Source organism: Equus quagga, chromosome 5 (assembly GCF_021613505.1).
Source record: "Equus quagga isolate Etosha38 chromosome 5, UCLA_HA_Equagga_1.0, whole genome shotgun sequence".
Taxonomy (NCBI): domain Eukaryota; kingdom Metazoa; phylum Chordata; class Mammalia; order Perissodactyla; family Equidae; genus Equus; species Equus quagga.
In genome coordinates this window covers 12,208,747-12,337,482 of record NC_060271.1, presented here as the reverse complement: position 1 = coordinate 12,337,482, position 128,736 = coordinate 12,208,747, and the positions used below count along the sequence as shown (strand labels likewise).

Below are 128,736 nucleotides of genomic sequence, written 5' to 3'. Positions count from 1 at the left end.
CACATAGGAAAGGCAGAATAAGTGCTTGATTCTTTCCTTTTCCACCAGTTTTCAAGATAATGGATTGGATTCCTATCATCCTCAAAAGGTGGCCATTTAAAAAAATATCATTATGATCTTATGGATTTATATATTTTTGATGGGTTTCAATCAGTTGGAATTGTTGTCATTATTGAAGTGCCAACTGCCCCCACTTTGGCTAGTGGAGTCTCACCAGATTGGCTCCTGAGTCCTTTTGAGATGACCCTAGTAATCTTTGATAGTTTTCCTTGCTATTTGATATAACAAAATATTCCTGGGTCATCTTGTACACTTGTTGCCTCAGACTGGAGTCAGCCATTTCTCAAAGAATCCTTGGGCTTTTTAAATGAGAACTTATATTTCAAGACGGCAGCTAAGCCTTTTCAGTGGACAGAGCTAGGAGACAATATGTATATATAGTGTATATGCACACACCTACATACATACTTATGCACACATATATACACACATGGGATAAAATACTTCGAGTACATATTGATACTTACAATTCAAATTCAAGATTAAAGAGCTTTTGTTTAATCTCTTCTCTAGCACCTTTCTTCCATACCAAGAAGCCTGGTTTTCAAAGACACAGGAGATGATAGAATTAGAATATCCCATAATTACTCATATCTTTTATTGCATACACAAAGCACTCTCAGGATAACAATATTAATACTACCACCAATATGATTACTGAAAACGTTACAAAAGTACTTTGCAAATGCACTTCCCGTTCCCCACCTCATTAAAAAAGTTTGTAGTAAACCTACAGGGTCAAGGCGTGTAGTATTATATACTGTACTCTCTCCTTCTCAGCCCTTAGTAGTTTTAGTTCTACAAGTAACCTTATTGTTAATGTTCATCTCCAGTCCTTAAATTATTCTACTCACTTTGGTTGTCCAAAGCTGGTTTTCTAATCCGAGAAGGGCCCTTGGGAACAGTATTCTCTGAGATCTTGCATGTCGATAACAGTTTGTGCCCTTTACACTTAGGAAGTCTGTTTTGCTAGGTTCACACTTTCCTTTCTTGAGTCCCTTACAAATGTTACTTCATTTTCTTCTGACACAAAGTATTACTCTTGGAAAAGCCTAATAATCTAATTTTTCCTTTCTTAGTTGTGTGTATGTGTGTGAATTTTAGATGCCCAAAGGATTTTTTTTTCTCAGCCATTTTTTTAGAATATGTCTTGGTGCTGATTGTTTTGGGACCATAGTCTCAGCTTTGCAGTATTCTGTTTGAAAATGTAGTTTCAAGTTTTTCTTTATTTCAGGAAAATTTTCTTTTTTCTTTTGAGGAAGATTAGCCCTGAGCTAACTGCTGCCAATCCTCCTCTTTTTGCTGAGGAAGACTGGCCCTGAGCTAACATCCTTGCCCATCGTCCTCTACTTTGTATATGGGACGCCTACCACAGCATGGCTTTTGCCAAGCGGTGCCATGTCCACGCCTGGGATCTGAACTGGTGAACCCTGGGACGCCGAGAAGCAGAAGGGTGTGAACTTAACCGCTGTGCCACCGGGCTGGCCCCAGGAAAATTTTCTTGAACAGTCTTTAGTATTTGTTTTGTTCCCTTTGGTTTTCTTCTTCAAGGATTCATATTATCTCTCTCTATATATATATCTTTTATGTATACATTTTTTGCCTATTTCAGTGTTTGTCAATGTCTCTCTAATCCTTTTTATCTCTTTCTTTTTGATTTTTAAAAATTTCCTCTTTTTAACCTTCCATTTAAGGCATTATCTATTGTGTCTATTTGCTCTTGGGTACTTTCTAGTTTAGTCTTCATTTCTAGAATGATTTTTTCCTTTTATTTGTAATCCTTTCCTGAGTCCTGTCACCTCCTTTCTGACTTTTTCTAATTCTGGTTTATGTTCTTTCACATACTGTGTCACGTTCTTAGCGTCTTTGGCTTGTTTTGAAATAGGAGGTTGCAGCTTTGACCTGTTTCGTGGCACATCTCCCTGATGTGCTTCATTGGCTGTAGTGATCTTATTCTTATGGTTCTTTTATAATAACTTTACGTGGGATGTGACTTTGAGACTTTTCTGTCACTCAATTTCCGTGTAATTAGTTTTCCTGAACTAAAAGAATGAGGTGGGGCTCAGAAGGGCTTTTAGAACATCACAGAGCCTCCTCTTCGGTTGTTTGCTCTTGCTTGCTTTCTGGGATATCCTGGCTCTGTTCCCCTCCTCTGTATTGGTGTCCATCTTCCCTTTCCTTCCTCTCTGTGGTCCAAATCCTACTACATGTTGATTCTGCTCACAGCAGTTTCTCCTGAATGGGGGACATGGTGCTAGAAGGAAGCCCTGGCGGGTTGACTTTGACAGTTCATAGGAGCCAAACCTGCCACAGCCCCTTGGTCCTCACTGTGGCCGCCTTACACTCACCTGCTATTTTAGACGGCAAATCCCTCCTGGTTTCGTTTACCATTCTCGGCTGGCTTGTCTTGATTCCAGTGAATACCTGTCGGCTCTTTTGAGGTTCTCCTGTTCTTGTTCTGCCAGATGCCATCCCTTTATTTCCTTCTTTCTCCAGCACAGATGCTGAGCCTGTGCAGGTCTGGTGGCTCTTGGTGGTTTGCTCCACCTGCTTGTACTTTGTGAATGTGGAGCTAACTTGTCACCAAATTTTGTTGTAAATGTTGTCCATATTTTTAAAAATTTTACTCTCCAGTCACTGTGTGAGTTTTTATTTGGGGATCTGAAGAGACTGAAAAACTACGCTGCCACCATAGCCACCATCTTTACAGAATCCTCTCCCTTTTATCCTTTGATGTCTGTAGGATCTGTAGTGATATCCTTTCTTTCATTCCTGATATATATACAATTTGTGCTTCTCCATTTATTCTTGATCAGTCTTGCTAGGAGTTTATCCATTTTATTAATCTTTTTAAAGAATCAACTTTTGGCTTTGATAATTTTCTCTATCATTTGTCTGTTCTCTATTTCATTGAATTTTACCCTAATCTTTATTATTTCCTTTCTTATGCTTTGGGTTTAACTTGCTCATCTTTCTTTAGCTTCTTAGGTAGAAACTTAGATCATTGATTTTAAGCCTCTATTATTATTTTCTTTTTTTTTTTTGCTTCTTCTCCCCAAAGCCCCCCGGTACATAGTTGTATATTCTAGTTATGAGTGCCTCTGGTTGTGCTACGTGGGACGCCGCCTCAGCACAGCTTGATGAGTGGTGCCATGTCCACACCCAGGGTCTGAACCCACGAAACCCTGGGCCATCAAAGCGGAGCACCTGAGCTTAACCACTTGGCCACAGGACTGGCCCCTATTCTTTTATAATATAAACTGTAAATTTCTCTCTAAGCACTGCTTTACCTACATTCCGTACATTTTTTACATGTTGTATTTTATTATCATTCAGTTAAAAGTGTTTTATGATTCCCTTTGCTATTTCTTCTTTGGCCCATGAGTTAATTAGAAGTATATTGTTTACTAAATATTTTGGGCTCTTTAGAGAGCTTGTTTTTATTGATTTCTAATTGAATTCCAGAGAATATACTCTGTACAATGTCAATTTTTAAAAATTTATTGAGACTTTTTTTGTTGTTGTTGAGGAAGATTGGCTCTGAGCTAACATCTGTTGCCAATCTTCCTCTTTTTGCTTGAGGAAGATTATCCCTCAGCAAACATCTGTGGCAGTCTTCCTCTGTTTTGTATGTGGGATGCTGCCACAGCATGGCTTGATGAGTGGTGTATAGGTCTGCACCCAGGATCCAAACCGGCAAACCTTGGGCCACGGAAGCAGAACATTTAAACTTAACCACTATGCCACTAGGCTGGCCCCTATTAAGACTTGTTTTATGGCCCCGAATGTGGCCTGTCTGGGTGAATCTTCCATATCCCCCTGAAAAGAATGTGTATTAGACAGTTGTTAGGTATGACGTTCTATAAATGTCAGTTAGGTCAAGGTGGTTGATAGTATTGGTCAAGTCATCTATATCCTTGCTGAATTTTTGTCTGCTGGTTCTATCAACAAATGAGACAAATAGAAAACAAATAGCAATTGGCAGTCTTACATCCAGACTTATCAATAATTACATTTAATGTAAGTGGACTAAACCCTGCAATTCAAACACAGAGATTGTGGGGGCCGGCCCATGGCCAAGTGGTTAAGTTCACGCGCTCTGCTTCAGCAGCCCAGGGTTTCGCTGGTTCAGATCCTGCGCGTGGGCATGGCACCACTCGTCAGGCCACACTGAGGCAGCATCCCACATGCCACAACTAGAAGGCCCCACAACTAAAGAAATATACAACTATGTACTGGGGGGATTTGGGGAGAAAAGGCAGAAAAAAAAAAACCCAAAAAAACAGAGATTGTGAATCTGACTTAAAAAGCAAGATCCAACAATATGCTGTCTACAAGAGATGTACCTTACACACAAAGATACAAATAAGTTGAAAGTAAAAGTTTTGGGAAAAAATATACCATGCAAACACTGATCCAAGGAATGTTGAAAATTAATGTCAGGCGAAGTAAGCCTCAAGACAAGGATTATTACCAGAATAAAAGAAGGATGTTTTATAATGATAAAAGGATCAATATATGAAGACTTACAAATATAAATTGTGTATACACCTAATAAAACAGCTTTCAAATTACATGAAGAAAAACTGGCAGAACTAAAGGGAAAAAAACTAAATCCACAATCACAGTTAGAGATTTTAACACCCCTCCCTTACTGGTGATAAAATAAGTATTGCACTACGTCACATAAAATATAGGAATCTTGCAACAGTATAGTTCCATTTTCCCCCTCTGGCCCAGTCCTTTGAGAGATCGTTGTCAGGTGTACTTTATCTACATGTGCTGGAAACCCCAGCATATAGCTTACAGTGTTTCATATGCATTTTAAAGAGATTTAAGTGAGGGAAAAAAATTTTTTAAGCCACTTTTATATTAACCCACAGTATTAGTTTCCCATGGCTGCTGTAACAAATTAACACAAACTTAATGGTGTAAACCAACACAAACTTATTACCTTACAGTTTTCAAGGTCAGAGGTCTGAAACGGGTCTCATCAGGCTAAAATCAGGGTGCCAGTAGGGTTGCATTCCTTTCTGGAGGCTCTAGGTAAGAATCTGTTTTCTTGCATTTTCCAGCTTCTACAGGCCGTCTGCTCTCCAACACTTTCTCTTCTGCCTCCTCCCATTTATAAGGACCCTTGTGATACACTGGGCCAGATAATCCAAGGTAATCTATCCATCTCAACGTCAGCTGATTAGCAACCTTAATTTCATCTGCAACCTTAATTGTCCTTTGCCACATAACACATCATATTCCCAGATTCTGGCGATTAGGCCATGGACACCTTTGATGGGCTGCTATTCTGCCTACCACAGCCACATATTTACCATTTCTGGTGCTCTTCTTTCCTTCCTGTAGATTACTTGGTGTCATTTTCCTTTAGTCTGAAGAACTTTCCTTAGTATTTCTTGTAGTACAGGTCTGGTGGTGATGATTCTCTGTTTTTGTTGATCTGAGATAGTCTTTATTTTGCTTTCATTTTACTTTAAAAAAATTAAAATAATTTTTATTGAGGTATAATTCACATATAATAAAATGAACCCACTTTAAGTATACAGTTTGATGAGTTTGAAAATGTATGCGCTCATGTAATCATCATCATAATTAACACACAGAACATTTTCAACACCTCAAAAATTTATTGCGTGCCCCTTTGCATTGACTCTCTCTATTGCTCTGGCCCCAGGCAACCACAGATCTGCTTTGTATCAATAAAAATTAGTTTTTCCTTATTTTAGACTTTCCTATAAGTAGAATAATACAATATATACTTTTTTATGCCGGGCTTTTTTTGTTCAGCATCATGTTTTTGACATTCGTACATGTTGTATGTATCAGGAGTTTGTTATTTGTGATTGCTAAGTAATATTCCGTTGAATATTCCATGAATATACCACAATTTATTAATCCACTCACCTATTGATGGACATTTGAGTTGTTTCCAGCTTTTGGCTCTTATAAATTAGGAGTCTGTGAACATTCATCTACAAGACTTTTTGTGAACATTTGTTTCTTGAATAAATACCACTCTTGGATAAATACCTAGGAGTGGAATGGACGGGTCATACGGCAAGTATAATTTGATAAGAAACTGTCAACCCTTTTCTCAAAGTGCTTGTCCCATTTTACACTCTAACCTGCAGTGTATCTAAGTTCCAGTTGCCCTGCGTCCTCAACACCACTTAGTATTGTCAGTCTGTTTAATTTTAGCTATTTTAGTACGTATGTAGTGGTATCTCATTTGTATACATTTTTCTTTATGTCTTTGAAACTGTAATAACAGCTGTGTTAAAATTCTTGTCTGCTAATTTTAACATGTGTGTCACCTTGGGGAGGTTTTTATTGACTGACTTATGAGTCACATTTCCCATTTCTTCACTTGTCTGCTATTTTTTGTTGGATACTGGACATTATAAATGACATATTTCAGGATTCTAGATTCTGTTATGTCCCTTTGAAGAACGTTTTTTTCTAACAGGAAGCTAACTTGGCTAGACTTCAACTCCAAATTCTCTCTTCAGCAGTGGGCCAAAGCTGACATCCTCACCCAGTTCTTTCACGTTCTAGCTGCTGCTTTTTTTTTCTGGGTTGCCGGTGTTGACCCTGTGCGTGTGTAGGTTAGCAGTCAAACAAGCGTTTGGGGGGATTTCTTTTCTACAAATTTTGGGGATCACCCTCTTTGTGATTCTCTTCTTTCCAGGATTTCTCCTCTCTTTGGTTGCTCAGCCAGCCCCAAATTCAGTTTTCTGACACCTCAGAATAGTACAGCTGTTTCTTTTCTCCACCAGAGCTGCTTGCAGGTTGGGGAGTGCTCTCAGCAAAAGGCCGCAGATACACCAACCTCACCAGTTACAGTTGTTTTTCAAGGGTGCTTACCTCCAGTTTCTGCCGACGTTTGGTCACTTGCCAGTGCTTTCAAAGAATTGTCTTTTTAGAATACTTTTTTCCAGATAGTGTAATTGTTATTCATGAGAGGGTTAGTCTGACTGAACTTATCTGCTGTCACTGGAAACCAGAACCACAAATACTTAATTTTGATGTGGTAAAACAAAACCCACATTTTCCAAGTGCCTGAAACATCTTTTACCTGCCTCTGCCCCTTTCTGAACCTTTGACCCCTCATTGCGCCCCCCTGGGCCCCCTGAGCTGCTATGGCATCCCCTTTTTCATTAGTAGTGGAACTCCCTATTTTACAGTGGGCACATGGCCCTCTGGAATAAGTCTGTTCCCCAGCTTCTCTTGCAGTTCTATGTGGCTGAGGGAATGCGATGTGGGTTTTCCAGGTTGGATTCTCTGAAGTCAGAAGCTGAGATGGAATCTGGGGTGCAAGGTATTTATTAGTGATCAACACCTGTAAGAAGAAGGGTGCAGAAGCAGGACTGGGCAGAGGAAGAAGTCAAACTGTGACGTCTTAGCCAACCCAGTGGGGAGCTCTGGATCTCTTATTGCCTGTCAGAGGGGACCCTGTTGGGCCAAAATGGCTGGGCTTTTCTAGTCCCACTCTCTCAGTCACCTGATAGAAGCTACTCTGGGATAGATTTGACCTCAAGAAAAGTGGCTCTGTGCAGCCTGAAGGAGCCAACTGCTAGAGGCTGTTTGATAACCACATTCCCTACAGATGAGCTGTGTCTTCATCGGGGTCTCCAAAAGAAATAGAGCCAATAGGATGTGTGCGTGTATATTTATAAAGAGATTTATTATGTGGAATTGGCTCACACTACTATGGAGGCTGACAAGTCCCAAGATGTGCAGGATGAGCTGGCAAGCTGGAGACCCAGGAGAGCCAACGGTGTAGTTCCAGTCTGAAGACCAGCAGCCTCAAGAACCAGAAGGGCTGATGTTTTAGATCAAATCTGAAGGCAGAAAAAACACATGTCTCAGTTTGAAGCTAGTCAGGCAGAAAGAATTTTCTCTTGTTCAGGGGATGATCAGCCTTTTTGTTCTATGCTGGTCTTCAACTGATTGGATGAGGCCCATCCACATTAGGCAGGACAATCTGTTTTACTCAGTCAACTGATTCAAATGTTAATGACGTCCAAAAACACCATCACAGATACGCCCAGAATAACATTTGACCAAATATTTGGGCACCCTGTGGCCTAGTCAAGTTGACACATAAAATTAACCATCACAGGCAGCAGGTCATTTCTTATGTCATCCCTGTGTCTGCCTTGAGCAAGACCCCAAATTCTCCTTAAAGAGTAGAGGGGCTGGCCCGGTGGTGCAGCAGTTAAGTTCACACGTTCTGCTTCTTGGTGGCCCAGGGTTTGCCAGTTCAGATCCCGGTTGCAGACATGGCACCACTTGGCAAAAGCCATGCTGTGGTAGGCATCCCATGTATAAAGTAGAGGAAGATGGGCATGGATGTTAGCTCAGGGCCAGTCTTCCTCAGCAAAAAGAGGAGGATTGGCAGCAGTTAGCTCAGGGCTAATCTTCCTCAAAAAACAAAACAAAAACAAAAACGTGGAGAGTGCAATTCTTTGTTCCTTCCACTTTCTGGCTGGTTTAAATGTAGACAGAATATCTGAAACTTGAGCGCCAATTTTGACTGGGAGGCGGAAGATCGGGGAGCAACAAGAAGTTGCTGATCCCCTGACAACTTTGTGAAACTCACACTACTGCCTCTCTGGACTTTTCTGGGAGGGAGAAATAAACTTATGTTTTGTAAGCCACTGTTATTTTGGATTTTCTATAAAGTATTGTCAAACCCAACAATAATTAATGTAGCTCTTCTCTCCCTGAAGGACTCAAATTTATTTACATATTCATAAATAAGGTAGGTTATAGTATGCATGAAGGTAGAGAGTATATCTTATTCAACATTCTTTGCCCAGCGCCTGACATCACAGTGCCTGGCACACAATAATAGTGACCCCATCTAGCACTTTCTGTGTATTAGGCATTGTTCTAAGTGCTTTATATACATTAACTCATGTAATTATGACTTATGGGTGTGAGGTAGCTGTTATTGCTCCATTATTATCCTCCTTTAAGTTCAGAGTGTTTAAAGAACATAATAACATGCCAAGGTTATATAGATAAGTGGAGAGCTGAGATTTGAACCGAGGCAGTCTAGGTCTTTGCTATTCCATCTTGCCTCTCTTAGGTGCCTGTTTAGTGAGTAGGCATTAGTAAATATTTGTGAAGTGAATGAAAATCTGCAGGTCTTCCACACCTGTGGCCTGAAGCAAGCTGAAGCCCTAGGTGGGGCCAGAGTGGGCAGAAGCCCAATCATTTCTAGCATCTGGGGCCTGCCTACAAGGGGCTCAGCAGCCAGGCTGGCCCTGCTCTGTGCTGGCACATGTCACTGAGTGAAAGAGGTGCATTGGCCTCTGCTCCAGAACACACGCAGTAGTCACGGTGCCCCTCCCCATGCCCAGTGTCAGGTACGTGATGTATTCACATGAATGCGTAGGAGTAAGCGCTCCAGAGTGGGGATGTGACCAGGATAAGTACAAACAGAGTGAAGCGCTATGGAGTCGGACTACCTCAGGTCCAAGTCCTGGCTTTGTCACCTACCAGCTGCAAGATCACAGCAAGTTAACTAATCTCTCTTTGAACTTCAATTTCTTCAATGGTAAGATCAGGATAAAACATTTACCCACAGGGTTTTGTAAGAATTAAATAATACATAGGAAATACTTGGAAACGTGTCAGGAATATGGTAAATGCTGAATAAAAGTCAGCTGAGATTATCATGATTTTAAATAGTTGTGGTCATCAGTTCATCTTATTGTTTTTAATAACGGCTTTATTGAGCTACAATTCACTTTTTAAAAGGGTACAATTCAATGGTTCTTAGTATATTCATAGACAGCCGTCACCACAATCAATCTCAGAACATTTTCATCAGCTCAACGTGAACCCTGATACCCACGAGCAGTCCTGTTCCTCCCTGCCCGCCTCGCAGCCCCTGGCAACCACTAATCTACTTTCCGTCTGTATAGATTTGCCTATTCTGGTTATTTCATATAAGTGGAAATCATAAAATGTGTGGTCTTTGTGACTGGCTTCTTTCACTTGTTAATGTTTTTAAGGTTCATCCAATTGTAGCATGTATCAGAACTTCATTTTTTTTCCATGGCTGAATAATATTCCACTTTATGAATGTACCACATTTGTTTATCCACTCATCAGGTGATGGACATTTGGCATCAGTTCATCTTTAATCCTCACAATAACCATGTGAGGCTGGCTGCACAGGGATTACCATTACTTCCATTTTATAGATGAGGAAGTTGAGGCCCAGCAAGAGGAAATAATGTGCCCAAGGTCACAGGTTAAGTTAGAGGCAGTTTTCTGACTACCTATCAGTTTCCATTGGCCCACAGAAGCAATGAAGAAGTGTAGGCTTGAGGCTTACGTATATATGTGGGTGTACCGGGTTTTTGAGAGAGGGAGGAGAGAGACAGCAGGGTCCAGCAGTTCTGGCCTGGCTCAGTCCCCAGGCTCAGGTGGTGGTGGGAGGCAGGAGCCTTCCTCAGGTTTCCAGTCTGTGCCCAGGGCAGTTAGGAAGCCCTTCAATAATCCAGATTTCACTGGGCTGGCCCGGTGGCGCAGTGGTTAAGTTCTCACGGTTCTGCTTCAGCGGCCTTGGGTTCGCCGGTTTGGATCCCGGGTGCGGACGTGGCACTGATTGGCACACCATGCTGTGGTAGGCGTCCATGTATAAAGTAGAGGAAAATGGGCACAGATGTGAGCTCAGGGCCAGTCTTCCTCAGCAAAAAGAAGAGGATTGGCAGCAGTTAGCTCAGGGCTAATCTTCCTAAAAAAAAAAAAAAAAATCCAGATTTCGCTTGGCTACCTGGTTGCCATATTTCATCTCCCAGTACCCCTACTGGAGGTCAGGCACACGAGACGGGAGGATGGGGATGGAAGATGGAGGAGGCAAAGTAGGCTCAGACCCTTAGCTCCCCACAGGAAGGCTCTTCCCCAGCGGATTTCGCCTATTATTCCAGTCTCCTGCAGTCACCACCCTCATGCATCCCAGCTTTCAGTCACATCAGGTCTTCTCAAGACACACCCTGCTGTTTCACACACCTGTGCTGAACACACTCTGCTGCTTCTCTCTGACACTCTCCTCTCCGCCAGTTGGGTTAATTATTCCTCCTCCTTTACAGTCCACCTCAAATATCACTTAAAAGTAATCATAGTATGGACTTCTGCTTCTGGGACTATGGTATTTTTCCCTATACCTCTCAATAAGTACAACTAAAAATCCAGAACTTTGTATATAAAACCAACATAAGAAGACTCTGAAAGATGAAGAGAAGCGAGACTGGCTAGGGACCTTGGGACCCGAGGAATGACATGGTGGTGAGTTCCCTGAGCTTTCTTGGAGCTGAAGAAACTGGCAACCAAAGATGTCAGTGAGTACAGACAAAAAAAGCCCCAGAAAAACCCTGCATTCTCTAGCCAAAGGACCAAGAAAAAGAGGGAGGCTAGCAAGGAAGAAACTTGTAGACAATAAGTGCTCCAGGCTAGACAGACAACACAGAAAAAACTGTGGCCCCACCCTGACCCACATCAGCAAAGGCCAAGCCGGAGCCTAGATCTGTTGCTTTGTGAGGCTGTTGTGGGGCACTCCAAAACCCCTCCCTGGGTGTTGTCAGAGAACGTCAAGTAGGGAGCTGGACTCCCACTCATGCCCAGCAGTAACAAGAAGTCCCCCACCTTAGGTATCAACAGAGACTGAGTGAGGAACCTGGACTTCTACCTACACCTGCCAGTAACTAGGCAGTGCCCCCACTTTCCCTCCCAGAACAGTGTCAAAAAACCCAGTTGAAACAGAAGGTTTAAACGAGATCTAGAGTTTCAAAACTTAATAGGAAAATGTCCAGGTTTCAATAAAAAAAAGTCATATTTTCTAATTTTTTGAGATCTCAAAATGAATTAAAACAATCAATAGACGCTAATACCAAGATGACAGAGATATTAAAGTTATTTGGCAAAGATTTTAAAGCAGCCATGATAAAAATCCTTCAGGGAGCAATTGCAAACATGCTTGAAACAAATGAAAAAGAATAGAAAGTCTCAGTGAAGAAATAGAAGATACAAAGAACGAAACTATAAGTTTAGAATCAGAAAAACACAATAACTTTGATTTTAAAGAACTCAGTGGATAGGCCCAACAGCAGAATGGACAGAGGGGACATAGGAAAGAGTCAGTGAACTCAAAGGTAGAACAATAAAAATTATCCAATCTGAACAGAGAGAAAATAGACTGAAAAAAAAAGAGCCTCAAGGACTGGTGGGACTACGACAAGAGACAGAACATTCATGTCATCAGTCCCAGAAGGAGAGGAGAAGGAGGGAGGAGGTGAAAAAGTACTGGAATAAATAATTGCTGAAGATCTCTCAAATTTGGCAAGAGACGTAAATCTATAAATTCAAGAAACTGAGCTCAAGGAACTCCAATAGAATAAAACCAAAAAAAAAATCCAAATCAAGATACATCAGAGATAAACTTCTGACAATGACAAAAAATCTTGAAAGCAGCCAGACAAAAATGACCCCTTATCTATAGGAGAGAAACAATTAGAATAACAGTGGATCTCTCATCAGAAACCAGAAGGTCAGAAGGAAGTAGCACAGTATTTTTCAAGTACTGAAACAAAAGAATCCAGAATCCTACACCCAGCAAAAACATCATTCAGGAATGAAGAGGAAATCAAGACATTATTAGATGACAGAAAACTAAGAAAATTTGTCAACAGCAGACATACCTCAACAAATGGCTAAAGGAAGTTCTCTAAACAGAAAGGAAACAATAAAAGAAGGAACCTTAAAACATGAGGAAAAGAGAAAGAACACAGTAGGAAAAAAAATATGAGTAAATACAATAGGATTTCCTTTTCCTCTTAAGTTTTCTAAATTACAATAGTTGAAGCAAAAATTATAAGACAATCTGATGTTGTCCTAAATGTTTGTTGAGGAAATATTAGGACAATTATAAATGAGGGAGAGTAAAAGGAGCTAAAGAGAGGTAAGAATTCTTTACTTCACTTGAACTGGTAAAATGATGACACCAGGAGACCGTGACAAGTTAAGTATATAATGTAATACCTAGAGCAGCTACTAAAAAATCTATACAAACATATACATTAGAAAACACTATAGATAAATCAAAATGGAATGCTAAAATGTTCAAGTAACCCATAGAGAGGTAGGCGAAAGGAAACAGAGAAATGAAAAACACAGAACAAACAGAAAACAAAACAAAACACAATGGCAGACTTAAGCCCTAACATAGCCACAATTATAGTTGAAGACTTCAACACGCCTCCCTAAGCAATTATTAGAACAACTAGATGGAAAGTCAGCAAAAATATAGAAATACAGGGCCGGGTGAGTGGTTAAGTTCACACGCTCTGCTTTGGTGGCCTGGGATTTTGCTGGTTCAGATCCTGGGCACTGACATGGCACCACTCATCAGGCCATGCTGAGGTTGCGTCCCACATGCCACAACTAGAGGGACCTACAACTAAAAAATATACAGCTATGTACTGGGGGGATTTGGGGAGAAAAAGTAGGAAAAAAAAAGGGGCCAGCCTGGTGGTGCAGCAGTTAAGTTTGCACGTTCTGCTTCCACGGCCTGGGGTTCACCGGTTTGGATCCTGGGTGCGGACATGGCACTGCTTGGCAAGCCATGCTACGGTATGCGTCCCACATATAAAGTAGAGGAAGATGGGCATGGATATTAGCTCAGGGCCAGTCTTCCTCAGCAAAAAGAGGAGGATTGGCAGCAGATGTTAGCTCAGGGCTAATCTTCCTCAAAAAAAAAAAAAAACATAGAAATACTCAATAACCCCAGCAACCAACAGACCTAATGGACATTATACAATACTCCACCAAACAACAGCAGAATACACATTCTTTTTAAGTGTCCACTGAACATATACCAAGATAGACCATATCCTGGGTCATAAATCTCAACAACAACAAAAAAGAATTTAAATCATATAGAGTGTGTTTTCTAGCCACAATGCAATCACTAGAAATCAGTAACAGAAAGACTAACAGGAAAATTTCTTAATACTTGGAACTAAACAGCACATTTCTAAAGAATTCGTTGGTCAGAGAGGAAGTTTCAAGGGAAAAAATAGATTGAACTGAATAAAAATGAAAATACAACATATCAAAATCTGTGGGACACAGCTACAGCAGTGTGGAGAGGGAAATTTCTAAAATTACATTAGAAAAGAGGAAAAATCTCAAATCAATAACCTAAACCCATACCTCAAGAATCTAGAAAAAGAAAAACAAAATAAACCTCAAGTCAGCAGAAGGAAGAAAATGAGACAAGAGCAGAAGTCAATGAAGTTGAAAGCTGATTAACAGTCTTAATTTATAAAGGTGACTGAGTGATGATACAGGGAAGTTAATGACACTGAAAGAAAGGGTTAATGTTACTATTCACAGTTCTGCTAGAAATGAGAGGCATAGCACACCATACAGGGCCATGGGGGAAGCACTAGTGTGAGTCAGGAGGCAGACAGGAGTGAGGGGAAGGCATAGGCCACAGTCTTTATTGGGGTTTCCATGAGAAAGATGGGGTAGGGCAGGGTAAGCAGTTTAGGATTGGCTAATTTGAATAATTCCAGTAGGCTTTAGGGCATAAGGCCTGTCCCTGGTCCTCTGGTATCCGGCCCTGGGTATTATAGGGCAGGGCAAATATTGGCTTGGTGTGTGAAGGTTAAATGAAAGAAGTGGTTGGGGTATAGACTTGGGATTGGTTGAAGGGTCTGTAATATGATTTTCACATGCCTGTGAAAGCTGGATTGCAGGGGAGATGGAAACAGCTTTGGTCATTAGTTTGGCCCTGTGATTAATGGGTGCCAAATAGACACATGCAGAATATAAGAATACACAGAACAAAGACAGAAAAACAACAGAGAAAGTCAATGAAACAAAGATTTGTTTCTTTGAAAATATCAGTAAAATTAACAAATCTCTAGCAAGACTGACAAAGAGAAAAGAAGACACAAATTACTAATATTAGGGATGAAACAGGGAATATCACTACAGACCCTACAGACATCAAAAATTTAGTAAGGGAATACTACAAAAATACTGCTCTATACACATAAATTTAACAACTTAAACAAAATGGACTAATTCCTCGAAAAATACAAACTACCATGACTTATCCAATATGAAACAGATAATTTGAACAGTCCTCTATCAAGGAAATTGAGTTCGTAATTTAAAAACACCTATAAAAGAAATCTCCAGGAGCAGATGGTTTCACTGGAGAATTCCACCAAACATTTATAGAATTAACACCAATTCTATACAATCTCTTCTAGAAAATATAAGAGGAGGGAATACTTCCCAATTCATTTATGAAATTAGTATTACCTTGCTACAAAAACCAGACAAAATAGTACAAAAAAGAAACAACAGCTAATATCCTTCATGAATATAGATGCAAAAATCCTTAACAAAATATTAGCAAATAGAATTAAATAATATATAAAAAGAATTACACACTATGACCAATCAGGGTTTATTTCAGGGATGCAAGGCCAGTTCAATATTCAAAAATTAATCAGTGTAATCCACCATGTTAACAGGCTAAAGAAGAAAAATCACATGATCATATCAATTGATACAGAAAAAGCATGTGACAAAATTCAACAGCCATTCATGATAAAACCTCTCACAAAAATAGGAATAGAGTGGAACTCTTCAACTTGTTAAAGAGCATCTACAAAAAACCTACAGCTAAGGTTATACATAATGGTGAAAGAATGAATGTATTCCCCCTAAGACTGGGAACGAGAAAATAATGTCTTCTTTTACCACTTTATTCAACATAATGCTGGAAGTTCTAGCGATTGCAATAAGGCAAGAAAAGGAAATAAAATAAATACACATTGGAAAGAGAAATGAAACTGCCCCTATGTGCAGATGACATGATTGTCTACGTAGAAAATCCCAAGGACTCTATAAAAAAACCTCCTAGAACTAATAAGTGAGTTCATCAAGGTCACAGAATACAAAATAAACATACAAAAATTAACTTGACTTCAATATATTAGCAATGAACATGTGGACACCAAAACTGAAAATACAATACCATTTATAATCACTCAAAAAAAAAAAAGAAACACTTAGGTGTACAGGGCTGGCCTGGTGGCTGAGTGGTTAAGTTCACGCACTCTGTTTTGGCGGCCCAGGGTTTCACTGGTTTGTATCTTGGGCACGGACATGGCACCGCTGGTCAGGTCATGCTGAGGTGGTGTCCCGCATGACACAACCAGAAGGACCCACACTAAAAAATATACAACTATTGGGGCTGGCCCCGTTGCCGAGTGGTTAAGTTCGCGCGCTGTGCTGCAGGTGGCCCAGTGTTTCGTTGCTTCGAATCCTGGGCGCGGACATGGCACTATTCATCAAGCCACACTGAGGCATCGTCCCACATGCCACAACTAGAAGGACCCACAACGAAGAATATACAACTATGTACTGGGGGGCTTTGGGGAGAAAAAAGGAAAAAATTAAAAAAAATCTTAAAAAAAAATACAACTATGTACTAGGGGGATTTGGGGAGAAAAAGCAGAAAAAAGAGAAATACTTAGGTGTAAATCTGAAAAAATACATGCAAGACTTACATACCAAAAACTACACAATGCTGATGAATGAGATAAATGAAAAAAACATACTGTGTTCAAGGATTGGTAGTTTCAACATAATGAAGATGTCAATTCTCCCTAAAATTGATACACAAGTTAAATGAAATTCCCATCAAAATCGCAGGAAGATTTTTTTGTAAACACTGACAAGATTATTCTCAAATTTATATGAAAAGGCAAAGGAATTAGAAAAGCTAAAACAATTTCAAAAAAGCAAATAAAGTGGGTGGAATCAGTCTACCCTGTTTCAACACTTATATCAATAGTAATCAAGACTGTGCAGTATTGGTAGAAGGACAGACACAGAGATCAATGGAGCAGAATGGAGATCCCAGAAATATACCCACACAAATATACCCAACTGATTTGTCAAAAGTGTAAAAGCAATTCAATGGAGGAAAGATAGCCTTTCAACAAATGGTTGTTGAAATAAATTTCTAGGTCCAAGATGGAGCCACTCCTGCCCAGGATGCCACATCAGCAAACGGAAACTTAGGTGACTTTTGTGTTCCTATAAATGCTCTGTCTGACCAGAAATGCAGCATATCCAGTCAGCTAATCCCCAAACAACAAGCCAACTCAGGGCTCTATGCTTATTTCCTTGTTCCTTCTCACCCCAAACTAGGTTGACTATGTGGCCCCAGCTGGTCAGATATTTTCTATTTTTCTCTTCCTTGTTCTTTATCTTTTATCCTGTAAAAGCTTCCTGCCTTCCACCCCATTTTGCAGTTCTCTAACGGTGACCGTCTGCTTCATGAAGTGTTAAATACAGTTTGTATGACCTAAATTGTCTTCTTTAATCACTTTTTAACATGGTGGTGGAGCAATTGAACATCCATAGGCAAAACAATGAATCTCTACTAAATATCACATGTTATACAAAAATTAACTCAAAATGGATCACATATTTGAATGTAAAACATAAAACTACAAAACTTTTTTGAAAAAACATGGGAGAAAATCTTTGGGATCTAGGGTTAGGCAAAGTGTTCTTAGACTTGGCACTAAAATCATGATCCATAAAAAGGAAAAATTGATAAATTGTACTTCATCAAAATTAAAAATGCTTGGTCTGCAGAAGAGTCTGTCAGGAGGATGAAAAAACAAGCTACAGAACGGGTGAAAATATTTGCAAACCGCATATCTGACAAAGGACTACTATCTAGAATATATAAATTATGCTCAAAACTCAACAGTAAAAACCAAACAATCCCATTAGAAAATGGGCAAGAGTAGTTATGAAGAGGCAGTTCACTGAAGAGGATATACAGACATCAAAAAAGCCCATGCAAAGATGTTCATCATTGGCAACTGGGGAAATGCAAATTAAAAGCCCAGTGAGATATCACTTCACACCTAAAGTAAAAAATAGTGACACCACCACATTTGCGAGAATACTGAGAAAGTGGATCACTCATACGTTGCTGATGGGAATATAAAATTGTATAGCCACTCTGGAAAACGATTTGTTAGTTTTTTAAAAAGCTAAGCATGCAACTACTCTACAACCTAGCAATTGCACTCCTGGGCATTTATCCCAGAGAATGAGACTTAGGTTCATGCAAAACTCTGCACATGAATGCTTATAGCAGTTCATAATAGCCAACACCGGAAACAACTCAGATATCCTTCAACATGTGACTAGTTAAATAAACTGAGGAATATCCATACCATAGAATAGTACTCAGCAACAAAAAGAAACCAATTGATATACATACATGCAACAATCCAGATGAATTATGCTGAGTGAAAAAAGCCAATTTAAAAAGTTACATACTATATGATTTCATTTATAAAACATTCTTTTCTTTTTTCCTTCTCCCCAAAGCCCCCCAGTACACAGTTGTATATTCTAGTTGTAGGTCCTTCTGGTTCTGTTATGTGGGATGCTGCCTCAACGTGGCTTGATGAGCAGTGCCTAAGTACGCACCCAGGATCCGAACTGGCAAACCCTGGGCCACCGAAGCGGAGAATGTGAACTTAACTGCCGCACCACTGGGCCTGCCCCCTATAAAACATTCTTGAAATGACAAAACTGTAGAAATGAAGAACAGATTACTGGTTACCAGGGATTAAGGAATGGGTAGAAGTGGAGAGAATGGGCTGGGCTATAAAAGGGCAACATGAGGGATCCTCAGGTGGTGATGGAAATGTTCTGTTTCCTAACTGTATTATTGTCAATATCCTGGTCACGATGTTGTACTGTAGTTTTGCAAGATGTTACCATTAAGGGAAACCAGGTAAAGGGCATACAGGATCTCTCTGTATTATTTCTTACAACTGCATGTGAATCTGCAATTACTATCTTAAAATAAAAAAACTAATTAAAAAAAATCAGTAAATAGGGGCCAGCCCGATGGCGTAGTGAAGTTCACATGCTTGGCTTACGCAGCTTGGGGTTAGCATGTTTGGATCTTGGGTGCAGACCTACACACCGCTCATCAAGCCATGATGTGGCGGCACCCCACATACAAAACAGAGGAAGACTGGCACAGATGTTAGCTCAGCAACAATCTTCTTCAAGCAAAAAGAGGAAGACTGGCAACCAATGTTAGCTCAGGGCCAATCTTCCTCACCAAAAAAAAAAAAAAAAAAAATCAGTAAGTAAAAAATTATTGTTCTCCACCCCCTGAAATAGTAATAGTTATCAGAGGCAGATTTACCATGAAGCTAAGAGTAAGCTTCAGGGCCCACCTGCACAAACCCTGGAAGTGCTGAAGTTACTGGGGATTTGTAATCAGAGTGTGTAAACTGGGAAGAAGCCAGACTGCAACAGGAAGCAATCTGATAAATTGCCTAAAGGGGTTTTGAAAGAAAGGGACCTAAATTTCCAAGATTCCATACTGGGTGTTTTTTTCTCATTCTAAATAAATATTAATATGTATACCCAATTTTAGCCTTTACCTAATTTTAGAGGGTCTCAATAAGTACTTACAAAAACTTCAGGCCCCACAAAACCCAGCTCTGCTCCTCCTTGCCACACATACTGTTGGGGAGCGGGAATTTCCCTTCTTTTCTTCTTGTGTTTTTATGGCTGGACTAATAATAGAATTGACACAAGCCCAGATTAGCAGAAGAGCCCAGTTTAATATGTATGTATTAGAGATCATAAAGAAATGATGCTCGGAGAGTGAACAAAGCAGGCAGCTTCTCCTCCCTGAATCACCCAGCTCTGGTGATAAGAATGCAGGGAGCACCTTTCACAAGGGAGATTTATTTCCTGCTTTCATGGGGAAGAGAGAGAGGAGAAGCAAAATGCTTTTTTTTTTTTTTTTTTTTTTGCATTGGCTGCTTCTCAAGTAACTTTAATTCAAAATAATCGGTATGCCATTGTGGGATACTTTGGGGTGGCCTGCCCTGGGCCCCAACAATAGCCTGGCCGCTAAGAACAATGGCTCTGAAGCCAGATTGCCTAAATTCAATCCTGGCTATTCTCATCAGGTGTGTGACCTTGGACAAGTTACTAGCCTCTCTGACCCTGTTTCTTCACCTATAAAATGAGAACAATAAGCCTACCTCATAGTTGTGAGCATTAAACGAATTATCACATCACTTGTAAGTGTCTAGTAGTAGGCGCTGCGTGCATACTTTTATTATCATTAGTGAGCACCCAGGTTGTGCCAGGCACTGTGTTGAGTACTTTAGACACATTAATTTACTTAATTCTGAAAATAACCTTGTGGGGAAGGTATTAATCCGATGCACATTTTAGATATGAAGAAACTGAATTTTTGAGAGATTGAGTGTCTGGGATCAAGCCTGACTCCAAAAACCACACTTCCACCAACACAGTTTTGCCAAGCAAAGGAAGGTAGCTTCCTCCAACACACCCCGGACCGAAACATCACGTCCCCTGGGGGCTCTCACCGCCGGAGCCGACCTCATCGTAGGTCGCCCTGGCCGAGGGACTTCCCACCACACTCGGGGTGGGCGACTTCCGATTCCAACCCGGGACCTCCGCTTCAGGTCCGAGTCAGGGGGGATGCAGACATGTGCCGCCTTTCATCATCCTCAGGATTCCGCAGACAGGTGGCAACTCCCCCGCAGCTCAGGCTGGTGCAAATCGTCACCTGAGCTGCTGAAAGACCAGGTCACCAGCCTCCGACAAACGCCGAGGGACCAGAGCCAGAGTCCGGCCCGCGGGCACAAAACGCCCGCCGGGGCCTGCGCGCTCCGCCCACCCGCCGCTGTCGGCCCCGCCCTCCTTCTAAGCCCCGCCTCCTAGAGGGCCGTGGGCCTCTTCCGCCGCAGAGCCAGGCCGCACGTTGGCGCAGCACTAGGCCCGCCCCGTTCCTTGGGTCGCGAGCGCCGAACGCATCGAACGCAGCCAATGGGTGGTGTGGCGGCAGCACCGCGGGAGGTTCGATTGACCGAGCCTGGCGGGACCGGGGAGCCCTGGCGGCTGTTAACGCGCGCTTTGGGAAGAGGAAGGTTGAGCCGGCGGGAGCGCTTGGGTCCGACTTCATCTCTGCCGCTCTTTCCAGCCCCGCCTGGGATTCCGCTCTCAAGCCCGGGTCTGCTTCTTGTCCCGCCTGGACCCCTGCCCTGCCTCCCTCTGTCCGGGCCTGCCATCCGCACTCCAGGCTGGGAAATCCCCCTTCTCCGGACTCGGGCGCTTCGCCCTCCCCGGGCCTCGGATTTTCACTCCAGCCTCTCTCTTCTGGCCTGTGATTACCTTCCCCCCCAGCTACCTCCCCCCCCCCCCCCCCCCGCACCACCCCTCACCGATCCACCTGGGACCTTTATCCCGACTCCACTCTTCCGGTCCTGCACTCCACCTGTCTCCTGCCTCATCCCAGACCTCTACTCTTCTCTCCCTGGACATTTCCTCTTTGGCCCGATCTCCTGCCTCGGCTGACTGGCTACCGACACTCTTACAGTTTGGACCCAAACCCTAGCCCCTGCCTGGGACCCCTCCATCCGTGCTCCCTCTTTAATTAGCCCATCCTCTTAGTAATACAGCAGCCCGCTCTTTACCAGGCCCTGGTTCTGCATTCTTAGCTGCTCGGCGCCTTTGACCTTTGGCTGATGGGTACTTGACGTCTTATGCTCCTGGGCCCAGGATGGTAAGTGTGGGTCCAGAGAAGACTGTGGGTAGCCTTGTGTTTGGGTCTAATAGGCTCAGGCTGCAGGATCCATGCTGGTGCTCAGTTTTCATTCTCCCCTTAACAGAGGAGAAGCTTAGCTCCCAGCCAGCTGGCCAAGAGAAAACCAGAAGGCAGAGCCTTTGATGATGAAGACTGGCAGCCTGGGGCAGTGGTGAGTACTCCGCCCTAAATGGGGTAAGGAAGGTGGGGATGCAGGGCTTCCAGCCAAAAGGAAGCCTGATCTTGGTTTCTGGGGTTAGATGGAATGAACCTGGTCACCTACAGAAGCCTCCTCCGTATGTTTTATAGTAAGCACATATCAAAGAGGCCCCAGAAGCCTCTTTCATATATGCTTACCATGTGTCAGGCATTGGACAAGATCAATAAAATCTTTGTCCTCAAGGTGCTCACTAGAAGCTAATATAGCCTCAATTTCTCTGGTAGGAAGAGGTATTCCAAAGCAAAAGAGCAGCTTGGATTGGGCCCTTTGGCTCCCTTGGAAAAAAAGAGCCCCCCAGCAGCAACTAGCAGCTTGCCCTTTTGCCTTTCGTCCCCTGCCCAGTGCAGTAGAGTATACTGGGCCTACCTGAGGGTCCTGGACTCGTTTGGTTCTAGATTTGAGGGATGGTGCCCCTCCAGTCCCTGCTGACATTCAAGGACAACATGTTTGACTTTGGACTGGGCCTTGTGCTCTGCTTCCTGCCTTGGAGGCTTTCTGGGGCTGGCTATGGGCAGGACCTATGTAAACCAAAATTAATAGGGCAATGGAGCATGTACTTCAGAGAGAGAGAGAGAGAGCAGTTCAAGAAGCAGGGGCTTGGCCGCTCAAACTTTGGAGGAAGGGATTAGCTAAGGAATGTCTAGAAGGCAATTTTGGGCAGGGGTAGTGTATGAGCCAAAGCACGTGTTGAGAGGGGAAGGAGCCTGGTGCTTCTGTTTCATCTGTGTCTTACAGCATCATTGATGCTTCATATAGCTTGGCAAGCTGGTACAAGTGGGTTCTTGCCTGATGGCGTGGTAGAGCTTGCTCTGTAAGTTGCACCAGTAGTGTGCAGGGGGCTCCTCTGCCTGTGAGGGAGGCACACTGGCTGCCCCTTGCCACTTACATAGGTCTCAGACTTGAACTTGGGGTAGCACTTGGTGCAGCTAGGTCATAAATGGTGCTGGCTGCTGCTGGTTGACTCCTGAAAATAAATTCCATTCTAGTGTCCTCACGGCCATGGTGTTGACTGACTGGGGAGTGGCCTCAGTGGCCCGGGAGTTGGGGGCAGCAGTACTCAGGGCAAACGGTTGCTCAGCCATTCCTTGGGGCTTTTGGAGTGTAGATTTGGAGGCAGCATGACTCCATGCTCCTGGCGGATTTGCCCTTCACAGGCGTCATTCACCTCTTCCATTGTCCCTCCTCACCTTAGGCAGGTTCTTTAACCTCATTCAGCTCCGGTTTTCTCACCTGTTAAATAAGGATGATAGTAAACCTATATCATAGCATGACTGTGAAGATGATACACAATAGTACATGTGAAGAGTTTAACATAGTGCCTGGCACTCAATAAGCATTTTAAGTATTAGTTGCCATTGTAGTGAACACCCGGGTCTTCCAGACTTCACCTTCTTCAATACTCTCTCCTAGACTCCTAAGAAACGGAAATCCAGCAGTGAGACACAGAGCCAGGAAAGTTTCCTGTCTCCTTTTCGGAAAGCTTTGACTCAACTAACGAATCGGCCACCCTGTCTGGACAGTAGTCAACATGTAAGTCAGCTACCGCCTGCCGGTGTATGTGTGTGCCCTGTTTTGCATAGGGACCCTCTCGTCCCTGAAGATTCCGTCAGTGCTGTATAGAGTGCTGTACAGATAAACTTCATGGGGAGCTTTGAGCCTGCCCACAGCTCCGCGGCCTGAGAGAGGCCTGGCCTCTTTCCTTAGAGATGTGCGCTGGACTTGGACTCCCTTTTGTTTATAGGTACTTGGGCACCAGCTCTCAGGTGGCTCAGATTCCGCAGGACAGGAGGGTAGAGGAGAGGGAAGGCGTTGGAGCCAGGATCCTCCTGCCAGCTCAGTCTCTGTCTCTGCGTGTGGCTGTAAGGAGTATCGCAGTCCTATAGCTTTCACGTATTTCCTCTACTGAGGTCAAACTTAAGCATCACCGTGGCAGGTTTTGTGCATTATCTCATGTAATTCTCCTTTTTTAGGATGAGGAAGCCGGGTCTCAGAGGGGTTAAGTAATTTGCCTGAAGTCTGCTAGCTCTGAAGCTTCTTTCCACCAAGCTTTCTGAGGGACAGTGATTTTGAGTTCTCTGCCCTTGGAATTTCTTAAGTGATAAGAGCATCAAAGGTGTCTTTTGTTATTCATGACAAGCCACTTTCAGCCACACCTGAATTTACTTTAAAGAGATGTCCTTTGTAAAGAACCTAACCTTGAGGGCTGGTTGCCAGGGAAACCAAACCTAGGATTAGAGGGTTAGAACTTTCAGCCCCACCCTGATTTCTAGGAGGGAAGAAGGGCTGGAGAATTGGGTTCAGTCACCGCTGGCCAATGATTTAATCATGGTAATGAAGTCTCCATAAAAAAAACCCAAAAGGACAGGGTTTGGAGAGCTTCTGGGTTAGCAAACAGGAATGCATCCATGTGCAGGGAGGGTGGTGCACCCTGTCCACTGGGACAGAAGCTCTTGCGCTCTGGACCCTCCCAGGTCTCTTCTGTGTATCTCCTCATCTGGCTGTTCATTCATATTCTTCACTAGCCTTTGTGATAACCCAGTAATCCAGTAAGTAAACTGTATTCCTGACTTCTGTGAGCCACTCGAGCAAATTATTTGAACCCGAGGAGAGGGTTGTGGGAACCTCCAATTTATAGCCTGTTGGCCAGAAGCACAGGTAACAACCTAGACTTGGTATTGGCTTCTGAAGTGGGGGTGGGGGAAGAAGTCTTGTGGGGCTGAACACTTAACCTGTAGGATCTGATGCTTGCTCCAGGTCGATAGTGTCAGAATTGAGCTAGACTGTAGGACTCCCAGGTGGTGTCGAAGAATTGCGACGTGTGGAAAACCCACACACCTGGTGTTGGTTGTGAAGTGTTGTAGTAGAGTATTGAGAGACACACAGGAGTGTGTGTTTCCTTTACAGGGATGTTTTGAAGGAAAGATGGGAATATGTTGATAAGGATGTGTAATGGAGGTTAGCTATTTGTTCATTCAGCAAACGTTTTAAAACATTTTCATGTAGTAGTTGATAAAAAGAAAAGAATGTTATGTATGTTATATGTATATAACGTGTGTAAGATATAAAACACAATCTAAGTGCCTGTGAACCCACTATCCAGGACTGGAACATTATCAAAGCCATAATCCCTTTTCCCATCCCCAGAGGTAACCATTATCCTGGATTATGTTCATCATCCCTTGCTTTTTTGTGATAGTTTTACGATATGTATATAATTCACTAAGTAATACGTCATTTGTTTCTTGAGCTTTAAAAATGGTGTGTAGTCCTCTGGGACAGTTTTCATTCAGGATCCATTGAAGTTGTCCAGTGTAGCTATGTAATGTAAGTGCAGGTGTGGTGGGAGTACACAGTAGTGGGGCTCACAGTCTGGAGGTTGGTTGAAGACCTGAATCTGAGGGACATGCTGGTTAGGTTGAGTCCTGAAGGATGTAAGAGGTCAGCCAGGCGAAGAGTGTGGGAAATGTTCTAGATGGAGGGGAGAGCCTGTGTGAAAACTGGAGGAAGGGACCCAAGAGGCAAGAGTGCCTTGGGCCCACAAAAGTCATAGTGCAGCCCTGGAGATGAGGACTTTAGCCTTAGACGCTGTGAGTTTAAAGTCTTGTAAGATGTCTGGGATTGGAGGTGGTTGCAAATATGATTATGGAACCTAGGAGGAAGGTATGGACTGGAAATAGATTTGGGGTAATTAGCATAGAGATAATATTTCATACCTCTGAAGTGTTTTGGAGTGTCAGGGTGGGGGTACAGTCAGAAAAGCTGAGGGCTGAGCCCTGAGGAACACTGACTTGAGGGGGTTAGGCAGAGGAAGAAGAGCCCCTTAGGGGACTGAACATGAGGTCCCAGAGAAGTGGAATAGTCGGAGAGTGGTGTCATGGAAGTGTGGAATGGTGGGAGAGTGGTGTCAAGGCAGAGAATATTTGAGAAGGAATGGCCAGCTTTGCCTAGTAAGATAAGGATAGAAGCATGTCCATTGGAATTAGGGTCATGTAGGCCATTGGTGATCTTGGCCAGAGTCATTTCAGAGGAGTAGAAGGGGCATAAGATAGATAGGAGGTGTGGGAGATAAGGAGGGAGAGACAGAAAACTCTAGAAGTTTGAAAGGGAGGAGATAAGAGGTCAAAGGAATTTTTGTTTTTGAGATAGTTAAGCATGTTTTAAATGCTGTGAGAAAGAGCCAGCAGAGAGGGAGAGATGATGCAGGAGAGACACGGCAGAACTGCTGGAGTGCATCTCTGCAGGAGAGGGAGGCCTCGACCTTGGTGGGAGGAGGAGTGCTCTCCCTCTTCTGCCAGAAGGAAAGACGGTATGAATTTTCAGTAACTAAATGTACAAAGTGAGAGCATGCGCCTCCCCTGCCTCTGCTGGAGTCTAGCGGGTATTACCAGGCCAGATTCCCGGAGGCTGGCCATCGCAAGTCTTGTGGACTGTGCCCTCAGACGTTTTTGGCCTGGGTCCCTAGAATCCTGCTGTCCTGGTTGCACAAGCCTGCAGTTCTCCCTGCAGAACCCTTGGCTCCCGGATTTTATTGAAAGTCTTGCTTTTTAAATTTGGAGTATAAATTCTTGGCTACTCAGAGCCTCAAATCTAGCCTTCTATATTGATAATCTTGAAAATAATATTTCAGTTTCAGAATTGAAAGCAGAATTGATGCCAAATTAAAAAGGAAGAGTCCATTTCCTTCCTTTTCCTCTTCTTTGACTTAAAGGTAGCTTTTTGTTAGCATTTTTCATATGAGTTTCTCCTTATCATTGCTCTTCATAATTATAATAACATGGTAACTAGAAATAGTCAATAAAAGATTTTATTCAGCTGCAAAGAAATATGCAAATAAACAAAGAATTGGGCCTTTCTCCAACCCTGCCCTTGTCATGTTGTTTAGTGTGGTAATGAAGTTCACTTATCCACATTCCTTTTCTATCTTCCAATAGATCACCAATATTCATTACATTTTTCTTATTTAAAGTACACTGAGGGGCCAGCCTGGTGGCTCAGCGGTTAAGTGCTTCAGCGGCCCAGGGTTTGCTGGTTTGGATCCCGGGTGAAGACATGGCACCGTTTGGCAAGCCATGCTGTGGTAGGCGTCCCACATATAAAGTAGAGGAAGATGGGCATGGATGTTAGCTCAGGGCCAGTCTTCCTCAGCAAAAAGAGGAGGATTGGCAACAGATGTTAGCTCAGGGCTAATCTTCCTAAAAAAAAAAGTAATAAAAAATGAAGTTTCTAGAAATTTATAATGATCGGTATAGAAATGGGTCAGAATACAAAGGTAAAAATTTCAGGGTGAGATAGGCTTGCTTTTTTTTTTTTCCCACATTAAACTACCTTTTTGCTGGAAGGGAGTTTTTCTCTTCACTTCTTTTTCCCTAATGTATTCCCGTTAAAACTACCTTTAGGGTTTCTGCTCTTGTTTTCTTCTTGCTCTCTTGGCTTCCAGCTCTTGTTTTGTTGGGGTTCACAGGCTATTGTAATTCTTCAGAGGGCTCAGGTGTGTGTAGACCAAAACTTTGATGGGAGTTGTCAGGGTTAGCTCAGGAGCTAGTGCCGTGGACGCCCCTTGCTGCTCTCTGCCCCACCCCAGCCCCATAGCCCAGGGCTGATTCCAGGCTGAGGTGATGGCACAGAGGCTTCCTGCAAGCCCTGAGGTGGAGGGACCAAGGCCACCCTTGACTGGGACCTACATGTGTCTGCTTCCTGTCACCTTTGTCCCCCTTGCTTTTTCTTGGTGATGGGCTTGCCCTTTCTCTTATGTCCCCTTTCTCATCTTGTTCTCTCTCTTCTGCCTTCCCATGGCAGGAGGCTGCTGAGTCTGGGCTGATCCACTTGGCTATACTCAAACAGGTTGGGTTAGGAGGCTGTATTGTCACTGGTTACAAGTAAGGGCCCTGGAATCAGGAAAGTCCTGAATCTGTCTTGGCTGTGTGACCTGGGAAAGTGATTCAACCACTCTAAGCCTCAATTTGCTCCTCTGTAAAATGGGGATACCAGTAATATCAAACAGATCTCATAGGGCTGTTAGTGAGGTTTAAATGATAACATGAATGCAAGGGCTTAGTACTGCCTCTCACATTATTGTCATTTTTGCTGTTGGTTTTTTTTTTTTTTCCTTTTTCTCCCCAAAGCCCCCCTCAGTACATAGTTGTGTATTTTTAGTTGTGGGTCCTTCTAGTTGTGGCATGCAGGATGCCGCCCCAGCATGGCCTGATGAGTGGTGCCACGTCCGTGCCCAGGATTCGAACTGGCGAAACCCTGGGCCGCCGAAGCGGAGCACGTGAACTTAACCGCTCGGCCACGGGGCTGGCCCTGCTGTTGTTTTTAATATTATTATTTTACTAATACTGCTACTCCTATTACTCTTGTTACCACTACTCTTTGAAGGGCTCTTTAGTTCCCAAGAAGGCTGATGTAGGAATTGATGTGGGAATTAGAGGCAGAATTGATACGATAAAAAAAGGTTTGTGAGGTGTGCTTGGGAAGACGTAGCCCTATAGGACAGTGGTTGAACCCAGACTTTGGAGTTTCCTGTTAGTACTGGGGTTGGGTAAGTGTCTAGTGCTTTCTTCTTGAGGTGCTGCATCCTAGGGAATAGCTAGGTGTCCTCACTGGCGTGGTCGTTCATGAGCTGATGAGTCTGAACCTTGTGGTTGACTGAGGCTCGGCACTTGCCAAAGGCACTCTGCTGTCCCTGGGTATTTGTAGAACCTTATGTAAAGCCTCGAAGACGGAAGCTGTTGGACAAAACTTAACCTAATATTGAGCGCATCTTATGTTCCACATGCATCTGAATGAGACATAATCAAAATACAATGCTCTGAATGTATTATGATGCTTAAATAGGCATTTTAGACTGCATTGTAAAACTGTTGTCGCACAACATCTCCAATCAATGCTGAATTCCTGTTTCTTCTCATTCTTTTTAGGAAGCGTTTATTCGAAGCATTTTGTCAAAGCCTTTCAAAATCCCCATTCCGAACTATCAAGGTAAAAATGGAGACTTCTCTGTTTTTTTAATCACTCATGTGTGAATGTGCCTGAATAGATTAAAAACCTCTGCTTTAGCTTGGAATTGAAGGCGTCAGTCCAGTGGTGACTGTGTATGGGCTGACCATCCTGAGGCCTGCGTGAAGGCTGTGTTTGGTAGCTTCAGCAGGGGCTGCCAAGACCCTCATCTTGTTGGGGATGTGCCAGAGCTCAGGGAGCTCCTGGTGGGCCAGGGTGGCTAATGGACCCAGGCTTCATTCAGTCCAAGAGAGTTCAATGGCCTCTCCTTTATGAGGTTGACTCTGTCAGAGGCCTAGGTTCTACACAGTTTTCCCCTGTCCTGTGTAGGGCATAGCATTGTGTTAAAACTGGGACTGGGGAGGGAGGAGGCCCACTCTCAAGAGCTCTCAGTCTTGAAAGGCCCCTGTAGGGTTTCAGACCTTTCCGGAATTGATTTGAATTGAGATGAGCAAGACCCTGCCCCCCAGAGGTTTGTAGCTGAATGGGAGAAGTAACGTGGGAAAAACTAGTCTAAGGCAGACTGGGATAATGGTCAGGTGGAGTTGCCTATACAGGGCTTGGAGAGGTTCTAGGGGAGAGAGGGTCATATGGGAGCTTGGGAAAGGTTATGTGAAGGATAGGCATTTGAGCTGGGCCTGCTGGAGCTACTCACTGCAGAGGCTTAGGTGACCGATTGTTGATTTCTAGGTCCTCTGGGCTCTCGAGCATTGGGCCTCAAAAGGGCTGGGGTCCGCAGGGCCCTCCATGACCCCCTGGATGAAGATGCCTTGGTTCTGTACGAGCCTCCTCCACTGAGCGCCCATGACCAGCTGAAGCTTGACAAGTATGTGCATTGGTATTTCTTGAGCAGTTCTGGTCTTCTAACTACACTTACCCGAGAGGGCAGAGGGCATTTTGGTGTGTGATTTCTCCTTGGTTTTGGCATATGTTTTCAGAGTGCTGTCATGGCTACTGCACCATCCAGAGAGTGGATAGGTGGGGAAGGGGAGTGCCTGGGGAAGAGCATGTGGTTATGTCTAGTTGGTGGGGGTTCCTTACCCTTTCCAGCTAGGCTCATTCGGGGGAGCAAGAAGGGTTGAGGTGATGGCATAGGGAATCCATCACCCCTCCTAACTTTCTAACTCCTGGAGCAGGAATTTGCTATGGTTTGATTACCAGGCCAAGGAGGTCCTCTCTCAGTCAACTGGCTCTGTGGCCTCTGGATCAGCAGGACACAACTTTCTGAGGGCATGCCCTTGCTCATGTCTGAGCTTCATGTTTTCTTTGCTGTGCTTTCTTAGGGAAAAACTCCCTGTCCATGTGGTTGTTGATCCTATTCTCAGTAAGGTCTTGCGGCCTCATCAGAGAGAGGTAAATGGGGGTGGGAGGAATGAGGTATGGGCTAAGGGGTTGAGCCTGGGAGGCTGCCATCCCTGCGGCAGCAGCGGTGTGGATGCCAAAGTGGGCTGAGTGCTGTTATTCCCCAGGGAGTGAAGTTCCTGTGGGAGTGTGTCACCAGTCGGCGCATCCCTGGCAGCCATGGCTGCATCATGGCTGACGAGATGGGCCTGGGCAAGACACTGCAGTGCATCACGTTGATGTGGACGCTTTTGCGCCAGAGTCCAGAGTGCAAGCCAGAAATTGACAAGGCAATGGTGGTGTCGCCCTCCAGCCTAGTGAAGAACTGGTACAATGAAGTTGGGAAATGGCTTGGAGGGAGGATCCAACCTTTGGCCATCGACGGAGGCTCTAAGGATGAGATAGACCAAAAGCTGGGTATGGAGGCTTAACGAAGATGGTTGCGCTTTTCCACACCACATGCTCCTTTCTTAGTGTGTGCTCACTGATGGCCAGGGTTGAGGGCAATGAAGGGGTGGAAGAGAAGAGAATTCTCATGGAATATGGTTGAAATATTTACCAGCTGGCTAAATTAAAGAGCTGTCAAACTGGTGTTTTCTTTAAGATATTCTGAAATTTGTTCCCTTGACAAATTTTCTGTTGTAGAAGGATTCATGAACCAGCGTGGAGCCAGAGTGCCTTCTCCCATCCTCATCATTTCCTATGAGACATTCCGCCTTCACGTTGGAGTCCTCCAGAAAGGGAGTGTTGGACTGGTCATATGTGACGAGGTACTTGACTCAGCCGTCGGGGGGGTAGGAGAAAGTTTCTCAAAGTCTCCTCACTGAGCACTGCCAGCCCAGGGCTGTGCCAGTCACTGGGGAATGCTGGGGACAGAGCATGCTGCCTCAGAGGGGCGGGTGAGAGGGCGAGCCCAAGATACCAGTCTGCCGAAAGAGGGAGTGAGTAGGGCTTGGAACTCTGAGGAGGATGAGGTGCTGTAGGCTGATTGGTTTTGTTGCCTCCACACAGTATTCCTAGACCAACGAAGGACTTTGAAGGATGGGTGGAGAGACATCGTACAGAGTTTAGGAGAACAGGGTCTAGGGTTGGAGAGACCTTTATTCAAATCCTGCTCTGCGGCTTACCAGTGATAGGACCTGGGACAAGTTGCTTAATCACCTGAGCTTCTGTTTTTGTGTCAGTAAAATAGGGTGGTAATATCTGCCTTATGGGATTATTGTGGGGATTAAATGAGGCTATTGAGGGAAAGCTCTTATCGTAGTCATAAGACCTTGGTAAATGTCAGCTCTGGTTTTTATTCTAGGCTGGGGGACTCATGAACAGAAGCACAGAGATAGGAAAGCCCAGTGTGGACATCCATATACCTTACATTAATCTGTGTTGGTTCTCTAGGACTAGGGGAAATATGGCCATAGTTACTTCCTGACCTTTTCCAGCACTATGCATGAATGATGGTAGAGATGCTACTACTTAGAAAGGAGTGATGGTGGCTGGGAGCTTCCAAGTATAAAGAATTTTCCAGGATTCTAGGGGGTTTGGCTATCTTGAAGTTGTTGCCGTTGTTTGCATTTCTTGGGAGAGTTAAGGTCACTTTGCACATCCTTGGAGCTCTAGTGGAGAGGCGGCTGAAAGACTTGGCCAGATCTGTCAACTGATTGGCAGGTGTGACTGTGCTCTGGGGACTATAGATTACCCCAGTATCTGAGGGTCTTTTGGGAGGGGACAGAGAAGAAAATCTTACTTTGGGGTGCCATGCTTGCTAGTTGTGAGCTATTTCCCAGTTGGGCTTTTGTCCCTATGAAAAGTCAGTTATTGTCTGGCATGTCTGATACACTGATGGGCTGTTCCTTCTGGTAGGAGTAAGAGATTTAGCAGGTTGAGGTGGCATATGTGTGTGACCACCCTGTGCAGCTCAGGGTCCTGGCATTTGCTTTCTCACCCTGGAAGGGGACTGCCAGGAGCCTGATCCAGAGGCCAGGGCATTGGAGAGGAAGGTAGGCTGTAGCTGTCAAGTCCTTGAGGACTGAGGGGCATCTACGTTTCCTTCTGCTCTGTAGCGTTCCTTTCCTCCTCACTCTTTCTTGTTTCCTGAGCTGACTCTGCAGGGCACAAGAGTGCCTCTTGCCACACTGCAGCCGCCGGCCCTCCCTTCTGCTCATCTACCTTTTATTTTTTGGCAGCTTGTTAATTTTCAGAGACCTGAGGAAGCCAAAGCCCTGACAGATAGTCAGCCTACTCTAGGAGGAGAGAGTGTCCTGTTCAGACCATGGAGAGGGAAGTTGCCACCCCAGGCTTTCATGTTCCCCGCACCCACAGCGCTTCCTCCCAGCCACTGCTTCTCTCTGGACACATAGTTTTGCATATTAACTCTGTGTACAAGATCATTGATCCTCACAATACTCTGAGTTAGGCAGGGCAAGTCAGAAGACTTGGGATCAGCCTTGGCTCTGCCGCTTGTAAGCATGATTGTGCAGATGAGACTGCTCTGAGCCTCAGTTTCCTCATCTATAGGGTAGATGGCACAGCGTCTACCTGAAAAGGACATAATCGGGATCAAGAGTGAGGCTATGTGGAAGCATTTTGTAAAGTGTCCAAATAGGGAGGGACTGATGTCATCATCATCTCAGTTTTGGAGATGAGACTAGCTGAGGGAAGTGCAGTGACTCGTCCAGGTCCCCCCGGTGAGGACATGGGGAGCTGGGACTGGAATCCAGGTCTGAGGTTTCGAGTCCTGGCTCACTTTCCTCTCCCTTACTGCCTTGGATATAACTCAAAGCTTGGTGTAGGAAGAAGCTTGGCTTGGGTATGGAAGGGCTGTCCCTGTGTGCCTCAGCCAGACCCGTATATGTTCCTTTACAAATGCTAGAACCCAAAACAAGGCAGATGAAAGATGCTGGGGAAATGCATGACAAACAAGCATGCTACTCATAGGGCTCACGTTTCCGAGAGAGAAGTGGTGGTGTTCAATCTTGGTATCATTTTTTGCTTTTGAAAAGGATAAATTGAGAACTCTGCCAAAAGAGGAATTCAGCAGAAGCTTATAAATAAGAGCTTTGACAACTCTTCATTGGGCCAAAATGTTTGATTTGCTGTCATGCAGAGTTGGGGTTTTAAATTCACAGGCGATGGTGGCAGGAGCTGGGTCTGGAGCCAGGGAGCTCCCATAGGGAGCTGGGTTTGGCTTTCTTTTCCACGGAGACCCACAGGGATAGTGTATCAGCCCAGTTCATCCATTGGGTTATTTATTAAGGGCCTGTTATGTGTCAGGCCCTGGGAATCCCATGACGCCTGCTCTCAGGGAGCTTCAGTTTGAGGGATCCAAGTGTTGACGTCCATTGCCCTAGGGCCTTTTGAGTAATTTCCTCACAAGTTTCAAGTTCCATTTTCCTCTTCAGCTCAGAAGTCTCAGCCTTCTGTTTCAGGGCTAGTGCTTGGAGCCTCCAGTCATTTTTAATTCAGTTGAATTTTTTTGTTTTGGATATCTTAAAGAATTTTTTTTTAATTGCGGTGTAATTAACATAACATTGTGTTAGTTTTAGGTGTACAACATCCAGTCATTTTTTAAAAATTAAAATTCTACGTCAAATTCTTTAATAGCAGTGTTGGTTGTTCCTTTGTTCTTTCATTCAGCAAGCATTCACTGCACAGTGCTCTGTGTGGGGCTCTGTCCTGTGCACTGAAGCTGTAAAGGCAAATCTGCCATGGTCTCTCCCTAAGCAGTTGCTGGCCAGGTGAGGAGAGAGGGCACGGCAGGGTGTGAGTGGTGCTCTCGTATATAGAGCAGTAGGCAAGAGGCGGAACAGCACAGGGCCCAGACTGCAGAATCGTTCAGACCTGAGTGCAAATGCCAGTGCTGCTGCTTTCTACCAGTGTGATTCTGGATAGTTCACCTCCGAACCTCAGAGTCTCTAAAATGGGTGTTAGAATTTCAACTCATGTGACTGTCATCTGGATTATAGAAGAGAATATAGGTAAAGAGCTTAGTACAGTGTCTGGCACATTAAAAGGATTCAGTAAACAGCTATTATGTACAGTGTCATTGGAGCACAGAGGTGAGAGAGACCAACAGCCTGGGGTCATTGAGGAAGGCTTTGCATAGGAGGTCACATTGGAACAATTTGCCTGTGGAAGAGAATTCTGAGCAGAGGAGAGGCATGGGCAAAGAGACCTAAGGACATGCAGTATTAGGAGTGGTGAGGAGTTACGACTTCCTGGACTATGACAAGCTGTGGAGAGGGTCAGAGAAGTTTGCTGGGGCCTCATTGAGAAGTGCCAAGCTAATGGGCTTGGACTTGGTCTGATAGATGGGAGAGTCAGTGGAGGGTCTGTGTTTAATTGTATTGTGCAAGACTGACTTATTTGTTCATTCTTTCGCTGGTGGTTGTGTTTTGTGTGCCTTGCCCAGTGAGGGGCTGAATGGCAGCTGGAGGCAGATCACAAGCCTGATCTTGCCCATGTGGGGAAAGAGGGAAGATGATATGGTCCTTTATTATTTTCTTGAAAAAGTGTTAAAAGAGGCGCCGGCCCAGTGGCACAGCAGTTAAGCGCGCACATTCCGCTTCAGCGGCCCGGGGTTTGCCGGTTCGGATCCCAGGTGTGGACATGGCAGCGCTTGGCAAGCCATGCTGTGGTAGGCATCCCACATATGAAGTGGAGGAAGATAGGCTCAGGGCCAGTCTTCCTCAGCAAAACAAAACAAAACAAAGACTTAAAAGAGAGAAGTAACAGAGGTGTGTATGGTGGTGGGGTGGGTGACAGGGAGAATAGGGATTGGGGAAGAGATGCAAAGGGAGTCAGAGAGACTCTTTAGATATATGAGCTGTGTGGGTTCTGTGGGAAGAGAGGAGGAGCCTGGGCCAAGTCCCTTTAGCACTGACAGCCCAGACTTGGCCTGAGACTAATGTAGAAGGCATCTGGCTCAGGAGGTTCTGGATTGGTTGGGCTGGTGGGGAGGGAGGATTCTCTGAAAGCACAGGTCTCTAATGTGGCTGCAGGATCTCTGAAGAGGATAGGCAGGCTGCTAAGGCTCTGGAGGTTGGGGCAGGGAAGAAGAGGGGAGGAAACAATCCTTGCTTTCTGGATGTAGTACTGGTCTGGAAACTGAAGGTCTGTCTCTTGAGCCTGATGTTTTTCCCTAAGCAAGCCGGTACACTCTCACTCTTGATGCTGCCTGCTCACTTCCCAAAGCCCCAGGACCTGTAATGTTTATGATTCCTCTTTTCCTGTATACACAAGACTGCCACCATTGGGGATGTCACATTGTGTCCAGGCCTAAGTGAGAACTGATTTCCTTGCAGGGACACAGGCTCAAGAACTCTGAGAATCAGACTTACCAGGCCCTGGACAGCTTGAACACCAGCCGGCGGGTGCTCATCTCCGGGACCCCCATCCAGAATGATCTCCTTGAGTATTTCAGCTTGGTACATTTTGTTAATTCAGGCATCCTGGGTAAGAATGCAGCCTTGTCTGCTACATTGGAGAGGAGCCTTGCCGTGGCCTTGGGAATGTAACTCAAGCTGAGGAGAGCTAGTGGGTCACTAGGCACTCTCGTAGGAAGACTTCTCTTGTCAGGGAGTAGCAAAGTCGTTGGGTGACCTTGGCTCTGCTGAGCAACTCAGCAAGAATGGCCCACTCTGGCCATTTTTCCACTGCAGAGGTGGCAGGGCCTATGCAGGGCGTGGTGTCATTGTGAGCTGGGGATGGAAACACTACCCCCAGGCAACTGTGCTCATCACATCCTGGCTGCCCCACAAAAACTTTGGCCTCAGAGCAGACTCTGTCTTGGGCAGTTTGTGTGTGTGTGTGTGTGTGTGTGTGAGAGGAAGAGCAGCCCTGAGCTAACACCTGTTGCCAATTCTCCCTTTTTTTTTGCTTGAGGAAGATTGGCCCTGAGCTAACATCTGTGCCAGTCTTCCCCTATTTTGTACGTGGGTTGCTGCCACACTGCCACAGTGTGGCTTGATGAGTGGTGTAGGTCCACGCCTGGGATCCAAACCTGTGAATCCACATCACCGAAGTGGAGCAAGCTGAATTTGACCACTATGCCACTAGACCGGCCCTCCCTGCCTTTTTTGGAAGATTAGCCCTTAAGTGCACTTAACCACTGTGCCACCGGGCTGGCCCCTGATTTTTTTTTTAAACCATTCTTTAGTGTACTATTCTGTGTCATTAAGTATGTTCACATTGTTGTACAGCTGTCACCACTTTCCATCTCAAGAATTTTGTTTATTTTGCAAAACTGAAACTCTACCCTTTAAACAATAACTCCCCATTTCCCACTCCCTCTAGCTCCTCGCAGCTACACTTTGGGCAACTCTTGCATGTAGATAGCTGTGGAAGGGTTTGTCAGTGCCACCTCAACTTGCCAGTGCTCAGGAAATTACTTTAGGTAGAGAACAGGCTGAGCAGCAGGATTTTTCACCATGTGAACACACTTGTGTAGCCACCACCAGATCAATTACTACCACCATCTCAGCAGCGTCCCCTTTTAATTACTACTCTCCTTTTTCCCGAGAAGTATACACTCTCCTGACACTCAAGATTGGTTTTTGCCTATTTTTGAACTTTATATGAATGGAATCATACAGTATATATTCCTTTGCATCTGGTTTCTTTTGTTCAACATTATATTTATGAGATTCATCCATGTTGTTGCATGTAGCAGTAGTTTGTTCATTTTCTTTTTTTATGCTATTCCATTTTATGAATATACCAGAATTTATCTATTCCATTGTTGATAGACAATTGAGTTGTTTCTGGTTTTTTATTTTGAATAGTGATGCTGTGAATATTCTTGTAGATGTTTTTACATGAGCTTAGTATGCATTTCTCTTGGTTAAGTATGCATTTCTCTGTCCTAAGAGTGGACTTGCTGAGTCATAAGTTATGCATGTGTTCAGCTCTAGTAGATATTCCAGTTTTCCAAAGTGATTGTACCAGCAGTGCATGAGAGTTCCAGTGTCTCTACATCTGGGGTCAGCAAATTTTTTCCTGGTTATATAGTATTTTAGGCTCATAGGTCATACTGTCTCTGTCACAGTTATTCAGCTCTGCTATTGTGGCATGAGAGCAGCCATAAATAATATGTAAATGAATGGGCATGACTGTGTTCTAATAAAACTTTATTTACAGAAATAGGTAGCTGGTGCATGGCTGTAGTTGGATGATCTCTGTTCTATATCGTCACCAATATTTATTTTCTTTAAAAGAAATTTTTTAATTTTACTCATTCTGGTGTTTGTGATATCTCCTCATTGCATTTACCTAATGTTGAATAAAGTCGAACACCTTTTAATATGCTCACTGGCCATTTGGAGATCCTCTTTTGTGAGGTACCTGACCATTTTTTTTCCTGGCCAAAAGAAAAGCCTATATCCATTATGCAGTCATTCCCTATCCCCCATTACCCCAACCCTTAGTAACCACCAATCTGCTTTCTGTCTCTATGGATTTGCTGGTTCTGGAAGTTTCATATAAATGCAGTCATACCATATGTGACCTTTTGTGTTTGGCTTCTTTTACTTAGTATAATGTTTTCAAGGGTCATCCACGTTGTAGCAGGTATCAGTACTTCATTGTACTGATACATACTACATTTTTTATAAAGAGCACAGCATATAGGTAGGCATTAAAAAAAATCCAGTCTGACAGTTGAGCTGCCTTTTAATTGGATTATTTGGTCCATTTATATTTAATGTAATTGGTTATATTTTTGGGTTTTAATCTACTATCTCACTATTTGGCCTTTCAAGTCTTCACTGCTTTGGTAGCTCTCTGATCAATTCAAACAGAAATTGCTTGTAATTTGTTCACTCTTTTTGTTCTTGGCAGGAAGGTTGGTCTGTAACAAAGTAGTCTGTCATTACTGGCAGTGCGAAAATCATTCCTTTCCCACATTCTTTAATGCTGTAATTTTTCCTTCTCTCTTATGCTTAGGAACTGCCCACGAGTTCAAGAAGCATTTTGAGTTGCCAATTTTGAAGGGTCGAGATGCAGCTGCTAGTGAGGCAGACAGGCACCTAGGAGAGGAGCGACTTCGGGAGCTCACCAGCATTGTGAATAGGTAATAGCAGGGTGGGAGCTGGGCTAGACAGTAGCACCTCTCTTTGGGCCTCCCTGAGTTAGGTCGTCAAAATTGCCTCCTAAGCCATCCAAGGCCAATCTTTTGGGGCCTTGGCCTTTGAGGGCTGGGATTCTAGGGAGAGAGTGAGATTTGTGCTCTGACCATAGCTACTAAATAAATGAAAGGGTCTTACAGGCTAATTCAATGCTTTCTTCCTGGCTTGGGCCTGTGGTCTGATTTTGGGCTGCTTAGCAACCTGCTGAGGAAGCTCTTTTCTGATGCTGCTGGACTTCCTGAGCAAAATATCCCTTGGAGCATTATTAGTACTATAGAAGCTTGCTGTCAGTCAGTCTCAGATCTAAAGCACCAGGCTTTCTTTCCCAGGCCTCGTAGTCTTCTGCCACAGGTAGGAGTAGATCTGAAGGACGAGTGTGGCTCCCAGGCTGAGAGAGCTTTCTCCATGGGGGCCACATAGCCTAGGGGGCAGGCACATTCTGCACTCCTCTGTTGTAGGTATATACACTTGATGGCTTATATCCTAAAGAGTCCTGCCCTTCCCAACTGCCTGGCCACCTCTCCCTCAATTTTAGATGGCAGGAAGGAGAGTCACGGTGTTCCTAGGAGCTACTTCTGAGGTGCCTGATCCCTGTCCTTCCTGGTCTGCCAGGAGGTATGGGTTAATTTCATTGAGCCTCGGGCCATGTGGCAGCAAGCATTTGGGCAAATACAAACAGAAACTTCCCTAAGGACTTAGTGGTTTGCCTCTTGCTGTCCCTGTCAGAAACCTTGGACAATGGGAAACCTTGGCCTTCTCTTGAAGATTAGCTAAGCTTTTGAAGGGGAAGGGGAAGAGTTGTCAGTCTAAGCTAGACTGCTTGAAAGGGTCTCTATTTCCATGACTGAGACCCTGATTTGGATATCTATGCCGTAGGGCTAATGGGTCTCTGACATTTGATACCACAGAAGAGAGTCAGACTTGGTCCTCTGGGTGGTAGCTTGTATTCCAGTAATTAGCATGGCAGTTTTATCAGCCCCTGACCCTTTTATCCTGTTCTCCCCAGGTGCCTGATACGGAGGACATCTGATATCCTTTCTAAATATTTGCCTGTGAAGATTGAGCAGGTGGTTTGTTGTAGGTACTGAACTCAACTGAGGGGTGTGGAGTGAGTGAGTAAAAGCTCAGCCCCTGAGGCCTGGCTGGGCTCTTAAGGTGTCCTCAGGGTAGAAGTGTGGTCCAGCCTTTCCCACTGACCCAGCTGCCTTTTTTTCAGGCTGACACCTCTTCAGAATGAGTTATACAAGAAGTTTCTGAGACAGGCCAAGCCAGCAGAAGAGTTGCGAGAGGGCAAAATGAGTGTGTCTTCCCTTTCTTCCATCACCTCACTGAAGAAGCTATGTAATCGTGAGTTCAGTCTGTCTGGAGTCCTCTGTGAGAGCAAGCAAGAAAAACTTGTCCAGAGTCCTCAAAGAGGCCACATGTGATTCCAACCCTCCCTGAGGCATGAGCCCTGCACTGTATACTCTGTAGAGCAGACCCTTCGCTTTGGAAATTTTGCTTAACCTCTGCCAGCCCATGCTTGATGCTTGGGGTATATAGGACTGTGCCTGTGTGTGTGTGTGTGTGCGCGCGTGTGCCTGTGTGTGTGTGTGTGTGTGTGCGCGCGCGTGTGTGCCTGTGTGTGCCTGTGTGTGTGTGCGCACGTGTGTGTGCGTGTGTGTGTGTGTGTGCGCGCGCGCGCACGTGTGTGTGTGTGTGCGTGTGTGTGTGTGCGTGTGTGTGCGCGCGCACGTGCACACGTGCATATAAAATGTTGAACAGGAGGAAAAGTAGCAAACCTTGCCCTCTCTGGTAGAGCTCCCTTCTTGTTGGGAGAACACATTAGTGAACAAGATTGTCCACTCATGGTCCCAGGTGGTACTGACTGCACACTGGAATTTGGGGCCAAGCAAGCCTGGGGCTGAGGAAGGTCTTCTGGGTAGGCTTCCAGATGGGGTTCTAATGAGCATTAAAGTGGAAACTTCCAAAAGCAATGTAGCTGGCATTTTGGGTTTTTTTTTTCAGATCCAGCTCTGATCTATGATAAGTGTGTGGAAGAGGAAGATGGCTTTGAAGGTGCCTTGGACATATTCCCCCCTGGTTATAGCTCCAAGGCTCTAGAGCCCCAGCTGTCAGGTGAGCCCTTTCCTAAAGTCTTTGGGTTCCTCTGGGAGGAGGGGTGGGAGATTGTCTCTTTGTGCTAGACCTATCCTGTCTCCAGGCAGGAGATCAAGAGTAAGAATCCTGAACTATCGGGATGGCCTATGGGGGGCTAAGGTTTGCTGATCTCCCCAGGTAAGATGCTGGTGCTTGATTACATCCTGGCGGTGACCCGAAGCCGTGGCAATGACAAAGTAGTGCTGGTGTCCAATTATACACAGACATTGGACCTCTTTGAGAAGCTCTGCCGGGCCCGAAGGTAGGGAAGAGCCTAACCAGCCTGCCAAGGGGTGCCTCCTCTACTGTCCCCCTAGAAAGAGTAGGTGTTCTGATTGGTGAATATGGGCCAAGATGTGGGTGCAGAAGGGACTTCTCAGAAGATGTCTGTGCCCTTCTTGCTGCAGTGACCCCAGCTCCATCTCCAAGCAGAATAGCCCCTGGTCCTTCAGGTACTCCCACAGGACAGAGTCCTGGCCCCTAGCTCCCTGCTCCTCCCTTTGGGAGTTTAGGGCCTTGGGCTGTGTGTGGACAGCCTAAAGCATGGTTGGTTCAGTCCCTTAAGTAGCTCTGGCTCCATGGGGTTCTGCTTCCTTCTTGGGTTTTGATCTTTGGATTCCCCTTCAGGTACTTGTATGTCCGCTTGGATGGCACAATGTCCATTAAGAAGCGAGCCAAGGTTGTGGAGCGCTTCAACAATCCGTTGGTAAATGCAGAGCCCCTGTCCTCACATCACCAGTGCAGGCACAATGGAATTAAGGGTTGATAGAGAAGCTATAAGGGGGCTCTGCTTTAGAGACTCCTTTGATTTTTTTCTGGTGGGTGTGGCAGGGTTAGGCTGGTTGGTGATGGCTGGGCTGGGAACTGACTTTGTGGGCTGGGAAATTGGCTGGTAGGCAAACTGGTGGTGCTCACAACTGGTCTGAGCATAAGAGTACAGATGTGTGAGAGAACAGTTGGCTGGGCTGTGTAGGATTCCACTTCAGGCTGCAAGAGGTTCTTTTTCTCTTGCTTCCTCTCTAGAGCCCTGACTTTGTCTTCATGCTGAGCAGCAAAGCTGGGGGCTGTGGCCTCAATCTCATTGGGGCTAACCGACTGGTCATGTTTGACCCTGACTGGAACCCGGCCAATGATGAACAAGCCATGGCCCGGGTCTGGCGTGACGGTCAAAAGAAGACCTGCTATATCTATCGCCTGCTGTCTGTAAGGATGGTGATTGTGGTTAAAGTAGGGGTGGGTCATGGGACAAGACCTTCAGGACCACCTTGGGTTGTTTCTCACTGCCTGTCTTTGGCCCCTCTGCCTCTAGCAGTGGTCAGGCTATGGGCTTAGCCTGGACCTCTTATTCTTCTCTTCTCTCCTCTCTCCATCCCATTCCCTCACATTCTTCTTACTGTGCCCTCTGGACACCTGTTCAATAGTTAAATTCCCCTGTGGCCTCATCCTTTACACAGGACACCTGCTTTCCCTCGTACCTGATTTCTACTTGCTTTGTCGTCTTCTCACACTCCATGTCCCATGGGGCTAAGAAGTGGTATTAGCAGTCTCCAAGTTCTCAGTGATCACTTAGACCATCCATCCTGTAGTTTCTCTTTTGACGCTCATGTTGTTTGACTTGACCACTCCTTTTCTTCCCCGCTACAGTCATCTACTCTCTCTGCTATTTTCCTAATTCATTGATGAACTCAGATATCAGCTCAGTCTTCATTTCTTCCCCAAATCCAGCTATCATCCTGGAGGACTTCAAGGACCATCCAGCACTCTGGCCTTCATGTTTCCTTGACTTCATCTCTAAGGACCTCCTTAACTCCTCATTTAATTACTCCCAAGGCTACACTCTGGAACTTTAACAGTACCAAAACTTTACACAGTACCGAAAACTTGAATAGCTATCATTCTACTCTTACTTCTGTTTTTCCAGCTTTCTTATACCTCCTACATCTGCTTCAACTTCATGTCCCTAGTACGTCCCCCTAGTCTGGCTTGACTTCCCTTTCTATTCAGTCTGATCCTCACTGTGTATCCTTTCAGCCATTCTTTCCCTAATATCTACTCCACATGGATCATTACAGCTGTTCTCAGCTTCTGCACTAGATAAAATTTGCGTTTACGGATTGGCTCTACCACAGATTTTCTCCATTTTGGGCTGGGTCGTATTTCATTTCCTTCAACAGCCACTTCAAGCATTCACCACTTCCCTCAGGTTGCCTACCTAACCCTGTCTCTCACTCTTTCTGCAGAGACTTTGTGTTCTGCTTCACAGAGAAAATGTAGGCTATCAGGCTTGCATTCTCTCGCCTCCCTTCCTTTCTTCTGTAAATCTCTACACCGGCTCTTCCTTTTCCATCTCAGAGGAAGTTCATTTCTTTCCTCTGTCTGAGGCTTATCACTCCAGTTCGGCTCTAGACCCCTTCCCATCCTTTCCTTTCTTAGTTGATCGATTTCTCTTTTTTTCCCTCAAAGTCTAAACATGCTCAAGTAGCTCTCACCTTGAAAACAAAACAATTTCTCAACCCTCTGTCCTATTCTAGCCACTACCTTGGGTTACCTTCCATTCATTCACTCTCATATTTTTCCAAAGCCTACAGATAACTTCACCTACTCATCTTCTACTTACTCATAAGACTACTTATGCCACTGAACCTGCTTTTGAATGTACTGTTAGCTTCCTAATTGCTAAAACAAGAGACTCTTGATTTTTCCTCTTTGTGTATCTGACACTGTTGACTACTACTTTTAAAATTCTTTTCTCTTTGGAAACTCCACTCTGGTTTCCTACCTCTGTGATTACATATACTCATTATATTGACAAATCTCTAACTAAATTTTTAGCCCAGATCTCTTACCTGAGTTCTAGACATATATTTCCATCACTGACTGTACATTTCCACTTGACTGTCTTATGAGCACTTTAGATGCATCATGACTAAACTCATTCCCCTTCTGAATTCTGTCATCCAATGGCTCCCTTATCTACCCAACCCAAATCTGGGCATCATCCTACTAGATCATTCTCTGTCTCCGAACAGCCAGATTCCAATTACCATTGATTTTACCTTACTAAATTTTCTTAATCTAACTTTCGTCTCTATTCCATGCTAAACTAAGGTCACAGTCATCTCTCACTTAGATATTGTAGCAGCTTCCTAATTCTTACCTTAATTAATTAATTCCTAATTCTACCTTAAGTAGCTCTGGCTCCATGGGGTTCCATTCCTCACATACTGCTTCCAGAATGAGCTTTCCAAAAATTCTGATTTTGCTTTTCCTCACTTCCAGAACAAGGCCAATGGCATCCAAGATTCTCCAATATGGCCTCTGCTGACTTGCTCAGTCCCAGCTGTTACTACACTCCCACCATCCTCTAGATAGGCTGCACTCCTCACAGTCCTCCAGTAGGCCAGGCTTATTCCTTTTCTCTTATGCTGGGAATGCCTTCCCTTCTCTCTTTTCTTGTAAACCATCTATTCAATTTTCAAGATTCAGCTCAAGGATAATCTTTTTTTTTTAAAGATTGGCACCTGAGCTACCAACTGTTGCCATTTTTTTCCTGCTTTTTCTCCCCAAATCCCACAGTACATAGTTGTATATTTTAGTTGTGGGTCCTTCTAGTTGTGGCATGTGGGACGCTGCCTCAACGTGGTCTGACAAGTGGTGCCATGTCCGTGCCCAGGATCCAAACCAGCGAAACCCTGGGCCACCGCAGCAGAGCGTGTGAACTTAACCACTTGGCCACGGGGCCAGCCCCAAGGATAATCTTCACATTTAAGCTTTTTAACACTTTTACTCTACCATCCCTCTTGTGGGCCCCTGGGTATCCTATGCATATTTCTATCATTGTACCAAGTAGTTTATATATCTGTCTCTCCCACTAGTCTATGTGTTCAAGAACAGGAGTCATATTTGATTCTTCTCTGTATCCTAGTGTTAGCACAGAGCCTGGCATAGGATACCTAGATGATAGTGAGTGAGACTTTGGCTTGGTAAAGAGGTCTGGTGAAGCTGCTGCAGACAAACCTCAGCTCACACTGAAGGAATTTAGCCAGGCCCTGAAATCCTCCATTGTTACAGAAAATATCCTGGGTGGGCAGACATGCAGAAGTCATGGTCGGTCCCAAGAGATAAACTGGGAAAATTGATTCAGCTGAGCAGAGGTATTGCTACAGGACTCTTTTCATTCATCTTGCCTTCTCTTGGCTGCCTATAGTTTCAACCCATGGGTTTTCCTGCCCTCTGTGTATGGGGATGACTTAGCTCCGCATTCCTGGCTCCGCCCCTCCTCCCCTGCCCCCCGCAGGCAGGAACCATTGAGGAGAAGATCTTTCAGCGTCAGAGCCACAAGAAGGCACTGAGCAGCTGTGTGGTGGATGAGGAGCAGGATGTGGAGCGCCACTTCTCTCTGGGCGAGTTGAAGGAGCTGTTTACCCTGGATGAGGCTAGCCTCAGTGACACACATGACAGGTGGGTAGAGTGCCCTTGGCTGGCCATTACCCCTGGACTCCCTGCACAGCATGGAGATGGGATCTATAGTGACCACAGCTCTGTCCTCTGCCACCAGGTTACGCTGCCGCCGTTGTGTCAACAGCCACCAGGTCAGGCCACCCCCTGATGGTTCTGACTGCACATCAGACCTGGCTCAGTGGAACCACAGCACTGATAAGCGGGGGCTCAAGGATGAGGTACTCCAGGCTGCTTGGGATGCTGCCTCCACTGCCATCACCTTCGTCTTCCACCAGCGTTCCCATGAGGAGCAGCGGGGCCTCTGCTAATAACCAGCTGGTCTGGGTGTAGCTCTTAGAGAAGACAGGGAAAAGGGGCTCCCTGCCCCATAGGGCCCTGCTGAATTTTGTTCTCTGGGAGAAAAACCATCAAGAGGGCTGCATGATGTTTGCCCAAAATTTATTTTATAAGAAAAACTTTTTTGGTTAAAAAAAAGAAAGGAATAAAGGTATGAAAGGGACTGAGGCCTGGGAGCAGCATGGTGAGCCCAGCAGAGAAGAGGCCTGGTAATGGGCACTCCTACACTTCTCTAAAGCCTGGGTGGGTACCTGCCTGAGGAAGGAAAGCAGGAACCTCAGGGCAGGGGGAGGGGGACTGATGACCACTGTAACGTCTTGGCCCAGGGTTCCCAGGATACTGAGTAAGGGGCCCAAAGGCTCTAAACCCAGTTGTGGGAATGCCTTTGCTGGGCCCCATCAAGGCCTCCAGGACCTCAGTGCAAGGGAAGAAGGAAAAAAGGTGGCAGAAAGAGAAAGACAGAATTGGTGGTTGGGAGTTCTGGGCAGCCCATGCCTCAGCCCCTGCAAGCTGGTGGTACTGAGCATGGGCCTGTGAGGCATGGGGCCATCACATGGTGCTGACATAATCTGCGAAGGCCTGGGATGAGTCCCACGAGTCGCTAACCACATGGCAGGTGGCCCGCAGCCGCCGGATGGCTTCTCTGGCTGTGACTGCATCCTGGTCCAGCCAGTTCTGGAAGAGGCGCAGGTGACCAAAGGCTCCACGGCCCCAGCGCTCCAGCCGCTTGGCAAACTCCAGAAGCCCATCTGGCTTGATGCAGTTGGAACTGGTAGGGGTGAGATGGATTAGACACCCAGGAAGCAGCTAATCCCTGGTCTATGTCCCTGTGGCTCCATCCCTTGTCCCCCACCTCCTACATGTACCTGATGTCCAGCTGACACAGAGAGGAGGATGAATCCTCTGAGAAAACATCTGCCAGGGCCAGCAGGCCAGCATTCCCTAGGGAGAAGGGGTGAAATGCCTGTCACCTCCACTCAAGAACAGGGAACAAGGAATCTCAACCCAATTCTGGCTGGGGAAAAGCCCCGGCACACAACTATATTCCAACCCTCACATTCCCAGTGGAGAGGTCTACGCCTTCACCCACTGAGTTTCTAGGTCAAGGGATTGGCTCCTTCTCCCTTTCCCTCCCCAGGGCCCTGCCCTCACCCAGGCGGTTCCCTGGCAGCCGGAGGCCCTTCAGTGTGGAGTTGCCCTTCATAGCAGCAACCATCTCAGGCAGAAATTGGGCTGGGCGCTTCTCAAACAGACGGCAGAAGGAGAAGGTAATCTCTGTCAAGAGAAATTAGAATACATTCTGATGGCTGCATTAGGACTGGTGCTGCCCCTCCTGCCCTAGTTGGCCTTAGCAAGGGGTGTGGACGTTTTAGAGAGGCCCAAAAGAGAGGAATTTGTCTAAGACTCCAAGCAAGGCTGGAACTAAATCAGGATTCAAACCAGAAACTAAGCCTAAATGTTCACTGTAGGGAGGTTCTCTGCACGGACAATTCTCCATTCACTTCTTTCTTTCTATCCACTGACTGCCCTCTGCAGGGGTGGGGATTAGAGACGAGTCTATCAGGGGAGCCTGACAGCACATTTATCCCTCCCCACCACCATCACTTCTGTCAGCTGTTGGAAGGTAAGAAACTTTTAGGTGAGGCACCCCAAAAGTGAGTAATTTCCCGTGTTTATTATAGGAGGAGTTGAGTTTGGGACCCTTTAGAAGGAAGGTTGCGCAGGTTCTATAACCATTTTATAGTTGAGGACATAAGGCCAAGAAAATAACTGGCTTGCTCACTCAGTGGGATGGTGGCAGAGCCACAATGAGGACCCAAGAATGCCTCAGGTTCTGGATGAAGAACTTACCTTGAAGAGTCAGATTCTGTAGCAAAAAGAGCACCTCGCTTTGACAGTCAGCCAGATTCATGTCGTGGAAGCTCAGCCTCTTCAGGGCTAGATTGTACTCTGGATGGGGGCAGAGGCCATGGGCCTTAGCTTTCCCCAAGAACAATGCAGGGTCTCCTCCTCCCTTTACCATTCTAGCTGGGTCCTACCTTTGAGTGTCTGCAACACAAGCCCAAAGTCCTGGGGAGACGCAAAGGTGGTGCTATCCAGGGACAGCTGCTGCAGAGAACCTGAGGCCTTCAGTACGGAGCAGAGAAGTGGGGCTGGCTGGGCTCCCCGTGGAAATCCCATCTCCAACTGTTCCAGGCAGTTTTCTGGATGTGGTAGGGAGAGAAGATTCCAGCTGCCCATCTACTTCAGTCCCATTGGAGTTTCCATCCTCCTTAAGAGACTCACTAAAAACTCATTTATTCATCTACTTGTCTTTGAGTGCCTACTATATGCTAGGCACTATGCTAGGTTGTGGGAATAGAGCACCAAATATGAGATTTAGTCCTTTCCTTTATGGAGCTTTTAGTCCAGAAGACTAGAGTACTCAGACACCAGCAAATATAATAGAGTATGCAGAGTGGTGGGATAGGAGATAGAACAGGAACTAAGGGAACATACTCAGGGAGACCCAGTCTAGTCTAACAGTTTTGTTCTTGGTTCAGACCCCTTCTCTGGAAACTCATCTGCCATGGATACTCCCTACTGGGCTGTGGTGGTCTGGGCCCTGTCCAGTCTGGTTATCTTTAAGAACAGTAGGCCCTAAAGAGGGAACAGATTCCAGATAAACCAGGAATGAGTGGTAGCAGGCCTGGATTAGAGGTCTTCCCAGCTTCCCCACACAAATGCACCTGCACATTTGTGTGGAGACACACACATGCACACACACTGCTTCACCTGGTATCTCCTCATCCCCAATTATGTGGGTAGGGGGCCCTGCATTCCCTGGCACAGCAGGGTTGTCCCTCTGGCTGGGGTGGTCGACACGAATAGAGAGGACCCGCAGCAGGGGTAGGGCTCGCACAATGGCACGTGTCAGCTCCAGGATGGGCAGTGGTGAGAACAGATCACTGAGATGCAGGGCACGGAGTCGGCATCCAGCCTGGGCTGACAGGGCCCGCAGGCTGTCCAGCAGGCGAAAGATGTTAGAGCCCAGGCCTATGGCAGGAAAGAGATTAGGTCAGTCGTGTGGGAGTGCCAGCAGGAGTAACATTCAGAGACAACTCCAAATATTTCTATTGATAACTACGAAGTTTCTTAAGCTTTGGATCAGATTTAAAATCATTTGTCTCAACTATTGATCCATCATCTTGCTTTTTCCTCAGGTAACCAGCAAACTGATGGCTACTGTACTGGGCCATGCCCTCAAGCGTCAGTCAGGGTGAAGTCACAAAACAGAAAACAGGATGTGGTGGGGCAGCACGTGGCTGCCAGCTGAATGATAGGCCCAGATAGCAGCAGAGGTCTCTGGACTTTTCCTCTGGGTCATAGGGAACATCTGAAAACTAGGCAGGAGAGTGACACTGACCCAATAGGGAATCTTTAACAGATTCATTGGGTAGGAATGAGGCAGAAAAGGATAACCACATCCCACAGAAGGAAGTAAGACCCAGAACGGTGAGGGCAGTTGCTTAATGCCACAAAGCAAATAATTCCTTGGAACCCACTCCCTTATCTCTCCTTGGACTTATGCTCCTGTTGATTCACTAAACTAAACTTTACCCAGCACCTAGTAAATGTTTTCTTGCTAGACAGTAGTGAGCAGAAGATAATTGTTTCTGCCTGTATAGCCTGATAATAGCAAAAACTGGGAAGTATTTGATAACATGAACATGGGAACTGGGGAAGTAGAGTACTGTGGAAGTACAGAGGATGGGTACTTAACACCCAGTCCAACTTCCATCAGTAAAGGCTTTCTAGATGAGTCCTAAAGAACATAAAGGAGACAGGCTAAAAGGAAGGAGAAGAGTGACAGGCAGAGACCCCTTATATTTGCAGAGTTCTCTCTGCATATATAAAGGCCTGAAAGAGAAAGGGTGGGAGGTTCCAAGAACGGAAAAATATTCAATGTGGCTGATGTGTGAAGTATGAGGGGGAAAGTGTTCAAGATATGACAATACAGGTAAGCAGGGGTAAGAACATGAATGATCCGCTTAGTAAAATTAAGAAGTACGGTGACGGGAAGCCATTGAGAGGTTTTTTAAATGAATGAATGAATGACATTTGCATTTTTGAAAAAATGCTTGGGCTGCAGTATAGACAATGGGTCCATGGTGAGTAGGAGTTAGGAACTGTTGACATGATGAGTCCAAGTGAGAGAATGGTAGCCTGAATTAAAGATGTGGAGATAGAGAAAGGGATTTGAGAGAGATTGTAAAGACAGGACCTGGTAACTAAATATGTGGAGTGAGAGAATCCAGGTTCCTTTTTGGGCAACTAAGTCACCTGTGATCTCATTGACTGAAAACAGGAGGAGGATCAGTATAGAGGGAAGAAGATGCATTCAGGTTGGGAAGGTTATGGTTTATGAAGTGGTGCTATGTAGTAGTCAGCTGGATAAATGGGTCTGGAATTTAGGAGAAACTTGGGCTAATGTCTTAGAATGGGGAGCCTTCAGCATAGTTGGCCTTTGAAACCAAGGGGATGGACAAAATTGTCCAGGAAGTGTGTGTAATGTGGGAGAGCTCTGAGGAACTCTGAATGTTAAGAGAAGTAATGTCCAGAGATGGAGGGGAAAATCAGAAGATTTTGAGGTAATTTCATTTTGAGAAATGAAAGTTTCTCATGAAGAAGGCACTGCTTAATAGCAAATGCTGCCAAGAATTAAGTAAGATGAGGACTGCAAAGTATATATTAGACTTAGCAACAAGGAGGACCTTGGTGACCTAGGTCCTCAGTGCAGTAGTGGGGGTGTCAGCAAGGCTGGAGTGGACTGTGAGAAGAGACAGTACAGTGACCCTCAGGTTGTCCATGAAGGACAGGAGAGAATAGGACAGTAATTAATACAGGATAGAGGGAAGTGGTGGTAGTGGTTTTTGGTGGATACTTTATTTGATGTTTAAATGTTGGTGGGGGAGAGACATTTGATGTTTAAATGTTGGTGGGGAGAGACAGTGGAGAGAAGGGAGGCAACATTAAGTAGTGGTAGAAAAGCATGGACTCTGGAGTCAGGTTGCCTGGGTTTGAACCCTGGCTCAACAATATACTAGCTAGGTCATCCTGGGCAAGTTCATAAGGTTGACTTCATAAGGTTGTTGTAAGGGTTAAATTAGTTAATATAATGAGAATACTTAAAATATGACATACATATTAAGCAGTATATAAAAATTAATTCTTATTACTAAGGCATTTGAGAAACAAGCTTTCCTAAGAAGGTGAGCGAGTATGGATCCAGAGCACATGTAGAAGAGTTTGTCTTAGATGGGACAGCAGTCTCTTCCATTGTGGTGAAGGAGGAAGGGATAAGTACAGATGGAGGAGAGTTTATAGGTTGGTTAACATTAAGTTGAAGGATTTATGTGTGATGGCTTCTGTTTTCTCTGTGAAGTAGAAGTAGGAGTTGAGGTCGTCTGCTAAGAAAGAAAAAGGAATGGTTTGGAAGTGGTAGAGTATGAATGGGAGCCGGTATGTGATTTTCTCTAGCAGTGCTCAGCAACGTAGGCAGATTGCTGGCTTTAGCCAGAGTTGAAGTTTTGGCTACCTGGGCACAGCCAGGTGAGAAATAACTGAGGACTGCTTTGCAGTTTGCTGGTCTGATTAAAAAAAAAATGTGTCCCACACCTCCTTGTTTGTACAGCTGCTTTGATATGACTGGTGGGATCCAACCTCAGCCCTAGCTGGGCCTGCATATACTGTGTTGCTCCCACCTGCCCTTGGACTGCCTACCATATCTAAAATGTACTTTCTTCAAGTTCTTACTGCCTCTCAGAAACCCCTGCTTCCAACTGTAAATCAAGCCTATAAACCTCATCTTCCTTTTCCCTAGCACCAACAGTGTGCCACTATTTCATGTGTGTGCCTTCTGCCTCCCTGTGGGGCAGGCAGGGCCACGTCTCCAGCTTCCCAATTATACCTTCTATTCCCCTCCACAGGATTGGGCAAACAGCTGGTGCTGTTGGGAGACCCAACCCCTGCCCCTCCAGAGCACTCACCATTATAGGAGAGTGTGAGGCTCTCCAGAGACACCCAGGAGCTCAGCAGGTGGCACAGTGTCAAAGCCGCCTCCGTGGAGAGCGGAACTGTGAATAGCTCCAAGGTGGAAATACTGCGGAATCTTTGGGAGGCCTCCAGTGCTGGAAGCCCCAGGCAGCTGGGATCTGATCCATCCAAAGCTCCACAAGCCACTTCTCCAATCTCCATCTCTTCCCCATCCTCCTTCTCACCAGCCACAATGAAAACAAAGTCATACAGGTCTTCAGACTCTGCACCAGACCCCTGACGGGTGCGAGTACCCTTCTTCCCTGCAGCTCGCTTAAAACGCTTTAGGGGCTTAGGCTGGGGGGCTGAGCTAGCTGGAGCCCGTTTAGATGAGGATGTGGAAGAGGAGGCAGAGGCAGAGGAGGTGGTGGCTGGAGCAGAGGGTGGCCGCTTGGTGCCAGGAGCCTCGTGGGAGGTGGCTGGAGGGTGCAGCTCCCTCTTAGGGTCTGTCCCACCTGCTGTCAGGCTCTCCTGTGTGCTCCGGCGTGTCACCCGAGTGGGAGGTACAGCTCTGGCTGTTTGCTTGGCTTCACTCTTCCGCCGGGAGGCCATCAGGGCTGCAGCACATCGCTCAGCAGCATCCCGGCGAGGCCGGCGTGAGCCTAGCAAGAGGGATCCTTCATCTCGGGATGGGGCCCGGCCTCGGGAGGCTTCTCCACAGAGGCGGCAGGGTGGGCCACCAGGGCCTGGCTGCCAGAAGCCAGCACTCATGGTAAGAATAAGGATGAAAAGCGCTGACTCAGGCACAGGCCAGGAGTACAGCGACACCTGGTTGACAGCCCCATGGTGAATAAGCTGATGCAACAGCTGCCGAAGTGACTGCTGAGCAGCCACATCAGAGAACAGCAGGTGGCGGAACTTGAGGGTGTGCAGGGAACTGGCCAGGGTCTCCAGAACCCTGCGGTTGGGCTCAGCCACCAGCTCAGTTGCACCCTGCAGCATGTTGCAGATGGTGAGCTGACGGACATGGCGGGAGCTATGCAGAAGAGGTGAGAAGCGCTGGTCGCAAAGACGCCTGTCAGAAGATACATCAATGGTCCCACGTAGAACATGGGAAAAAAAGGCCTCCATAAACTTGGCTCGCCAACAGGTCACACTCTGAAAGCAAAAAACATGCCAGATAACTGATACTAAGAGTGCTACCCATGGAACCGTCATCCTCCCAGTTTCCTCCTTTCCAATAGCTAACTATTTACTGAGCCAGGCAACATTCTAAATAATTTATATAAATTCATTTAACCCTCACATCTTTGAGGTATCTACTATTAGCCCTGTTTTACAAGTAAGAAAACCAGGGCACAAAGGGTGTTACTGCCTGTGGTTACACAGGTAAGGGATAGAATCGAAAAGATTTGAACCCTGGAAATTTGGTTCCAGAGACTTGTGCTATAGTGACTCTCAAGTGAAAGAGTCACTCAATCTTGTAAATTCTTCCATGTTTGTTTCTAGAACCTGACTCCAATTTTCCATTCTTGCCACTACCACCTGTGTTCAGATCCTTATCTCACAGCTAACTACTTCATTAGCTTCCTGATTGCTCTCCCTGTCCCATTTCCACTCCCAAACTTCTGCTCAAGTCCATTAGATTCATCTTTGTAAAACACCTCTGGTTACATTATTCTGCTTAAAAACTCGTAATGTCTCTCCAATGCCTAGGATTAATTTGAAGTTCCTCAGCCTGCCAGGGAGCCCTCTGCCTCCCTGAAGCTTTATCTTCCACATCTTGCTCATGTGAATGCTTTGCTCTGGCCAAATTGGTCACCTCATTGACCCAAACCTGCTTTCTATGTCCTTTCCTATATCTGCCAGGAACGCTCTCTATTGGTGGGCCAAATAGACTCCCTAAAAGGACCTGCTAACATTTCATCCTCTGAGGCTGTGAGTCTCAGCGTCTGTCTCTATAGCCACCCTCCCACCCCGCCCCCGCCAACACCTTCTCGTTGGGACTCCTGATACTCTGACTACTCAGTCTTGGACATTCGTAGATATGTCTCATGGTGTTGTCTCTTTGCCTATGTGCATGTCTTATCCCAACAAGATTAGAAATTCCTGGAGAGCAGGGACAAAATCTAAGATTTCTTTGTTTTCTCTAAGGCAACAGTTATTTGCTTTGATGGATATGAGACTTCATCTCAGACTATTCTGATATATTTAGAAGAACTCTGAATGCAAATGGTTTTCAACCTTTGGTGCACAATGGAATTTACCATGGAGCTTTCCCTTTTTTGCAAAATTCATTCCAGGTGCCCAGACTTGGTGATTCTGTTATGTTACATCAGAGATAAGGTCCGTTGCATCTTTATTTTTTAAACCTACCCCAGATGATTCTGATGTATGTCAGAGATTAGGAATTACTCCTACCTACCCCAAAAGCACACATTGAGACAAAGACTTCCCTAAGTCCCTGTTCTTTCGTAATGTGCAATAGAAAGTCTGCTTTGATACAGGTGCCAGCTCTGCCACTATATTCCGGACCTCTCTGAACCTCTTCATCTGTAAAATGTGGATTATATCACCTGCTTCACAGGTTTTTTGTGAAGATCAAATGAGACAGTGCAAATTAAGACACTTTGTAAACTACAAAATTCAAAATGTTGCTTCTGTTGCTGCTAAAGATAATAATCAGTCCAGATGGGCAATGTGGAATAGACTTCATGGAGGCAGAGCCTTTTAAGCAGAGTGCTTATTCAGCTTGAAGTAAAGGTAGCCTGCGGTTCCTTAAGACTAAAAGACACTTCTCTTTGATACCCTGCCTCCATGCATTCCCTCATACCAGAGTGACCCTCAATTTATATCTGAGGTCGTTGGCAGGAGCTGGGCCTCTTGTTCTCAGGCAAAAGTGTCATTCCCTTGGTTCCAGCTCTTCCCCAAGACTGCCTGCTATGGTAATAATTAGGAATGATTTCTTCATGCTTGAGCTAACTGCATGGCAGCAACAAGAGAGAAGGACCTCTCTTCACCAGCAGTAGTGTGGGGGCATTAGGGGTGCAGGAGAAAATACCTGGCAACCAAATCTCTACTGAGCCTCGAATGGAAGCAGAGGGTATTCCTGAATCCTTCAAATCCTACCTCACTCCAGCACTTTTCCTACACATGTGCTGGCCTGTGCTCAGCTTTGAAAAACACTTGCAGGTAACCCTAGCAAGGCTTCAGCTTCACAGGTGAGAATCAGATGGTTATTATAAGATCTGGGTCTAAAATACGGACAAAGATGTGAACCAAGATATTGTGGCTGTTTCTGACCATAAGACATGTGGAACGTAGTTTAGAAAACTAAATACTGGGCTTTTTCAGACATTTTATTGGTTGACGAAGACAATGGGAAAGAATATTTGAAATTGGAACACCCCAGACGTGGTAACTGCAGTGAGAGCAGCATGACAGTGATTAGAAGCACTCCAGAGCCAGACTGCCACCTGAACTTGAACCCTGGGTCTGACATTCATGAACTGTAACCTTAAGCAAGTCACTTCACCTTTCTGCCTCAGTTTCATCATCAGTGTAGTGAGGAATAACTGTACCTCCATCATAGAGTTGTGAGGATTAAATGAGTATGTACAGTTAGTTATGACAACTCAAAGGCTTCTTTCTCACACGTTAATGCATAAGCAGACAGCAGTTCACTGCATTTTATTCCATCACCACCTCTTAAAGAATCTGCGCTAAAACTTCAAGCTGACAAATACCTGAGAGATCTAGTCCAAGTGACTCATTTTGTGGACTTGTACATTGTAGCTCAGACGATGCAAACTGATTTAAATCCTTTTGGGGTGAGAGTAGGGGGAATGAGGCACCACTAAAGAGATGAAATGACATTTTCCTACCAACACAATCCTTGGCCCACCCGCAGTGGGCTGGCAGCTCAGGCACTGGTTGGGGAGGAAGTATGTGTACACACTAGGGAGGGCTAAATATTTTCTTGTACTAAGCTGTTAGAGCCAGTAAATGGTCATAAAGTATATATTGTCCACTGTTATTTTTCTCATAACAAATATTGTTTGTGGAAAGATAAGAAAATCAAAGATCATGTGTAGAGCAACTCTGGAGTGTATATGTCTATGTGAGTAGCTATAGATATTTGTTTTTATAATGCTGAGACAATTCTGAACAGTTTCAAATGCTGGGCTTTTGTAACATCATACCGCCATGTGAGTAAACATTTTTACCACCGTGTATTTAAATATTTTCAGAATAGACTTTATTAATATTTTGAAAATATGGATGTACTATATTTAATATTTCCTGTATTATTGAATATTTAAATTGTTTCTAGCTTTTTTTATATTAAACTTTGCTGTAGTGAGCATCTGGAAATCTTCATGAATATCTCAAATTTTATATACTGTAAATTCTAAAGCAGAATTTCTAGTCAAAAATTGGAATATTTTAAAGACTCTTGACAATTATCACCAGATTGCCCACCAAGAAAGTTATGACGTTTCTGTTCCCACTAATAGCATATTAAAATGCAAGCTTCACCCCACCCAGGAATTACCTTTTAAAACAAAACCAAATCAAAACAAGACTTTACTAATTTAGGAGGTACAATTTTACTTTCCCATTTTTTTATTGAGATTGAACATTTTTCACTTTATTGGAGATTTTGTATGTTTTGTGACTTGTCCAAATCTTTACTCATTTTATTCTACTGGGAAGTTCACCTTTGTTTTATTCTCTGTATCCCTTTGTTTTGCAAATATTGTTGCAAACATTCTTTCCCACTTTATGTACCTTTTAAATTGTGTTTATAGTGTTGGCATTTTATATGGCCAAATATGTCCATATTTTCTTTTTTTCCTGCCCATTTAATAATTAGCACTCTCCATCCTGAGATTACATAACCAGTCACCTTTATTCTTTTTTTAGTTGTTTTGTGCTTTTACTTTTTACAATTTAATATTTAATCCATATAGAAATTGAGTATCTTGTAAAGTGAGGCTCTAACTTTATTTTTTCCATATGGTTAACCAATTACTAGAGAACCATTTATTGAATAATCCTTCACTTCCCCACTGCTTTGTCTCCAGAATATCTATTTTCTATAGATCTCTTAATACACACACTAGTACTACACAGTTTGAAATACTGTTACATAATAAGCAGCCAGGGGCTCTATTCATCTTGCTCATCATTGTAACCCTAGAACTTAGCGTAGAGCCTGGAACTGAACAGGCACTCAGTAAATGTTTTCGAATTATGAAGTGAAGGTTACTGTCATGCAGAAGACATCCTCTGGAATGGATATGCTCCAAGTCAGGACTTCTGTCAGGGTGGCTGTTAGGTCACCAAGCCTGGGGCTTCCTAAATGTTCTGAAATGCTCTGTGACAAGATAACAAGTAGACATTCTTTTCCAGGAAGCTTGAGATAATGTTGGGAAAAAGGATGTCTCCAAGAGAAAGATCATACAATCTCCATCACCTGCTAGTCAGCCATACTGCTTGGGAAACACTGGGACAAAGTGAATCTCATGTTTTTTTAAAGGTCACGGGAAGCTGTTACTGTTTTCTAATATTCTTGCACCCACTGCTCTTTCTCATAAGGCCTAACTCCTGTACATAGTGCCTGAAGATTTTGTTGGGCCTCAGTGTCAACACACTGAACTCCAGGGTTGCGTCCAGATCTAGAAGTGGAAAAGCTGAAGGAATGGAGCTGAACGTTACTGAACCCAGTGCATCCCCAGAAATAAATCCCCAATTCCTGATGTGTTTCCTTGTCATTTGGCCTCATTTCACCATATAAAGCCCACTTCAAACATGATGTATTTGCAGATTTCCCTACTGTACTAGTAGTGCCTCAAGATTAGGGATTGTGTCTGTACTTCCAATATCTAGCATAAGAGCTGGTGTGTAGTAAGTTTTAGTAAATGTTTATTGAAATCAATCTGTTTTGTCACCTAATTATGGAGCAGCAAAAGAAATTCTGCTTAAATGAGAGCTACAGTGAGTTATATCTGAATTAATGAATAACAGAATCTCACGGCTAAAAGGAGTCATCTTGTCCAACCTCTCTTACAATGCTGAATTTCCTCTACAATACCCTTGTGTCAAGTAGTTATCCAGTGTTCCGAGTAGTATCCAAGTGTTCTATTTGATGGGAAGTTTATTACCTCTGGAATTAGCTTGTTTCATCAGCAGTAAGCTCAGAGTTTAAAAGTTCTAATTCAGTTTAGCAAAAATTTACCCTCCTTTAGCTTCTACCCAGAACAAGTCTATTAATCCCTCTTTCATGTGAAACTATTCAAATATATCAAGACAGTTCATGTTCCCCAAGTCTTCTCTTTTTCAGGAAAAACATCTCCAGTCTTCCAAATGTGACTCACATGATGTGGCTTTGACTTCTTTCTCCATATTCCAGGGGTAGCCTGACCACTGCAGAGCCAGGCAGGTCTATCATCCCCCTTGTCCTTCAGCCTATATTATAGTTACATTAGTTCACACAGCTCAGGGTACAGTCATTATATGAGTGGCTTCAGCACATTGTTGACTAAACCCCTTAATCTTTTTTATATAAGCTGCTGCTAAGCCAGACCTCTCCACCCCCTACCCTGAGGTCATGCAATTGGAATTTTTTAGACTCAAGTGAAGAGTTGGTTTATTCTGTTAAATTTCATCTTGTTAGGTTTGACCATTGCTTCAGCCCTGTCAGGACCTCTATGAATCCGGGTTCTGCCATTCATTGTGATCACTACCTTTCTCTGTTTTGTGTCACCTGCAAACATGGTGAGCAAGCATGGCAGTGACAAAGGCCAAATAGGAAAGAACCTTGTGACAAGCCCTCAGAGGCCTCCTCCTAAATTCATTCCATCCTTGTCCCTGTACTTTACCGGTAACCAGCTTGTGTTTGTGTGCTATTCCTGCTTTCACTGTGCTAAGTCAGGCCAGAGTTCTACCTGGTGCCTTAACTTACTTCCAAACTGGAAGGCCTTGTCTTCATCAGCTCATCCCATAGTCGACGCCAGATGGCCTGAGTGGAGAGGCCTGTAGGGAGAAATATCACATTTACTTGGCTGCTCCTTGGCCATGCATGAAGTACATCAGCCTTTTAATGTTATCCTTCTCTGGGTTCACAGGAGCAATATGGCAGAGTGGTAATGAGCACTGGCTCTGAAGACAGACTGCCTGGATTTAAATATCAGCAAACCACACTCCAGCTGTGTGACTTTGGGCAAGTTAATTTTTCTGTACCTCAGTTTCTTTATCTGTAATAATAGCTATTTCATAGAGTTGTTGAAAAGATTAAATTAGTTTCTCCAGATAAAGTGCCTACGACAGTGCTTGGCACATCAGGGGTAGTTACATAAATGTTAGCTGTTAACAGATACGTCCAGTGAGGGGTTTGGGAGGCAACTTGGTAAAAGAGAAAAACTAAGATTCAGAAGATCTAAGTTCTAGTCTAGCTTTGCTATTAACTGTGGTATGCCTGTGGTCTCATTTTTATTAGGATAATAGAAATCATATACTTGCTTTGTGTTTCATAGGACACTGTAAGGAATTAGATAAGAAAGTAGGTGGGAGGGCACTTTTTGAAAAGCATGAAGTTCTATACAGGTATCAGGTGTAATATTTACCTGAAGAACATTATGGTGCCTTGCTTACAATTACTGACTGAGAAAGAGACAGTAAGACACTCACCTTTCTTGAGGGCAGTTTCCTCAATCCTCTCCAAGTAATATATATTGAGCAGAGGTAAGATGCTTTGAAGTATTGGGCCTGGGAGAGCTACAAAAACCAAAACACAAAATTTACTTTTTTCTCCCAGGGTTCCAAGTATTATTTATCCTATTGGAAAGGAAAACAGAAGGGCACAATTCTCATTTTACCAATTGAACCTGTGGAAGCTAACCTAAATCCAATTCAAACTCTGGTCCACTTATCTTCAGCCACATAGTTGGCAGCCGGAATTTCGGGGGCATGCACATCTTCAAGGGTGAGATAATACCACAGAGCAAGCTGATAGGCTCATTTAGGAGCTGGTCAGTTCACTTCTGCCCAAGCATAATGAACCATTCTGCATTTAAAAGGTCCTATTGAATATGTGTGATAAACAAGTCCTTCATAATCTAGGACCTACTAACTTCTCCAGCTCCTGCTTTGCCTCCTACACTCCAGCCATACTAAACTACTTGTTTCATTTATATCTAATATGTTACGCTGCTTTCTGCGTCTGTGCCTTTGTCATGCTGTTCTCTCCACTAGGAATGTCCTTGCCACTTTCAGCATATCAACTACTCATCTTTCAAGTATCATATGCCCTTTATTAAGCCTTTCCTGAATTCCCTTCCCACTCTTCCAGACTGACCACTTCCATTCTTTGGGCCCCTACCATACCCTGAACTAGAATTTTCCTATAAAGAATAGAAATAATTAGGCTCTATACTTTAAATTCAATACATCTTAAAAAGAAAACCTGCTCTTGCTGACTTCCCTAGATCTGAGAGGCATTATAGTACTGTGGCTAAACAGGTTAGTCTCGAGAGTTAGACAAAACTGGGTGAAATCCTGATTGTACCACTTAACTGTGAATGCTTGGGCAAATTAAGGTCTTTAAGCCTCAGTTTCCTCAATTTTAAAATGGAGATAATAATAACTACCTCATAACATTGTTGTGAAGATGATAATCTTTTTTAAAGACCATGCCTGGCCATAATCTCACTAAATGTTGTCTATTATTCTCATACTGTCAATAGCATCTCTGGCCTCCCAAGAACAAGTCTAAGATCTTGGACTATCTAGGAGTAAGGAAAATCTTCCAAAACTTCATTCCAAGATCTCCTTTTATCTTTACTTATGGAGTAACCGAATCTTGATATCCAAGAGTCCAGTACAATTCTTTGTACACAGTAGGTACTCAATGTACCTGATGAATGAAAGTGTTAATTCCCTAAGATGTTGCACTAATGTAGGCTCTCTACTGCATTCAAGGTAAAGTCCAAGCTCCATATCCTGACATTCAAGGTACAACATACCTAGTCTACTTAAGTTTTGTATCCTTTCCTGCTGCCTCTACTCACTTTCCCTCCCTCTCTCCCTACACAAAGCAACGCTAGTCCACCACCTCCAGGACGCCTTTCCTGGCTGTTAGCCCACGCTGAGACCTTCCTTCAAAATAGCACTGCTTAGCAGGCCTCTTACTTGGACCTTCTAAGAGGCCTAACTTGATTCAGCTTTTTCTGTGTGATTGTTTACCTGGGCTAGACCCATAGGAGCTCTTCCTCCTCGGTCCCTCCAAACTTCTCCTCTCTGTTTAGCCATCCCCTCTCACGGCCACAGCAATGCTCATCCCCTATTATGCACAAACTCCTCTCTTCCTTTCTCCATTCTTAAGCCAGGCTCTTCCTTGCTTCTTTCCAGCCTACATTTTAATGCTTCCCCTTCCCAACTTGGGGCCTCCACACCCAGGCCTCTTCCCTCCTAGCCAGGTTTAGCATCCTCAAAGCTCCAGGCTAACACGGCCAGATCCCTCTGCCTTCTTCCACATTCCCCAAGACTTTTCTGAGCCCCCTGTCCAACTCCACGGAGAATTTTCTCCCATTCCCCATGGGTCAGCTGACCCTTCTCAGCTGTTGGGACAGGGCCTCCACAATCCCCTTCCCCCGCCAGGCCTGAGGACTTCTATGCTTGGGCCTCTTCGGAATCAGTGCCCCACCCCCCTCCCCAAAGGCCTTCCCTCGTCCTGAACGCTCTCCACGGCCGTGGGCCTTATTCCTGCAGGCCCGGCTCCCCAGACTCCATGGCCTTTTCTCCACATCTGCCTCCTCACCGTATAACCCCAACCCCCCATCCCAGGACCCCAAGCCTCAAGCCTGACCTTACCGGGGCCTTCCTCCTGGCAGTCACCAGCACCGCTCCTCCGGAGGCCTGACCAAGGCCCGGGCCTCCTCTCCCGCCACCCCCTCCCCCTTCCCGGGCCCTCGATCTCCTCACCCAACTTCAGCCCTGGCCTCCGGGCCCCACCCCCTCACACCACCAGTCTGTCAGGCCCAAGGCCTCCCCGTCCCCGTGCGGCCGGGCCACCCCCCGGCGCCCTCGCTTTCCCCTCTCACCCCTCACAACGCCGCCTCGAGTTTTCCCCATCAGTTGCCAGGCTGCGACCGGCGGCGCCCACCCCACAGCCCTGCCTCCTCGCGCGCGTCTGGCTGCAGGCCTCCTCTCCTCCGTGAGGGGCCCAGCCCGGCCCGCCGTGCTGCCAGGCCCACCGGCCGGCCTAGGCGGTTCGCCCTCCCCGGCCCCTCCTCCCGGTGCCGCGGGCCGCCCGCCTTTGCTGCTCAGTCTGGTGCCCTCAACCAGAGCCCGGCCCTTCGCTCCCGGGCGCCCTCAGGCCTGGGGCCGCCTTTCACTCCCATTCGGACCAAGGCCTCCTAGCGGCGACGCGCCCCCTCCCAGTCCGGGCTCCCCGGGCCGTCGCCCCGCCTGGGGCCTCCTCGGCCCTTCCCGCCTGTCCGTCCTTCGGGCCTCCCTCGATTGCTGACCCGCTCCGGGCCTCTCTTCCCCCGCTCTCGGGACCTTCCTCGCTGCTCAGGCCAATCCGAGTGGCCTCCGGCGCTCCCTGCCCCGCCTGTCAGCCGTCGCTCAATCCCTTTGGCGCCCGAGGCCCGGGTCGTCAGTGCGCTCTCCTCAGCCCCGGGCCATCAAACAGGCCTCGGCGCCCCGAGCCTTTCGGCCTCTCCCCCAGCCCCATTCCCTCGCTCTCCGATGCACGGGGCTACCCGCGCCCATCGGCCTGGCCTCCGCAGTCTCGGCCCCCGTGCTTTGCGAGGCCGACGCTGGAGGCCCCGCGCCGGCCGTCAGGGTAGGTGGCCCCAGGCCTGGCCTCCTTGCCTTAGGCCGGGCCTCCCAACCTCGGCCCCCGCCCCCAAGCAGCAGCTCCATCCCTGCCCGTCGGCTCGACATCCGAGACTCCTCCGCCCGGCCCAGCCCGAGTGTCAGTTCGGTGCCCTCGGCCTGGCCCTTCAGTCCAGCCTCTGGCGCCCGGGCCCTGCCTGCTTCGGCCCCGACCGGGCCTCCTGGCCTCGCCCCCTGCGCCCCTCAGCCAGGCCGCGGTGCGGATCCACCTGCCGGTTTGGTCCCCGACTTTACTCTGCCCAGCCCGGTCAGTCACGGAATTCATGCTCCGACTCGACAGTCGGGCTTCCAGTGCCCCGGGCTGGGCCTTGCCCCGGGCCTCCCGGCCTCGCCCCCCGCGCCCCCCGGCCGCCGGGCCGCCTCCGCTCGTTGCCAAAGGTAGCCCCTCACCCCGCGACTTACCCCACACCCCGCTCTCCAGAACCCCCATATGGGCGCTCACCGCCCGCCCGCACAGCTCGAACAGGGCGGGGGGAGCGCTGGGGCCCGAGGCCGAGCTCTTCGCTGGCGCCGCCTCCCGGGACGTGGCCTCCATGGTCGTTGCCGCCGCTACCTCACAGAACCAGCAACTCCGGGCGCGCCAGGCCTCGGGCGCCGCCATCTTGGGGAGGTGCGCGAGCCCGAGAGCGGCACACGCGGGCCGCCATCTTGAAAAGGTCAGCAGTTAGGACGGTTCCATCAGCGTTGTGGGTAAGAATGGCAACTGCGCTAAAGGAACATCGAAGAAATCTGCAGACTTCTCAAGCCTCTCAGAAGCTCATGTTTGAAATAAACTCTTAGATCAGTATATTTGGGCCTGGAGTGACTAAGGGGATATTTCCTAGCAAATCCTTCTCAGGTGCAAATACCAGCTACCCCTATCCTCTGCCTGTGGACGGTAGTACATGCCAATCGGAGCGTGTGTTCGCGACCACGACGAGTCTGCCGCACTTCCGGCCAGATCGCCGGATATCCGCTGAGTGACCCTTACAAGTCCTTCTTGATCCTGAAGCGGAATAGGTACCGCTGTTGCTGCTGGTGTTGAATCCAGGGCAGTAGCCGGACATGGGGCTGGAGGACGAGCGAAAAATGCTGACCGGGTCCGGAGATCCCAAGGAGGTAAGGCGAGACGGTCGACTGGACCGTCTTCACTGCGCTGCGGCTCAGCAGGTAGCCCGCCAAAACCCGCCCGGGGCCCGCTTGGCCCTGGTGGCCCCCTAGAGTTTGCAGGGTCAGGAGAGCTGGTTCCCTGGACCCTTCCCCAGAATTCTTCGAGTGACCTTGGGCGAGTAGATGACTAGTCTTTCTCTGGGCCTCGGCTCCCCCGTTCTCCGAATGGGGTGAAGCCTTCACGAGAGCGAAAGTGCTGCGTCGTCTGAGCTTATTTATATTTTTAGTCAGTCCGGTGTTCTGAGGCCCTGGTGTGACAGGTTTGGGGAGCAAGCTGACCAGGCTGGGCCCTGACCTCAGCTCAGGTCAGGAATCCCTGCCACATCTTCTCTGGAGCTTCTGGAGATCTGGCCTTAGGCTAGTTTCTGTGAAAAAGTGGTTCCTTTTTCTTTGGGGGAGGGGGGTATCTTTGGGGACAGTGTAGGAATGTGAAGGTAATTCTGTGCTGGAGGAGGCGCTCCTTCCCGGAGTGCGAATGCCAGTATAAGATGGTTATTTATCGACCGCTTCCTCCTCTAAGTGCTGTAGGTGCGCTAATTCATTTGAGCCACACCATAGTCCTGTAAGTATTAGGTACTGTTATTATTGCCGTTTTGCAGGTGAGGGAACAAGCATAGAGAGGTTATATGTCTTGTCTAGGGACACACAGCTGATAAATCTCGGAGCCAGGAATTGTACCCGTGCAGCTGGTTCCACAGCCAAGACTTACCCAAAATGCTCACAGCTTTACTGTAGAAGCCCGCTAGCTTTTTGTTTCCAATCACATTTCCTGTCTATTTCTTTGTTCTTTGGTCACTTTGGGGCAGCTCTTCTGGCCTTAGGGGTTCAGAATAGTTGGAAACTAGTTTATGCCTTAATTTTCCCTAGTCTTACTTTCTGAAAGAGGACAAGAAAGAAGGGGAGCCAGCGTCAAGAAGTTAGCAGAAAGTATACCAGAAAACTCAGTAAGGGCTCACCACAGCAGTAGATGAGAAAAGAAAGTAAATAGGTAGTCAATTTTATTTTATTTATTTATTTATTTTGAGGAAGATTAGCCCTGAGCTAACTACTGCCAGTCCTCCTCTTTTTGCTGAGGAAGACTGGCCCTGAGCTAACATCCATGCCCATCTTCCTCTACTTTACATGTGGGACACCTACCACAGCATGGCGTGCCAAGCGGTGCCATGTCCACACCTGGGATCTGAACCGGCGAACCCCGGGCTGCCGAAGCAGAACGTGCGCACTTAACCGCTGCGCCACCGGGCCGGCCCCACTAGTCAATTTTAAAATTAAGAAAACTGAAGTCTTTTATGAAGAACCTATACCTCTTGGAGATTAAATCTTTTTAGTGTGATCTTGGTTTTTCTCATTGACTGGAAATTTTACACGAAGTAGTGTATATTTAGACTTTATTTTGATTTGTTTTTCCAAAACATGCCGAGATACTTTTGACATAAAATTATAAAAGACACAGAATCATCAGTGTAGTAGTATTGATAATAGGGAAATGATGTAAAGGTCTTGCTTCTAGGATACTAATTTCTGGTTTCTAACTCAGGCAGCATGTGATTTCAGTTTTTTGTAAAGACTTTTTCAGTATGAATTTTTTTTAAAGAGCAAGGTTAAGAAACCTTATTTAATGAAAAACTAGAATTTACATCCTCAATAACATCTTCAGTTTAGAAGAGACCGTTGCCAATTGTGAGAATAAATAGCCTCGGTTACAGTTGAACCTGCCCTACCCCTCACTCCCAGCTTTCATGAGCTGTGGTCCCTTCCCTGAAGGGTATGGTGGAGTATGAGGCAGATTGTGTTGGAATTTTGAAAACATAATGAGGGCTTGCTGAGCTGGTTCTTTTTATTTCCCTTTATATCTTTTCTTTCCCTTCTCCCACATGTGGATATGTGCATGCACAGGCAGGCAAGCACCTTGCTTTTGACAGATTGAGATACTGATCAGATTCTGCGATGCTCCGGATTAGGTCTATGCTGATGCTCCCACAGGGAATTTTTTTATACTGCTTCCCTTGGAAGAAAGGAAACCAAGTCTGAGCTTGTGTACCTGAATCAGAAGTAAATAGGTAGGGCCTGGTGTTACCTACCTTGTGAATGGAGTAGACTTTGTGAATGTAGACCTTTGGTGCACTTATATTGATAGTCTACTTAGAGTCCTGGGAGTTCAGCAAGCCAAAAAGCAGTGGCTGTAACCATCTTTAGTTAAGCTCTGGCCTAAGAAGAGTTTAGGTTTGGCCATTTTCATATTCCCAATTTAAGCTCAGAGTCTAGAAAAAATGTTGGTTTTCCTCCTAACTTGGTTTGGGATGTAAGGACTAAATTTAGTTATTTCTGATAATACTGGGACCTACCAGTATTCAAAACAAAATACATAGGTTCCATTTGAACATCTCACAGCTTGAACATATATCAGAAAATGTCTAATTAGTGTTTGTTACCTCTGAACTGGGAACTCCTTAAGGGGCTGTTGTGATTAATCAAATTATTACAGATGTGAAAGTCCTTTATAAACTTGAGTGTTGTGCACACTTTAGGTTACGAATGAAAATGAGTCAGTGTGTCCTTGTTGAAATGTACCCAGGATTTGTTTTAATCAGCTTGTAGATAGGTTACAGACATAGAGACAACTATGTTTGAAGGAAGAGTTTATTACTTAGAGTTCGCAAGAGAAGGGGGCAGGCCTCACCACCTGGAGCCACATGGGGAAGTGCCTGGACAAGTTAGGAGCAGAAGGAGCAAGGGAAATCAGACCCTTGGTTTCCAAGGGAAGGAATGAGTGAGGCAGGATAGGCAAACTCTAGCAAGTTGAGGATTGGATTGTTTGAATAATATCAGTGGGCTCTAGTCCTCGGTTGTTTGGTACTTGACCCTGGGGTGATTAGGACAGGGGCAGTAATTGGTTTAGTGTAGGAGAATTAGAAAAAGGAGGTAGTTGGTGATAAGAGTTTGGGTTGGTTTGCATGTGAAAGGCGTGCCCCCAGGCAAGTTGTCTGCTAGCTCTAGAAATTAGCCAGCCCTGGGAGGGACTGTCTCTTCAGGATTAGCAAGGCGCCTAAAAAGTCAAAGCATCATAAAATACAGAAAATTTAAAACATGATAGGTAGAATGTCTATCCTCAGTAATTACAACATTGGTATGATTGGGCATATATATGTCATAAAACTGCTGCTGACATTAATTTTGTTTTCCTTTTGTAGGAGGAAGAGGAGGAGGAGGAATTAGTGGTAAGAGCTGTCTCAGGTTTCGAACCATCTCAGTAAAAAGAAGTTTGAGCTTCATGAAACTCTAAGGGAATTTTAAGGAGTCTTTACTTGACACCTTGGAGAGAATGAGAAATGAAGAAGCCTTTAATACTTCTTTCCTGTGCAGTGGAGTGTTTGGGGGTGTGGGCCTGGGAGCTGAGTCTTCTCTGGGTTTGGGGCTTCTCCAGTCGTGGTGTCAGGGAGCAGAGCAGCGTCTTGAGGGCCTGGCACTCAATCATCTGCTATTTGTGGCTTAATAAAGAATTCTGGAAGGAACTTTTCTTAGATGGTCCTTTTCCATGTCAGCATTGCCTTTCTAGCTGGGTGGCTGGGGTGCATAGGCCTGGCTCTTAGATAAGGGAACTGAAATTCACAGACATTACCTATCCCAAAATGCTGTGTTAATAAGTAAGGCCTCCTCTAGATCTACTTCAAGTTTGGCCAGGTTTCCTTTACCACCTTGTTTTTCAGATAGGACTGAGGCTTTCAGTGCATACTGGCAACCTTGGAAGGCAGGAATGTGAAACTTTTCCCTACTACTTAGCATCAGAATTGAATGGGAGACCCCATTCTGCCATTTCTGGCGGCAGTGTGGCTCTGCCAGCTGGCTTTCTGCACGGTAATTCAGAGGCAGCACCTTGGTTTGGTGGTTGTATTAATCAAAGCATATGGTTTGTGGGTCTCCTCCTAAAGTCCCCATTTTGGTTTTTTTCTGTGTTTCTCCTTCAGGATCCCCTAACAACAGTGAGAGAGCAATGCGAGCAGACGGAGAAATGTGTAAAGGCTCGGGAGCGGCTAGAGCTCTGTGATGAGCGTGTATCCTCCAGGTCACAGACAGAGGAGGATTGCACAGAGGAGCTCTTTGACTTCTTGCATGCAAGGGACCACTGCGTAAGTCAGCCTAAAGTCAGAAAGGGGCACGCTTCCAGTGGCCAGGGAAGACTTGGTGCTGACAACCTTTTCATCCTAGAGGCACATCCATCAATAAGCATTTACTGTGGCCCAATATATGTGAGGTACAGTGCTGAGCACTTTACATAAATAATCTTACCTAATTCTACCACTGGCACTGGAGATAGGTATCATTATCCCCCTTTTCCAGATAAGAAAGTGATGTTCTTACAGAGAAGTGATGTCCTAACTTGCACTGCTAAACAGTGGGGAAGTGGATTTTGTATTGTTAAGTAACAGGCTATTCTTTAAAATAATTTATATCTTCCAGTGTGTCTTGTGCATAGTAGTTGGTCCAAAAAGTTTTTTTTTTAAATTTTTTTAAGTAAACTTTTGTTTGACTCTGCAAATATAATAGTAAGGTATTTTAAATGAATTACAGGGTATGCAAAATTTGATATGGTTGCTTATATTAAAACTGATTGGGTGGTTAATAAGCATATGAAAAGATGCTCAACACCATTAGCTATCAGGGAAATGCAAATCAAAACCACAATGAGATACTACTTCACACCCACTAGGATGGCTTTAATCAAAAAGATAGGGAGAAATGGGTCACAAGGTAAAAAGAAAAACAAACAAGCTTTTCTTCTTTCTCAAAAAGAAAGAAAAACTAGTTAATGATTTCCACTCAGCCAATTTTCATTATTTATGCTTCAACAATCCCAATACAGGTATTTTGTTTTAATTCTTTTTTTTTTCTTTCGAGGAAGATTAGTCCTGAGCTAACAGCCACCGCCAATCCTCTTTTTGCTGAGGAAGATTGGCCCTGAGCTAACATCCATGCCCATCTTCCTCTGTTTTAGAAGTGGGACGCCTGCCACAACATGGCTTGATAAGCAGTGTGTAGGTCTGCCCCCAGGATCTAAACCAGCGAATCCCAGGCAGCACAAGCATAGTATGCAAACTTAACTGCTGTGTCACTGGGCCAGGCCCCCACCCCCCTGCTTTTATTTTGAGGATTGGCCGTGAGCTAACATCTGTTGCCAATCGTCCTTCCTTTTTTTTCTTTTCCCCAAAGCCCCCCAGTATGTAGTTGTATATTCTAGTTGCACATCCCTCTAGTTCTTCTACGTGGGATACTGCCTCAGCATGGCTTGATGAGCAGTGTTGGATCGGTGCCCAGGATCTGAACTGGCAAAATCCTGGGCTGCCAAAGTGGAACGCACAAACTTAACCACTTGGCCACAGCGCTGGCCCCTTAATTCTATAATATACAGCGCAAACACACAAATGCACATGCACATGTACACACACTCCTATTAAACAAATTGTGACAATTAAGGAAGATTTTTATAAAGATAGAAAAATCCAACTGAAATCATACTGCCTGGTGATAACTATGTTTTCTTGTATATACTATCAGATTTTTAAATAAAAATGAAATCATAAACATTCACATATAAAACATGAATAGAGGCATTGTATTCATTTCCATTGATATACATTCATTTATTTCATCCATTCTTTGGTATACATACAATTATTCATACATCTTAATTCTTTAACATGATTTTAGTGGAAAGGAAAATTTTATATATAAAATATGCATACACAATTCTCTGTATCATTAAAAAAAGGGGGGTCAGCCTGGTGGCACAGCAGTTAAGCTCACACGTTCCGCTTTGGTGGCCTGGGGTTCATTGGTTCAGATCCCGGGTGTGGACCTACGTACCGCATGTCAAGCCGTGCCATGGCAGGCGTCCCACATATAAAGTAGAGGAAAGTGGGCACGGATGTTAGCTCAAGACCAGTCTTCCTCAGCAAAAAGAGGAGGATTGGCAGGTGTTAGCTCAGGGCTAGTCTTCCTCAAAAAAAAAAAAAATACAGTGAGATATTCAGCCTTTAAAAGGAAGGAAACTGACACATGCTACAACATGGATGAACTCTGAAGACATGCTAAGTGATTGGTTTCAATCACAAAAGGACAAATATATCATTCCACTATATGAGGTACCTAGAGTAGTCAGTTCATAGAGACAGAAAGTGGAATGGTGGTTGCCAGGGGCTGAGGGAGGGGGAAGTGGGGAATTATTATTTAATGGGCACAGAGTTTCAGTGTGGGAAGATGAAGGTCTAGAGATGGATGGTTGCAGGACAATGAATTAATACTATAGTAATGTATAGTTAAAAATGTTTAAAATGGTAAATTTTATGTTATTCAAATACTTTTATGAGCCAAGCACTGGGTTAATATCTGGGAGTGAGACAGGCATGGTCCTTTCCTTCACTGGGTTATGAGCCAGCATAGGAAACAGAAGTAGAACAGTGAATAAATTGGTAAGTCTCTTGGGTGTAACCTTCCCAGGATGGCCTTCACTGACCCTCCTATGTAAAGCTGCTGTGCCCTCCCCTCATTTTATTTTCCTCATAGCATTTATCACTATCAGAAGTTAGCTTATGTCTATATTATATTTCATTATTCTCTAAGTTCCATAAGACACAGACATATTGTCTTGTTTACCACTGTGACTCACTCAGCACCTAGAACAGTACCTGGCATATAGTAGATGGTTCCTAACTATCTGTTGAATTAATAAGCACTGTGATGTGTGAGGTATAAGTTTCTGTGGGGAAGACAGGACAGACAGATTGCGTGGGGATAGGAGCTTGTTTAGAGAAGGCTTGCAGGAAGTGACATGTAAACTTAAGTTCTAAAGGAAAAATAAAAGATGAGAAAAGTGGGTTCCATGTAGAAGCGAGACAGTATTCTGTAACTGAAGGGAGTTCACAAGGGCTCCAGAGTGGGTGTGTGGGAAGGGAGGTGGCGAGAGAAGAGGCAGTACTCTTCCAGGGCATGATGGACCTTGTAAGCTAGGACATTAAAGCTGCCAGTTGATGACTTCTTTTCTTTTCTCCATCTAGGTGGCCCACAAACTCTTTAACAGCTTGAAATAAATGTGCAGACTCATTCACCTCAGCCTTCATCTCCTGGGCATCGGGATATTTCCTTATGGTTTTGAACATGCCATTTGTTTATTTGCGTACTGTAAGTTCATGTGAACCTCATGGATTTTGGCTTAGGCCAGTAGCTTCTATGTAACAGGAGTGGTTCCATCGTAATAAAGTCCAGTGATCTGCAGACCTGCCTCCTGTCTTTTTAGATTATTTTAGTTTGAAGTTTTCAAACATAAGAATAGATGGAATAATAATCAACCTCCATGTACCCATGACCCAGCAAGTATGCATCTCTTAATAAGGACTTTTAAAAAATTTACCTTGATAATATTATCACGCTTAAAATTAACAGTAATTGTTTAATATAACAATTTCTCATCTCAAAAGTGTTGGGCCAGCCCGGTGGTGCAGCAGTTAAGTTCACACATTCCGCTTCAGCGGCCCAGGGTTTGCCAGTTCGGATCCCGGGTGTGGACATGGCGCCACTTGGCACGTCATGCTGTGGTAGGCATCCCACGTATAAAGCAGAGGAAGATGGGCACGGATGTTAGCTCAGGGCCAGTCTTCCTCAGCAAAAAGAGGAGGACCAGCAGCAGTTAGCTCAGGGCTAATCTTCCTCAAAAAAAAAAAAAAAGTGCATTGGAGAAGCCTGGCAGACAGTGGCTTAGATGAGGTTAGATAAGGGCTGACATCACCAATAATAGGACAAATAACTGTACCACCTATAGGCAGGAGTGAGAAGAACACAGCATCACTGTGATTCCTGCAAAAAATAGGTAAGCTGAATCTAACCAGATAAATTGAGGGACTTTCTATAAAATTGGACATTGTACAAAGTAATCCTCACTTATGTCAAAGTTGTGAGAGTCGACTCTAAGACTGAAGAACTGTTTCACATAGAAGGAGACTAAAACAACTGCAGCGTGTGATCCTAAACTGGATCCTTTTGTTATCAAGGACATTATTGGGACAATTGATAAAACTTAAGTGGAGTCTGAATATTAGATGGCAGTGATGTATCAATGTTAAGGTTTGAAATTATTAAAAACAAAAAACCCCACTAAGTCCCAAACGTATAGAATAGAGGCTGGCTTCAGACTTTAACAGCTGGTGCTGTGAGCCATCCACAGGCCCATGTCTAGTGTTAGAACTTGACATATTTTCCCACAAAAACAGTAAATAGTGCTGAGGCTCTGCAGTACTGCTAGTAAATATATATCGCCCAAAGGATAGGGAAATGCTCCCTGTTCCAAGCGGGGAGGCAGGCTAGGTCAGCACTGTCCAATAGTGATGGAGTGATGGCAAAGTTCGATTCTGTATTGTCCAGTACATTAGCCACTAGCCACATGTGGCTATTGAGCATTTGAAATGTGACTAATGTGACGGAGGTACTGAGTTTTAAATTTTATTTAATTATAATTAAATTTGAATGAATTTATATTCAAATAGCCATGCGTGGCGAGTGGTTACCATATTAGCCAGGGGAGTTCTAGGAGTTGCCAACTCAACCACCTGAGTGGTAACTAAGGGAAGCAGGACCTGTAGGCATTGGAAAACTGCTTCTCCACTGCAGTCAGCTGTTGCTACGTGGGGAATGCACATCCAGTGTTGCCAGATTGCTTGTTAAGGGGCCAGAAATCCAAGTTTTATGTGAAATCTCCCAGTTCTTAAATGTGGACAACCAACTTTTTGAAAGTATTAGGCCAAATAAAACACTTCTATGGGCTGGATTTGGCTCACTAGTTTGCAACCTCTAGTTGCACATGAAGAAGACCTATATGCAAATAGTTAGACAGAAAGTGAGCCATGCCAAAAACGAGTGCCTTGTGCTTCAGAAGCGATAAGCAGACTGACATTCAGTATAGGCAGCAAGACCGAGGAAAGTTTCATAGACGAATGTAAGGAAATGGAGCTTCTGAGAATCTGAAGGACTATGTTTGCAAAAATGGGGCAAAGGGTTGGGGCTGGCCCCGTGGCCGAGTGGTTAAGTCCGTGCGCTCCACTGCAGGCGGCCCAGTGTTTCGTTGGTTCGAATCCTGGGCACGGACATGGCACTGCTCATCAAACCACGCTGAGGCAGCATCCCACATGCCACAACTAGAAGGACCCACAACGAAGAATACACAACTATGTACTGGGGGGCTTTGGGGAGAAAAAGGAAAAAATAAAATCTTTAAAAAAAAAAAAAATGGGGCAAAGGGCACTTGAACCTAGAGGCTCGTCTAATCTATTGTTGATGGCCAGTGTTTCCCAGCCATTGCTGACTTAGAACCCATTTCATGGTGATATAAAATCTCACAAATACTTTTACAAATGGTGGCATTGTATTTGTTGTATGTAATCTGATTATTTTCAAACATCTTATTAAATTTTCAAAAATACAGCAAAGCTAAAATTTTACAGTGAACATCCCTAAATTCATTACTCAGATTTAGTGAATGGTTAGTAAAATGTTACTGTACTTATTTTATCATAGAGAAGACAGAATTACCCAGAGAAAGAGCTCCAGAATTCTGCTTAGAGGATGCTTGAATCTGTTGCTGAATACTAAGCTGCAAATGAATAGAGTAAAACTCTATGTAGCCAGGCAAAGAACTACTTGGTAGCTATCAACTGAATAATTCCCAAAGTTAACAGATGTCTGGGAGATGTTTGAATTTTGACCAGCTAATGTGGGGAGTTCCTGTTGAAATTGTTGAACTCCAGAAGGGGACACCTCAGCAGTAGGGTTAAAACTACCCCAAGAGAAAGGCTTCTCAAGATAGACTATAATAGGGGGCTCGCCCCATGACCGAGTGGTTAAGTTCGCATGCTCCATTTCAGCAGCCCAGGGTTCTGCCAGTTCAGATCCTTGGCGTGCAGATGGCATCGCTCATCAAGCCATGCTGAGGCGGCGTCCCACATGCCACAACTAGAAGGACCCACAACTAAAAATATACAACTGTGTACTAGGGGGCTTTAGGGAGAAAAATGAAAAATAAAATCTTAAAAAAAGAAAAAGATAGGCTATAATAAATCCTAAAAAGGAGCCTTGAAAGGATCAAGCTGATTCACAAAAAAACCTGGCTACCTGCCAGAACACAGTCCAAGACAATTTAAAGGAAGACAAGAAAATCCAACACTCGATGTAAATTTCACAACACCTAGTGTTCAATAAAAAATTTCTAGACATGCGAAGAAGCAGGTAAACGTGACCAGGAGGAAAACAGTCAATAAAAACAGACCCAGAATGATAGTAGACAAGGGCTTTGAAAGTGCTATTACAAATATGCTCAATGATTTAACGGAAATCAAGAACATAATAAAGAGAGAAGTGGAAAATATAAAAAGGAATCAAATAGAATTTCTGGAGCTCAAAAATATAATATCTGAAATAAAAAATTCACTGGACAAGGTTAACAAAAGATTAAACACTGAGGAAGAAAAAAATCAGTGTACTGGAATGTTTTTGATGACATAGCAACAGAAACTATAAAAACTGAAGCACAAGAGAAAAAAACACTAAGAATAAATAAACAAGAAAAAAGTAAGCGGTGGGACAATATCAAATGGCCTAGAAGAGAAGGAAAGTTGGGGAGGGCAGGGAGGGAGAGAAAAACTATTTGAAGCAGTAGTAGTTGAAATTTTCCAAATTTGATGAAAATTATAAACTCACAGTTCCCAGAAGCTCAACAGACCTCAATCAGAATAAATACAAAGGAAATCACACCAAGTCACTTATCCTCAAATTACTGAAAACCAGTGATAAAAAGGAAATCTTAAAAGAGAAAAGATGCATTACATAAAGAGGCAAAGATAAGAATTACTATACACTTCTCATAAGAAACAACTCATCTTTTTTTTAAGGAAGATTAGCCCTGAGCTAACTGCTGCCAATCCTCCTCATTTTGCTAAGGAAGACTGGCCCTGAGCTAACATCCGTATCTGTCTTCCTCTACTTTATATGTGGGACGCCTACCACAACATGGTGTGCCAAGCGGTGCCATGTCTGCACCCAGGATCCGAACCAGCAAACCCCAGGCTGCAAAAGCAGAATGTGCGCATTTAACCGCTGTGCTACTGGGCCAGCCCCACAACTCATCTTTAAAGGGTCGAAAGAAATTTTTTTTTTAATTTAAAAGCTTTTATTTTTCCTTTTTCTCCCCAAAGCCCCCCTGGTACATAGTTGTGTATTTTTAGTTGTGGGTCCTTCTAGTTGTCGCATGTGGGATGCCGCCTCAGCATGGCTTGATGAGGGGTGCCATATCCATGCCCAAGATCTGAACCAGTGAAACCCTGGGCTGCTGAAGCAGAGCACAGGAACTTAACCACTCGGCCATGGGGCTGGCCCTAGAAAGAAAATTTTGACCCTAGAATTCTGTATCTAGTGAAAATACCCTTAAGTGAAAGCAAAATAAAGATGTTTTAAACAAATGAAAGGTAAGAAAATTTATCATCAGCAGACTTGGACTATAAGAAATACTAAAGGGGCTGGCGCCGTGGCCGAGTGGTTAAGTTCGTGCGCTGTGCCTCCACGGCCCAGGGTTTCGTCAGTTCGAATCCTGGGCGCGGACGTGGTACCACTCATCAAGCCATGCTGAGGCAGCGTCCCACATGCCACAACTAGAAGGACCCACAACTAAAAATACACAACTATGTACCAGGGGGCTTTGGCAGAAAAAGGAAAAATAAAATCTTAAAAAAAAAAAAAGAAATACTAAAGGAAGTTCTTCAGGGGAAAAAAATGGTACTAAATGGAAACTTTGATCTATACAAAGGAATGAACAGTCCAAGAAATGGTAAATATATGGGTAAATATAATCGATATTTTATCTTATTTTAAAATTTTATTTAAAAGATAGTTAACATATCGCAATACTTATATCAGACAAAACAGATTTCAAGATAAGGTAGGTAAAGAGAGACATAGAGGGCCAATACATAATGATCAAAGGGACACTTCATCAAGAAGAAATAATGCCTATAAATATCTATGCACCCAACACAGGAGCACCAAAGTTCATAAGGCAACTATTAACAAACCTAAAAGAAGATATCAAAAATAACACAATAATGGCAGGGGACCTCAACACCCAACTCACATCAATGGGTGGATCATCCAGACAGAAAATCAACAAAGAAACAGTGGAGCTAAATGAAAAGCTAAAACAGTTGGACTTAATAAATATATATAAAACACTTCACCCCAAAACAGCAGAATACACATTCTTCTCAAGTGCGCATGGGACATTCTCAAGGATAGACCATATGTTGGGAAAGAGGGCAAGCCTCTACAAATTTAAAAAAGTTGAAATAATAACAAGCATATTCTCCGATCATAATGCTATAAAGCTAGAAATTAATTACAAGAAAAAAGCTGAGAAAGGCACAAAGATGTGGAGACTAAACAATATGCTATTGAACAAACAATGGATCATTGAAGAAATTAAAGAAGAAATAAAAAAATACCTGGAGACAAATGAAAATGATAACATGCCATACCAACTCACATGGGATACAGCAAAAGCTGTATTAAGAGGGAAATTCATCACAATACAGGCACATCTTAACAAACAAGAAAAATCCCAAATAAGCAATCTTAAACTACACCTAACTGAATTAGAGAAAGAAGAACAAACAAAGCCCAAAGTCAACAGAAGGAGAGAAATAATAAAAATCAGAGCAGAAATAAATGCTATTGAAACAAAAAAGGCAGTAGAAAGGATCAATGAAACAAAGAGCTGGTTCTTTGAGAAGATAAATAAAATTGATAAACCACTAGCTAGACTTACAAAGAAAAAAAGAGAGAAAGCTCAAATAAACAAAATCAGAAATGAAAGAGGAGAAATAACAACCGACCCTGCAGAAATACAAAGGATTATAAGAGAATACTATGAAAAACTATATGCCAACAAAATGGATAACCTAGAGGAAATGGATAAATTCTTGGACTCCTACAATCTCCCAAAGCTCAGTCAAGAAGAAGCAGACAATTTGAACAGACCAAACAGAAGGAAAAAGATTGAAACAGCATCCCAAAGAATAAAACCCCAGGACCAGACAGCTTTCCTGGGGAATTCTACCAAACTTTCAGAGAGGATTTAATACTTATCCTTTTCAAGCTATTCCAAAAAATTAGGGAGGATGGAACACTTCCTAACACATTCTACAAGGCCAACATCATGCTGATACCAAAGCCTGACAAGGACAGCACAAAAAAGGAGAACTACAGGCCAATATCACTGATGAACATAGACGCAAAAATTCTCAACAAAATTTTGGCAACCCGAATTCAGCAATTCATCAAAAGGATCATACATCATGATCAAGTGGGATTCACATCAGGGACACAGGGATGGTTCAACATCCACAAATCAATCAACATGATACACCACATCAACAAACTCAGGAATAAAAACCACGAAAACAGGAATGAGACAAGGATGCCCTCTATCACCATTCTTATTCAACATAGTACTGGAGGTTTTGGCCAGAGCAATTAGGCAAGGGAAAGGAATAAAAGGAATCCAAATAGGGAGTGAAGAAGTGAAACTCTCGCTGTTTGCAGATGACATGATCCTATATATAGAAAACCCCAAGGAATCCATTGGAAAACTTTTAGAAATAATCAACAACTACAGCAAAGTTGTAGGGTATAAGATCAATTTACATAAATCAGTAGCATTTCTATACTCTAAGAACGAACTAACAGAAAAAGAACTCAAGAACACAATACGATTCACAATCACAACAAAAAGAATAAAATACCTCGGGGTGAATTTAACTAAGGAAGCGAAAGACCTATACGATGAAAACTACAAGGCTTTTCTGAAAGAAATGGATGATGACATAAAGAGATGGAAAGACATTCCATGTACTTGGATTGGAAGAATAAACATAGTTAAAATGTCCATTCTACCTAAAGCAATCTACAGATTCAACACTATCCCAATCAGAATCCCAATGACATTCTTTACAGAAATAGAACAAAGAATCCTAAAATTCATATGGGGCAACAAAAGACCCCAAATTGCTAAAGCGATCCTGAGAAAAAAGAACAAAGCTGGAGGCATCACAGTGTCTGACTTCAAAACATACTACACAGCTACAGTAATCAAAACAGCATGGCACTGGAGCAAAAACAGGCGCATAGATCAGTGGAACAGAATTGAAAGCCCAGAAATAAAACCACAAATCTATGGACAGCTAATCTTCGACAAAGGAGCTGAGGGCCTACAATGGAGAAAAGAAAGTCTTTTCAACAAATGGGTGCTGGGAAAACTGGAAAGCCACATGTAAAAGAATGAAAATTGACCATTCTTTTTCACCATTCACTAAAATAAACTCAAGATGGATCAAAGACCTAAAGGTAAGACCTGAAACCATAAGGCTTCTAGAATATGTAGGCAGGACACTCTTTGACATCAGTATTAAAAGGATCTTTTCGGACATCATGTCTTCTCAGACAAGGGAAACAATAGAAAGAATAAACAAATGGGACTTGATCAGACTAAGAGCTTCTTCAAGGCAAAGGAAGACAGGATTGAAAAAATAAAACAACCCACTAACTGGGAAAAAATATTTGCAAGTCATACAACCGACAAAGGGTTAATCTCCATAATATATAAAGAACTCACACAACTCAACAGCAAAAAATCAAACAACCCCATCAAAAAATGGGCAGGAGACATGAACAGATATTTCTCCAAAGATATACGGATGGCCAACAGGCACATGAAAAGATGTTCATCATCGCTGATCATCAGGGAAATGCAAATCAAAATTACACTGAGATATTACCTTACACCCATTAGAATGACAAAAATAACCAAAACAAATACTAACAAATGTTGCAGAGGTTGTGGAGAAAAAGGAACCCTCATCCACTGCTGGTGGGAATGCAAACTGGTGCAGCCACTATGGAAAACAGTATGGAGATTCCTCAAAAAATTAAAAATAGAACTACCATACGATCCAGCTATCCCACTACTGGGTATCTATCCAAAGAGCTTGAAATCAGCAATTCCCAAAGTCCCATGCACCTCAATGTTCATTGCAGCATTATTTACAATAGCCAAGACGCTATTAGAACTGGGTGGTGCTTCTGGCATCTAGTAGGTACACTTTAGGGAAACTGCTGAAAACACTACAATACACAGGACAGTCCCCCTACACAAAGAATTATCCAACCCAAAGCAACCTAAGTGCCCATCAAGAGATGATTGGATGAAGAAGATGTGGTATATATACACAATGGAATACTACTCAGCTGTAAAAAAGAACAAAATCGTCCCATTTGCAACAACATGGATGGACGTTGAGGGAATTATGTTAAGTAAAATAAGCCAGATAGAGAAGGACAATCTCTGTATGATTCCACTCATATGAGGAATTTAAAAATGCAGACAAAGAGAACAGATTAGTGGCTACTGGGGGAAAAATGGGGTGGGGGGTGGGCACAAAGGGTGAAGTGGTGCACCTACAGCACGACTGACAAACAATAATGCACAAGTGAAATTTCACAAGATTGTAACCTATCATTAACTCAATAAAAATTTTAAAAAAATGGAAAAAAGATATCTAACAATAAAAAGAATGAATTAAGTAGAATGAAAGAAACTATAAAGAGCACAAATCTAGGAAATATAAAAGAAACAAAGGAGAAAACGAACGAAACCAAAAGCTGGTTCTTTGACTAGTTCAATAAAATAGACAAATCTCTAGTTAGGCTGATAAAGTACAAAAGAGAGAAGACACCAATCACCAATATCAGTACTGAGCAAGGAGACATTACTGTAGATCCTAAAATCAGGGGTCAGCACCCTTCTTCTGTGAAGATCACAGAGTAAATGCTTTTGGCTTTGTGAGCCATATGACCTTGAGACAACCATTCCGCTCTGTTGTAGCAGTAACAGAGCCGCAGTAAACGAAAGGTGTGGCTTTGTTAAAATAAAACAGTATTTCAAAAACAGGCTACAGGCTGAATTCGGCTTGTGGTTGAACTTTGATGCCCCCTGATATAGATACTAAAAGGATAATAATGGAATACTGTGAACAACTTTATGTGAAGAAATTTGATAACTTAGATGAAATAAAATTTTAAAAAGACTCAAATTGTCAAAACTGGTATAAGAGTTAGAAAATTCAAATAGCCCTACATCAGGCTTTCTCAGCCTCAGCACTATTGACCTTTTGGGTTGGATAATTCTTCGTGTAGGGGGACTGTCCTGTGTATTGTAGTGTTTTCAGCAGTATCCCTAAAGTGTACCTACTAGATGCCAGAAGCACCACCCAGTTGTAACAACTCAAAATATCTCCAGATGTTACCAAATGTCCCCTGGGGGAGGCGCAAAATCACCTCTGGTTGAAAACCATTGCCCTATATCAATCAAAGAAATTGAATTTGTACTTAAAAAGCTTCCCTTCCTACCCCCCCCACCCCCCCCCCCCCCCCCCAAAGAAACACTCAACTCCAGGCCCAGGTGGATTCACTGTCAAACTCTATCAAAAATTTAATGAAGGGGACTGGCCTCGTGGCCCAGTGGTTAAGTTTGCGAGCTCTGCTTTGGCGGCCCAGAGTTTCACCAGTTCGTATCCTGGGCGTGGACCTAGCACTGCTCATCAAGCCATGCTGAGGCGGTGTCCCACATAGCAGAGCCAGGAGGACCCACAACTAGAATACACAGCTATGTACTGAGGGGCTTTGGAGGGGGGAGAGGAGGAGGAGGGGAAGGGGGAGGAGGAGAAGAAGAAGAAAACATTTTAAAAAGTTTAATGAACAAATAATACCAATCCTACAAAAATTCTTTCAGAAAATAGAGGTTGAAGGCACTTATCAAACTCATTTTATGAGGCCAGCATTACCCTGATGTCAAAATTAAATAGACATTACAGGAAGAGAAAAGTGCAGACCAATATCTCTCATGAACACAGATGCAAAAATACAATATATAAAAAGAACAATACATCATGAACTAGTGTGTTTTTCTTACAGGAATGCAAAGTTGGTTCATCATTTGAAAATCAGTCAATATAATTCATCATATTAACAGAATAAAGAAGAAAAACCATATGATTACCTCAACAGATTCAGGAAAAGCATTTGAAGAAAATCAACAACCATTCATGATTTTTAAAAAATCTCAACAAACTAGGCATGAAAAAGAACTTCCTTAATCTAGTAAAGGACATCTATAAAAGAAACTACAGCTAACATTATATAGAATAATGGAGCACTGAATGCTTTCCCCTTAAGACTGGGAAGAAGGCAAGGCTGTCTAACACTCCCACATGTATTCAACAGTGTATTGTTAAGCAGTAGCCAGTGGAATAAAGCCAAGAAAAGGCATATAGATTGGAAAGAAAGAAGTAAAAGTGCCTTTATAAAAGATATGACCTTGTGCACAGAAAATCTGAAAAGATTTCCAAAACAGTTGTCAAAACATAAATTTAGGAAGGTCTTGAGATAAGAGCAATAGATAAAAATCAATTGTATTTTAATACATTTTTTAAAAAAATGAACAAAGTAAGTTTGTCACTTCAAGAAAAACAATTGACAGTATTTGTGGCCAAAGACAAAATTCAAGCTTTCAAGCAAAAATTAGGGTTTTGAAAAACTTTCACCCATCCTTGTGAGCTTAAAAGCTTCCTAACATTTATAGACTTGTCTCATGAGATAATCAGTGATAATAACAAATTTGATTTTTTTTTTTGAGGAATATTAGCCCTGAGCTAACACTGCCCATCTTCTTCTACTTTATATGTGGGATGCCTGCCACAGCATGGTGTGGGGAGTGGTGCATAAGTCCGCCCAGGGATCTGAACTGGTGAACCCTGGGTGCCAAAGTGGAGCATGTGAATTTAACCGCTATGCCAGCAGGCAGCCCTGTGATTTTTTGATATTGTATAATGACTGTGAAAATATTTGAAGGAGCTGCATAACTCAGTGAACCAATAATTTTCAAATCACCACTGTGTGATGTGACAAAATCACGCAAGGGCAAAAGCTTCATTCAAAGTACAAGACACCAATGGATCTTAATATAACAGAACATGGAAAGTTCTTTGATATGGCTTCAGATTCCACACTGCCACTAACCTTTAAGGAAACTACCACTTTTAAATTTTGGTGTAGTACCAAAGAATATTCATAGTTATCTATAAAGACTATTAAAATACTTCTCTCTTTTCTAACTACATATCTGTGTGAGGATGGATTTTCTTTTTTTTCTTTAATTTTACGTTTTTTTTCCTCCCCAAATCCCCCCAGTACATTGTTGTATATTTTAGTTGTGGGTCCTCCTAGTTGTGGCATGTGGGACGCTGCCTCAGCAGGGCCTGATGAGCGGTGCCATGTCCACGCCCAGGATCTGAACCAGCGAAACCCTGGGCTGCCGAAGCAGAGGGTGTGAACTTAACCACTCGGCTGCCAGGCCGGCCCCTGGATTTTCTACATGTACTTCAACTAGAACAATATACCACAACACGTTGAATAACCAGATATGAGAATCCAGCTATTAGCCAGACATTAATTTGCAAGAGACTTATAAAACAATGCCACTCTTCTGACTAAATTTCTTTTAGGAAAATATAATTATTTTTCATAAAGATGTTTATGCTAACATAACGGGTTTATTATTGTTATTTTTATTAATTTTTTTGTGAGGGCGATTGGCCCTGAGCTAACATCTGCTGCCCGTCTTCCTCTATTTTATGTGGGATGCCAGCACAGCGTGGCTTGACAAGTGGTGCTAGGTCGGCGCCCAGCATCTGAACCTGCAAACCTGGGCCACCAAAGCGGAGTGTGCAAACTTAACCACTACGCCACTAGGCCAGCCCCTATTGTTATTTTTAATGAATAAGTATTTTAAAAATTTCTCAGTTTTAATTTCTAACCTGGCAATATTAATAGACAAATAAAAGGTCAATAATTCTCAATAATTTTTTTTTTTTTAGGAAGATTAGCCCCGAGCTAACTGCTGCCAATCCTCCTCTTTTTGCTGAGGAAGACTGGCCCTGAGCTAACATCCATGCCCATCTTCCTCTACTTTATACGTGGGATGCCTACCGCAGCATGGCTTGCCAAGCGGTGCCATGTCAGCACCCGGGATCCAAACCGGCGAACCCTGGGCCGCCGAGAAGGGGAAGGTGCGAACTGAACCGCTGCGCCACTGGCTGCCCATCTCAATAATTTTTAAGAGTGTAAAGTGGTCCCAAGACTAAAAAGTTTGAGAATCATTGATATGGCCCAACTCTTTCTCCCTTGCTACCCCACTTTACAGACAGATAAACTTAGGCTTTGAGTGGGAGGGGGCCCTTCACAGGAAGATTGTGGCTGTGGTCCTGACACTCCATCTTTGGTGTCAGCCTTTGAGAACAGGTGTGGCTGGGATACCTCCTGTCCAGTGTATTCAGTCTCTCTTCACTGGGTCCTGTGAAAAAACCTCACTTAAAATGGAGTTGGAGGCCAGAAGGGGGAGCTCCTATGCAGTTCCACTTGAGGTCAATTCAGGAAAGATAGTCAATTACAGACCCCAACAGAAAGAAGTCATCAACAGGAAGACAGCCAATCAGAGACCCCCAACAGAAGTCATTAACAGGAAAGAATCATCAATAAAAGGGAGAAATGTACATTGCATCCCAAACAGAAATCAACTATCTCAGCAACTCAGCCAATGAGAAGCCATCACCACCCTGAACTCTTGCTTTTCTCCAACGGATTTTCCTTCAAAACAACTCCTCCCAATTTCCCCCTTTTTCCCTATAAAAAAAAGTTCCTCTCCTTTCGTTGTTGGGTTTGTCTATGGCCTGCCATAGCACAGATGTTCTGAAATGCAATTCTTTGGCTATTCCGGAATAAACTCCTTTTGCTGGTAAAATAACCAGCTGTTTTATTTCTAAGGTTGACACATATGGCGTCCGAAGTAGGATCCAAAGGAGGTGACCCTTGAGAGACAACAGCCGCTGGGATTCAGCGAGGTACCTGCACCAAGCCCCTTGCACTGATCGCCTCCATGAGTCACCACCTACTTTCGGTTTGGAGTCTTCTCTAGGATTTTGAGCTCCACTCCCTTTGCATTCTGACCTCTCTGACTTTATTCCAGATCACTGGGGAGAGGCTTTGCTCTCTCAGGGGAGGAACTTTGTCCTCCGAGTTCAAGCCTCCGTCCTTGGTTTCAAGGCGTTGTCCTTGGTAAGTACTCAGTTGTTTTCTGAAGGTAATACAGATCTTTTTGGGACTTGACCTTGCTGAAAATCCAGGAGTTTTCAGATTCCATTTGGAATTAGGGCTGTGAATCCAGCAACTTTCTTTTGTATTTAGATTCCTCTGGGGATCAGGGCTAGGACTCTAGCAGCTTCTTGGGTTTTCAGAGGAAATTTCAGAAATGAGATCCAAGTCATCTAAATGTTCTGAAGGAAACCCTTCTTCAGAGACCCTGGTCAGGTTTATATCTGAAAACTTTGGGCCCCTACATGTGCATTCTCTCTCTCTTTTTTTTTTTTTTTGGAAGATTAGCCCTGAGCTAACATCTGCTGCTAATCTTCCTTTTTTTGCTGAGGAAGACTGGCCCTGAGCTAACATCCGTGCCCATCTTCCTCTATTTTATGTGGGACGCCTGCCACAGCATGGCTTGACGAGTGATGTGTAGGTCCGCACTCGGGATCCGAACCGGTGAACACTGGGCCACCGAAGCAGAATGTGCCCACTTAAACTGCTCCACCACCAGGCCGGCCCCCCTACATGTGCATTGTTAACTAAATGGGCCAAACTGACCAAGAGTATTCCAGAATTACAATGGCCATTGGGAACTTTAGAAGATTCCCCAAACTCATTTTCTTAAAACCAAACTGGAAAACTGCAGCTCCAATATTAAACAAAACGAATGGTATGCTTATTTTAATCGATACCTGGAGGCTTCCAAAAGTGCACAAAACTCTAAAATCACATCAATACAGGATACTATATCTAAATTAGCTGAAACAACTAAAAAACTGAGGGAAGATAAAATGCCTTCTGAGGCGTCTTTCCCTTTGCCCATTTTCTTTGTCTTTAGCTCAGGCCCCACCTCTGGTGCCATCTTCTTCCTTCCCTTCTACCCCACCTCTACTGCTCAAACTTCAGCCACCTGAGCAAGTAACCTTAACTTAGTCCATCTGCCACAAACACAATTTGGATCTAACTATTCCTTTGAACTTTGTACCTGAGACATGGCTGAAATTCTTAAAACAAAAGCTATAAGGTCTCTGTGTCTGTCTATATGTTATGTCTGTCTATGTATGCATGGGATACTTTTCTACCTCCAGATGGTATGGCTAAGACTGATTTGTAAAAGCTCTATTTAATTGGCTTGAAATTTCAAGTGCTTATAAATAAAGTATTCCTCAACCTCAGAAATATAACAAAACTAATCCAAATGTTTTCAAGTTACATGGTCTAGGATTAATCTCTTAGGCATTCTTCTTATGACTATATACATATATTTGCATGGGGTCAGTAAAGGTCTGTTTTCCTTGTAACAGGACACAACTGGAAATATTGGCTACATTACCAAGGCTCCGACTTGTCATATTCAAGAAAGAATATGTTATATTAAAAAAAGATGTACATAGACTCAGAAACAACCAGAGAGCTTTAAGGAACCACTAGGAAAAATCAGCCTAGTATCTTGGTTATAAGGTTTCGGCAAAGCAATCTTAAAAAAGAGCTTATATGGGGGCTGGCCCCGTGGCTGAGTGGTTAAGTTCGTGTGCTCCACTTTGGTGGCCTAGGGTTTCGCTGGTTCGGATCCTGGGCACAGACATGGCACAGCTCGTCAGACCACACTGAGGCAGCATCCCACATGCCACAACTAGAAGGACCTACAACTAAAATATACAACTACGTACTGGGGGGGTTTGGGGAGAAAAGGCAGAAAAAAAAAAGATTGGCAACAGTGGTTAGCTCAGGTGCCAATCTTAAAAAAAAAAAGAGCTTATATGGTCAATCACTATTTTTGCTGTATTTATATAAATAATCAGGCCAAGTTTAACACAAACAAATTAGTTTTACTATGATTATGTTTAATAAAAATGGGGGTAATTGTGGAGAGAGAAATTATGTTTGCACATTTGTAAGTATTAAATTCTAGTTCTATTAATTGTCTTTAAGGTTTTGTTATATATTTGTAAGCTGGACTGGATCCTAAATTCTTACAGTTTCCTTAAATGTCTGGTTATCATACTCCAAACTAACTTTTCCTATTTTTACTGCCCTTGAAATATCCTTGGAAGGGACTAAACTAGGCTCTCCTCACTATCCAGATGGCAGCCAAACTTCAGGGACTTGAGCCTTGGGTACAAACCTCACAGCTAAAGAAGGCTCTCCCTGACATCTAGTCCTGTACAAATGCTGAAGACCTCCAAATCAAACTGACTAGGAAGAGAAGCACTGACATCTGAGGCAGACAGCTTTCTCAAGGTTCCTGGGCCAGGCCTGTATAGCCCCTTCCCACCATTGTCTCACTTTTATTTTCTCCCTCCCTTTCCTGGGAAGACAACACCCTTGTCCACATTTCTCAATCCCTTATCAAAGGGGGAAACTTCTGATTGCTGGATTTGCCATCAGAAACTTCGATGTGTTCAGGACAATAATAACCCCTTAGTTCACCCTATAAGAAATTTCACTGGAATTCCAGATGCTATTGTATGTTTAAATTGTTCTGCAGGCCCATTAAGTCAGGGTATTAAGCCTGCCTAATTTCACTCCTTGCTTTAATTTAACCCACCCTTGGGAGGGAAAGACAAGATCCTATGGATATTTGTATGATAAATTCTGTAAGATGGCAATTGTAAATCAGATCATTTGTACATTTGTTATATCCATGTATTTAGGCAACCTATTAATATGTAACAGTACAATGTCTGAGCCTTGGTTAAATGGTGGTAATCACTCAATGTCAGTGAACGAGTCCACAGATATTGTTGCTTCTGCAGGAGCCTTATGTACACCTGCTGGTTACATTTTCATATGTGGAGGCTCTGACAATAGCCTTTATGCTTGGGTATCTCATTGCCTTGACAGCTGGAGAGTACGAGGTCAGCACGCCCTTGCCATATTCACCACCCTGTTCTCCCTGCATAACCAATCAGAAGCCTCTCATTGGTCAGTTCCACTAAATTCCTATAATTGCCTCAAACAAGAACTTGCAGGAGGTGTGCATGATTCTGAGTATGCCTCTGTGGAGAGCTTTCTTTCTGTGGATTGGAATAAGCGCTAATGTATAAATGATCAGGATTCTCTCCCTAACACTAGAAGAGTCAGCTGATTCCACAGCCAAAGCAGTTGCAACCCAACAACAGTTGCTTAACTCATTGGCCAGAGGAGTTTTAGATACCTCATTGCTGAGCAGGGAGGTGTCCGTGCAGTAACAAACACCACCTGTTGTACCTGGATAAATAACTCTGGGGAAATAGAGATCCAGTTACAGAGAATTAGGGAGCAAGCACATTGGCTGCAACAAATTTCACCCAATAACCCACTAGACAGTGGGTTTGATTTATTTAGCCTGTTACAAACTGTGCTGTTGTATTGTTCTTAATCCTGCTTTGTGTACTTGTTGTTAAACTCTGTACCTATTACCTGTTGAACCTTTGTAAACATGACAAACCTAATCAGCTGATGTTAACTCAAGAATTTCTAATGATTTCTGATGCTTATGATCTCGGACAACTACAGACTTTAAATAAGAGATGCTTGAGAGTTCTCCCCCATGGCCTTCCTTGTTACTCACATGTGGCCTCAATGGTTTCCAACCACTATGCACTTTCCCTCCACCATGGGACATGACTACTAGGAAACGTCCTTCCTGGCACCAGGGGACAAAACCACTACATGCAGAGAACCTGACTTTTGATCAGCAATGCTCTGGAAGAAGATCTTGATCAAAATGGGAAAAAGTGAGAATTAATAAGGGGAAATCTCATTTAAAAAGGAGCTGGGAGGCCAGAAAGGGGAGTTCTCATGCAGTACCACTTGAGGTCAATCACATAAAAGATAATCAATCATAGACCCCAACAGAAGTCATCAACAGGAAAGAATCATCATTTACAGGAAGAAATGTACATTGCATCTCAAACAGAAACCCAGTACCCCAGCAAGGGAGCCAATGAGAAGCCATCGCCACTCTGAACTCTTGCTTTTCTCCAATGGATTTTCCTTCAAAACAACTCCTCCCAATTTCTTCCTTTTTCCCTATGAAATAACATTCCCCTCCTTTGATTGTTGGATTTGCCCATGGTCTGCCACAGCATGCACATTCCGAATTGCAATTCTTTAGCTATTCTGAATAAATTCATTTCACTGGTAAAACAATTGAGTTTTATTTTTAAGGTTCATAATCCTTGCCTGCATTTAAATGTCTATGAGCTTCTTAAAAAAAGGCCTTCCTCCATACACATACCTCTCCTTCTATCTTACAACTGCTAGGTCCCTGTAACAAACTTCTTGAAAAAATTGTTTACAATTACATCTCTACTTTCTAATCTTTCACTCACTCATTCAATAAATATTTATTGAGAGCCAACTATGTACCATATACTGTTTCAGGTGCTGATCACTGAGCAATGAATTAAACAAAATCCTTGCTCTTTTAAATCTTACATTCTTGTGAGGGGAGACACGTCCAGAAAAATTGTCCAGAACTTGTAAATGGGCAGAAGAGGATTACTGGGTGCTCTTTCATTCTAGTGCTGTGGTTTACATTTGATTGACTTTATATTGACTAGGCCATCTTACAATTTTGTTGGGGTAGAGGTTAACTTGTAGAAAACTGATGGCAAATGCAAATAATTCTTGTCTGAGAGCAATGCAAATGACTCCTGTGCATAGTAATGCAAATGAATTTTGTCCAGTAAAGATAAAATTGATTTTCATCTGGGAGAAGAGATAATCCCAAACATTACAGTTTATTACCTAATAAAATACTGTTTTTGCAAGTATTAGCAAATTTATTTCAGCATTCCTTCGGCTGATAATCTAAATCTCTAAAACTCAAATTCTCATCTGAATAAGTCTTACCAACTTACTGGTTCCCTCATTATTTAGGATAGTAATGGATGAGTGGTTTATGATGATGAATAAAATCTTCGGGATGTGTTCATTATATATTTATATAAGCATTACATTGGTTTTTACCCCTCTCCTTTTTTTGAGGAGGATTAGCCCTGAGCTAACATCTGCTACCAATCCTCCTCTTTTTGCTGAGGCAGACTGGCCCTGAGCTAACATCCATGCCCATCTTTCCCTACTTTATACGTGAGATGCCTACCACGGCACAGCTTGACAAGTGGTGCCATGTCCGCACCCGGCATCTGAACCAGCAACCCCGGCCTCATAAGCGGAAGGTGGGAACTTCACCGCTGCACCACCAGGTCACCCCCTAGCATTATGTTTCTAACCTTCTGAAAATTACAATTTAGCAGACTATAAGAAAATAAATACATGTCAGGTGGTAATAAATTATAAGAATAAAAGCAGAGTAAGAGGACAGCTATTAAAGGTGCTGTACGGCCCAATCAGTCAACCAATCTTGTAATCCTCTCTTAATCGTAAGTGGAATCCATCCTCTTCTGTCCAGCTTCACTGCCACCACACTAATCCAAATCATCATCTTTTCTCACCTGATCTCCCTGCCTTACTCCTACCTACTCCTATCATCGGCTGTCAAGATGATCATTTTTAAAAACGCTCATCTGCACATGTCCCTCCTCTCCACTGGCTCCTTGGTAGACTGAAGTTTTGTGGGGGCTAAAACTTACACAATTCGGGAGGCCTTCTTTAAGAAAAATAATATAAAATTAGGTACAGGGCCTTAAAGGGGGCAGTGCAAACGACACATCCTTAGCTTCACTCTAAATCCGTCCCTACCCACAAGTCTAGCCTCGTTTTTGTTGTTGTTGTTGTTTTTTAAAGATTTCATTTTTCCTTTTTCTCCCAAAGCCCCCCGAGTACATAGTTGTCTATTCCAGTTACAGGTCCTCCTAGTTGTGGCACGTGGGATGCCGCCTCAGGACGGCCTGATGAGCGGTGCCACGTCCGCGCCCAGGATCCGAACCGGGGAAACCCTGGGCCACCCAAGCCGACCGCGCCAACTTAACCACTCGGCCACGGGCAGCCCCCTAGCCCGGCTTTTATCTACCTTAGGATCTTGTCTCCGCGCAACTTCTGCCTAGAAGGCCCTTCCTGCCCCTTTTTAGTTAACTCTTTAAGTATTCAACTGCCAGCTCCCAGTCCTCCCTGATCCCCCAACTGGGTTAGGGACCTTTATGGAGTCTCTCCCAATGCTCCAAGCATCCAGGCGAAACCACCATTAGGTGCGAACGGTTGCTCCTTTCCAGCGCTTTCAAAGATCTCTGGCGGGGCGGCGTTTGCACCGGGGATGTAAAGGTGGGCGGAGCCTCGGGAGACAACAGTAATTCCCTCCTCTTTTCGTCCAGAGTGGCGCGCATCATCTCTACGGAACCCGCGAGTCTCGGGTTGCGGTTCCGGTCGGAATTACCCCGCTGAGCACGCAGACATGGCTGCGCTGATAGTGAGAGGTGTTCGGGACGTGCTGAAGCGTGCAGACTTCGCGACCGTCCCGCGGAGACATCGACATAAGAAGAAATGGGTAAGGTCCAGCCGGGCCCAGGAGGGAACAGTGATAGCGCCTCTTGCCGCCACCTCTCGGGAAACCTCTCCAGGCCTTCCGCTGCCAGCCGGCTCAGTTAGGTTCGCTACTCCTCTGGAACGTCTTCGGCCTCTTGTCCCGCCCCTTGGGAGCGTCACTAGGCTCCTTCCTCTCACATCTGTTACGTCATCGCCTCTGTCCGCCCTTTTGTTTCGTCGCGCGTCTTCGGCTCTCGCTCCTGTTTCGTCCGCAGCCTCCTGGCTCCGCCCCTCTAAGTTACGTCATCACCTTCGCCCTCATTCTTTCAGTTATGTCACCGCCTCTTGCTCCCTGGCTCGCGGTTACCTTCCCCTGGGCCGCCACTGTCCCTTCCCCTTCCCTTCCCCCCCTCCCCCGCCCCCCTTCTTTCCTACCCCGCCCCCATCCCCACCTCACCCACTATGACCTCTTCTCCTCCTTTCCTCCGAGAACTTCGAGCCCGGCCGCCCTCACTCTTCGAAAAATGTCGGAGCGACTTCCCCTTCCTTCCTGGGTCTCCGCCGCCCTCCAGGAAAGGAGTCAACTCCCTCACCCTCGAGCTGCCTTTGGTGCCCAGGAAAGGTTACAGTGACCACCCTGCCCTTACTCCCGGCCTCTCCCCAAACCCTGGCAAAAGGTGCAGCGACTCCTCTCACCCCTTGGGCTGTCCCCCGTGCTCCAGACAGCCTTTCTCTGGCCCCGCCTGTTGCCCAGGAATTTCTTCCGTAACCGGCACGCCCCCCTCCCTACCCCCACCGATTCCCTCCCCCCCCCCCCCCCCCCCCCCCCCCCCCCCCCAGCCGCCCCTGCGTCCGGGGAGATGTTCTTTTGAACCCTCTTCTCCGCTCCTCGGAAGGCCCTGCTGCCCTGAGCCTATCCTCCCGGGCTCGTCCCCTCTGAGCCCTTGTTTTGACCGGTTCAGCCTTCTGCAGTCACCCCCTCTTTGTCCCCGGAGCCCTTGTTGCGGCTGGATCAGTTCCCCGAGAACACCGTGTCCCTGTCCCCGAAGCCCGTACATTGACCAGCAGACGTACATCTGTTACTGTGGTGGATACCCTTTAGCCCTGGTAACCAGCTCGGTGACCTCCCCTCCTCTAACTCATCGGCCCCCAGGAACCAGCCCAGTGACCTCTCCTCCCCTCACTTGTGTGCCTTTGGAAACTGGCCCCATGATTTCACCACCTGTCACTCATCAGCACCCAGCAAACAGCCTGGGGACCTCCCCTCCGCTCGCTCATATAACTTTGGAAACTCGTCCCGTGATTTCACCTCTTTTCGTTCGTGAGCCCCCCAGAGCTGGTACCGTGATTTCCCCTTCCATCACTCTTGGATCCCAGGGAACTTGCCCCATGATTTCACCTCCTCTTACTCATAGGCCATTGGGAACTGGCCTCGTGATTTCACCTCCTCTTGCTCACCGGCCCATGGAAACTAGAGCTATAATTTCCCCACCCCTTTCTCACAGGGTTTTGGAAACTGGGATCATGATTTCCCCTCCACTCTCTCCCTGGTCCTCAGGGAGAAGTTATAATGACCCTCCTCTTTCCCAAGCATCTTCCCCACCAACGGGCACCTTTTACCATGGCCACCTTAAGCCTCCAGACTCTTATGAACCGAAACCACAGCTTGACTCGCCCTGTGGGAAAAATTATTGTGGCGCCCCACTTTCTTCTCAGGCAGGCACATCTGGCTGTCCCAGCTCACCTCCAGAGGGCTCTCATCACTGTTCCCATCTTCCCCCAGAGACCCACATACCTGCCCCTGGGAGCCCTTGTGGTGCCATCCGCCTGCCTCCTGGGAGTACTGGTTCTCCTTGCTCACCCCAGTCCCAGGCTTCCAGGAAGCCTTGCTTTGGGTCCACGTTCTCCTGGGAGACTGCTGGGAGCCCTTACCTCTTCGTAACCCCAGTCGCCATGATTTCTGGTCCTCCCTGTCCCCAGGAACCACCTCTTCCCCTGTCCTCCCCCTGTCCTTGTTCTGCCTTCTCTTTCCCTTCACCCCTGGGCAACCAGTTGATATCTCCACCTCAGTCACCCCCCAGCAGAAGCTATAATGAACCTCCTCTCCCTACCCCAGCTTGCCCCCAAGTGAAGTCCCCGAAATCTTCAGAGTTAAGGCAGCCACGTGCTCCCCACAGAAGTCGCTCCCTGGTCACCCCTCTCCAGCAAACTCCTCCTGATGAGCCCACGCCCCCTAAGGCCAGCACCTCTCCTCCACCTCCCTCCTGCTCGTCTGATCTCTCAGGTGCTTCTTGTATAGTGACATCCGTGACAACTTGCTCAAATTCCTGCCCTAAAGAACTTCCCCAAGGGACTGCCGTACCTACTGTGGTCCCTACAATCCTCAAAACTGTTATCCCCACTTCTCTTCCCCCCCGCCTTCCTTGTGATCCTGTCCCACCCAATAGTTGTGCTCAGAGCAGCCCCCGTGGACCTCTCCTAAGGTCCCCCTGCAGTACCCATGTATATTCTGTGATTCCTCCCACCCCCAATCCCTGCCCACTCTCTGATTCCCTCAGTCAATCCACAGGCCCCCCTCAGTGTCATAGGCAGCCCATGGTGCCCCACTGTGGCCCTCCCAGGGGCCCACCACAACCCCGTCGCCAGAGTGTGGCACCTCCTTGTTCTACCCACATCTATTCTTGTATCCCTTTGAGAACACCCTTTGACCTCCAAAGTTTACCCATTGCCCCCCGAGCCCGGGGCCGCCCTGATGCTATGCCCTGTGGCCTCCATGTCTACTCTGTGGCTTCTCGAGGCTCTTGCAAAGAATCTCCCCAGATTCCCTACAGCTGTCCTTTGCCTTCATCCAAGAGTTCCAGCTGTAGTTCAACTATTATTATTAATGAATGCCAGAGTAGTGACAGCCAGAGAAAGAATACCCACGAAAGCAGAAGTCGGAGCCCAAGTGAGAGTCCCCACCGCTGTAGCAGAAGTGAGAGTCAAAGCAAGAGTTTCCATCCTAGTAGAAGTCACAACCGGAGCAAGAGTCCCTCTGAAAACGAAAATTGGAGCCAGAGTGACTATACCCACCAAAGTAGAAATCAGGATCAGAATGAGAGTGTTCCACCTAGAGGAAATCGGGGCCACAGTAGCAAAAGTCGGAGCCGAAGCAACAGTCCTCACCATGTCAGAAGTCGGGGCCAGAGCAAGAGAGCCCGTCATAAAGGAAGTCGGATTCGAAGTGGGAGTCACAGCAGTCACAGACATCATGGTCGGAGCAAGAGCCCCCGCCATAGCAAGAAATGATGATCAGAGCAAGAGAGTTCTGACCAAACCAAAAATCCAGGCCAGAGCAAAATTCGGACAGTAACAAGGTTGCCAGCCACAGCAGGTGTTCCAGCTGTGGCAACTAGGGCCAGCTTGTGGACTTCTCAGCTGAAGTCTTAATTTTCCTTTTAATCTACTTTTATGCTCTTCAAACCTGACTCATGTCCCTCACTGCTACCCCCCATAGCAGTCGTCCTAGAAGTCCCCATTTTGGTTCACACCTCAAGGTTTCTGTGTGCTCTCCTTATCCCACCTTCCTGGGGTCTGGGAACTCTCCCAAAATGACCCTTAATCCTGTGATTCTGAGCATTATGGTGTCAGTCACTGCATGATTGTAGGTAAGTTACCCTCATCTCTCCATCAAATATGGAAGGTTGAAATTTTTTGTGTCCCACTGAGCTATCTGTTGTGATGCTCACATAAGCTAGGAGATGTGAAAGTGCTTTGAGAAATGGAAGGACTGTTCAGAGAGAAAGTGTCTTTTGTTTTTAAGCCTGAAGCTTCCCCCAGAGCCTCTGTACTTTCTTCCAACCTTCTGTAGACTCCCCTCAAGAATCCTCTCCTGAGCTCCCATTCTTTTAAGTTCCTCTTACTCCAAGGCCTCAAGGAGTGTCCCCTTTCTTGGTGACCCCCACATGCTACTGTGAGAGGTACAGCTTCCTTTCTCTCACAAACCTGAGATAGAAAGGGCAGCTCTCCGCTATTCTTTCCCGCACTTCTCTTCTCAGGCAGGATGCAAAGGCAGGAGTGAGCACTAGCTGGATCCACATTTGCCCCAGGGTTCTGAGGTATTGGTGGGGTCAGGAAGTAGGGGGTAGAGGCAAGACTGGAAGATCAATAATTCTGTTCTTTCCCTTTTAGGCTGCCACAGAGCCCAAATTTCCTGCCACTCGACTGGCTCTGCAGAATTTTGACATGACCTACAGTGTGCAGTTTGAAGATCTTTGGCCATCAATCCGGGTCAGTCTCCTCTCAGAGCAGAAGTATGGTGCATTGGTCAATAACTTTGCTGCCTGGGACCATGTGAGTGCTGAGCTGGAGCAACTGAGTGCCCGGGATTTTGTGAATGAAGCCATCTCCCACAGGGAACGGGAGCCTGAGAGTGGCCAAACTGCAGTTCCATCCCCAGCCTCCTGGGCCTGCAGTCCCAACCTTCGATGCTTCACTTTCCCCAGAGGGGATGTCAGCCGTTTCCCTCCTGCCAGGTAGGGTGTGAAGCCATGGTTGGGGCTGTCCTGAGCATCTGCTGGAAGTAGACGGGAAGTGACCCAGCCCCTGCCCTCTTTAATAAGGATCATAGTATTGCTAATATTTACTGAGTACTTATACATGCTAGGCATTTTTCTAAGTGCTGTATATATGTTATGTCCTTTTGTTCTGTCAACAACCCTCTGAGGTAGGTAATATTGTTCCTCTTTTACATTTGAGGAAACTGAGGTGCAGAGAAATTAAGGTAGTTATGTTGCCGAACCAGAAGTGGGTTCACTCACCGGTCGCACAGCAAGCCAATCTCTGACACCAGGTGTAGTGGAAGAAAGTAGGAATTTTATTGCAAAGCGCTGAGCAAGGAGAACAGGCAGCTAACGCTGTAGTTCAAAACTCCCCAAAAAGCTATAAACAAGGGTTTTTATTTGGCGTTTTAGGTAGGGGAGGGGGAGCATGTGGCCTTGGGAGCTAAAGTTTTAAGAATCCTCTGCACAGGTGCGAATGCCTTTCATGTTTCTTCATGGGTTGCATGTGCAAATTTGGGGGGGGTTCTATGTGTTGCATGTGATGGACTTTTAGTGTGTGACATCTAAAATTTACAGTCGGTCATTTTAGCTTTTCTCAGTGCACCTGTGCGATGTTTAGTTGCAGGGGAGCTGCAGCAAGCTGCTCTCTTATCATTGGTCTTCCTGTTGTTCTGTAAAACAAGCTCAGAAACTTTGGTTATTTTGTCTCCCACATCAACTTTGTGGGTACAGGCATGGTTTCACCCTAAATCAGGGAAAGTTATACTCCTTTGTTCTCAGTTTCACTTACTTTAGGTCCCTTAGATAGTAAGTGGTCCAGTTAATGTTTAGACCCAGGCGGTCTAACTCCAGAACCTGTGCTTTGAACCTGTTGTGCTCCACTGCCTCGCATAGAAAACAACCACCTCTTCCTTGAGCACTTACTGCACCCTCTCCAGTTAAAATGTGTGTGATTTACAACTGCTTTCTCAGTTTGCTCTTGTAGCCACCCATCAAAGTGAGTAGGTTTGGTACCAAAGAAGTGGGACTTGCCTAGGAAATGGGGCTTCCCCGGGGGCACAGAGTTAGTAACAGATGAGGTGTGCGGAGAGGGAAGGAGAACTTCTGGTCTTCTGATCCATTCCTCGAATGTACATGAAGTTGAATGAAAAAAAAGACTCCTTAAGGCCAGCCAGTGGCCTAGTGGTTAAATACAGCGCTTCAGTGGCCCGGGCCCGGTTCCCAGGTGCAGACCTAGACCACTCATCTGTCAGTGGCCATGCTGAGGTGATGGCCCACATACAAAAAGAGGAAGATTAGCAGCGGATATTAGCTCAGATGAATCTTCCTCAAAAAAAAAAAAGGAGACTCTGTAATCAAATGCTAAATTGTGCTTTAGAAATTGAGAAAAGGAGAGCTCATTGTTAATGTGGGAATTGATTTTTGCAGGATTAGTTCATTCATTCAACAAGTATTTATTGTCTACCAAATGCCAGGCATTCTGAAGTGCCTGGGTTATGGGTGTGCAAACCCTCTTTTTTTATTTTTTGAGGAAGATTAGCCCTGAGCTAACTGCTGCCAATCCTCCTCTTTTTGCTGAGGAAGACTGGCCCTGAGCTAACATCCATGCCCATCTTCCTCTACTTTCTATGTGGGACGCCTGCCTCAGCATGGCGTGCCAAGCAGTGCCATGTCTGCACTTGGGATCCAAACTGGCCAACCCCAGGCTGCTGAAGCAGAACGTGCACACTTAACCGCTGTACCACCAGGCTGGCCCCATGTACAAACCCTCTTGGAGCTTCCAGTCTAGTGAGGAAGACAACTATTAAAAAACTATTTGTGATTGTGATTAACTGCTACAAAGGAAAAGTACAAGATGCTGTGAAGTCTTAAACAGAAATGTGCCGCATCATGTTTCAGTCAATGATGGACTGCATATACATTGGTGATCCCAAAGACTGGTGCCGTATAGACTAGGTGTGTCGTAGGCTACACTATCTAAATTTGTGTAAGTACACTCTATGATGTTCACACAACGACGAAATCGCCTAATGACGCATTTCTCAGAATATATCCCGTCGTTAAGCGACACATGACTATTAGGAGACCTAACCCGGTCTTTTCTGAGGAAGTGAAATGTAAGCTAAGACCTGAAAACTGAGTATGAATTAAAGCTGATGGCAGGTGATTGGGATGGGGGTGAGAGGCTAAATATGAGGCTACAGAAGCAGGCAGGAGCCAGATTATGAAGGTCTTATAGGCTATAGGGGATTTTGGACTTTTTCTCTAAAAGAAAGAGGGAGCCATGAAAAGTTCTAACCCGGGGAATGACATGACCAGATTTGGATTTTTTAAATATCATTGTAGGGGCCGGCTAGGTGACATAGTGGTTGAGTTTGCACTCTCCACTTCAGCAGCCTGGGGTTCACGGATTTGGATCCAGGGTGTGGACCTACAGACCACTCATTAAGCCATGCTGGGGCAGTATCCCACATACAAAATAGAGGAAGAGTAGCACAGATGTTGGCTCAGCAACAATCTTCTTCGAGCAAAAAGAGGAAGATTGGCAACAGATGTTAGCTCAGGGCCAATCTTCCTCACCAAAATAATAAAATAAAAGAATAAATAAAACAAATATCATGCTAGCTGCTGTGTGGAAAACAGATTGGAGAGGGGCAAGGCTAGAAATGGGGATGTAAAGTAGGAGGCTTTGCAATAATCCTAGCTACTAGCTTGAGGAAAGGCTGTATGCTTAAGAGAAGTAAGGGACGAGGCTGGAAAAGTGTATGGGGGGCTATGTGTGGGAGTGCCAGGAGCTTGCAGTTTGGGGAAAAGGAATTTTTCTGGTGGCCCAGGGTTGCTTATAAATGGCTGGAATTGCCAGGGCTGGGTGGCTTCAGACCATGTGCCTTTTACTACCTATTGCTCTAAGTTGCCAAGATCTGTTCTAGGGAACCACTGAAAAGAGTTTCTGAGCAGGGGAAAGGCAATAACGCACAGTAGTTATAAGCATGGGCTTTGGAGTCAGGAAAATCTAGATTGGGATCCTGCTTGCTTCACTTATTAGACTTGGCATTGGGTAACTGAGACTTGGTGTCCTTCTCTGGAAAATAATGATAGTAATAGCTGACACTATAGCTCACTATGTGCCAGCTACTGTTCTAAGCATTTGACTTCTGTTAATTCCTTTCTCACGGTAGTTGTATCTAGTGGGTACTCATTACACGTGAAGAAACTGAGGCACAGAGAAGTTGAGTAATTTGTTGAAGGTCACACAACTAAAGAGCAACTGGGCTGGATTTTGAGATCCATGTAGTCTGGCTCTGGAATCTGGGTTCTCCTGCCTCATAGGGTTGTGGTCAGGATTACACGAAATGATGCATATTAAACACCTACTATAGTACCACAATATAGCACTCATAAATAAATCTCTTGCTATTGATGTTATTTTCATCAAAGTTATGCTTCAGGGGAGCTGGCCCGGTGGCGCAGTGGTTAAATGCATAAGTTCTGCTTTGGCTACCTGGGGTTTGCCAGTTTGGATCCCAGGTGCAGATATGGCACCGCCTGTGCTGTGGTAGGCATCCCACATATAAAGTAGAGGAAGATGGACACAGATGTTAGCTCTGGGCCAGTCTTCCTCAGCAAAAAGAGGAGGATTGGCAACAGGTGTTAGCTCAGGGCTAATCTTCCTCAAAAAGAAAAAAAAGTTATGCTTCAGGAAGATCATTTTAGTTGTGGGGGGTGGGTAGAGGAGAGAGATTGGGCAAGATTGGAGGTCAGTTTGGAAGCACTGGCTTTATGCAGAACCTTGGGGTAAGAACCATGTGGTTTCCTACGTTGCCTGAGGGGCTTGGCTCCTACTCAGGGAGGATGCCCTGAGAGTAGCAGGGAAAGCAACCCCTGTATGTTTGGGTTTTTCCTTCTTGTCTTGATGGACTCCTTATAAATCAAGGAATCTTAACCTTTCAGGGTTAAGATTCAGGGTATTCAGGGAGTCCAGGAACCTCTTGGAATTGTCTGAAAACTTGTTGTACTCTTTTTTTTTTTGGAAAGAGGGACTGTAGCTTTCAGCAGATTCTCAAAACTGTCTGTGAACTGAAAAAATATTAAGGAGTGATGCTTCCAAAAGGAAGGAACTTGATGAGAATGGATTTTGTGGGCCAGTGGTGATGTGATAGCAATTCTCAGATTTCTCAGTTTTCTTCTCGTTCTCCTTTGTGAGACATGAAGCACACAATTTGGCAGACAATCCAAGTGTAATTGGACTTTGAAAATATCCTATCACAGCCTGAGCCCATTTGTGAATCCTGGAGGTGTCACAACCTTACTATTGGGGATTGTAGCTCTTGTAGCTGACCCTCAGTGGTTTCTGTCTCCTTGAGTCTGTCCCCAGTGGCTTCCTGCTGAGTTGTGTCTCAGCCTGGGGAATGGCTCTACTACCAGTTGCCCTTTGTCAACTGGCCTGGGAGTGAGGAGTCCATCTGTGACCATTAGGTTGTTGTCTGTTGTTCCTCTCTCTCTACCCACACCATTGCTGCCTCTCTTCATGCCTCATTGGCTCTCACTTGGACTCTTGTAACAGCCTTCTCACTGGTGTCTCTATTTCTAATTTGTTCTTTGTAGCCTACCTAGCTTTCTAAAACTCTATCTAGCTGATCAGGTCATTTTCCTTAAAAAATTTTGGTAACTGCCTATAGGTTATAGTCCAGACTCCTTAGCATAGGGTTTAAGACCTTTTACAACCTGGCCTCTATCTGCTTTCCAACCTCAATCTCATACACCTTGTATTTCTACCACACCAGATTTCTCATTGTTTTCTGAAAGAAGCTGTGAGTTTGCATGCTTCTGTGCCTTTGCTTGTTCTCTTTTCTTCTGCTTGGAATGCTGCTCTTCCTTTTTTTTTTAAACCTAATGAAGGCCTATTCCTTCATCAGGCCTAACTCAGATAACTCTGACAGGCACAGTTGATGGCACTTTTCTCTGAACCCACAAAGCTCTTTGATCTCAATATGTAACCCAATAAAACTGAGTTCTTACTATAGGCCAGGCACTGTTTCAGGTGTCAGGGATATTAGAGTGAACAAAGCAGACAAAATCCCTGCCCTTGTTCTAATAGGGAGAGAGAGAGGGGAAAAAATACACACACACCTGTACATGTAAAGTGATTAAGAAGTGTTCTAAAGGAAAATAATGCAAGATAGAGAGAAGGTGATGGGAGTTGGGTGCTGCTAGTTTTAGGTAGAGTAGTCAGGAAATGCCAGTGCCTCTCTGATGAGGGAACTTTTGAGGAGAGACACTCGAAAGAAGTGAGGAAGCAAATGAGGGATATTTGGGGGAAGAGCTCTGCAGGCAGAAGGTACAGCAAATGCAAAAACCTGAGAAGAAGCATGCATGACTTTATTACGGAATAGCAAGATGGCTAGCATGGCCGAATTAGAGTGAATTGATCTATGTTTTAAAAGGATTGCTCTGGCTGCTGTGTAGATGAATGAGTGAGTGAGTAAATAAGTGAGTGTGGGTTTAAGAAGTGAGTTTTTGCTGAGTAGAACTCAGTAGCCCCTGAGGGCGTGAACTTGGTGCCTTGACTTCCAGTGGGTCTCTTGACTTGGAATTTGACTGTAAGGTGGTCTCCTCTCTTCTAGGCTTGGCAGCCTGGGTGTCATGGACTACTACCTGATGGACGCTGCCTCCTTGCTGCCTGTCCTGGCCCTTGGCCTGCAGCCTGGTGACACGGTGCTTGACCTGTGTGCAGCCCCTGGGGGAAAGACACTAGCATTGCTTCAGACTGGCTGTTGTCGTAAGTCAGAGGGCTGATGTCTTGGGCAGGGAGGGCTCCCCACCTCACCCAGCCGGGGGCACCATGAATATGGTGGGCTCTTTGGTCCAAGATCAGAAGGGATAGTGCTTGCTTGCTAAGCTGGTATATTTTTTCTGTTTGCGATTATTTCCTCCCTTTCTCTGTCAGTTGGCCAGCAAAGATTGCTGAGCAGAGCAGGGTCTCAGAAGGCAGATTAAAGCAGGGCCCTGATCAATCTACCGCAGACACTTTCACTCCTCTGCATCTGTTTACTTAGTCTCTGAGATTAATTTCCATTTCCTTAGCCTGCCAGCTAAAGCGATGAGATCTGGCTGCAGCCACCCTTTATAGCTTGTAGATCTTTCTTCCTCCGGCTTTATGTGCTTCAGCCACATCCTGCTACTCTCTGGTGCCTGAATAAGCTTCCACCTTTGCTCATGTTACGCTTTCTCTCTAGAATACCCCCACCCCATCCCAGTGGGCCTATCTACATCCTTTTAGTTTTCAAGCCTTAGCTCAAGTGTGCCACCTCCTGGAAGTCTTCCCTCATGACCTCTGCTGGCCAGTTGAGAAGTGATGCCTCTGTCCCCTGTGCTCCTACACGATGGGCATCACCCTTGCAACTGTTAGCACATTAGCCTTGCATCCAAACTTTATTGGGTGTGCATCTTCTCCCTCTTCAAGACTATGAATTCCTTGGGGACAGGCCCAAGTCTTCCTCATCTCAGTAGCCTAGCCCAGCCAGGGCCTGTGCACTGTAAGTGTTTACTCCAGCATCTACTGGCCAACATCCTGCCTTATACTAGGCAGTGTTTTTTCCTTGGGGACCTGAGAAATATCCACAAGGGGTCTGTGATTTTCACACTCACCCTGGAGCTCAGCCAGGCTTCTCTTGCCATATGCCCTGGCCTTTTTGTTGGACCTGGACTCTTCTTTTCCAGTTCTCATCAGCCAACTTGCACAGTTTGAGTTAGCTTCCACCCTCATGGTAGGCCCCATGAGTGATTCAGAGAGGTACCACATTTGATCTTAGCCGTCTGGAAATCCACAGATATTTTGATATGGCTTAATGAGTCCAATGCAAGAGAGCCCAGTCTGTGTGCTGGGCTGTGCTAATCCGATTGAGTGGTGTGGGAATCTGTCAGAAGGGGGATGAATGAGGTAGAGTTACTAGGAAGAGGAGGAACTTGAAATAAGAGTCGGGAGAAGGGCCAAGGAGAAGTAATTGAGAGTTGCTCTTCTAAGGTGTGCTGAATTACCAGCACCTCACCCTCACCCCAGCAACTCACCCAAGTGACTCCTTGATCCCAGGGAGATGGGAGCACAGAATTTCAGTGCAAGAAGGGAAATTAGAGATTACCTAGTCCAGCCCTCATGTTTTATGGAGGGGGAAATTGAACTCTGGAGAGATTAAATAACTTAAAGTTTTTACACGAGTTGGAGGTGGAGCCAGAACTGGAACCCAGCTTTTCTGTTCTCAGTTCATATCCTTCTGCAAATTCTTGTTGAGCAGACAACCCAATTTTTAGTTTTTTTTTGTTAAAGATTTTATTTTTTCCGTTTTGTCCCCAAAACCCCCCGGTACATAGTTGTGTATTTTCAGTTGTGGGTCTTTCTAGTTGTGGCACGTGAGACGCTGCCTCAGCGTAGCTTGATGAGCGGTGCCACGTCTGTGCCCAGGATCCGAACTGACGAAACCCTGGGGTGCGGAAGTGGAGTGTGCAAACCTAACCACTCAGCCATGGGGCCGGCCGCTCACTTTTTAGTTCTTTGAGTGCCCTCAAGAGTTGGGACTGGGGCTGGCCCCATGGCTGAGTGGTTAAAGTTCTGCATGCTCTGCTTCAGCAGCCTGGGTTCTCAGGTTTAGATCCCGGGTGTGGACCTACTCCACTCATCAACCATGCTGTGGAGGCATCCCACATACTAAAGTAGAGGAAGATTAGCACAGATGTTAGCTCAGGGCAAGTCTTCCTCACACACAAAAAAAGGGGGAGGGGGGCGCCTGGCTAGTGGTGTAGTGGTTAGGTTTGCATGCTCTGCTTCGGCTGCTTGGGGTTTGCAGGTTTGTTGTCTTCTTTTTTTTTTTTTTGAGGAAGATTAGTCCTGAGCTAACATCTGCCACCAATCCTTCTCTTTTTGCTGAGGAAGACTGGCCCTGAGCTAACGTGTGCCCATCTTCCTCCACTTTATATGTGGGACACCTGCCACAGCGTGGCATAATGAGCAGTGTGTAGGTCCACATCCGGGATCTGAACTGGCAAATCCTGGGCTGCCGAAACAGAAGGTGTGAACTTAACCACTGTGCCACCAAGCTGGCCATGGTTTGGCTCCCAGGCACGGACCTAGCACTGCTCATCAAGCCATGCTGTGGCGGCATCCCACATAAAGTAGAGGAAGATTGGCACAGGCGTTAGCTCAGAGACAATCTTCCTTAAGCAAAAAAGGGAATATTGGCAACAGGTATTAGCTCAGGGCCAATCTTCCTCACACACACAGAAAAAAAGAATTGGGACCATATTTCTTTGTGGGAACACTAAGCTAGTTCATAGTAGTGACCACTCCCATTAGATAAGATATGCACTTTCTAGTTCTTCACCACAGTTTCCACCTCTCCCTTTCACTCCTTGGCTCTGAGGCCAGGTATCAAGTGCTATTTAGCATCAAGATTGCAGTAATATTTTTTCTTATAGTAGAGCCAAGAGCAAAGTGAGATATTTCTTGAACTCGTGTCTATCACAAAAGGGAAAATGAAAGACAGATGGTGAATCAGGATCGTTAGGATTAGGTTTGGTCATATATGATAGAAAACTCAACTAACTGGCTTAAAGAAGAAAAGTTTATTTCTCTCTTACATGAGAGAAGCTGGGATATAGGCAGTCCAGGGCTGGTATGGAGGCTCCACAATCATCAGGGACTTGGGTTCCTTTTTTCTTTTGGCAACCTATTTTATTGCTGGCTTCTGTCCTCAGGATTCATGGTCCAGGGTGACTGCTGGAACTCTAGTTATCACACTCAAATTCAAGGCAGGAAGAGAAGATGGGGCAAAAGAGGCGCATCTAATTGTGTCAGCTTCTTTTAAACATCTTCCCAGAAGCGTCACACAATAATTCTGCCCATAACACTTGGGCCAAAACTTAGTCATATAGTCATACTTAGTTGTAAAAGGAGGCTAAGAAATGTAGACTTTTGGGGCACATTGCTCTCTCCTCCCCAAATAAAATTAGAGCTCCATTACTAAAGAATAAGGGGAGAATAAATTTTGGGTAAATAATGTGTAGTGTCTGCCAAAGATGAAGAGAGATACATATTTCAAGAAAAGTGCAAGAGAGTGTATTTCTTTAGAAAAAATATTCTTACCTGGTCTACTTTATTTATTTACAAAAACTTTTTGACCTGTGTAGGTGTTTGCTGTTGCAGCCCCTGCTCCAGAGTGTCTAGTACAGTGCCATGCACATAATAAAGGTTTCTCCTCCACCTGCCCCTCCCTGCCCCAGGGTCTGCATTGATTGGCTCTGCCTGAGAAGTGGTCTGACAGTCCATCAGCTCCATTGCTAATGGGATGTTTCACTGGGCCATGGCACCTGAAGTTTCTTTATTCCCACAGGCATAAAATATCCATACTACCCAAAGCCATCCATAGATTCCATGCAATCCTTATCAAGATTCCAATGGCATTTTTTACAGAAGTAGAAAAAATAATCCTAAAATTTATATTCCCACAGGCAATCTTGCTGCCAATGATCTCTCCACTTCCCGAACAGGCAGACTACAGAAGGTCCTTCACAGCTATGTACCTCAAGATATCAGGGAGAGGAATCGAGTTCGAGTTACCTCATGGGATGGCAGGAAGTGGGGAGAACTGGAGGGGGACACCTATGACCGGGTAAGTGATTCCTGACCTGGGACATCCAGCCAGCCAAATCTGGCCTCCCCATCCTGGCTCCAGGCCCTGAGCCAGTAGGATTCAACCCTACATAATTGAGTATGTAGGGCTGTTTCTGGACCTGGGCAGCTCTCCATGGGTGATTGGGAGAAAACAGTCATCTGTGGAATTATCAGTTCAGCTTAGATGACTGGCTACTGTCTTCATTAGAGACAGCAGCAAAAAGAGTTTGAACCTGATCGAGTGGAAAAAAGTTAACTTATTTTATTTCTTGACTCACTTGGTTGCTCAGAAACCCTCATTAAAATAAGTATGAATAAGCCCATTTTATTTATTTTTGAATATTAATTCAGCACATGCTGCACAATTCAGAAGGCACAAAAGGGTATCGAGTGAAAAGTACATTTCCCTCTTACTCCTGTCTCACAGCCGTCTACTTCCTCTCCCTCAGATGACCAGTGTTTGTGTTCTTCAGTAACCTTTAAAATACATTCTTTGTGTATATACAAATATAAATATGTGTGTTTTTTATAAAAATGGGAATAGTAGTATATTATATTGACTATTCTGAACTTTGTGTTTTTTCAGTTAATAACATAACATGAGGGTCAATCATTTTTATGTTTTTTTTTTTTTAAAGATTTTATTTTTTTCCTTTTTCTCCCCAAAGCCCCCAGGTACATAGTTGTATATTCTTCGTTGTGGGTCTTCTAGTTGTGGCATGTGGGACACTGCCTCAGCGTGGTTTGATGAGCAGTGCCATGTCCGCGCCCAGGATTCGAACCAACGAAACACTGGGCCACCTGCAGCGGAGCACGCGAACTTAACCACTCGGCCACGGGGCCAGCCCCTTTTTTATGTTTTTGAAGTATAATTGCTGGGAACAGTTTATATGCATTTAAGATTTTGGCTGAGGTCACTAAATCTCTTTCTGTGGAGGTTAAATCAGTTTCACTTCTACTGGCAGCGAATAAGAGTAATGTTTCCTCACATCCTGCCATCATTGGTGTCGTCAAACTGGTTTTTGCCAAACTGGTAGCATCTAATTTGTATTCTCTTATTGTGAATGATGTTGAAAGTCATTTCATATTTTTAGGTTATCTGTATTTTCTTTTAATTGGCATATTCTAAAAATATTTATTTAAAACATATACTTTTTTTTTTTAAATTTTTTTCCTTTTTCTCCCCAAAGCCCCCCAGTACATAGTTGTATATTCTTCGTTGTGGGTCGTTCTAGTTGTGGCATGTGGGACGCTGCCTCAGCGTGGTTTGATGAGCAGTGCCATGTCCGCGCCCAGGATTCAAACCAACGAAACACTGGGCCACATGCAGTGGAGTGTGGGAACTTCACCACTTGGCCACGGGGCAAGCCCCTAAAAAAGATACTTCTAAAAACTATGTAACTCTTGTCTCTGTGTTGTCATCTAGCTCGTTTATCTAATGTGTCCAGTTCTCACCACCCTGCCTCAACCAGTCTGAGAAATTGAAAGACCAAGGCTTATAGAATCTTAGGTAGGCTTAGGAGATGTGCCTCCTGCCTGTGTAAGAATCCTCTATTCGGCTTTTTTTACTTGGAGTCAGCAGAACAGAGTGGAGAGAGCATGACCTCTGCTGTCAGCCTAACCTGTTTCTCTGTCACAGGGCTGCCACTTACTGACCTTGGAAAAGCTGCTTGATCTCTCTGAACTTCAACCTCTTCATTTGTAAAACAGGGAGTATTACTATGTAGGATTATTATGAGGATTCAATGGGAATGTCCCGGGAAAGCGCTTAGCACATCACCTGGCCATGAAGATTAGGCAGGTAGTAGCTATCATTGTTACTCAACCTGTTCTTGCACACTTCCATTGACAGGGGCTCACTGAGGTTCTGTGGTTGGACAGGTTTGATGTTAGGAAGTTCTTCCTCTTATTGAATTAAAATCTGTAGATTGGGGGCCAGTCCCGTGGCCAAGTGGTTAAGTTCGCGCGCTCCACTTCGGCGGCCCAGGGTTTCACCAGTTCAGATCCTGGGCGCGGACATGGCACAGCTCATCAGGCCATGCTGAGGCAGCATGCTCCATGCCACAACAAGAAGAACCCACAACTAAAACATACAGCTATGTACCAGGGGTCTTTGGGGAGAAGAAGAGAAAAAAAGAAAAAAAAATCTGTAGATTGTATGGTCTATGGTTGAGTACAAGGATTTTGGAGTCAGACTGCTTGGATTGGAGTCCTGACTTCATCACTTACCAGCTAGAGAAGTTTGGGTAAGCTAACCTTTCAGTTAAGCTTCAGCTTCTTCATCTGTAAAATGAGGATTGCAGTGCCTATCCCATAGGTGAAGATTAAATAAGAATGCGTTTAGCACAGTTGCTGGCATATAGAAAGCGTTTAATAATATTATCATCATCACAATCCTTATTATTTCCATTCACTGATCCTAGCTATGCCTTCTGGAACAATATAGAATGAGCTGCCTCCCGTTTCACTTGAAAGTGCTTCAGACATTTGAAAACAGTTTTAATGTCCTGAATATGTCATGATTAATTTATTTGTTGAACAAATAGTTATGTACAACATACTATGTGTTAGGCAAGTGTTAAGCACTTTAGATGCTAAGAAGAATGCTATTTCAGGGCTCCACACACTCTTGATAACTCCTTCCCTCCGCCAACTCTTCCTGGCCATCAGCTGGAGTGAGGACAGGACTCCAGAGCTCTGTGTGTTCCTGGCAAGACACCTGCTCCCTTTCCCGCTCACAGCTTTCTTTCTGGGTGCATTGTGGTTATAACTTTGCCTATCCCTTTATATTTAGCCTTGTTGAATCACCTCCTTTCGGATGTGTCTCTTATATACTGCATAGAGTTTGGTTTCACTTTGTGAACCAATCTGTAAATTTTATTCTTTTAAAACAATTGATGCCACTGATACATATGGTGTCAGCTCTGTCAAATTATTTTACTGTGTTTATTTTATTTACTGTGTTTCTTTTACTCTGATCTCTCTTCTTTGCTTCTTTGGTTTTCTTTCCACTTCTATTGTTATTTAGGTAGGTTTATATTTTAATTTTACATTAGGTAATTTCAATATCAAAACTGTTTGAGGGTTTAATTCTACTGGTTGTAGTTTCTGCTAACTCTTGCTCAAGGAAGCTTATTTCTTTCTAAATTTTGTGGTTATTTTGGTTACCTGTCATAATTTTCTGACAACTTTTCTATTGGAGTATAACACAAAAGGGATCAAATTGTAAGTATACTTCTTAAGGAATTATAGTGAAATACACTTATGTTATCATCACCTTTTCAAAGAAATGTATTACCAGTGTCCCAGAAATTCTCTTATGCCCGTTTCTACCCTCCTAGAGGTGATCACTATTTGACTTTGGAAACCATAGATGTTTTGAGCTCTATGTAAATGTGATCATACAGTCTGTGCTCTTGTCTGACTTTTTTCGTTCAACATTACGTTTGTGAGATTCATCCACGCTGCTGCCTGTAGCTGTGGTTTGTTCACTGTTGTGGCTGTGTTACATTCCATGGTGCGCATATATGACAATATTCTATTTGTCCCTTATTTTGTAATAGACGATGGGGTTGTTTCCAGTTTGGGGCTATTACAAGGAACATTGCTGTGAACATTCTTGAAAATGTTTTCTTGGTTCACTGCTGTACCCATTTCTGCTGAATTGCTGGGTAATGGAGTATGTATATGTTTGGCTTTAGTCAATACTGTCAAACAGTTTTCTAAGTGATTGTGCCAGTTTACATTCCTCCCTACACAATATGAGAATTCCAGTTGTTCCACAACCTCATCAACATGTACTGTTTTTTCCCCATTTAACCTTTCTGGTAGGTGTGTAATGGTGGTTTTAATTTTCATTTCACTGGTAACTAATGAATTTGGACACCTTTTCTTGCATTTATTGGCCATTCTTTTTGAAGTGAGAATTCAAGTATTTTGCCCATTTTTTCTGTTGTCTGTTTTTTTCTCATTGATGTATAAGAGTTCTTTATGTATTCTGAATATGAGTCCTTTATTGAATATATGTATTGTGAGAATGTCTTCTTCCACTCTGTGACTTATCTTTTCACCCTCCTAATGGTAAACAGAAGTTCTTAATTTTAATGCGGTCTAATTTATCATTATGGTTAGTGCTTTGGGGTCTTATTTAAGATACCTTTGCCTACCTAAGGTAATGAAGATATTCTTCTGTTATCTTCTAGAGACATTTTTATTTTACTTTTCCCACCTAGATTTTCAATCCATTTGAAACTGATTTTTACATAGAGCGAACAAAGTAAGGATGCCAGAAATGGTATCTGATTGGCACAGTATCAATCATTGACAAGATTATTCATTTCCCACTGCTCTGCCATATCACTTTTGTCATAAATCAAATATCCATATATGTGTGAGTCTGTTTCTGGACTCTGTTCTGTTTATTGGCCCATTTGTCTTTATTTTCAAGAAACTATACTGTTTTAATTGCTATAGCTTTGTAATAAGTTTTGATGTCTGGTATAGTAAATCCTCCAACTTTGTTTATCTTCAGATTTCTCTTGGCTATTCCTGGTCCTTTGCATTTTCATAAATTTTAGAATCAGTTTGTTAATTTGCACAACAGAATCATCAGGGCTTTGTCCAGGGGTTACACTGAATCTGAAGAACAAATTTGAAAGATAATTTCGCTGGACATAGAATTCTATGTTGGCAATTGTCTTTCAGCATTTTGAAGATTTTATTTCATTTCTTTTACTATTCATTGTTTCTTTTGAAAAGTCAGCTATAAATCTTATTAAAATTCTTCTAAAGGTGTGTCTGGCTGCACACCCAGTTGTGCAAGCAGTGTGGGATAGGTTGTGGAGAGACTGAAGAAAAGACCCAGAGATGGCGTATGAGACATAAAGGTCTATTGGGTCTTACTTATGGGGAATGTCCAGGAGCTGCCGGCTGGATGGAGTTGTGCACCTACACCTGCTACTGTGAACAGAGAGGGGTTTGCTTATCTGAGCAGGGGAACAAAGGCTACACACTTGCCAAGAGGGGCTGTCCTCACATGACAGCATTCCAAGGCCGGGTAGCTCTCGTGGAAGGGCTCGGTGTTCCTCCAAGAGGTGGTGTTCTTTGCGAAGTCCCTAGATTGTTACAATACCAAGATGGTTTGCGGCATGCCCAGAACGGGGCCAGAAGGACACATGGTTATGATAGGGCACGTAGGCTAGTGCCCTTACAAGGTGATATATATATTTCCTGCTTTGGGTTTATAGTGCTTCTTGAATCTGTGGCTTGATTTTCTCATCAGTTTTAGAAAATTTTCACCTGTTATCTCTTTATGTATTTTCTCTGCCTCGGTTTTTCTCACTTATGATTTTGGGACCCTAATTAGATGTATGTTAGGCTTTTTCACTGTGTCCCATATATATTTTATATTCTTTTATATTCTTCTCTCCTTTTTTCCTCTTATAATTCAATCTGAATATTTATTTTGACCTGATTCACCAGTCCTTTCTTCAGCTGTGTCTAATATGCTATTAAACATGTCTTTTGAGTTGTTTTTATTTTATTTTTTTTTTTGAGGAAGATTGGCCCTGGGCTAACATCCACCACCAATCCTCCTCTTTTTTGCTGAGGAAGATTGGCCCTGAAGTAAATTTGTGCTCTTCTTCCTCTATTTTATGTGTGGAACACCTGCCACAGCGTGGCTTGATAAGCAGTGCATAGGTCCACGCCTGGGATCTGAGCTGGCGAAGCCCGGGCCACCGAAGCGGAACGTGTAACCTTAACCACTATGCCATTGGTCTTTTTTAAAATTGAGATATAATTGACATATAACATTGTATAGTTTTAGGTGTTCATCATTAAACATAATGATTTGATACATGTATACATTGTGAAATGATTATCACGATAAGTCTAACATCCATCACCACACACACTTACAGATTTCTTGGATGACAACTTTTGAGATTTATTCTCTTAGCAACTTTCAACTGTATGATACAATATTGTTAACTGTACCACCATGCTGTACATTACATCCCAGGATTTATTTATTTTATAACTGGAAGTTTGTACCTTTTGACCACCTTCACCCGTTTCACCCACTTCAACCCCCCACCCCTAGCAACCGCCAGTTTGTTCTCTGTATCTATGAGTTCATTGTGTTTTTTTTTTTTTGATTCCACATATAGGTAAGATCATACAGTATTTGTCTTTCTCTGTCTTATTTCATTTAGCATAATGCCCTTAAGGTCCATCCATGTCACAAATGGCAGGATTTCCTTCTTTTTAATGACTGAATAATATTCCAGTATGTATGTATGTGTGAGTGTGTGTGCACACATGTGCACGTGCCACATTTCTTTATCCATTCATCTGTTGATGGACACTTAGGTTGCTTCCATGTCTTGACTGTTGTAAATAATGCTGCAATGAACAAGAGGGTGCAGATATCTTTTCAAGTTAGTCTTTTCATTTTCTTTGGATAAATTCTCAGATGTGGAATTGCTGGATCATATGGGAGTTCTATTTTTAAATTTTTTTGGAATCTCCATACTGTTTTTCATGATGGTGGCACCAATTTACATTTCTACCACATCTATTGGGTTCTTAATTTTAGTTATTATGTTTTTCATTTTTAGAATTTCCATCTGATTCTTTTTATAAAAAATTCCAGTTCTGTTGAAATTGGAAACTATAAAATTTTCTGTTGGGGCCAGCCCCACGGCCGAGTGGTTAAGTTCGTGCACTCTGCTTTGGCAGCCTGGGGTTTCACCGGTTCAGATCCTGGGCACCGACATGGCACCGCTCATCAAGCCATGCTAAGGTGGTGTCCCACATAGCACAACCAGAAGAACCTACAACTAGAATATCCAGCTATGTACTGGGGGGCTTTGGGGAGAAGAAGAAGAAGAAAAAAAGAAGATTGGCAATAGATGTTAGCTCAGATGCCAATCTTAAAAAAAAAGAAAAAAAATTTTGTGTCTTTTCATCTAACTTTTTTTTTTGCTGAGGAAGATTTACCCTGAGCTAACATCTGTTGCCAATCTTCCCCTTTTTTCGCTTGAGTAAGATTAGCCCTGAGCTAACATCTGTGCCATTCTTCCTGTATTTTGTATATGGGTTGTTGCCACACATGGCTGATTAGTAGTGTAGGTCCACACCCAGGATCTGAACCCATGAACCTGGGTCACTGAAGCAGAGCATGCCAAACTTAACCACTACTCTCCATGGGGCTAGCCCGTCATCTAACTTCTTGAACATGTTAATCATGATCGTTTCAAAAACTATGATAATTTGAATATCTGGATCTCATATGAGTCAGCTTCTGTCATCTGGTTTTTTCTCTTGGTTTTTGGTTATTTGATTTTGTCTTCTGGTGTTTGTAGTATTTTTTGCTTGAATGCCAGGCATTTTGTGTGAAAATTGTAGGGATAATCTGAGGCTCTAGATGGTGACATCTTTCTCTAGAAAGGATTTGATTTTCCTTCAGGCTGACAGTTAATATCAGAGCAGATCGTCTTAATTCAGTCAGAAATTAGTCTGATTCCAAGCTGGAGTTTGTGAGGGCTGTTCTCTTTGCAGTTTACCTCTACACCTAGGGTATTAAATTTCAGGGCTGCAACTCAAGGCATGATGTGTTTGTTTACCAGGACCCTCTGCTCTTTGGTGTGGACTCTGGACTCCAGTTTTTGTTCCCTCAGCCCCATAGGATTGCTGAAAGTTCTCTTGGTTTGCAACAAGCTATTCTGCCTTTACTAGAAGTGGAAAAATCTGATTTTGTTTATTGTCAGCTTAGAATCCTTGCCTGGTTAATTATAAGAGCCCTGTTTTGAGGGCTAATCTGCATTCCTCCAGAAAGAAACCTGCTTTTGCCAGTTGTTTGGGGGATCTGTCAACCCAGGACAATTAATTACCCTCTAGGGGGTTTTCTGGGTCATGCAGGCATTATGAGTTTGAACCGTCTACTTGACTGGTTACACATTCTCAGGGAGACTTCCTTCTTTTTCTCTTTTTGCCCAGAGTTAAAGCCAAAACAGACAAGTTCTCTTGTTGTCTTCTATTGTGGGCTGAGGCTTTTTTTCCTACTTCACTCTTTGATTGAAAATGAAGCCCTTTGAGGATTTTGGCTTTGCTATGGATTTCCTTTCCAGTCTCTACCTCAGGTGGGCCCAGTGCCCTGTTTTCTGTCCACCAAGGCTTTGGGTTATCAGGGGTTGGTAAAAGATAGAAGCCATCAACTCAGCTCCAGCATGCCTCCCTAGATTTTTGCTCTTAGTTTTTCTTTGGCTTCTGAGGATTTCTCTAATTTTCTGTGAGCTGTGCATTTAAAAGTATTTTTGAAAAATATTTTATCCAGCCTTTTTAGGTATTTTGTACTCCAAGGGTTTTCAGGATATCTAATTTACTGCATTGCTGGAGATAGAGGTGTTAATTTCTTCTGGGATGTGGTTTCTAAACATCCCACAGGCCCTTCTCTGGGCATCCCTATTTAGTTACTGTCTCTTTTTCCTGTGAAGGCCAGCCCCATCATAGCTCTTGAGATGTGACCTGATCAGAATACAAGGTAATCATTATTTCTCTTACTCTGCATGCACTGTGTCAATTCATGCAGCCTAGGAATATATCAGAAAATTGAACATTGGGTCATTATTAATTTACTCTTGAGTTTTTGCTTAACTAAAAATTCACAGATCTTTTCCATAAATGATTTTACTTTTTTTAAACATAACTATAGGATTTTATTTTTAATTTTTGTTTTTGTCTCTAGTGCCTAGCACCCAGTAGGCTCTTAGTAAATGAATGAATGATTTTACATTTCTCACCTTAAAGCTTTTCCATATTGGATATGACATCGTTTCAACATAAGATAATTTTGAATCCTGATCCTCTTATTCAGTATATTGGCTACCCTCTGAGCATTGTATCATCTGTAAATTGGATGTTTTCATTCAAATAGCTAATGACAGAACCAAGGACAGAACCTTGAAGCACTAAAGACTTCTTCCTAGGCTGATATCAATTATTTAATTATAGTTATATGTGTGTTGATGGCTTTTTGACCAGCCCTGAGTATATCTAAATATACGATTTTCCCACTTATTATTCCACAGTTGTCTACCAGGTTAAAATGAGAAGCTTCGTCCGGTACTCTGCAATGGGAAGATGGACAGAGGGAGCACTCCACAAAACTTCCCAAGCCAGGGGCCTAAAACAGCCCTGGTCTAAGGAAGAGGAGCCTGTAAGGAGCTCTGATATTTTACCCTTTAACACTCTGGGCAGGTGCTGGTGGATGTGCCCTGTACCACGGACCGCCACTCCCTTCATGAGGAGGAGAACAACATCTTTCAGCGATCAAGGAAGAAGGAGCGGCAGATGTTGCCTATGCTGCAGATGCAGCTTCTCGCGTGAGTGATAGATTTACAAAAACTCAGGATTTTAGACCAGAGTGTTCCGGGTGTCTGGTCGCCTGGGGGACTAGAAGCTCTTACCAAGACCATCAGCTATAGAAGGGTTTTCTGGCTGGGGATCTGCCTGGAGGAGACAGACATCATGGGTTGGTCTTCTCTGGAACATAAAAACCCTATGCGGTAGGACATACATAGCAGGTGAGCTGCACAGATTCACTTATGCTATCCTACCCCCATGCTAGTCCAAGTACCACTGAGTAGTACAAGTTTGAAAAATAGTTACTGAGGTCAAGGCTCTGTAGGGCTGGGGTAAGGACTCAGTCCATAGCCAGCATCAGGGTTTGGTCCATAACCAGAGTCAGAGCTCAGGAGATCATTTCAAGAATACTTCCTGGAGGAGAGCCCATGGAGTAAGGTTGGGTTGTTCTCTGCTTTGAGAATGACTTTTCAGGCACTGTCATTGTGGAAGGGACTTCAGAGGCTGTCTAACACAACTACCCATCCCACAGTAGACTTCTCCATGCTTCCAGCTGCTTCTGTTGCCCTCCTACTGCTGGGAAGCTCACTAGTCACTGCTTCTCTCTCATTCTGGTTTCAGGGCTGGACTCCTTGCCACCAAACCAGGAGGCCACGTTGTCTATTCTACCTGCTCACTCTCACACTTACAGAACGAGTATGTGGTACAAGGCACCGTTGAGTTCCTGGCCAATCAGTACAGCATCCACGTTCAGGTGGAAGACCTGACTCACTTCCGAAAGCTTTTCATGGACACATTCTTTTTCTTCCCCTCCTGCCAGGTTGGAGAGCTGGTAATCCCAAACCTCATGGCCAATTTTGGGCCTATGTACTTTTGCAAAATGTGTAGGCTGACGTAGCCTTACCCCATTCCTGAAGCCCTGGTGTAGGAAGACAAAGAGTGTACCCCCATGGAGGCACCAGAATCTCAGATCAGAGGCAAAGATGCGCTCTGGGTCCTGTCTTCATCCTGTTCAAGTCTTTCTATAGACAGTTTTCAGCAGTCGAAAGTAGGAGTTTTTCAGTCCTGCTGTCCAATTGTGGAGCATCAGCAGGTTTCTAACTTATTACACCTCACCCCAACACCCCATCACCAAGCCTGTGCTGAAGTTTCCTGCCCCATTGGGGGCTTAGGAGGAGGAGCCAGTGAGCTGGCCTACACTTTAAGCTGTAAACTTGGGAAGAAGCATTTAGCCAATAAAATTGTTGAAGCTCCATAGAGCTGGGGCTGAAGTTGAGGGCCTCATGTCAGTCAAAGTGCTGTTAGTTCTGTTTGTACCAGCTGCTGCTACTGAACACCAGTTCCTAGGTGCCCAAAGCCCCGGACATCAGCCTGGTTACAGGCCTCTGGTTACAGAGCCCTTCTTACACTTGAGGCAAGTTCTGTGTGGTCAGTCTTGAGCCCAGTGGGCCCAAACAAGCCTACCTAGTTTCTCCATATGGCTCATGATCTAATTTAAGGAATGAGTAACTAAAAATGTTAAGCCAATGCGTAATAATCTCCTTACTTACATCAAGAGAGCTCTCCTGAGCTGGATAATTCCACCATTCCTCCTGCTCTCTACAGCACTGCTGCCTAAGTGTGGCTGGGGAAGCTGCTCTGCCCCAGGGCTGCGATGTTCTCTTGTGTGTTCCTTCCATTGTTCATTCCTCCAGCAGGTATACCTTGAGCTCCTATCTCACAGGTAGCCAGGGAGCTGCTGGAGTTGTAGCAGTTGGGATCGTGGGAGATAATAAGACCTCATCCTTTGGAATGGCAGCTCTCCTCCTTTGGCTCTCTGAGCACTTAGGAATCTCCTGATGTCTTGTTATATTCTACTTTTTGTTTTGTTTTGTTTTTTCTCATTCCTGGTGTGTAACTGAGCTCTGGCTCCAGTTCTTCGGCCCATCCCTAATCCCTCAGGGCTCTTCCCGCAGGGTCACAAGGCCTTACCTCACACCGTGTTTGGGGCGACATTACATCATTTACTGACTGTATGCTAGTTGTGTTGTTTTTGTGACTTTAGCATGAAGAAGGCAATACTTTAATGGCAGGGATATTAAAAATTGCTTATGGTCACTTGCAGATATTGCTTTTTTTTTTATTAAAATTTTTTTTCTGGGGACGGCCCCAGGGCCAAGTGGTTAAGTTCGTGCACTCTGCTTCAGTGGCGTGGGGTTTCATCAGTTCGGATCCTGGGTGTGGACATGGCACCACTCATCAGGCCATGCTGAGGCAGCGTCCCACATAGCACAACCAGAAGGATTTACAACTAGAATATACAACTATGTACTGGGGGGCTTTGGGGAGAAGAAGCATGAAAAAAAAAAAAAGAGAGAAGATTGACAACAGATGTTACCTCAGGTGCCAATCTTTAAAAAAAAAAAATTTTTTTTTTCTTGGGACAGCCTGGTGGCATAGTGGTTAAGTTCATGTGCTCCACTTCAGCTGTCCAAGGTTCGCAGGTTTGGATCCTGGACGTGGACTTACACACCGCTCATCAAGCCATGCTGTGGCAGCGTCCCACATACAAAGTAGAGGAAGATTGGCATAGGTGTTAGCTCAGGGACAATCTTCCTCAAAAAAAAAAAAAAAAAAAAATCTGAAAAACTGGTTCTTGTGCATAAAAGGGTTCTTCCCTCTTTCCTTATCCCTCCTCTTCCTCATCCCTCCTCTTCCTCTTTCTGTCACTCCCTTTGTTCCTTATGCCTTTCCTGCTAATCCTTGTTTGCATATTACAGGTGTCAGCTGAGAAGGATTTTAGATAAGGTTAAGCCTTCTTCTTTCTTAGGATTTGCCTTGTAACTGAGGGCCCTTGAAGACCTTCCAGGCTCAAAATAGAGTGAAGGTGAGCGGATAGAGCTCCAGGGAGTAGGACCCTAATTAGCCTCCGTGTGTTGTATGGGATCTCTGCCTGCTGTTTATTCTGCACTCAGTATTTGCTGAGGCTGGGAGGTCTCAGGTGCTTGGGCATCCAGCCTGGTGCTAATTGAATGCTAAGCAGTGATAATTCAAGAGGGGGTCTCCTGCCCCTGGGGTCCCAGTCTAATGGGGACAGACAGACCCAGTTAAGAAAAACAGAGATCTGCTTTGGAAAACACTTTTATTATCTCCTGTAATTGAACATTTACCTAACCTACAGCCGAGTTATTCCAATACTAGGGGCAAATCAAAGAGGAACTCATACATGTACACTAAGAGACATGTACAAGAATGTTCATAGCAGCCTTGGTCACAAAAGCAAACCCAAATGTCCATGAGCAAGAGAGTGGACAAATAAACTGAAATATTCACACAATGGAATATTATACTGGTGTCAAAACAAATGAGCTACAGTGATATATAACAATATGGATGAATCTTAGCAATAAAATATTAATTGAAGTTTAGTCTCAGAATATTAAATGTAGCATGATGTCTTTTTTTTAAAAAAAAAAAGAAACAGCTTTTGTCTTTTTTATGTTATTTACATACAATATAATTTATCACTTTTAAGTGTACTGTTTAATGAATTTTGATAATTGTCAGATAGTATTATCACTGTCACCATCAAAATATAGAAGAAAATTCCATCTCCTAAAAAGTTCCCTTGTGCTCCTTTGCACAATTCCCTTTGCCCCTCCCTGGTCCCAGGTAGTCACTGATCTGCTTTCTGTCACTATGGTTTTGCCTCTTCTAGAGTTTCATATTGTGGGAGATAGAGTTGATTTACAGCTGCATTGCGAAAGCTCTGTCTTTATCTGGATGTCTTGTTTTTCACTCTTGGCCAAGGTAAGGGCATTGGGATTCCTAATGTGCCACTTAAAGTGACTCCCAGGGTTGCTTTCTTTACTGATGGTTTACAACTGGCCTAACCGGTGTTGGTTATGTGGCCAGAATAGCATAAAAACTCTGCCTGGAACTTCTAACTTGAGCTCTCCCAAAGCCAAGATTCCTCACACAAATCATGGTGATGCCATCCAAAGATGGAGCACTTTGCTTCACATCCTTGATGACGCTTGGTATTCTAAGTTTTAAACTTTGTTCTAGTTGGTGTGTTTTGATGTCTCATTGTGGTTTTATTTATTTATTTATTGCTGAGGAAGATTCACCCTGAGCTAACATCTGTGCCAGTCTTCCTCTATTTTGTATGTGGGTTGCCGCCACAGCATGGCCACTGATGAGTGGTGTAGGTCCACACCCAATAACCAAACCTGGGCCAGCAAAGCAGAGTACACCAAACTTAACTACTAGACCACTGAGCCAGGCCACCTCATTGTGGTTTTAATTTGCATTTCTCTGATGACTAGTGATGTTATAAAGTTAAATACAACTAAGAATTTTAAAACATTTTTAAAGAACATATGTGCAGTAAAACTATGTAAAAAGGGAGGAATGGTTCTCGCTGTGGGATTCAGGATGATGTTTCCCACAGGGAGAGGGATAAGATGGGGCTGGAGGGAGCATAGAGTTAGATTAGGTTATTGTCAAGGTTCTGGCTTTCATATTTGGTGTTTCTTACGTTGTCAAAACAACTAAATTAGTGAAAAGTTGTGCTTAAAAGTGTGTTGTGGGGGCTGGCCCAGTGGCACAGCAGTTAAGTGCGCACATTCCGCTTCAGTGGCCCAGGGTTTGCCGGTTCAAATCCCAGGCTTGAACATGGCACTGCTTGGCCAGCCATGCTGTGGTAGGCGTCCCATATATAAAGTAGAGGAAGATGGGCACGGATGTTAGCTCAGGGCCAGTCTTCCTCAGCAAAAACAAGGATTGGCAGCAGTTGGCTCAGGGCCAGTCTTTCTCAAAAAAAAAAAGTATGTTGTGCATGATAAAATTGTATTGTGAACAAGGATTATGCTTAGTCTAATTCTGTGCACCTGATGTCCAAGAAAAGAGAGGAGGGGGTAGAGAATGAAGCCTGTAGAGTATAACTATGCTAAATGTGGCTTGATGTGGGCTGTGGGAGGGGCCATATCTAGAGAGCTGCCCCAGACTTGCTCCTGCGTTCTCTTTCCTTGTGATCTACAACAGCCCATCGTTGGCAGAGGACCAGGTGTTGAGGCAGCCATGGGTCATGGTAGGGAGACAGCTTGGGTCCGTGGTTTTTACCTTATGGGGAGTCACAAATTGTTGGAGAGTCTGGTAAAAGCTTTGGCTTTTCTCAGGAAAAAAATAAAACACCACATTTTACACATAATCTCAGTGGTTTGAACACTCCCTAAAGCCAATCTGTAAACCCCAAGTTAAAAACCTTTGGATTAGAAAGTCTCAGAATTTGAGGGTCTTGGGGCCAGCCCGGTGGTGCAGTGGTTAAGTTCACACGTCCTGCTTCTCGGCGGCCCAGGGTTGGCAGGTTCGAATCCTGGGTGTGGACATGGCACTGCATGGCACGCCATGCTGTGGTAGGCGTCCCACATATAAAGTAGAGAAAGATGGGCACGCATGTTAGCTCAGGGCCAGGCTTCCTCAGCAAAAAAAAAGAGGAGGATTGACAGCAGATGTTAGTTCACAGCTAATCTTCCTCAAAAATAAATTAATTAATTAATTAATGGGCTGGCCCTGTGGCTGAGTGGTGAAGTTCGTGCACTCCGCTGCAGGCGGCCCAGTGTTTCGTTGGTTTGAATCCTGAGCGCAGACATGGCACTGCTCATCAAACCACGCTGAGGCAGCGTCCCACATGCCACAACTAGAAGGACCCACAACGAAGAATATACAACTATGTACTGGGGGGCTTTGGGGAGAAAAAGGAGAAAAAAAAAAACAACTGTAAATAAAAAAAAAAGAATTTGAGGGTCTTTAGAGGAAGCCAAGGGGGCAAGCAGAGCCCCCAGGCCAACTCAAGTCCCCACTCCCTCCCCTGCCCACCTGCTCTTCTTCCCTGCTGCATTCCTCATCTCCAAACACAGCGCCACCGTCCACCCTGCTGCCCAAGCCAGAAACCACAGTGGCTTCTGATGCCTATGTAATAATAGCAGTGACAGGAGTCATTTCTGCATATCGAACGCTTACCTGAGGCAGGCCCATGCTGAGCATTGTTTTACACGCAGCATTTTTCCTTGTCCTCAAAACCCCCTGAGAGATAGGTACTCTTTTAGTTCTATTTTATAGATAAGGAAATGCACTTAGACCACTTACGTAACTTCCAAAAAGTTACATACAATCTGAAATTTCTTTCTTGAAATATCTCTTGTATCTTAGGTCAGGCCTTATTTCTCACAGAACAATAACAGTAGCCTGAAAACTGATTCCTAGGACTCTAACCAGTCCTAAATCCTTCCGTTCTCCCCACCCTCTCATGCCACCTGTTATCTGTTATGTGGTAGCTGACCACAGTAATTCTTCCTATCCTGTCCCAATGCAGTGTGACTTTTGCCATTCCTTCATCAAGAAACAGTCTGGTTTCCCACCCTTTGAACCTGGGCTGACCTTATGATTTGCTTTGACTGGTTAAATTTGGTGGAAGGAACATTGTGTAAGTTCTAAGCTTGGAGCTCAAGAAACCTTGCAGCTTCCGCTCTCTCCCTGGAACTCTTTTACTGCCATGTGAAGCAGCTCACGTTAGCCTGTTGGATGCATGTGATGGACACCATATTAGACCTTCCAACCTCAGTGAAGTGGTCAAATGACCCAGCCTGCATGCATGACCCAGTCAAAACCAGCCTAAGCTGCTGACCCTCAAATCATGAGCAAATAAAATGGTTGTTTTAAGCCATTAAATTTTGAGGGTGGTTGGTTTCATAGCAATAAGTAACTGACGCATGTTAAAAACCCAAATCTGATAGCATCATTCACTTATTTATAATCTTTTGTTCTCTCTTTGTTGTCTGCAGGATCAAGTCTAAACTCTGCCCTGGCCCCTGGTTATTGATTCTTTTCCATCTCTGCCATTCCCCACTGCTCTCTTCTCTCACAGATTCTTTGTCTATCCCAAGTGTAACGTGCCCCACTGATGCCTGTGTGTCATGACACGTGGTCTTTTCTGTCTAAATGCCCTGTTCTCTCTGCTCTTCTTGCTAGCCCAAATTTCCCTTCTGAGAAGCCTTCCCCGATCCTTCTAAAGCAGACTGAGTTGCCCTCTTCTATGCTTTCCCAACCCTCCGTGTGTAACGTGAACGCAGCACTTCCCATGTTTGATTTCTCTCCTCACCCCATCCCCAGACTGGGAATTATTCAGAGCAGGAAGCTAGTATTCATTTTTGCATCCCTAACCCGAAAGCACTGATATGTTTGGTACATATTAGGTAGTCAGTACATATTGAGTATCTCTTATGTGCAAGGCCTAATCCTAGAAACTAGAGAGTGGTGAACAGAACAGACAAGGTCCTTGTTCTCACGGGACATACGATCCGGTGGGCAAGACAGACAAGTAATTACAAATGAATTACAACTAAATTATAGGTGAGCAAAGTGCTGAGAGAAGGGGGTCATATCCCTGGGGACTTACCCTAGCCTGGCGAAGAGATTTTTAAACAGACCTGATGATGAGGATTAGATTAGTGAGGCCAAGGCGGGTGTTGTGTGAGGGGATATTCTCTAGAAGAGAGAACAAGTCATGTTACTGTGAAGCTTCTGAGGCAGGAAAGAGTACATTCTAGGACATGAAAGAGGTTCGGTGTTCTGCAAGGTGTAGAGAGAAGAGGATGGTTGTGAAATATGAGGTTAGAGAAGCAGGCAGAAGCCAACTGCACAGGACCTTGCAGGCCACTTGAAGGAGTGGGTATTTTATCCTGAGTAATTAGAACCCATTGCAGGAGTTTCAAGCCAGAAAATGATCTGATCAGATTTCCATGGGCCTCCCGCTGGGAATATGATTATCAATAGTATTTGCCAAATGAGGAAATTAAATAATTGGCTCAACAGAAAATGCTCAAGGCTAGTCCTGTCCTTAAGCTTACTCAGCCCTCATATCTCTGAGTAAATGGGAACTGCTGAACTCCAAGCTGCTCAGACCACATTTTGAGGTGACACATTACAAGGTAGATTGGCAAACTCAAGTGTAGCCTGAGAAGGGAGACCAGGATGGAGAGGAAATTGAAAGTCTCATCTTGGGAAGAAGAATTGGGGGAAAGGGGAGTATTAAGCCAGGAGAGGGGAAGAATTGGGGAAGAAAGATGCTGTCTCTAAATAGGACTGTGCTGAGGCAGGGGGAGCTGATGTGTTTTGAGTGTCCCCAGGAGAAAGCTGGGGCCAGTCGAAGGAAGTTGTCATGAGCCAGATTCTGGTCAACATGAGACAACTTTAAACTAGTGTTTTCTGAACAATAGTTCACAACCATGACTCATTAGTGGTCACAAAATCAATTTTGTGGGTGTGGTAGGCATTAGGGCTCTGCACAGGTACTAGTTACTCCTCCTGGGCAATTGGCAGGGTTTCCTTTCCCACTCCCCTGCGGTTGGGCGTGGCCTGTAACTTGCTTTATGAAATATTAGTGGAAGTGTCATCTGTCATTTCTGGATAGAATCTTTGAGAGTGAGCATCAGATTTGCTATGTCATTCCCGTCACAGTGATCATGGAAACATTTGTTGAGATGGAACCTACATCCGCCTGAGTCCGCAGGTGACTGTGTGGAGCAGACCGCCATGGACCTGAATTAGACATGTGACAAGAGTGAAAAAAACCATTGTGTTAAGCCACTGAGAGTCTGTGTTGTTACTGCAGTATAACTTAGTCTATCTTGACTGATAACAGCAGGTATAGACCAGCTACACGTTTTTAATGAAACAGAATAGAATAGAAAACATCAGAGTACATCACATATAGTAAGGGTAAATATCATTTTGTGAAGTATTTGCTTGTGTGTGTGTGGGCACACACGTTACTAGGTTTTAATTTAAGGTCTATTCATAATTCTATGAATCATGGTAAAAAAAAAAAGGTATAAAAAACACCCCTTTAAACAATGACAGTGGTCTAGCAATGGAGAGTGCTACTTTGTAAGTGTATTAGACACTTGCTGACATGGCTCCCAGAGATCTCTGCCTCCTAGTACTCATGCTTTTGTGTCATCCCCTCCCCTTGAGTGTGGGTTGGACCAAGTTATTGCTTCTACATACAGAATATGACAAAAGTGATGAGATGTCATTTGCATGATTAGATTCCAAAAAACTATGACTTCCATTGTACTGGTATTCTCTTTCTTTCTTTTTTTTTTTTTTTTTTTTGAGGAAGATTAGCCCTGAGCTCTGCCGCCAATCCTCCTCTTTTTGCTGAGGAAGCCTGGCCCTGAGCTAACATCTGTGCCCATCTTCCTCTACTTTATATGTGGGACGCCTACCACAGCATGCCTTGCCAAGCAGTGCCATGTCCGCACCTGGGATCTGAACCAGCAAACCCGGGCCGCTGAAGCGGAACATGTGAACTTAACCGCTGCACCACTGGGCCGGCCCCTGGTTTTCTCTTTCTGACTCTTACATGTTTTCCCTGATGGAGAAGGCCACCTGGCAAAAAGCTGAGGGCAGCCTCCAGTCATCATCGAGGAACTGAGACCCTCAGTCCTGCAACCCTCAAGGAACTGAATCCTGCCAACAGCCACGTGAGTGTGGAAAAAGATCCTTCCCCAGTTGAGCCTTGAGATGACTGCAGCCCCAAATGATATCTTAATCGCAGCCTCAAATGATATCTTAATTGCAGCTTGGTGAGACATCCTAAACCAGACAACTCAGCTAGGCCATGCCCGAATTCCTGATCCACATAAACTGTGAGACAGTAAATGATACATCTTGTTTTAAGCCACTAAGATTTAGGGTAATTTATTACACAACAATAGATAACCAATACAGTATTGCACTCTGATATTTTCTAGTCTTTAGAAGTTGGAGTGGACATTGTGGTTCCCTCCTTGTCATCCATGTTCCTGTAATGCTTGTCAGTCTTATAGTTTGGGTGGAAGCAACCCTACCCCTTGCCCCAAAATGGGTTCTGACTGGTCTAACCCTGTCGGGGTAAACCCTTCCCTCTTGTCTCAGCAACTGATTCAGTGGATCAGAGTAAAACTAAGGACTTTTGTTCAAGGGTTGTGGGAAGTAATGCTTTCTTCCTGGCTGAAAATGAGGAAGCATTGCTGCTTGACAGCCATCTTGGGACCATGAGAAAAACCAGCCTGAGGGTAAAGCTGATACCAGATTTGCCATGTCGTTCCCATCACAGTGATCATGGAAACATTTGTTGAGATGGAACGTACATCAGCTTGAGTCCCCAAGTAACTGTGTGGAGCAGACCGCCATGGGCCTGAATTAGACATGTGCCAAGAGTGAAGGCAAAACCAGGAGTATTGCAGAGAATGAGTGCCAGCATCCTGATCAAACCAAATTTCACCCTCGTGCTGGTTTTTTCCATTATTTTGGCCAATATCTTTATTACGTAAGCCACTTTGGGTTGGGTTTTTTGTTACTTGCAACTGAAGGCAACCTAACTGCTATAGAAGTATTGATAATAAGATCCAGAATTTGATGTTCTTCCAAGTGTGGAGAATAGACTCATCTGGAGTGATTGTTAAAAATACTGATATCTAGGTTCCATCTCTACTGATTAAGGCTTTCTGCAGAAATATGCATTTTTAGAATTCTTTTCCAATGACTTGAGAGTACATTAAAAACTGAGAATTAGTGACCTAGATCGGCTTGACACAAGGATGTTACTGGCGGGATTTGGGTACTGTTGGAGACTGGACCAAATGACCTCTGAGGTCTCTCTTAAGAGCTGACACGAGCCCAAGTTCATTGACATCTCTCCCATTCTCTCTCTCCTCTTGGCCAGCCCTTATCCTACCCAAATAAGCCCGGTGGAAGCTTACTTCTGTCTTGGAGCATTCCTAATCCTCTGTACTGCTTGAGCTGCCTTTCCAGCAGCACTTACTCATGGTACAGTATTTAATTTCTTCCAAGTGTCTGTGACATGCAAGCCAAGGGTGCTGAAGTTTGGGCTCCGATGGCCCTTTACACTCAGAATCACAAGGTGACCGTCCTATGTGAGCCCTAGGTAAGAGCACACGCCCCACACAAGTTACCCTCGAGCTGGAGTCAGCTGCGAAAGAGAAGAGGAGCCTGGCTTCAGGGTCACATGACCTGGCTTCTATTTCCTGACCTGCCACTTCTCACCTGGATGCCACTAGGGACTTCCATTTTCTGAGCCTCCATGTTTTCAGGATTAAAGGGTAGAACATGCCTGAAAGTACAGTATAAACTACAGAACCCTCTAGAGAGATAAAGTATTAATAAAAGGGGATGGTCAACTAGGTGCTTCAATCTGTTAGCCTCAGTTCCATCTGTCAAATGGGAAAAAACATAGTTCCTACCTCAGAGGGCTGATAGGGTGAAATGAAAAAAATATTTGTCACATGCTTAACATGTAAAAGCACTCAATGAGGGCTGACTGTTACCTCCGTGGCTGAAGTAGGATGGGACACGGAGGAGGCATCAGTGGCTGCCAGAGCCTAGGCTTCGTTCTGGGAATCCTGGGGCTGCCCAAAGGAAAGGGGGAGAGTAATAATCAGAGTAGACAACTGACCAGTGAGCTCAGCTGGGTCTTTTATGGAGTCCTAGGGACTTCACAGGGCAGGCAGGAGGGACATTTGTTCCCTGCAGTGCTGAGGATGGCCCAGTGACTTTGGGCTGCCACCTTATTCTGAGTCTTAGGTGCCAGCTGTTGCCAAGAAGCCAGCCAGATGCCAGAAGCTGCAGGTGGTGGGTAGCAGGAAGGAGCCAGAGATGCACATGCCCAGGCCTCAGAGCCACCTGTTTGGTCCTGCATTGGGCCCTTTGCTTTATATTCCTCCAGGTAGGCCAGGAAGGCTTCTCAGGTGAACCACACCTGATTTCAGTCACTCCACAAGCCCACGGGACACGTGTCTCTGGGTGTACACAGATATATCTGCAGTTTATCAGGACCCCACTGTCATCTGCAGCGACAAAGTCAGGAGAGGGTAGTCTGAGGAGGCTCAGTTTGAACATGTCCATCCTCCTCCTTTAGAGGACAAAGGAATCGTGCCTGCTTTGGGGGACTCTGCTCCTGATCCAGTGGATTGTAGGCTGCCAGCACTTAGCATAGGAGAAGGATTTTTAGAAACTTACCAGTCTTGGGGTTTGACCAGCAAGTCCTGATAGTTTATCATTAAATGTGTTAAGGAAGGACAGTAGCCACCAGTTGCATACACTAGCCACTGGGATGTAAACAGAGGTGTCATTAGTACAATTCAATACAATACAATACAGTTGCTGTCATTCATTTGTTCCTTCATTCATCCAATCTATTCAACAAATGTTCACTAAATGTGCATAGTGCTAGGAATACGATGGTATAGGACACAGTCCCTGCTCTAAGGAGCATCCAGACAGACGTGTAAGCAGATGGTTTCAATACTGTGTGATAAATCCTCCCATCAGGAGAACACAGGGAGTTTTGGGAGCACAGAGGAATGGCCCCGGCTCAGGCTGGGGAGCTGCAGTCCTCCCAGAGAAGGGATGCTTCAGCTGAGACGGGAAAGACAAGTGTACCAGCCGCACAGTAATGAAGTAGATGCCAAAAAGAGGAAAAGAAAAAAAGATCAACTACGATCCTTTGAACACTGTGCACCCAACTGTACATTTATAGTTCTTTTATATGTATATATATTTTTGGTGAGGAAGATTGGCCCTGAGTTAACATCTGTTGCCAATCCTCTTTTTTGCTTGAGAAAGGCTGGCCCTGAGCTAACATCCGTAGCAATCATTCTCTATTTTGTATGTGAGTTGCCGCCTCAGCATGGCTTGATGAGTGGGTGTAAGTCTGTGCATGGGATCTGAACCCACGAACCCTGGGCCCCCAAAGTGGAGCCATGCTGTGGTAGGCATCCCACATATTGCCTGGCAAACTTCTATGCAGATGAAGCACATGCATTTACCTTCCCCATTAAAATAACAGAAGATGGGCATGGATGTTAGCTCAGGGCCAGCTATGCAATGTGTGTGTGTTTTAAGCTAAGTGTTTTAAGCAGAACGTGCAAACTTAACTGCTGCGCCACTGGGCCGGCCCCTGGAAAATATTTCTTTTATTACTTCCTGGCTTCTGGAATGCCACTAGATGGATGTTGAACCTTTGGATCAGTTTTCTTGCCTTTAAATTTTTTTCTTACATTTTCTATTTCCCTTTCTTGTTCAGTATTCTAGGAGATTTCTGTATTTTTGTCATCCACACCACCAGGTTGGCCTGTTGTCCTATTTATGACTTTTTCTTTTTTTTTAGGAAGATTAGCCCTGAGCTAACTATTGCCAATCCTCCTCTTTTTGCTTAGGAAGACTGGCCCTGAGCTAACATCCATGCCCATCTTCCTCTACTTTGTATGTGGGACGCCTACCACAGTATGGCTTGCCAAACGGTGCCATGTCTGCACCCAGGATGGAACTGGCAAACTCCGGGCCACCAAAGGGGATCGTGTGAACTTAACCGCTGCACTGCCAGGCCAGCCCCCCTATTTATGACTTTTATTGAGTCTGTCCGTTGAATTTGTTTATTTCAGCAATCCCCATATATTTAATTTCCAGGAACTTCCCCATATTCTTGGATTGCTATTTTTCCATAGCAACCTGATCTGTTTTTATGCTTGTAATTTTGTTGTTGTTGTTGTTGTTAAGGAAGATTAGCCCTGAGCTAACTACTGCCAATCCTCCTCTTTTTGCTGAGGAAGACTGGCCCTGAGCTAACATCCGTGCCCATCTTCGTCTACTTTATACGTGGGACACCTACCACAGCATGGCTTTTGTCAAGCAGTGCCATGTCCACACCCAGGATCCGAACCGGTGAACCCTGGGCCACCGAGAAGCTGAATGTGTGAACTTAACTGCTGCACCACCAGGCCAGCCCCTATGCTTGTAGTATTTTTAATTTATTCTGAAATGTTTCAGATTCTACAGTATTTTTTCAAACTTCTCTAAGAATACCAGATTTTTTTTGTGTGTATGAGGAAGATTGGCCCTGAGCTAACATCTCTTGCCAGTCTTCCTCTTTTTGCTTGAGGAAGATTGTTGCTGAGCTGACATGTGTGCCAGTCTTCCTCTCTTTTTTATGTGGGATGCCACCACAGCATGGCTTGATGAGTGGTGTAGGTCTGCACCCAGAACCTGCGAACCCTGGGCTGCTGAAGCGGAGCAGGCAAACCCAACCACTATACCATCGGGCTGGCCCCCAATCAGAATTCTTTTTTTTAAAGATTTTATTTTCCCTTTTTCTCCCCAAAGTCCTCTGGTACATAGTTGTGTATTTTAGTTGTGGGTCCTTCTAGTGGTGGCATGTGGGATGCTGCCTCAGCATGGCCTGATGACTGGTGCCATGTCCGCGCCCAGGATTCGAACTGACAAAACCCTGGGCCACCCGAAGCAGAGAGCATGAACTTAATCACTCAGCCACGGGGCTGGCCCCCCAATCAGATTCTTTTAAAGATTTTTTTAATATAGAGTTGTGCATTGCTTAACCATGGAGATATGTTCTGAGACATGCATCGTTAGGCTATTTTGTCATCGTGTATACATCACAGAGTATACTTACACAAACCTACACACCTAGGCTCTATGGTACAGCCTATTGCTCGTAGGCTACAAACCTATACAGCATGTTCCTGTACTGAATACTGTAGGCAATTGTAACACAATGGTAAGTATTTGTGTATCTCAACATAGACAAGGTACAGTAGAAATACAGAATAAAAGATGAAAAAATGGTCCACCTGTATAGGACACTTACGATGAATGGAGCTTGCAGGACTGGAAGTTGCTCTGGCTGAGTCAGTGAGTGAGTGGGGAATACGAAGACCCAGGACGTTACTGCACACTAGTGCAGACTGTAAACACTGTAGCCTTAGGCTACACTAAATTTATGAAAATGTTTTTCTTTCTTCAATAATAAATTAACCTTAGCTTGCTGTAACTTTTTTTTTTTTTAAAGATTGGCACCTGGGCTAACAAATGTTGCCAATCTTCCGGTTTTTTTTTTTAAGGATTGGCACACCGGCTAACAACTGTTGCCAATCTTTTTTTTTTTCTGCTTT

General features: G+C 44.5%; 4 protein-coding genes across 6 annotated transcripts; 3 read left to right on the top strand and 1 right to left on the bottom strand.

The window, feature by feature from the left end:
* The first annotated feature begins 21,087 nt into the window (after positions 1–21,087).
* On the top strand, positions 21,088–45,384 carry RAD54L (RAD54 like). 2 transcript variants are annotated; one of them, XM_046660968.1, is made up of 19 exons: positions 21,088–21,211; positions 21,699–21,763; positions 21,870–21,956; positions 23,415–23,534; positions 28,925–28,985; positions 29,694–29,829; positions 30,287–30,356; positions 30,473–30,761; positions 30,990–31,114; positions 35,645–35,795; positions 38,283–38,409; positions 39,471–39,545; positions 39,681–39,811; positions 40,472–40,582; positions 40,742–40,865; positions 41,231–41,309; positions 41,627–41,806; positions 44,901–45,064; positions 45,162–45,384. In XM_046660968.1, the coding sequence occupies exons 2-19, from the start codon at positions 21,761–21,763 to the stop codon at positions 45,370–45,372; spliced, it is 2,244 nt and encodes a 747-aa protein (XP_046516924.1). In that variant the 5' UTR covers positions 21,088–21,211; positions 21,699–21,760; the 3' UTR covers positions 45,373–45,384. The 2 variants fall into 2 exon arrangements, with proteins under 2 accessions (XP_046516924.1, XP_046516922.1); XM_046660966.1 differs by having other exon boundaries at positions 21,104–21,763.
* Positions 45,385–45,485: 101 nt separating this feature from the next.
* On the bottom strand, positions 45,486–62,972 carry LRRC41 (leucine rich repeat containing 41). Of its 2 annotated transcripts, none has more exons than XM_046660964.1 (10): positions 62,720–62,972; positions 59,108–59,194; positions 58,383–58,453; positions 51,430–52,573; positions 48,176–48,436; positions 47,440–47,604; positions 47,252–47,350; positions 46,553–46,675; positions 46,267–46,342; positions 45,486–46,169 (listed from the first exon to the last, which is right to left on the bottom strand). In XM_046660964.1, the coding sequence occupies exons 1-10, from the start codon at positions 62,916–62,918 to the stop codon at positions 45,950–45,952; spliced, it is 2,445 nt and encodes an 814-aa protein (XP_046516920.1). In that variant the 5' UTR covers positions 62,919–62,972; the 3' UTR covers positions 45,486–45,949. The 2 variants fall into 2 exon arrangements, with proteins under 2 accessions (XP_046516920.1, XP_046516921.1); XM_046660965.1 differs by lacking the exon at positions 62,720–62,972 and adding an exon at positions 61,519–62,616.
* Positions 62,973–63,267: 295 nt separating this feature from the next.
* LOC124239305 (cytochrome b-c1 complex subunit 6, mitochondrial) lies at positions 63,268–70,735 on the top strand. Its single transcript, XM_046660969.1, has 4 exons — positions 63,268–63,415; positions 66,658–66,684; positions 67,432–67,593; positions 70,519–70,735. The coding sequence occupies exons 1-4, from the start codon at positions 63,362–63,364 to the stop codon at positions 70,549–70,551; spliced, it is 276 nt and encodes a 91-aa protein (XP_046516925.1). The 5' UTR covers positions 63,268–63,361; the 3' UTR covers positions 70,552–70,735.
* A 15,937-nt stretch (positions 70,736–86,672) lies between these two features.
* On the top strand, positions 86,673–115,896 carry NSUN4 (NOP2/Sun RNA methyltransferase 4). The gene is made up of 6 exons (XM_046663131.1): positions 86,673–90,176; positions 94,325–94,668; positions 100,320–100,474; positions 104,197–104,357; positions 113,621–113,745; positions 114,347–115,896. Exons 1-6 carry the CDS (start codon positions 90,084–90,086, stop codon positions 114,621–114,623), a joined length of 1,155 nt encoding a protein of 384 aa, XP_046519087.1. The 5' UTR covers positions 86,673–90,083; the 3' UTR covers positions 114,624–115,896.
* Positions 115,897–128,736: the final 12,840 nt, after the last annotated feature.

Bases quoted from the DNA above. Each gene is read 5' to 3' on its own strand.
- LRRC41 (XM_046660964.1), bottom strand. From the start codon at position 62,918: ATGGCGGCGCCCGAGGCCTGGCGCGCCCGGAGTTGCTGGTTCTGTGAG. The intron at 47,351-47,439 runs GTAGGACCCAGC...GCCCCCATCCAG, and splicing joins TGTGTTGCAGACACTCAAAG to AGTACAATCTAGCCCTGAAG. The intron at 46,170-46,266 runs GTACATGTAGGA...CACCCCTACCAG, and splicing joins CTGTGTCAGCTGGACATCAG to TTCCAACTGCATCAAGCCAG.
- LOC124239305 (XM_046660969.1), top strand. From the start codon at position 63,362: ATGGGGCTGGAGGACGAGCGAAAAATGCTGACCGGGTCCGGAGATCCC. The intron at 66,685-67,431 runs GTAAGAGCTGTC...TTTCTCCTTCAG, and splicing joins AGGAGGAGGAGGAATTAGTG to GATCCCCTAACAACAGTGAG. The intron at 67,594-70,518 runs GTAAGTCAGCCT...TTCTCCATCTAG, and splicing joins TGCATGCAAGGGACCACTGC to GTGGCCCACAAACTCTTTAA.
- RAD54L (XM_046660968.1), top strand. The intron at 23,535-28,924 runs GTAAGTCAGCTA...CATTCTTTTTAG, and splicing joins GTCTGGACAGTAGTCAACAT to GAAGCGTTTATTCGAAGCAT. The intron at 30,357-30,472 runs GTAAATGGGGGT...GTTATTCCCCAG, and splicing joins TGCGGCCTCATCAGAGAGAG to GGAGTGAAGTTCCTGTGGGA.
- NSUN4 (XM_046663131.1), top strand. From the start codon at position 90,084: ATGGCTGCGCTGATAGTGAGAGGTGTTCGGGACGTGCTGAAGCGTGCA. The intron at 90,177-94,324 runs GTAAGGTCCAGC...TTTCCCTTTTAG, and splicing joins ATCGACATAAGAAGAAATGG to GCTGCCACAGAGCCCAAATT. The intron at 113,746-114,346 runs GTGAGTGATAGA...TTCTGGTTTCAG, and splicing joins CTGCAGATGCAGCTTCTCGC to GGCTGGACTCCTTGCCACCA.